Source organism: Eulemur rufifrons, chromosome 8 (genome assembly GCF_041146395.1).
Source record: "Eulemur rufifrons isolate Redbay chromosome 8, OSU_ERuf_1, whole genome shotgun sequence".
NCBI classification, from domain to species: domain Eukaryota; kingdom Metazoa; phylum Chordata; class Mammalia; order Primates; family Lemuridae; genus Eulemur; species Eulemur rufifrons.
The window spans coordinates 81,502,278-81,646,456 of record NC_090990.1 but is presented as its reverse complement, the minus strand read 5'-3'; the positions used below and the strand labels follow the sequence as shown (position 1 = coordinate 81,646,456).

The 144,179-nt window shown below is 39.5% G+C and overlaps 2 protein-coding genes across 3 annotated transcripts; both read left to right on the top strand.

Moving 5' to 3' along the window:
* The first annotated feature begins 24,147 nt into the window (after window positions 1-24,147).
* Window positions 24,148-63,609, top strand: SELP (selectin P). The gene is given in 17 exon segments (XM_069479193.1): window positions 24,148-24,228; window positions 35,438-35,528; window positions 37,267-37,653; window positions 41,039-41,146; window positions 41,627-41,812; window positions 42,348-42,530; window positions 43,126-43,311; window positions 44,846-45,031; window positions 46,910-47,095; window positions 50,421-50,606; window positions 55,864-56,049; window positions 56,876-57,085; window positions 58,109-58,294; window positions 59,137-59,256; window positions 61,844-61,874; window positions 62,932-62,987; window positions 63,596-63,609. Coding segments are annotated over 16 exon segments (2,568 nt in total). The 3' UTR covers window position 62,987; window positions 63,596-63,609.
* A 2,594-nt stretch (window positions 63,610-66,203) lies between these two features.
* On the top strand, window positions 66,204-133,291 carry F5 (coagulation factor V). Of its 2 annotated transcripts, XM_069480208.1 has the most exons (26): window positions 66,205-66,535; window positions 70,794-70,885; window positions 80,268-80,390; window positions 88,761-88,973; window positions 90,196-90,339; window positions 92,378-92,599; window positions 93,888-94,053; window positions 96,381-96,558; window positions 99,248-99,347; window positions 99,729-99,940; window positions 101,000-101,150; window positions 103,000-103,212; window positions 104,457-105,123; window positions 107,050-107,181; window positions 112,156-112,330; window positions 113,959-114,195; window positions 115,138-115,348; window positions 116,818-116,997; window positions 118,895-119,011; window positions 120,167-120,238; window positions 121,183-121,286; window positions 121,731-121,886; window positions 124,118-124,262; window positions 127,015-127,166; window positions 130,633-130,815; window positions 132,126-133,291. In XM_069480208.1, exons 1-26 carry the CDS (start codon window positions 66,378-66,380, stop codon window positions 132,270-132,272), a joined length of 4,650 nt encoding a protein of 1,549 aa, XP_069336309.1. In that variant the 5' UTR covers window positions 66,205-66,377; the 3' UTR covers window positions 132,273-133,291. The 2 variants fall into 2 exon arrangements, with proteins under 2 accessions (XP_069336308.1, XP_069336309.1); XM_069480207.1 differs by having other exon boundaries at window positions 66,204-66,535; window positions 104,457-107,181.
* The last annotated feature ends 10,888 nt before the right edge of the window (window positions 133,292-144,179 follow it).

The window sequence follows — 144,179 nt, the reverse complement described above, 5'->3', positions numbered from 1 at the left end:
GAGGATTTTGGGCTTCCACAATTACCAGTATTTTTAATCCATTTTATGTGGATTTTAGGGGGCAAAGAGTTACTACCTGACATCTAGGTTACATTCCTCATAGCATTTAATCCTTGGCCGTAGATGATATTAACCGATTTTAAACTTTAGGAAACTGAGGCTCAGAGGTATTGAGTAATTTGTCTAAGTCCGTATAGCTAGACAATGTCTGTACAGCTAGTATCTGTTTAATAGATGAAGAAAGGTAGTATAAAAAGAGCTGTGTGTCTAACACTGACATGAAAATGGAATAAAATATTACTCAGAATAGATTTGACTATAAACACTCTCCTGATGTGGGCAGTCCCAAATTATGCGGCCATTTCCCAATTCACAAGAAAATCAGCCCCGGAGAGCGATTCTGAGAGAGCAAGCTGTGCCTCTCAGCCCAGCGTCCTCAGAATGACCTCTGTATCTGGAGGGCAACAGGATGATCACAATGGTTGTTGAGTGATAAACGACATAGGCATGTTTAGCAAAAAGAGAGGTCTAAGACTTGGGACGATGGCTTTCAAAAAATCAAATAAACATTTGCCAAAAATGTATTATTGCAAGAAATGTTACCATGGGCTGTGGACACACAGGGGCAGAGTTCCTGCCCTCAGGGACCCAGCAGCTGGAGGGGAAGGGAGGTAAACACCTGTAACTGTGAGTTCAGGGAGTGGGCACTATGGCTGTGCCATGTGCGCCCCTCAGAGACGCTGCAGCTCAGAGGAGGGAGAGACCACGTGTCAAAGGGCAGCAGGATTCAGACACAAAATTAGCTCCTACAGAGATTCAGTTAGAAATGGGGGACAGTCAGGTAACTAAGACAAAAGCATTGAAGTCAGAGATGTCAGACAGGTCATATTGGCTTAGCAGAGAATCAGGATGAGAAAGACATGGAGTGGCTTCAAACTTCAGACTAAAACTTGTAAAATTTATGCTACGGTTTCTGGAAAACTTGAGCAAGCGAGGGACAGGATCACAATGATATTCTGGGAAGATTAAGAGGTCTGAGGGTTTAGGAGTGGAGAGAAAAGGAAGCAGGGGAGACTAGTCAGTAAATGTAATTATTCAGGCATGACGATGAAGGTGGGGCCAGGAAAGCTCCAGTGTGAAACATTGTGAACACTTTGGTCTCTGACCTGTTGGGGTTGGGGGTGGGGGTTGGGGAGGGTGTTGGCTGGCAGGGGGCATCACAAAGCACTCAAAGAGGAAAAACATAAAACAATAATTCTGGTTAAATATGGCTTATGCAAATGGCTGTTTTTCAAATATCTTGTAGGAAAGTCCCTCCTTTGTTATATTTCCTCTGCATAAGCTTATCTCTTTTATTCTTAATTTAGGACTGAGTCAAGGAAGTGGCCAAATTGGCTATGGATTCAAGAAGGCAAGTAGAGGAGGCTAGAAAAGGGAAAAGCCCCAGATCTAAGTGCTCTTAAGGAATCAATTCTGACCCCTTAAAAGAAAGCAATCTGAGTTTAGTTTCAGAAATACAGTCTTGATAGACCCTGATGCAGACTGGCCAATCCAGCGGTCTCAGCGTGTCAGGAAGCCTCTGAAAACCTCTGTCCATTGGACTCACCTCTGTGTAGTCGGTTTCATGTGGATTTAGAGTAAATGGGCAGAATGCATGTTTAATGACATGCATAATTGTGCTAATTACTTCTGGAGAATTATATGAACGTTCTAGCATCATATCAATCAGTATCTCTTTAGAAAGCGTATATGCACAGCAATGATTTCCAAACTTTCTATTATGAGGAATATTCATAAAAGTTAAAAAGTTGCAGGATAGGAGTTGTATTTTACTGCCCCCAAATCGAGAAAAATACAGATGTGCATATGGATTAAAACAGAAAAAGATTCCTTGTTCTGGGAAAACTTAAGCCCCAGAGAGAGACTAGAACCACTGCTCATTCCTACACTCTGCAATACCTGTAGAGAGCCCAACTTTACAGAAGTTAGGGTTTTTATCTTCAGAAGATTGTATATTCACCTGCAATTCACACGCAAAAATACCTGTAACTCACTCAGGGCCTCCTTCCCTTGTACTGTAACAGGAGGGGGCAGACTAGAGTGTATCTGAGATTCCTTCTAGCTCTAATTCTTGATGACTCTGTGACTTGAGTGTCCTTCCCTTTGAAGTTTAAGAGCAAATTTAGCAACATTGTGGCTTCACTGTGCTGTGTGACTTGGACAAATCGCTTAAACTTTTTATGCCAATTTCCTTATCAGTGAAATGGTGGCAATGGGAGTACATCGCTCATATGGTAGTTGTGTGGATTAAATGGGTTAATACATGTAAAGAATTTAGAACAGTAACTGGCAAATAGTAAGCACTCAATAAATGATAGCTCCTGGTATAAAAATAATAGTTATTAATTTCAGAAGACCTATGCTTGCATCTGGATCTGGCACTTAGCAGCAGTGTTATCTTAGGTGAGTGTTAGTTGGCTACTCGGTACCCTTATCGGACTCAGGCAAATGTGGCCCCTCCTCAGGAAGCCCTTTCAACAGTGTGAAGAGTTCATGGAATTAAGGAAACATGTGATCCGGAGCCTGGCCCTCCTCTGTGGAGCACACTAGCCAAACTGTCCCAAGCTTGCTTCCAGAGACTGCATGGCCCTCTCTTCCAGGTCTTCCTGAAGATGGGCTGTGTCCCAGGGTATGCACAAGGGTGTCCCGTTTGGGGGCCTAATTAGAGATTGGACTTACAGGCTGGAGTGTTCACAGGTGTATGTGACAGGTCTTTGGTGAAGAGAAGGTGGGTGAGCTACTGGCTTGGGGACCAGCTCACCCCGTGCTTCCACATTTCATTGTGGGACTCTTGAAGCATCAAAGATTTCTAAATTTGAATCTGGCCCTGCAGGTCATTATGAAGGTATATCTGTCAATATGGAAGATGGAACACATTTTACTTAGCACTTTTAAAGGTTGAGTTAAAAGGTTTAAATGTTTAGTTTTAAGATATATGGGCCTTCATTTGTATCTTTGCTTCATTCTTTGCAAGTAGTAGAGCCAGGCTTGTTTTTAATCCTCAAGTTTCTAATGTATAAAGTGGGATTAGTCATGGCTGCCTCATACAATCATAGCGAGGATTAAACATTAGAACATATATAATAGTATTTAGAATAATATAGTCAATAGATTTCTCTTTTTCTCTTGATTATACTTGATTCCATAAACACATATAGAACACTTTACTCAACCATTAGCCAATTCTACGACACATGGAACATGAACAAAAATAGCTCTTATAATAGACTACAAAATAAATGTCAATCAATTTCAATGAACCAGAATCATACAGATCAAAGTCTCTTCTATTTGTTCTAAGTTAATAAAAAGATGAATTGTTTAAAATCCCAGTATGCTTAAAAATTTAAAAGTTTTAAAATAACTCATAAGTGGAAAAAGTCACCAAGTTCTCACTACAAAAAATGATTATGTGAGGTAATGTGTATGTTAATTAGCTCAATTTAGCCATTCCACATTGTATATTTATTTTAAAACAGCATGTTGTACACAGTAAATATATACAATTTTTGTTTGTCAATTTAAAAATTAATTTTTAACAATCACAAAGAAAATTTTAAATTCTTATAATTGAATTAATAAAAATACTACATATCAACAATTGGGACACAGCAAAAGAATGTCAAGGAAAATTTACAGTTTTGATGTTTATATTAGAAAAGCAAAGAAGGCTAAAAATTAAACACCCAGCTTAAGAAGTTAGAGAAAAATTGATGAATAAACCATAAGAAAATAAAAAGGAGAAAAGAATAAACTTAAGAACGGAAGTTAACAAGTAGAAACAAGGAGCAAGAGAGGATCAAAGAGGATTAAAAAATAGACAAACCTCTGTAAGACTTATGGAGGAAAAAAGAAAAATGGTGTAAATATACAATATTTGTATTGCATAAAGGATATCTCTACAGATATAGCAGATATTTTTTTTTGGAGACAGAGTCTTGGGCTCTGTTGCCTAAGCTAGAGTGCAGTGGCATGATCATAGCTCACTGCAGCCTCAAACTCCTGGGCTCAAGTGATCCTCCTGCCTCAGCCTCCCATGTAGCTGGGACTACAGGTGCATGCCACCACACCTGCCTAGTTTTTTCTGCTTTTGGTAGAGATGGAGTCTTGCCCTTGCTCAGGCTGGTCTTGAACTCCTGACCTCAAGTGATCCTCCTGCCTCGGCCTCCCAGAGTGCTAGGATTACAGGCATGAGCCAATACCCCCAGCCTAGATAATTTTTTTTAATTAAGAAAACATTAAGAATGACTTAATGAAAATATATTTGGTAATAGTCAAAATAGTCAAAACAAATTTTCCTCAAAATATTTACTTGCCAAATTTATTCCTGAAAAAATAGAAAGCCTGAATGTTCTCCTATAACCATTAAATAATTTGAATCTGGAATTAAAATTCTTCTGACAAAGAAAACGTCATGCTCAGATAATTTTATAGGTGAGTACTACCAATTTTTAAAAACAAAATGACCCCAGATTTTTCCAAATATTGTATATTTAAATTTTCTACTGATAGAAAATGAAGGATTATTCCTCAAATATTCTATGAGTCCAAAATATCTTTGATTCAAAAATTAGGTAAATATTTGGCAAGAAAGAAAAATAGTCCAGTATCATTTATGAATATATGTGAACAAATTTTTAGTGTAATGCTGCATAGCAAGCCAAATATACTAACAAATAAAAAACTATAACACCATGCTTAGTTTAGGCTTATTTCCAGAATATAAGACTGGAATTTACAATAGAAAATCTCTAACTGTAAATCATCATATTTACAGATTGGAGGAGAAAAACCATATAATCATCTCAATATTGCAAAAAAAGAACTCATGATTTTTAAAAAGGAAAAGAAAAACTTTTAGCAAACCAGAAGAAGGAATTTCCCTAACTGAAACAGAATACCTACCAAACACCGCTGCAGACATCCCTGCTGGAGAATTTTTAGAAGCTGCACCTCTCTGATCAGGAGTAATTTGATGGTGCTGGCTGACCATGGTGGCCATGAAAATGTGCCACTCATTTCCTGTTTCGGGAGCAGAGTTGACCGCAAGCCCCTGCTGCTACCCTCTAGATCTACCACCACTTTCACACTGAGGCTGCATATCCCTCAGCTTGCTGCTAGCCAACGACTGAGCACAGCTGTGATACTAGTGCAGGCCCTTCATATTGGTGGGCACACTCCTTCCCTGAAAAAATAGCTCCAAAATGTAATCTGCCTGGCATTCCGTAAGTTCTTCTTTACATCTAGCTTAAATTCCTCTTGCTGCAACACCAGTGTATTTTCTCTCTTCGTGGGGAACTGATGTACACAGATGTGATTGGCTGAATCTTTCACAAAGGGAGAACCAATGTGCTAGTTACAGTTAACCCAAGATAATTTATTTCTGCCCATACTTGAGTGCTTTTAAAAATTTTAACAAAAGCTTGTGGTGGTCCTAAACTCTCACCACTGGGTAAAGGTCTGTTTCTCTTGGTTAGCTTTTACATTTTTCCTATGTGTGGTGCTATTCTAGGCTGTGCCTTTTCCTCAAGGCAGAAGAGAGTGGGGTGGAGCATTTGGCAAAATTCCCTGAGGTTACAGGCCACCAATTCCTCTTCCTGCTCTACTGAAAAGTAATGCCCCGCCAACCTTGCCATCCCCCAGGTTGGCCCCTTTGTGTGCTAAACCGTGACTGCTCAACACTTAAAGATGATGCCCACAGGAAAGTCCTGGGAAAACTTGTGAGCTGGGGTCCTGATTCATGCACCAGGCAGCAACAATAGCAAATGCAGACAGAACATTTGCGCAACAAAGCTTTTAGCTTGTAACGCTGACAAAGAACATACCAAGAAACTCACTTTTCCTCACAAGCAACTTGTTATTGCCAAATATCCTGTTCATCTGATGGGACATCATCTGTTAATCATCAAATAGAGGAGGCTCTATTTGTATTCCATAACTCCATCCTGATGTGAATACCACTAGCCGTACCTGTTGAACTGAATCTATTCAAGTATGCAGACAAGAGATGGGTATATAGGATGAAGTCAGCTGTTCTTACCTCTGAGCATCTGGTAAATGTTGAATGAATGGTTAATCAGCATACACAAACACTGACACTAGTTTGTCCACTGTATTTAGTGGATTTTAGGTAATAGTCAACTTGGCATTTAAAAGGCTTGAGCCTAAACCCGGGTCCTGAGTTTATAGCTATGTCTCATTTTCCATGGCTTTAAAATGAGAATATCACCTGCAGAAATTTTCTGCAGCTATTGTTAACTCTGAATTGTTCTTATGGACCCTAAATACATCCAACCCTGGGAGATACTAATAAAAGGATACTTTGTAATTTTATGAACTGGCAAAGTATACTGTGGGTACCTTCTGGGTTCATACATTACACTGCTCTAAGGGACACCATTTATGTTGTATTTCACATGAATGGTACCCTCTTTGGGTTACGCAAAGCAGTGGCTCTGGATATAATGTAATAATTGTACAAAAACAGCTACTATTTATTGATAAACGTAAATCTGTACATTGTGAACTACCTTGCAAGAATGAATCATTATCTCCATTTTATAGATGGGAAGTTTGAAGTTCAGAAAAGTTCAATAAATTACTCACTTCCACCACCAAGTCAATGGTTGAGGATGAGGCAATAAGGTTTTGAAACCTGTTTGACTCCAAAATTTGAGTTTTTCCCACTATGCTGTCAATATCAAATACATTTGCAATAAATGGATATTTCTTCATTCACTCAATAGATATTGATTAAATGCCACTAATAATGACAGTCAACTTCCTGCAGATCATATGAGGCAGAGAAAAAAACAGAAAAAAATAGTCTGCAGCTATTGAAGACATAGCATATACCAGGTTGGGGATGCAAAGTGGAACAAAACCAACATGGTCCCTGCATGCATGGAGCTTGGTGGAAAGAAACGTGAGGCAAATAAAACAACATCTAATACATTTGTGTTCACTATGTGGCAGGCACTATTCTAATTGTTTTATATACATTCATTTAATCTGCGTGCCAACCCTGTTAGAGAGATATTAATATTATTTTTATCTCTATTTTACAGATGAAGAAACAAGAGTAATTTTTGCAGGATTACACAGCTGGTCAATGACAGATCTGGGATTAAACTCTAAGGGTTCTAGCTCCAGAGATCATGCACTTAACAGCTAATGTTACTAACAATAATCATATACATCATTATTTCTGTGATAAATGCTATAAAATAAAGGCATTGTGTTAAAGCAGATATAACATTGTATTTATTTTTATTCAAAGCTTATTAATCTAGTTTTCATTAAAATCTATATATTCATTTATAGAGAAAGTAGTATAGCATGATATACATGTGTGTGTGTACTTATGTATTCAATTTTTAAGCACTATTATCTCTAGATGGTGGAATTTCAAATAATTTTAAAAATTTTGTTCTTTATGATTTTCATATCAAAATTTTAAAAACAATAATTAATTTTACCATTATAAAAATGAGCAAGCTGTTTTATCAATATTTTGGAAAAAATCTCATTCACTATAAAGACAAGGTTTTCATTAAAAAAATGGTCTTTTAGTGAGGCCAAGAAAAAGAAAAAGCTGAAGAGGGAAAAAAATCACAATGAATATTTCCATAAGACTTACCTCTGTGGTAAAACCACATAAAAATTGAGAACTACATCCACAAAATTTCTCAACTAACTGTTGAAAAAGTGTCACTTGGCTTCAGAAGCTCTTATACGATACTCAGATTTTTTAGTAAAAATTTAATAGTAAATCTCGAATATTTAAATATTTGCTTGGCTTAAGCTAACTTAAATACTAGGAAGGGCCTGCTCTCTTCATGGGGGCCCATGCTACGATGTGGAAAGAGCAAAGCCTTCTCACTGTTCAGAACTGGGTTTAAATCCTGACATTCCCACTTCCTAGTCAAAAGACTGTGGCCCATTTATTTAATCTCTCTGAGGATCAGTTTCTACATACATACATAAAGAGGAGGATATCTCAGCACTGCAGGGTTGTTATGAGATTAGAGATCATTGTGAGATAGATTATACATCATGTATGTAAGGCACCTGGCTCTTTGCTCAATAAATGTTTTTTAATAAAGTACATATTTTATTTTAATATGAATGCTAGGTTTATACCACAAGGCATTTCAAACCCTTTCTTTTTGAGTGAAATGTATTATAGTCAGTGGGTATTAAGATGATTCCCATTTTTACTTCTTTGGGGAGCCCTTCCCAGCCCTAGTGTGATCTTTTCGGGGCAGGCCCTGGGGTGAGGGGTGAAGAAACAGCAGGAGATGGGACAGTCTCCAGGAGCTCAGGGAGCAGATCTTGGGGGAAAAAAAAGAGATGCCTAGAACATCCATCCTATCACATCAATTTATTTATTTTCAGGCTATTTTCCCCTGACAAGTTTTAACTACTTCCTACTATATCTGGTGGGAAATAAGCACCAAATTTCTCCCACAGGGAAAATTTGTTGTTTCTGTTTATCAAATGTTTGGAAATTCAGAGTATCAGGCTTTAGAGGTAGATGGTATCTCTTACAAGACACACAAAAGAGGTACAATGCTTAGACTCTTTAAGAGCTGGAATCAAGCAATAAACCCATGTTGTAATATGTGGAGAATCTTATCCAATAAACCTACATTCTGAATTTTTTACTCTTCCCCCCCAAGTTTGCCCATGATTAAGATGATTGATGGCTACTTTTCTGGAAAGGTAAAACCAGATCAAGCCAGAATGCTGAGGCTAATGTAGCTAGTCTTTATTGTGATGTGAGAAATTATTGCCTGAACTTTTTTGAAGTATAATGTACACATAGAAAAGGATATATACATAGCAAAAATGACAGCTTGATGAATTTTCAGAAACCGAACACGTCCCTGTAACCAGCATCGAGATCAAGAAACAGATCATTACCACACCCTAGAGGCTACTGCTCTGGTCACCAATTGCTCCTTCCCAAAAGGGTGGCCCCTCTTCTGATTTCTAACAGCACCACGGATTGGTCCCACCTGTTTTTGAACTTTATATATACAGAATTGCCTTCTCTTTTTGGTCTGATTTCTTTCACTCAGCACTTTAGTTATAAGATTCACACATGGTGTATGAAGATCGTTCACCACCATTACTGCGTAGTAACCTAGTGCATGTGTGAAAATTTTGGATCAGATATTCATTTTCAAAACTCAAAGTTAAAAATAGGTATGTACTGATGTTAAGATTTTCTTTTTCCCATGTTCTAACCCCCTAAAATGGAGTTTCCTAAAAGAGTTAAGCAAGGAAACTTTTTGCTGTGGAAAGGAAGATGTTGGATTCCTGTTAATTCTGCTTTGTTTAGACTTTTTTCCACAATGGGAGGTGTTAACAGAGGAAGTGTGATGCTGCCTGGGAAAGGTCTCACTGTTTATCATCCGACTTTGGCAGGTCAGTGTAGCCAACTTCCTGCGTAATTCCCTAGGCACTTGAAGACGGGAAAAGAAGCTGCCGTCTGGCTCCTCCTGTCCTGGTACCCAAACCAAAGCTGGGGCCAGGCCCAAGTGTGAAGTAGTTTAAACTGGTCTGTAGTGCTACCCCACTCTCCTTTCTGTATCACCAGCTACTGTCCCCTAAAGCTTCCTAAGGGGCATGTGATTACAGCCCTCTTCTTCATCGGTAGGACACACCACCTAAAAGTGATTTTAACTCAGTAGTTTGTGACTGTTTCTCTATCACGTATCACCCCTGTTGGCATCTTAGGGTTGGTATAAATAAAGCGATTTTCCTAGAACATGTCATGACCCTTTGTATGTAACTGTGTCTTTCTACTAGAGGTACTTATAGATTAAGTATCTTCAAAGGAAAGGAATGTGAGTTGACCAACCAAGTAAGACATAGAGAATGCTAGTGAGAATGTGAATCTTCTATAGGCAACGGGAAGTAATTTCTAATTCCTTACCAAAGACTGGGGCCTGCTGGTATCATCACTATTCTTTTGGAAAGAAGACGCCACCGTGTGCATGGGAATGGGAGGGCTCAAAACCTGATGCTTCCCTCTGTGTCCTTCTTGACCTGGTGTTTCCATGGTCACACTGGGGAAACTCAGCTCACCTCACTCTTCAAAAACATTGGTCATCTCTTCTCTTTTCTTAGTTTCTCAGTATCTCCTTTGTAAGACGTTAGGTAGTTGTTTAATAAATTTGCCTTGTACAAAGCAGATGCTCAAAAATAGTGATAATATTGTAACGGCTACTTCCCTCAGGGGTGTTGACGTTGTAACATTGGACCTTGAGTGCCTCCATCCAAAGAATAAATATCACACTTACTGGTTAGAATAAAAATAATGATGGACATTATTTTATGTAGCCTTTGCTGTGTGCTAGGGACTATGTTAAACACTATAAATGAATTCTTGTTTAATCTTCCTATTATCCTTATTTTATGGATGAAGCATAGAGCTCTAATAATTTGGTCAAGATCATATAGCTGATAAGTGGCAGAATGATAATTTAGTTAGAGCCAAATCTGTCTGACTCAAAAGCCAAGCTTTTAATCATTACAATATAGAGATTCAGTTTTGTGTTGTGCATTTACTTTTCTGCAGTAATAATACTGCTTTTTGTTAGCCCAATATTTTCTTTGCTCTATCACATATTTCACTGAATCTGCTTTTTCTCATACATGTTCCTGATAACATATCCTTTTTACCTTACTGAGCATAGCAGATGGCCAGTTATGTAAAATATTTTCCTGATTCATGAAGTTTATCTAGGGCAAAAGGCTTTTCTCCACTCATGACTGTGTTCCTCTTTGTTATGAAGCATTTGTCTGCTTTACTATTAATATTTAGTCTCCATAATTTTGACTTGTTGATCCTCATTGTTGGTCACAAATCTGAAAAGACAGTTTTAAGTATTTGTCTTAAATGAGGGGTTCAAAGATTCCTAGGACAAGGCCAAAGTAGCAGGCCATGTGGGGTGGCAGCCCTGGACCCCCGTCAGATGGGCTGCCAGGGTTTCATTTACTACGACTTAGGGTAGAGGTCTCAGATCCCATTTCTGAGGCACAATTGTGCAGATATGTTTTCTCCACCACACATCTGGCTAATGCAGTTAGGCAAATTAGGGAAGAAAGCCAGACTGTGACAAAGTCTTACTTGGTTTGGGGGCAGGGGAGAGGTTTTGTATCATTATTGTTGTAGTTACTGAGAAAATTTTAAATTAGTAATGACATTGGAGACAAAGAGGTTGCTAACACTGCCACTTATCCCACAATATTCCCAGAAACCCTGCAGGCTGAATCTCCAACTATGGAATTTTTCAGAAACGGGGACAGCCCAGGGAAGAGAACTTTTGGAGTAGAAGCTTCCCTGAAATCACATCACAGCTGCTTCCAACTTTGCGTACACACACGGAGCCCAGTGGTGCCGGCATCTGTGAACACTTGCATGCTCTTCACTGTGGCTGTAGAGCTTCACTTTCGTGTCCAGGTCATTTATACTTTGTGAGTGTTTCAGAAGCATTTGTGGCTCCATTGAGCTATACATAGGAATGTACACTGGCTGAGCTTTTGGACAGATGAGCTCTTGGAAATCTACATGATGACATAGAAAGAATATGGGCTTTGAAGTCAGACTTACTGCCCTTGGATTTATAAATTGGCTCTAATATTTGTTAGTTCTTTGATCTTGGATATGGCAACTTACTTGTTTAGCTTCAATTTTATCATTTGTAAAGTGTCACTCATACAGCATGTAATCAATATATCACACTAATAATTTCTTATTTTAAGTCAGTTTCTCTCACTGGTCGAAGGTCCATGAGAATTGGGACTTTATGTCTTATTCATTGCTATATTCTTGTTACGCCTAGTACAGTGTCTGGCAGGGAATAAGTGTTCAATAAACATTTATTTAAGTTAATAAGTTCTATAATAAAAAAAAACTTCTGAGATTTTTATTGTAATTGCATTCAATCCACAGGTCAATTTTAGGACTATTTATATTTTAGGATTCATGAACATATCTTTATATTATATTTAGATTTTCTATGTTTTTAATAAAGTTTTGTGATTTTTGCTATAAAGTTAGACATCTTTTGTTAGATTTATCCTTAGATATCTGAAGTTTTTATAATACTGCAAAAGCCTATTTAGAAAAACATCACATTTTTAAATTCTTTGTGTTGATACTTAGAAATGCAACTTAAATTTATACATTGTTTTTTAATGAGCCACATTTTAAAATTTTCTTATTAGTTCCAGTAATTTATCTGTAGATTCACTGAGGTGTTCTACTCAGACAATGCTATAACTTGGAAATAAAGACCATTTTATTTCTTACTCTTCAATCCTTATATCTTATTTTTTCTTTTCTTCCTTACTGCATTGTCTAGGACTTCTAGTACAATACTGAATAGAGGTGGAAATAGTGAGATCCTGTCTTGTTACTGATCTTAAAGGGAATGGTTATGGTCTTTCATCATTAAATATAATGCCTGTTATAGGTATTCTTTATAGATACCATCTATGACATTATGGAAGTTCCCTGTCATAAATTTTTAAAAAATGAATGGATACTGAAATTTATTGAACATTCCATTGTGTATTGAAAAGATTACATTTTTAATCTTCTTTAATCTGTTATTATGGATAACTATATAACTGACTTTCTAATGTTAAATAAATTTTGCGTTCCTGAGATAAATTCAAATTGTTCATGGTGCATTGTGCAATCTCTTCGTTGTATACCTAGGTCAGATAGGGAAAATTAAGCTCAGAGAAGTTGAACCACTTGCCCAAGGCTACACAATGCAAGTATTTGTAAAAAGCAAATGATTGAAACCTTGAAGTTCTGAGTAATATAGCCTAGAAGAAATGAATTCAGCATAAAACGTGTTTAGGTCTTACCAGAAGACCACCACATTCAGAAAGAACCACTCTGTCCTTTGGATAAAGGCACTGTAAGCTGTCTTGCAGCAATGCTCTCTGGGGCGCCAAGGTTCCATTTAGGGTCATTTCAGGATCCTTATTATCTCTTAAGTAAGTCCTCAGGGAGGCTACTTGCCTAAGCTTTGGGTAAGGCAATTCTCTCTTACCAGGAGCCAGGATCATAGAATTGTTAAAAAATTGGACTTGATTTGATTATTGCCAGCTATGTGACTTTATACAGTTGCTGTTTTCCATTTCCTTATCATATTATAACCTATTGTTTAATACCATAGTTGGAGTATATATGTATTTCATTCAACGAACACTTGATAACCGACATGTTTAGATGTCAAATATTACTGCAGAGTACTTAGGAAAGTTTTTACTATTCAAGCTCACATGTTTACCAGAATTCCCCTCTTTGAATTTAGCAAGTTTCTAACAATGCAGTCTATAACACACAGGGTTATGAAAAAACCCCTAATTTTCTAAACTGTAAGCAATCCTGCAGAAGGAAGGCAGTTAGAAGATGGGTGACTACCAAAGCAGAGGCCATAAAACCCAGGGAGCCTTCAATGTTTGTGTCTTGGATACTATCTCATCACTTATTTATTTCTAATAGATTTTATATTTTAAAGAAGCTTTATGTTTGCAGAAAAATTGAGCAGAAAGCACAGAGATTTCCCATATACCTCCTGCCCCCAATCATGTAGAGTCTCCTCCATTATCAGTGTCCTCACCAGAGGGGTACATTTGTTACAACTGATGAGCCTAATATCAACACATCATCACCCAAAGTCCATAGTTTACATTAGTGTTTACTCTTGGTGATGTACACTGTATGTGTTTGGACAAATGTATAATGACACATATCTACAATGTTCGTATCATACAGGCTATTATCACTGCCCTAAAAATCCTCTGTTCTACACCTGTTCATTTCTCCATCCCTCTTCACCTCTGGCAACCAATAGTGTCTTTACTGTCTCCATAGCTTTGCCTTTCCCACAGTGTCACATGGTTGGAATTGTACAGTATCTAGTCTCTTCACATTGGCTTCTTTGGCTTAGTAATATGAATTTAAGTTTCTTCCAGGTAGTGTTGGTATTCCAACTCTATTCTCCTTCAGTGTTGTGCTAGCTCTTTTGGGTCTTTTGCCTCTCCATATATATCTCTTAGTCCACTTGAGCTGTTTTAAGAAAATACCTTAGACTGAGTGGCTTATAAAAAACAGAAATTTATTTCTCACAGTTCTGGTGGCTGGAAAGTTCAAGATCAGGGCATCAGCAGATTTGGTGTCTGCTTTCTGGTTCATAGATGGTGACTTCCAGTTGTGTCCTCACATGATGGAAGGGCAAGCCATTTAATACAAAAATAAAATCTGAACCTATTTTTGTTGAAATTTATTTGTGAATATATGAATTGAAAAATTCTAAATGCATACCAGTATGTTAGTGTTTGTTTTGGGTAGGTGATATAGTGCATGATTTTTATTTCCTCTTTATGCCTTTCCACATGGTATAAATCTTTTATAAGAGAATATATTACTTTTATATTTTTATTTTAGAAAAAGACTATTCAGGAAACTTGTTTTTATTAATTACATTGACAGATGAATTACAAAATTTAAAAGCTTTATTTTATTAACAAAAAGTAAAACAATAAACTCTAGTTATAGAAAAAGAACACTTATTAAGCTAAGTTTAAGTACAAACAAGTCACCCAAATTCAAATCTCCAATGACGCCTTTTCCTGCCTCATTATGTTCAAAGGAAAGTAAATCCCTAGGAGGCCATTATTCCTCTTGGTAAGACAATTGCCTCTTATCAGGAGCTGGGATCATAGAATTATTTGAGGATTAAAAAACTAGACTTAGTTTGATTACTTCCAGCTAAGTGACTTTATACAGCTGCTATTTTTCCGTTTCTTTTTTTTATTATTATAATCTATTGTTTAACATCACAATTGGAGTTTATATGTATTTCAGTAAATTACACATTTTAGTAACCAAGATATTTATAAGAAAAGGAAACAATTTTTAAGCAGATATATAGATTTTGAAACATCGTTCAGAATTAACTATCCACTTGTAGAACTCACTCAAGGACACTGTATCCAGTGGTAGATGTGATTAAAGTCACCTGTGTTCTATTCACGCCTGGAGAATATGCATTTTCTGTGTAAGAACCTCCTTGACTAGATTGCACAAGGAAACTCTTCTTAGTCCCAACTTCAGAGCAGAAATACTACTCAGGAAGCCATTTCCAAAACTATATCTTCAAATATATTTGAAAAAAAAATCTAGTATTTCTTCAGTTCTATTATATTTGTATTGAAGTGAAATGAAAAGTCGTGTGATGGATAACATCCATCCCTTATGTGTGATGGGACGAGAACATGGGTTTAGGGCTCTTGAATACAAGAACATTTTATGAGGTATGGTCTGATAGGGTTTGTGGAGAGAATGCCAGTCCCACGAGGGCTGCACGGAAGCAGTGGTTGTTACAGGCAGAGGACATATCATGGCGCTGATATGTATGACAGAAAGCTTATTGGAAGAGAGACTATCTCAGATCCAGTGAATCTAATACAACTTGAATTGACTATTATCGAGCATAACAGCCTGAGAAATAAAAATAACTAAGACATGGTCCCTGCAGTTAAGAAACGTGCAGTCTACTGAGGGACACTGGCATTCAGGCCCAATGTGGCAGAGGCAATGGTTTGGGTGCATAGGATATTTGTCACCCAGACAAAAGGCCATAGCCTTGGTGCCCTTACGGAGCCTGCAGCTGCCTACACTCACTTTTACCCATGTGCCTGTCTCTACTTTGGGCTCTGTAGAAAATGTAATTCTTAGGAACCTATAAAAGGGATAAATATTAAAGAATAAAGAAAAAATTCCATACTCACAAAATTCATAAGAAATTCATTAAGTTAAAAATAGTACTCTTTTATTAATACACATATATATTTAAAGTGGATGTGCAGTGCATGTGTGGGGGAGGAAGTGTAGAATGTGTTTCTCCCCTGCAATTCCTGTCTGTCTAAGTTGAAGTTGTTTGATCTCTGAAACCTAATAAATTTTGAGAAATAATAGAATTGGCTGTCTAGGAGAATTCACAGCTTTTTGGGAGGTAGTTGACCTTACCTAGACTTATGGGGTCGGGCAGAAAGCACAAGATGCTCCTTGTGTCCTTTATTCTCGGCATCGAGTCTCTCACTCTCTCCCTGAACTCTGGTGGCTCTCATCATCTCTATGGGCATGCACTGTCTCGTGGTTATTTATCCTTTCTTTGTGTCTGACCTATATCTCTAACTATACTGAAGATTCAGCAAACTGAGTTTCATATTTTTGTGAAGTTCCCAGACCTAGAACAATGCCCTACAAAAAGGAAACACTCAATACATTGTTGCAGATATTGCTGTTACATTGGTAGATGCTGGTCTGAGAGGTCTTATTGCATAAATTGTTTAATGCTATATTAAACAAAAAGCTTTTGTACAAGGCTTCCCATTCCTCTACACCCTCGCCAGCACTTATCTCTTGTCTTTTTAATAATAGCCATCTAACAGGTGTAAGGTGATATCTCATAGTGGTCATTTCCCTGATGATTAGTGATGTTGAACACATTTCTATACACCTGTTGGCCATTTTTATGTCTTCTTTGTAGAAATGTCTGTTCAGGTCCGTTGCCCAGTTTTTAATTAGGTTATTTGTTTTTCTACTATTGATTTGTGTGCATTCCTTACATATTTTGGATATTAACTCATTAGATATATGGTTTTCAAATATTTTCTCCTAATCTGTAGGATGCCTTTTCATTTTCTTGGTTGTTTTCCTTTGCTATACAGAAACTTTTTAGTTTGATATTACCTCATTTATTTAGTTTTGCTTTTGTAGCCTGAGCTGTTATTAATAGTACCATATCCAAAAAGTCATTGCCAAGACAAATGTCAAGGAGCTTTCCCTATATGTTTTACTCTAGAAGTTTTATGGTTTTAGGTTTATGTTTAAGTCTCCTACCCATTTTGAGTTGATTTTTTTTTTTTAATTTTACTGGAGAAACACTTTTCTGAACCATAGGACATGACTCTGAATGCCTAATTTGCATTTTTAATTCTATATTTTGTTATCTTGCCTCTAGAACATTGTAGAGGAAACAGACCTAGAGAACATGTGAGGCCATTATTAGCTTCGATAACAGTTTGGATCATCAAATGGGCTCTACTGGATAAAATTTTTGAATGGTACTACTTTTATTAAAAATTTTTCAATGAAAAACATTTATGCATGTTTCTATAAATTTGATGTTTAATTGTAATTTCAGAGATGTATCCCTAAAGAAATGAATGATTGCAGAGAGCTGGCATAATTGCCATTAGAGGTAACATTCGTTTGCATGCATCAAAAGAAGACCAATTATCCTATGTAAATATTATAAGCTCTTTAATCTTTTATTACCTTTGATCATGGGAAACAGCAGGGTAAGTTAACCAGGAAGGTTACAGGAAACTCTGAACCATGTAATCTACATTTTGATGGTTGAATGGGGACTCAGATATCAGCCAGTTCTACTTCCCATCCAACCTCAACTTTTTTCATCTGAATTGGGGCATTTTCATGTTTGCCTCACACTTTCAGATCAAAAACATATTCCCCAAAACTTCCCTTTGTGATCAAGGTGACTTTGAATCCAGGTAGACTCAATAATAGAACACCTTGCCCTGAGACATGATTTATGTGTCCTGGCACATATCAAAGAGTACCTTGATATAGATTAGCTCTTATTTCATCTTTAATTACCAGAGATTTCTAGCATAGAATATCCATCAGAAAACCAAGAGAAGAGGGTTAGAAGGGCTGCTTCCTTTTCCGAAAGCAGCTTTTAGTGAGTCTAAGGAAAAAACCCACATTTTATTATAGTGCCATTTCAGATGCACCTGAATTTTAATCCCATTTCCCCCTTATCAGCTGTGCCGTCTTGAGCAAAATATTTAACCCTCTATTATCAATTTCCTTTTTAATAAAATACATATCATAATAATCTCTGAGCAGATGGACCAATTGTGCAGATGGAACCTGCTTCATGAGGTTGTTGTGAGGATTAAATGAGATACATTTTGAAAATGCTTAGCCAGGGTCTGGACCAAGAATAAGTGCTTAATAATGGTAGCTCATAAATATAACAATATCTCTGTTTCACTTCCTCCATGACTTAAATAGTCTATTTATGGTATTTATTTATAAACAGATCACCCATTTAACTGTGCTTCTAGTGTTCTAGTGTTCTAGTGTAGGTGATAAGCCTTCTGTGGTTATCACAGCCTTCTGGTAATCAAAGGACCCAGACACAATATGCTTTTGGAAGGGTGAGAATTCTGTTAATGTGAAAAACCACTTCCTAATTCATCAGCACAGTTTAGAGCATTTTCTGCATGTGTGCATGTCCAACCACTGAGCTTGCACAAAAGAATTCAACTTATTTCAGTCAGCTCAAGGGTTATCTCCCCCAGCACCCTTTCCGACCACCTCTCCACCCCCACCATCAGACTGTCAGATGTCCTCTCGTGGGTCTTGCACAAGACTGCTTCCTCCACATGCCTTATAATTATCTATGTGTACGCCCATCTCTCCACTGGTGTTTGAGCTCCTTCAGGACAGGGACTGTGTCTTATTCATCCTTGTATGTCCAGAGTGTAGCTTAGTTAATAGCACAGAGGAGGCCCTCACAAAAATGTGTAGGATGAATAAATGAACCCCCAAGTAAAGCTCAGTGGGTGTAAATACGGAAATGTATAGCATTTTCTGAGCATGCTATTTCTATGTAAGGATATGTGGGAGGACAGTTTCATGAAGGTTCATGTTTACTGTTGGGGGCCTTCATTAAGCTAACTGATTTCCTTGCCTTTCCTTCCTTTTCTTTTCTTTTCTTTCTTTCTTTTTTTTTCTTTTTCTTTTCTTTTTTTTGTAGAACAGAAATAAATTTATTAGAATACAGAGAAAAACATAAAAAATGGGGGGTCAAATACAATTAGGGCCCAAAGAAAAATTTTTTAGTATTTCCAAATGTGATGCAATCATTATCGTATAATTATAAATACTTTCTTAAAAGCTCTTTATCACCTTTAATGTATTGGAATCAGGGCATCTTAAATCCACAATTTTAGCTGTGAAATTTTACCATTTATCCACTGTACTAATACCTTATAAAATTTTTCTATTCATATTTTAATATAATTGAAAGCAAAACTGGAGAGCAAAGATAGGGAAAAGAAACACTTGCGCTAACACCGCTGACCAGTTTACATAGAATTTCAGCCAGGAGAGTTAGAAGTTCAAAAAACTGTGTAAGGCATCTTCCTAAAACTATACGGAGAAAGCTGACATCTTTGCCCATGACAAGGGGGAGAGAACATTGGGGAAGGGGCAGACACTTCAGGCAAATAAGCTGGAAGGGCTCCATTTCTCTGGGAAGTTTTGATAAGGACATTCAAGCTGTGGGGAGTTGAATTTATCCTTCGTTCTTCATATTTACGTTGCATCTTCTCTATGCATCTATAACTCCACATCTATAGCTATACTTATATATTTGGGTTTTCTTTTTTAGTTGTAAATAGAGCAGAAATAAATCTTAAAATATCAAAAAAGTTTATGTTATATCATCAAATGAAAAAGCAGATTTTAAAACAATGTATAATGTGATTCCAGTGTCATTCATGACAGAATTATGAATGATTTTCCCCCTTCTTTGTGCTTTTTTGAATTTTCAATATTTTTTATAATAAACTAAGATTATATTAATAATAAGGGGGAAAAGCTATATAGTCTTTTTTTTTAAGTATAATTTGTCATTCTATAATCTATTATGTAGAAAGTTCCCTGGTCTTCTCTGAGGAGAGGGACCAGCTTTGCAGGTGGAACTTTCCTGAAGAGTTAACTGGCTCTGATTCAACAAACGGCACACGTGAAAACACAATCTCAATGTGGCCTGTGGGACCCGATGTGGCCAAGGCCCTCCTTACCTCTCTAGCTTCCTTTCCCACCCGCCAACCACTGTGGCTGTCTCTAGGCCTCCAGGCTGCTCCAAGCCTTGACTAGTCTAGAATGTTCTTCCCACCCAGACCTTAGCTCCAAAGTCACTACTCTCTCAGGGGAGTCTTTTCCAAGTCAAGTTCCCATCATACTCTCTCATTGCACCATATTCTTTTCTTCCTGCACTTATTTGTGTGATTTTTATTTAATATCTGATGTCTCCCGCCAGAACAAAACTGTGAGCTTCACGAGGGTTATGCTCGTTTTTCAATCCCTACTGCTGGCGAACTACCAGGAGCCTCAAAGGATCTTAAATATTTCTTGTGTATATGAATGCACCAGTGTAATAAGATAAATAAAATTCAGAGAGGAAGATGGGAAAGAGCATCTTCACTTTGTCTACCTGGAGTCATCAATCTAACCAATGAATCAAGTATTTGCTGAGTGTCCATTTGCTCTCTGCTAGATACTTTGGAAAATATATACAAATATATAACAGTACTAATTAAATTATACTGGAATTATATATTTTAATGACAACGTAATTAGAAACAACCTAAATTTGCTACATAGATCATATCCCTATGAGCAAATGCAATTCACCTTGAACAGCTTTTAAACAAATTCAAATAGTTTTTTCCTCCCATTCCTATTCCTATTCCTAGAAACCCCTTTTTTTTCTTTTTTCTTTATTTTTGGTGGATGTGTATGTATGTGTGTATGACTTTATGTGTAACTGACAAATAAAAATTATATATATTTATGGTGTACAACGTGATGTTTTGCTGTATCTCTACTTTGTGGAATAGCAAAATTAAGCTAATTATTAAAAACATATTAATTACATCACATACTTCCCATTTTTTTGTGATGAGAACACTTAAAATTTATTCTCTTAGCAATTTTCAAGTACAGATGCTCCTCAACATATGACGGGTTACATTCAGATAAGCCCATTGTAATATTTTCAATTTATGATGAGTTTATACAGATATAATCCCATCATAAGTCCAAGAGGATACTGATTGAATATCACTTTCACACCATCATAAAGTTGAATAATCATAAATTGAACCACTGGAAGTTGGGTGCCATCTGTATATGACACATTGTAATTATAATAACTATAGTCACCATGTAGTACAATATATCTAGTAGCTTTACAGTTTCAGGTCTTATGTGTAAATCTTTAAAGCATTTTCAGTTGATTTATGTATATGGTGTGAGGTGAGGATCCAATTTCATTCTTCTGCATGCAAATATCCATTTTCTCCAATACCATTTATTAAAGAGCCCCTCCTTTCACCATTGTGTGCTCTTGGCATCTTTGTCTAAAATAAGTTGAGTGTAAATGCATGAATTTATTTCTGAACTTTCTATTATATTCCGTTGGTATATGTGTCTGTTTTTATGCTAGTACTTCTGTTTTCCATTACTAGAGCTTTGTAATATATTTTGAAATCAGGTAATGTGATGCCTCTAGCTTTATTCTTTTTGGTTAAGATTGCTTTGGCTATTTGGGATCTTTTGTGGTTCCATGTAAATTTCAAAATAGTTTTTTCTATTTCTCTGAAAAATGCCATTGGAATTTTGATAGGAATTACATTCAATCTGTAGATCACTTTGGGCAGTATAGACATTTTAACAATACTAATTTTTCTAATCCATGATCATAGGATCTTTCCATTCATGTCTTCTTCATTTTTTTTTATTAATGTTTTATAGTTTTCAGTGTTTATATCTTTTACCTCCTTGGTTAAATGCATTCATAAGTATTTTATTTTTTTGTAACTATTGTAAATGAAATTGTTTTCTTGATTTCTTTTTTGGATAGTTTGTTGCTAGTGTATAGAAATGCTACTGATTTTTGTATGGTGATTTTCTATCCTGCAAGCATACTGAATTTATTATTTCTAACTGTTTTTTGGTGGAGTCTTTAGAGTTTTCTACATATAAAATCATGTCTGCAAGTCTCGGCAACTTAACTTCTTTGATTGTGATTTAGAGGCCTTATATTTCTTTTTCTTGCCTAATTCTCTGGCTAGGACTTTCAGTACTATGTTGTATAGAAGTGGCAAGAGTGGGTATTCTTATCTTGTTCTTGATCTTAGAGGAAAAGATTTTAACTTTTTACCATTGAGTATAATATTAACTGTGGGTTTGTATGTATTGCCTTTATTTTATTGAGGTATATTCCTTCTGTACCTAATTTGTTAAGAGTTATTGTCATGAACCTATGTTGAATTTTGCCAAATGCTTTTTCTGCATCCATTTAGATAGTTATATGGTTTTTGCCCTTTGTTCTGTTAATGTGGTGTATCACATTTACAGATTTGCATATGTTGAGCCATCCTTGCATCTCAGAGATAAATTCCACTTGATCATGTGAATGAACCCTTTAATGTGTTGTTGCTGCTTTGTAGTTATCATGACACTTACATAAAACATTTTATATTTATAACAGGCTATTTTAAGCTGAAAAACTTAACTTCAATCATAAAAAAACCCTCTAAAATTTTGCTCTCTCCAACACACATTTTATATTTTTGATGTCACAGTTTACAACTTTTTATATTATGTATCTCTTAACAACTTATTGTAGCTATAATTATTTTAATAGTTTTGACTTTTAACCTTCATACTAAAGATATAAGTGGTTTGCACATGAGTACAATGTTGGAATATTCTGAACTTGACTATGTTCTTACTTTTACCTGTGAATTTTATACTTCCATACATTTTCATGTTACTAATTAGGATCTTTTCTTTAAGCTTAAAGACCTCCCTTTAGCATTTCTTGTAAGGTGAGTCTAATGGTGATGAACTCCCTCAGCTTTTGTCTGGGAAAGTCATCTCTCCTTTATTTCTGAAGGACAACTTTGCCACATAAAATATTCTTTGTTAACAGCTTTTTTTGTTCTTTAAGCACCTTGAGTATATCATTCCACTCTCTCCTGGCATGTAAGGATTCTGCCAAGAAATCCTCTGATAGCCTTACTGAAATTCTCTTGTATGTATTAAAATATACTTCTTTTCCCTTGCTTCTTTCAGGATCCTCTTTTTATCTTTGATTTTTGACAGTTTGATTATATAGCTTAGTGGGGTCTTATTTTGATTGAACCTGATTGGAGACTTTTAAACTTCTTGTACCTGGATATTTATATCTTATCTCAAATTTGAGAAGTTCTCAGCTAGTGTTTCTTTAAATAAGCTTTCTATCCCCTTTTCTCTATCTTCTCCTTTTTAAACTGCTATAATGTGAATGTTAGCTTTCTTGAAGCTATCCCACAAATCCTGTAGGCTTTCACCATTCCTTTTCATTCTTTTTCTTCCCCTCTGACTATATTTTCAAATAACCTGTCTTCAGTTCACAGATTCTTTCTTCTGCTTGATCAAGTGTGCTGTTGATGCTCTCTATTGCAGTTTTCACTTCATCCATTCATTATATTCTTCAGCTCCAGATTTATTTATTTTTTTTATTATTTCAATCTGTTAAATTTCTTGCTTTGTTCATTTATTGTTTTTCTGATTTCATTGAATTGTTTCTCTGTGTTCTCTTCAAAGTTGCTGAGCTTCTATAAAAAAATTATTTTAAATTATCTGTCAGGCAGTTTACTCTACTTCTTTTGGGTCACCTACTGGGAAATTATTGTGTTCTTTTGGTGGTGATATGTTAACTTGCTTTTTCAGATTTCTTGTTGGCTCACATTGATGTTTGGGCACTTGGTAGATTAGCACCAATTCCAGGCTTTACGGTCTACTTTTGGTCAAAAAATACCTTCAAGTATAGGAGGGTTGAGGGCACTGGCTGGGCTGGATGTAGCAGTTCAGTGAGGGCACAGCTGTGTAGTTTTCATGCAGATCTGTCAGCTAAGGTTGATGCTGGTGAAGGCTGCAAGGGTCCTCAGAGGCCAACGCTGTGGGAATCTGCAGTGGCAATGAGGCTGTTGAGGTTTTCAGTGGTAAAGACTGCTGGGGTCCTCCAGATCTCATTTCTCCCACCTGGGAAGTTGTGACTGAGAGCATCCCTCTTGACACTGGGCCTAGCTTGTGGGCCTGCTCATGGTGGTGGTGGTATCAGTGTCTGATGGTCAGTGCCCACGGAGTGGCCACAGAGCCAAGGCTTGAAGAACAGGTATATGTGGAAGGACCACAGCGCTGGGTTTGAGGACAGCAATGACACCAGTGCCCAGGAAACAGGCACCCTGGCTGCCACACTGGTAATGCTGTGTAATGTGCAAGTGCTTTTAAAGTATCTGAGGAGCCAGGGACTGGAGCATAGGCACATGCAGGGCTACAGCTGTCTGGGTCCAGCGGGTGGTCTAGCTCTCCTTGGTGGCTGAGCTGGTAACTGAAACCTGAATAGGTACAGAGAGACCTTGATTCTGGCCCCTATGTGTGTGCAGTAGCTCACTATAAAAGTACCCCTGGTATTTGAGATGTGGGTATGTGTAGCGTAGTCTCAGAGCCAGGGTCTGGAGTACAGGAATACACAATACTACAGTAGCTCCAGGGTCCAGGACATGAGCTAACTCTCTGTGGTGGCTGAGCTGGTATCTGGAGCAGAGACCCTCACAGATACACCTTGGCTCAGGGTCCCTGGGTGAGAGCTAGCTCACCATGGCAGTGGCCCCAGTATCTGAGGCATAGGCAGGTGTAGTGCAGCCCCAGAGTCAGAATCTGGAGTGTGAGCACTCACAGAGCAGCCATAGCTCAGGGATCAGGGGCACATGTGGGGTTGTAAGAGGTGAAAACCATGGCCCCAGTCCTGGGGCAGTACAACAGCAAATGCTTCTTAGCAGGGCTGGGGGTGCAGCCATATCTCACTCTCCAAGATTCTGCTGCAGGAAAGGCTATTGGTTACTTCAGTGGCAAAAGATATCAGTGTCCTGTACAGAGCAGGCCACTGAGGGCCACAGTGGCTCACACTGCGTGGCTGATACTGTCAGTCTTGGCCTTTCTTCTTTGTTCCTAGCCATCTCCAGGCACCTCAGGTATGCTGATCTGACCTCATCAGTGAGTGATATTTTCTGTGCAGATATTCTCTGATTTTTTGCTTCACTGTGGTATTGCAGATTCTTAAATGAGCCCATGGGCCCTCCTAAGGATATTTTGGTTTGTGGATAGCTGTCTATGTTTGTGTTTTTGTGGGAGGATAAAGGCTTTATCTCCTACTCTACCACCTTGCTGATGTCATCACCCTAGGAATCTTTTTCTGCTTTCTTCATGCTGACTAATATTTAACATTATCAAACTTAAAAACACTTATTATCAATAAAAACCTATCAGTCTAGACAGTACTCTCCTGCATTCTCATCTGAGAGATTATTTATTTATTTATTTATTTATTTTTGAGACAGAGTCTCACTCTGTTGCCCAGGCTAGAGTGCCGTGGCGTCAGCCTAGCTCACAGCAACCTCAAACTCCTGGGCTCAAGCAATCCTCCTGCCTCAGCCTCCCGAGTAGCTGGGAGTACAGGCATGAGCCACCATGCCCGGCTGATTTTTTTCTGTATATATTTTTAGCTGTCCAGACCATTTCTTTCTATTTTTAGTAGAGATGGGGTCTCACTCTTGTTCAGGCTGGTCCTGAACTCCTGACCTCAAGCGATCCTCCTGCCTCAGCCTCCCAGAGTGCTAGGATTACAGGCTCATCTGAGAGATTTTTTCAAAAAAATGGGGCAATGTCTGGGGGATGGACACACTTGAAGCTCTGACTCGGGCGGGGCAAAGGCAATATATGTAACCTAAACATCTGTACCCCTGTAATATGCTAAAATAAAAAAAAAAAATTAAAAATGGGGCAATGCCAAAAAGAGGGGCTGGGCAGTAAAAATGAAACAGAAAGAAATGGAGGCAAGTCTTATAAAAATAATACCCAGCACTTATATTGCACTTACAGTGTGCTAGCTATTATTTCAAACATTTTAAATTCATTTAATTGTCCTAACTTTCTATGCATTTGGTGACTAATATCCTTATTTGCTCACAAAGCTGAAGAAATTGAGTCATAGGAGGTTAGTAATATAACTTTCCCCATCACATAGCTGGTAAGTGGTGGAGCCGTGCCATCTGGCTCTAGGGTGTGAACTCTGAACCCCTGCAGCCTGCTGCCTCCAAGTTCCCCACTCCGTTCTCTCCCTCAGCTTTCCATATTCCCCTGTGGTCACTCCTTCACCACCACCTCCTTCACTGGCCTTTCTACTTCTTCTGTGTAATGAATCCCTTCCTCTTGCTCCCAAATTCCAAAGTACAAATGCAGCCTCACACTCCTTAATTCATCTTTCAGACTTTCTTCCAGATCTTTCCATTTAATTCCATTTTTAATCTATGAGATGCCTATTTAAAAGCTGTAACAATCATGGGGTGAATGAAGAATAACACCCACTACCACACAACTAGAATTCCAAGAGGATAAATTGGAGTTATGGCTTTCTGACTTGATACTGAATACTTGATGCTTGATTTTGCTGTCTGAGACCAATCTGAAAAGTGTTGGTAATAGCTACCATTTGTTGAGTATGTGCCATCTGTGTGGCAGATATTATTTCAAGCACTCTTCACATATTAACTCGTTTAATCCTACAACAGCCCTGTGAAGTTCTATCATTCTGTTTCACAGTTGAGAAAACAGAGGTACAGGGAGTTTAAGCAATTTGCCCAAGGGCTGGCCAGAGGTGGAGCCAGCGTGGGTCTCAGGCAGTTTATTAACACAGCCCGAGTCTTAACCACTGTGCCAACAGCTTTTTAGTCCCACACACTCCCTGGGAAGAAGAAAACTAACCCTTTCATTTTATATCCTTTTTTTTTTTCTGACATAAGAAGCAGAGTGCCTTTTAAATGATCCATGTCTGTTTTATATCATTTCAGAACTGTTACCAAGAATCTTCCCCAAGTGCCAGAAAACCCTTAGTGGCTTCTTCCTTTTCTATCTAATTATCATTATTACTATTATTTGCTATCATTTTTGCTCCTTTCCCTCAGAAGTCTGCTGGAATAGTAAACATTCACAGACCTTTCACGATAATTGGAAAATTTACGCTAGGCCATTATGGACAAAGCATGTTTTCCAAATGTATGACCTTAATTGGGGGCTCATAACATAATCAAAGGAAATCTGACCCCTCGGGGCAGAAGTGCTGTTCCTGCATTGCTCAGTCTGGGATGTCCAGAGTGATTCACACTTGCCCCTATCTCCAGACCATCTCCCTGGAAGGGGCTGAGCCCTACTCCCTTGGCAACTGACGTTGCTTAGCTGCCAACCTTGCTCCTGCGTTATCACCATTCTAACTTCATGGGAAGGGCTGGGTGAATTTCTGGAACATGAATAGGAAGTTGTTTTTCTAAACAGCCTGACACTGAGGGGAGGCAGCAAGACTATAAGAAGTCTGGGTTGGGCAGAAGGCAGAAAACCAGCAGAGTCACAGAGGAAATGGTGAGTTCATTTTTCTTTTGCATGGGAAGTGGGTGAAGTGAGTTGAAGTCATTTGGGGCTGAATCGAGCAGGTAAAGGTTCAGAAAGTGAGGAATAGCAATAGACATGGAGTTTTATGGTGAATAGCACATTAGAGTTTGCAAGTACTTTTAAACCTGCTGCCCACTTTGACCCTCCAGCATCCTTGTTGGTTGAAGTTATTTCCATTTTGGAAACAAAGCTGTTGTAGCTTACAAAGGCCAGGTAGGTGTTTCACCTGGGCTGCACTGTTAGGCTAGATGATGCTGGGATCCGGGTCCTACCCTCTGGCTCCACAGCTGCTAGAACTTACAAGGACCCTCTGAGAGTAGATCTTGGTAAACTTGCCACCCTCTTTTCCAAGATTGCTTTTCTCTCTGGGAAATAGGAAAGGCTGAGCAATGCCCTGGGACAAGGCTACAGTGGAATGCTTTCTCAGCCCTTTCCCTCCTATTTCGTTCTGTGAGCCCTACAAGTCTTCTGGGACTGATCCGGAATATCTACATAGTTTCAATTTCTGCCCTATGTCTCAATCTGTTTCCTCTTCTGTAGAATGGATATAATAATACATTACTGTATAATGTCATTGTGAGGATTAAATAAGATTATACTGAAGAGTCTTTAGATCTGAGCCTGGCATATAGTAAGTGATTAGGAAATGTGAGCTATTATGGTTATAAGAGAGAGAAAATTCTTGGAGTATAGTGGGGTTTGGGACCCCTGGAAGATCCAAGGATAACTAGGCATTTTGAACTCAGTAATGTTAACCTAGATAAGATATACATGGTTAGGCTACTTCTAATTTTATCCCCAGCTTTCCTAGAATATTCCACCCTGTCCTGGGGTCCAAAATCCTGTATTGTGTGGTCAGGGAGGAGTAAGACAGGTCTCTACTTTTGGGCACTGTTTTGTGGGACTCCAAAAAAAGTAGTGCTTCTGCTTGATTTGTTTCACCTCTTTGCTTTGCTATGGCACACTTTTCAAATACTTACAATGAGGGTTTTCTGTATTGTTAGTCAAAGTTTTAGCAGGCTAAGGAGCAGGCCTGGGTTCTCTTCCGTTTATACCTTTTATCCATCTTAGGTCCATGGCTTCCAATCTTTAATATTCCTTGAATTACCTGTTTTTCAAAATGCAACTAAATGGTTCAGACTCCCCTGGGCTGGCCACTAGCTCTTAAACTGTGCACCCTTGGAGTTCTATAAGTGGAAACTTATTAATCAATCCTCAAAAATCAGAACGATTTACTACAGAACAGGTGGTACTGAGAAAAGACCCTGGACCTAACACTAGAGAGTAAGTACATGGTGGTTTCATAAAGGAAATTCATTACATTCTTTTCTAGGTATCTAACCTCTCTGATTGAAAACCAAAGAAAAATCTTATAAAGTCAAAATACAAAGCAAATCCTTTATATTTATAGGGATATAACTCAGCTTTGGTACAACAGACTTTTTAAAAATTTGTAAATATATACTTTATTTTTAATGCTAATATTTCACCCTAAATAATGGCAATTTAATTTAAATATATGCATTGATTCTAAATGTTGATGTCCTGGGCCCCTTCCTCTCTTTATTTGTAATTCACTGTTTGGCCTAAAGAAAACCTTTTTTTCTCACTGTGTTTTCTCTTCTACCTTTAAGCTGGGGCTACTGATACCTGTGCCATACCACCACTACTGCTATCCAGGAACTTAAGGGAACTAATATTGTATCAGCTGTTATGTCTTGTAACATCTGGCCTTTGTGACCAGCAAGCTGTATAGCTCTGTGTTCTCAATGACTCTACCCACTTTCATTCTTTGCATTCCTGTTGACCCCAGCCCCAGCCAGGCCCTCTTGAACTCCCACTAGGATGGTCACAGCACCTTCTCCTTTTGTAATTCAGGCTCCCTGCTTGTAATTCATCAAACAACATCACTGTTAGATATATCTTTGCATGATACTTCCCATGTTCAGAGCCCTGTAATTTGAGACCCACAAATATCTGGCCCTAGACCTCCCAATTTTCAATATCAATAAGAACATATTACTACCTCTCTTGGCATCTCATTGCACTTAGAATAAAATCTCATCCCCTTATTTTGGAGCCCAAAGCCTGGAATGATCTGTCACCAGCTTCAGCTCATATTCTTCTCCCCATTGCTCATTCTGCTCCAGCCACACTAATGTCTTCATGTTCCTTGGACACTGTGCACTTTGCTTCCACCTTAAGGCCTTTGAATTCACTTTTTATTCTGCCTTTAATGCTCTTCCTCCTGCTACTCACTGGTTGGCTTCCTCTGGTCATTCTGCTCTCAACTTAAACATCACCTCCTTGGAGAAGTCTACCCTGACATCTCTGTCCAACATAATGACCCTGACATATTGCGGGCACTTAATCAACAGTCATTGAAATAAATAACGGGGAAAAACACAGATAATAATAAGGGAGCACCTATCTTGGTGTGGGAGAGGAAGCAATTATGATAGAAAAGCTCCTCTGAGAAGGGCATATTTGGACTTATGGAGCTAAGCAGATACCGAAGAAGATGGCACTCTGGGCATAAGAACACAGGGAATATACAGTGCATTCTAGAAATTACAAGATGTTTTGTTCTAAATACATTGTAGAATTGTGGGGGGGTGGGTAGGGGCTTGACTGAGAGGTAATGACAGGAGACAAGAATAGACAAACAGGAAGAGGCCATGTCTTGAAGGGTCTTGCATGTGTCATCTTGAAGGGTTTGTATGTATTGCTCAGAGAGTGAGAACAGTTGAAGGATTTTAAGCAGTGAAGCAGTATGATCGTAGTTTTGTATTAGGAATATCATTCTTCATGCATTTTAGAGAAAGAATTGGAGATAGATGATCTGGAGGAAAAGAGATCCATTAGAAGATAGATGATTGCCCTGGTCTGGAAAGAAATGACTATGTCTAAGCCAGTGTGTGGCACTACAGTAGAAATCTGGGGAGTGGCCAGGTATCCCATCAGAAGGTAAAGTCAGCAGAATTTGATGACAGATTGATGTGAAGGGTCCAAACAAAGGAGAGACCCTTGATCTTCCCTCCCTGCTACCATTTGATGGAAGACTTCTGGTTCTCTGTGGGCAGTAGGTGAAGGGGCTGGGGTGAGTGAAACTGCCTGTTAGTAAGAACATACATTCCTTATATAAGCCCCCTTTGGTGCTAGAGCTTTTCAAAGTTACACTCAGTTCAGCGGTTAGATTGAAATTTGCTTTCTCCTCCCCCAGTGTCTGAGCAGAAGGACAAAGGATGGAGGGAGGGACATTGATTCAGCCTTTCTAGAAGTACAAAGCTCTGGTCTACAACGCAGACAGGAGAGCAGAATCTCCTTTCTGTGGCACAATTCTTGCCCACTTTGTAAGCCACCTGGAACACTGGCAAGCTGTGGGACAGGAGTCTACTGGCCTCTGGTACCTCTTTCTGTGAAATGTAAGGTCAAAGGAAAAAACACTTCCTGCTTCCACTTTCTTTGCTCTTTATTCAACCCACAATCACTTTTACTTCTTTGGAAAATAAAAATCAAAGATAACCACGATGCTTACTGAAGGTTTACACAAGCGCAGGATGTTAGTCTAATGACCCAGTCTCGGACTCCTTCCCAGTGACTTCCAGTCTGAACCAGGCTGCCAGAGAACATTAAAAATTAGCAGGGCATGTGGCTGCTTCTCCTAGAGAGGAATTTCCTCTTGTTTCAACACTTAACTTGATTAGTGACACAGGATGGAGTTCTTAACTTGTTAGCCTTCTAGATCCAGCACCATCCTGAAGACTACACTGTAGAGCAGGAGCAGATGTGAGAAGACCTGCCCTCCCTGTCCTCCCCCAGCAAGTTTCAGAGGAAAATTATTACTCAAGGAAGATGTTTAAGCATCATCCATCCCCCATACCTCCACGCCAAGCCCTTGTCAGTCACCAATGAGTCACCAATGAGTCAAGGTGCTGCCTTACAGTTAACACAGAGATTTGAACTTGGGATCCATTAAACAAATGGATAGATTTAATGAGTCCATGAACCATTTGAAATTGTCTAAAAAATTGCAAGTGTACATATTTTGAAGAAGTCTGATCATAGATTTTATCAGACTTTCAAGGTTGATGAGCCCTGCAAGAATAAGAATCACTGTGTTAACCCAATGTACATTCAGGTGAGCAAGCTTGGAAAAATAATTTAGACTCATTGAGTTTCAGTGATGGAGAGTGGTGGCTGCCCCATCTTGAGCATTTCTGGTCCAAAGGACTGCAGAATGGCAGAGACGTGCTGAGCTGATTTGGCAGTAATCTTTATGGTCTCCTACAGCTCTGAAATAATCTATAAAAAGGTGATTCCTGGTATTAATATTTGGTGATTAAAAGAAGCAGAAAACTATGGTCAGATTAAAGCAGGGGATGCACATGGACTTGCATTTTCCTTTCTTAGATGTTGTGCTTTGATCAAAAGCACCTACCAGTCCTCTAAAACCTTAAAATGTTTAAAACCAGCTTGCTGAGGAAATTTTGTTTAAACCAAATCTTATTTAAAGTTTAAACAAACAAGTCAAAATGGGAAACAGTGAGTAGAGTTGGGCACAGTGATGGGGGGTCAGGAGCCTCACCCACTCACCCTCCCCACCCTGTCCCCTGAGCTGGCCCCAAAGCCAGAGAAACCTCCAGAAATAATTTGTTCAGGGAGAAAACCACTTCCTAAGTACACAGGAAGAGTACCACTAGATTTCAACTCGCTGCCCTCCTCCAGTCTGCCTGAGTAGAAACCCAGCACAGGTTCAAAGGCAAACGCCAGGCTCCCCTCATGAAGGCTACATCATTGTGCCCTTCAGCAGCAATATTTTTCCTTCTGTACCTCTAAAAATATTCTAGCAAACTATGTAACCTCTTGCACCTTTCTAAGTGGAGAGCTAAAAATTTTCATCATAAATTTTAAAAGAAAAGATTGAATTTCCAATGTATTATAAGGATTGGCTTTAAAAAAAACCTGTTATACAATTTCTTTAAGTTTACCAATGGAATTAAATACTAGCATGATCTGATAATCCTCATCACTTAAAAAACTATCAGCAAGCTCTTAATAATAAGAAATTTTACATTATTCATTTTCTCTCCTTTAATATTTATTTCTATTCTATTTCCCCTACAGAATTTTGGCCTCATGTAATACATTTTAAGTTTAAAGTCTTTTCTTGATTACCCCATCATGGTTCTTTGTAAAAATAAAAATATAATAAATCATAATTTAAAAGATTTTAATTTTCTTTTCTTTTTTTTTTTTTTTTTTTTTTTTTTTTTTTTGAGACAGAGTCTCACTTTATTGCCCAGGCTAGAGCGAGTGCCGTGGCGTCAGCCTAGCTCACAGCAACCTCAAACGCCTGGGCTTAAGCAATCCTACTGCCTCAGCCTCCCAAGTAGCTGGGACTACAGGCATGCGCCACCATGCCCGGCTAATTTTTTTTTCTATATATATTTTAGTTGGCCAGATAATTTCTTTCTATTTTTAGTAGAGACGAGGTCTCACTCATTGCTCAGGCTGGTCTCGAACTCCTGACCTTGAGCGATCCACCCGCCTCGGCCTCCCAGAGTGCTAGGGTTACAGGCGTGAGCCACCGCGCCCGGCCGAGATTTTAATTTTCTGAAGCCATAAGTTTCTATGTGTTAAATTTTTTTCTTTTTGATTGAGTTAGCTTAACAATTGCTTTTAGTACACAAATAAACTATCATTAAATATACTGCAAGTTTTGATAAGTAACTTCAACTTTTATATTTAAAATGCTATTGAAGGTGCATCTTTAAATGAAAGGAGGGTCTCTTCCCCTATTCGTTCATATATCCATGAATGAACATTATTAATCAACCAAATTAGACAAGTTCAGCATCAGCCTTATTCCTATATTTCATTTTAAGGATTTAAACATGGAGAAACTTCATTCACATTAATAAGTAAGTGGAAATTGAAGTTATATTTTAGCAATGTTTCTCAATTCTTTGAACTCCTTCCAAGTTATATGTCCCAAATTTTATAGTGATTTATTACCAAAATTTAGTCAAAGCTAATAACTTAATTGAGTCCTCCCTAAAAATGATAAAAGGAGAGAAATGGAAATCACCGGACTTGAAAAAGAACTTGTTACACTATCATTTGAAGCATTCAAATTCTTAATACCTATACCAATATTTTGAATTGTCTATGGCATACCCATGTATTTTATGGCCAAGGCAAGACTCCATGATAAATAAGAGTTAGATTAGTAAAAGGTATGATTTTCTCTTGTCAAGTAGAAGGTTGTGTTTTTAGTCACCTTGGTTTTAGGAAAATACACATGTGAAAGTTGAGAATCTGAATATAGGTTTAATTAACACTCTCCTTGCCTGCTACCCTTTGGAAAGTCAGGCACATCCTGGTTTTAAGACTTCTGCTCCATCACTTGGGATGGTACTTTCTGAGTATTGAATATAAATGTGGTAGTAATAATAGCTGGTGACACAACGCAATGCAGAGAAAACAATGGGGGTTAAGTCGCAATTGAGGGATTATCATCCTACTTCCTGCACAAATAAACACACCATAAATCATAACATTATGATGCTTTTAGTGTTTAATCCTAGTTCCTGCAGAGGTCAGCTGATTTGTGTCATAGGTTATAAGAACACAAAATATGCCTACTTATCAAAGCCAATATTTAAAGAAACTCCTAGATGGAAAAGTGCCAGGCTTCTTATACTTAGATAACCCTGCTATCTGGGAAATTTGCACTAATTTGAGTTGTATCTTTACCAGGATCTGGTCAGGCTGTAGTCAGTAGTACATATGTACATGTACACACACACACACACACACACACACATATCACCCTGCACCATCCCATGCACCATTACTGGGGTGTGGTCTGTGGCAATTCAGAATTTCTATACAGAGCGAGTTTTAGGTAGCATTCTGGCTGAAAGAGTGGTAAAGCTGCAATTGCATAGCAAATGTACTGTTTTTATGTCGGTGGTAATGTTTGGGTGGCTTTGGAGGAACAGGTGCAGCAGCTAGGCTTGATCATGTTGCACACTCTATCATTCACGAGAGCAACACAGCATGGATTTGGAAGCCTGGAAATTTATAAAGGTAACAAAGTAGAATGGAAAGAATTCTTGTTTCAGAGTTAGGCTCTGCCACTGTCTTTTTGAATGTGTTATTTAGGTGCTCTAAACTTCAGTTTTTTCAAGTACAACATGAAGAAGTTGGACAAGATGGGTATTTCCAGAACTTACTTGTTTAAAAACATTTTTAAATGTTCATAGATTTGATTAAATCCCAACAGAAAGGAGCTCCTGAGAAATAATAGTTGCTGTAGATACAAGGGGAATAAGTTTATTATATATATAAAGAAACATTATATAGTATATATATTAACTATTAAATAGAATTACAGATATATGCTGAAATGGAAAAGCAAGAAGATAAAATATAGTTCAATATTACAAACTAGATGGTAACATATAGTACAGTTAGTTGATGCTCTGTGCATCAGAGTATAGGTTAGACATTATTTGGGTGAATCAAGGAGTTCTCAAGTGACTTTCTATTATTCTTGGGTGTGATATGCCAGTTCTTAAAAGAAGATTATTACATAATAATAATGACAGCCATATTCATGTGTTTAGTATTTTTCTTACATATATATTAAAAATATATCTCAAAAGAAAAATATTGGTGGCACAAAGTACCCAATAAATATTTGTTGAATGAATGAAGAAATGAACTCTGTCCTGGGCCTTGCTACAGCGTCCATCTAGAGTAGGACTCAGAAGCAGAGCAATGAGAAGAAGGAAGCAGAGGGCTTGATCCACCCTCCCCGTGGAAATAGGCAGAATTATAATTCAACATAATAATTATCAACTAGAATTATTTTGGCCATGTTGGTAGTATACGAATACTAAAAGGAAGTTGTGTTTTTTTGTTTGTTTGTTTGTTTTTTCCTTTTTCTTGTTACAGGCCAGTTGCTTCAAAGCCATCTGGAACCAGGGATTCCAGCAAGTAGTCTTTGGAGCTACCCAACTCCTTTTCTTCAGTGCCCTGATCTCTGGTAAACTCTATGCTACCCCTTCACTTAGCCCTGAGTAATTAGGGTAGAGCCCAGAGCCAAATGGGAGGAGTTAAGGACTGTAGCCGGTTTTGGGGAAGCATGGAAAAACTGTTCAAGCCCAGAGTTCTGGAAGAGAAATGTATCCAATACAATTGTATGGGTAGAAAAGGCTTCAGAAAGAACTTAAACGGATATATTCAGGACCAATGTATCTTTGGGTTTGGGCACAGGTGCATAATACTTTTAGGGACCCACAAAAAATGTTTGAATTTCTTTTATAATAATTTTCTTTGAAGTCAAAGAAAATATTTTAATATATAGTAATATATTCATCTTTATGCCAATGCAGTTGCAAAATATAATTTTAATGTATTATTATGGAGGAAGGAGCCTGCAAAGATAAAATTGCCTAGAGTCCGTGAAAGTTATAACGCAGCCCTGGCTATATCAGAATAAAGTCTTAAGGCAAAACAATGCCATAGAGGTGTCAGCGAGGGAGGTACAAACATGATCAACCCTCATGCAGGCTGCAGAGGAGAGGGCTGAATAGAAACAAGCCTTTATAAACAGGAAAGGGAGCCATTTCCAGGCTTGATTGCTTGCATTGTACACCTCTTCTTGTGGGAACTGGCCTCTTCTGCCCCGGGGGAGCTCCCAGAGGTTATGATAACAATACTTTGCCCCATAGCATCTTTATACTTTTGAAGGGCACATTCTTTATTTCATTTGATATCACAAACACTTCTAAAGTAGGGCTGTTTTGTGCCCTATTTTAGTAAGTGAGTAAGCAGACGAGGAGGAAGTAGAGTAATTGATCAAAGAGAAACAACCAAGAGAAATAGAATGAGTATAAAATTGCAGATCAGGAGATCTAATTTCTAACCCTGGCTCTGCCACAAACCTGCTGCATTTATTTATGTATTTATTGATTGTTTCTTTATTTACATATTTATGTGTTTATTTAAGTATTTAATGAATGCCCATTAGGTGCCAAACTCTATGGTTGATGCTAAGAATCCAGAGCTAAAGAGAGACCCCTCCTCAGGGATTTACGATCTAGCAGATGTGGCCCACACTGTAGAGACATGATGATACCCGGCAGTAAAGGCGGTGGAGGCCGGGACCAGGTGTGGCAGGAGCCTGGAGCAAGGAACTCTGAGCCTATCTGGGGAGGTCATGGAAAGCATAGGGAGTCAAGTTTACCAGGCAGAAGATGGGAGGGCAGCCAGGAGAGCGGGAAGAGAATGTGCAAAGATGTGTAAGTGGGACTTCTGTTTTGCTAAGAAGGCAGACTGGCGGGCAATGAGGCTGGCAGGGTCCAGATCATAAAGCATCTTACTTTCCATGTGAGGAGAACCTGCCATTAAGACATTTTGCATGTCATTTAATTTGGGCTTGAGCAAAGTACCCAATCTATCTCCTTCACTTATAAAAGAAGAAGAGGGAATTAGACAACCTCCATGGTCCCTTCCAACTGATATCTTATGATTCCAAATTTTTAACACCAAGGATCCTCAGAAAAGGACATTTTCCTATTCTGACTTCATGTATACTTTCAAGCGAAAGGTGGGAAGAACTCTTTTTCCCTTCAAACAACTACCTTCGACATAAAATAGTCATGTGTTGGGTATTCGTCTTCTGGTCAGAGGCTCATCTGACTCTGCAGAAGTATACTTAGGATTACAATCCCCTGGCAGGGGATGCTGACCTGGTACTCACTCTCCTTTCTTTCATCTAGAACTAACGAATCAGAAAGAAGTGGCAGCGTGGACCTATCATTACAGCACAAACGCATACTCATGGAATTTTTCCAGGTCATTCTGCCAGAAGTATTTCACGGATTTAGTGGCCATCCAGAATAAAAATGAAATTGCTTACCTCAATGACGTCATACCCTACTACAGCTCTTACTACTGGATTGGGATTCGAAAGATCAATAATAATTGGACCTGGGTGGGAACCAAAAAGACTCTCACCAAGGAGGCAGAGAACTGGGCTGACAATGAGCCCAACAACAAGAAAAACAACCAGGACTGTGTGGAGATCTACATCAAGAGTGCGTCGGCCCCCGGCAAGTGGAATGATGAGCCCTGCGGGAAAAGAAAGCGGGCCCTGTGCTACACAGGTAGTGCCTTCTCGACTCTGAAATTTGAGTGTTAAAAGAAAAAAAAAATGCCTTCCCTAGTCAATGTAAACTCTGGGTTAACATTGTGGAGTCACAAAGGCAGGGACATGAAGTCAAGGAGTAAACTTAATCAATCAGCTTTAGTGAGCACCTTGAAGAATGTAAGATCAGGATTAGAGAAAAACAACAGTTTCAAACTAGAGGAGAATTTGACATCATCTGGCCCACCCTTCTCACCTTGTTACTGATGAAATGGTTACTCCAGAAGTTTTAGTTTCTCCTAACTTTGCTTGTAGAGCAGGACAAACAAAGTTATGACTAGAAGCCAATCTCCTAAATTTTAGGTCTTGAGCTCTCCCCCACCCCCGCCTCTGCTATGCCCTGGCATAAGAGAGAGTATAAGCTGAGGGGGAATTCAGCCCTGGACCCTGGGAGACACAGCTGTAGCAAATAGTTTTGAATGCCCATGTGTTCCAGGCATTGTTATTAGTTCATTGAGTGCGTGTGTCATTTGTTCATTCAGTCTTAGTTACATTTAGTCCTCATGACAACCTCATCAATCAGGTCCTTCTATTTTTCTTATTTTGCTGGTGAGGGAAAGACTCAGAGCTTTTAAGTAATCTGCCCAAGGTTCTAAGCTAGTTGGTGGTGGAGCCAGTTCCAAATTCATGCTTACTCCAAAGTTGGTGGTTTTCATTCACATATGCCACCACATGCTTTACTCTACATTTTTGTGAGACAATTTGAGATCATAACTAAGGATGGCAAATGCTTTATAATTTCTCTTCAACAACAACATATCCAATGGAGGTGGACTTTGGTGGGAGGGTGGGGAGCCCAGAAAGGGAAGAAAGAACCAAAAGTGAGATCCTGGGGGTATATTTGATTCTCAGTTCTCCCAGTTCCAGAGTAAGCAGACATGCGCGAAAGCTTGGTCTTCCTGCAGTCATGAGCCCAGTGCCAGAGCTGACCCCACCTTTCTGATGTTGCTTCCTGTGTAGAGGAGCCCCTCCTGCACTTTGTAGCACACACAGTGCGGCGAGGGAGAGTCCGGACTGCCCTGAGCAAGAGGGTCCTGAGTACTCTAGAGCATCTCTGAAAAATCACCTTACACGTGCCACATTTTGCTATGTATGTTCTCAATTTTTTAGATTTTAAATATTTCTCTTTCAGAATCCTTCAGTAATACACATATGGAACAGAATACATGGCATATTCCTTCTACATTTTCCCTCTCCTCACCCAAACCTCCTAGCTGAGGAAAGCATATCCACGAATGCTTTGTCATGTAGTCAGATCTCATTTTATAAACAATGCATTTATGTATTAATTAATTAATGGCCATTTATTCATGCACCAGGGTGGGCATTACATTAGTTCATCGGACTGCTCTCCCGGTTGGCTCTTTACCTTTTCTGGCCACTGCCTCCCTAGAGCTGTCCTTTATCAGACTATCTTAACAGCCCCTAGCTGCTTCAATATGCCACTGATTTCCACCCCCCCACCCAAACTTCAACACCCATTTTTGCAAGACAGTCTTCACCAATAAAGCTTGCCAAAAAATGGCAATATTGAAAATTATTGTCATAAATGACGCTATTCCTCTAACCTGCAATAATGGCAGACATCACTTATTGGAACGATTTCACCTGAACACAGATGGGTTCCATCTCTACCAACACAATAGTCTAGACAGCCACTACTACTGAATGGCATTTTGTCATCCAAAATGTAAAGGATGTAGAACCATCAATTCTCTGTGGGAAATAGATGACAAACAGATTTGTATACTGCAGTAAGAAATGATTAAGTGATTTTTGGAATAATTCTCTACATGTTAGGATTTGTTAGACCTCAGAATCAGGCTGTCAAAAAAAGATTTACTGACTGAATCATCATTATTCTCCTCCTGGAGATCCATCCAAAAGGAATAGATAAGTTGCTCACCTGCCTGACAGCCCTGAAATGGGATAGAATACAGAACGTTCCCTGTTCTGTCTTTTTTTTTTTTTTTTTTTTTCTTAGAATTCTGAGATCCTCAGGAAGCTAAAATCAGGGCAAAATTTATATGCTTCAAGAACATAAGACAGGCAAGTGTTACTACTGAAGGACACTTGTGGGGTCAAGGTTAGGGGGCAAAGTGGATAGAATGGAAGATGTGGACCAATCCTATATCCACCAGCTGCTGTTGCCTCTGCATCTTCTCTTTACCCGGAACCCTTCCCTGTGCCCCAGCGCAGCTGCACCAAACTCACTGGCTGCCATGGTAACTTCTTCCTGTAGAGGTTTTCGTGGTTTATAGAATGATGACATCTCAGAGTTGAAAGGAAACACAGAGGTCTTCTAGCACTAGCAGAACCCTCTATGTGACATATGGATTTTCTCTTGTAATATACCCCAAAGTGGACAAACACGTGGCCAGGGCTTAGTGCAGAGGAAATGACCACCAGAAAGCAGTCCAGCCCAGACCTTGCCCCCAGCCATGACCTCATCAAAAAAAAAAAAAAAAAATCAGTGAAAACGTTCTCAGTGCTTTCATAGTATTAACTCCAGTAATGATCCTCCACCAAGTACATATACCCTCAAAGACTTCCTTGCAGGAAAGAAGCCCTGGTCCTTCTTTATTGTCACCCCAGTGGCATGGACTTAGTGTGGAGGTCCTGGCATTTGAGCCGTGGTCTGTAACCTCTAAGCCTGGCATGTTTACCTCGGGAAACTTAGGGCTTATCTTAGGGTTGTTTGTCCTTTACCAGACGTAGGTCTTAAACATCTCATTTGGCTCCTCTGCTCCTCTGCCAAATGTCCATATGGCAGTGGGCATAGATTTGAAGCACACAAAAGGTAGAAGGGTCTGGGCCCTGATGCTGGGTAAACTGGACTCAGAGAAGTAACTTGCCTAAGGCCAGGCAGTGAGCAGGCAGCAGAGCCAGGATTCAGATCTTATCTATGCAACTCCGGCCCCCGACGTCTGCTTCCTAACCTCCATGCTCTAACACGTGGCATGAGAGCTTCCATGGTAATTCAACTCAATGAGTACAACTCTTGGTTAGAAAACCACAACCCATTTTGTCCCACATAGAGGAGCTTCTCTGTCCACACATCTATCAGTGGCTCCATTTGTCCCTCTGTGTCCACACATAGCAATGCCCCTCTTAGGAAATGCTAAATGCAGCGTGAAATAAGAGCCATGCAGTGCTCCAGCAGACTCCTACAATGCCTCATGCAGGGAACAGCTTGTCTTTCCAGATGACACTGTGGTTCTCTGTGGTCTGGCTAGCTCAGTCCTACCTGAGAGGGCTTGAGTCTGTGGCTCAGAATAAGAATCCAGCTTTTCTTAATGTCTCCTGTGAATGTCCATGATTCTGACCTTGCTGTGTCTATGCAGCCTCCTGCCAGGACATGTCCTGCAGCAAGCAAGGGGAGTGCATTGAGACCATCGGGAACTACACCTGCTCCTGCTACCCTGGATTCTACGGGCCAGAGTGTGAATATGGTCAGGCTTCTATTTTGTGGATATTATTTTGGTCATTGGTCTTATGCTAGATGTGGTGCCAGGAAGTAGGTCACATTGGCGCCTCTCCAGTGAGTATGGGCTGGTCCTAGCCCCCCTCTATCATCTGTTATCTGCTCCACCCAAATTGTCCCGAGACACACACTCTGGGGTAAAAAAATTTTATTCTTGGAGAGACTATTAACTCATAAAATTTCAAAAAAGAAAAGGGAAATGCAAAGGAAGGAAAATAAAGAGAACTCTTTCAGACTATTTTACTTGTTTGAAATAAAAACCAGTGAAAGAATGATTATTTCCCAAGAGGCAGCCAATACAAAGGCACCAAGTAAAGATGGACAGCTTGGGTTGGAAGCTTAGAAAGTTAGAATTAAGAAGGTTACATTATAGTTCCAGCTTTCAGCAAATCTGACATGATCTCTAAGTCGACAATGAAAAATAAATCAATATTTTTGTCTCCCGCAGTTAGAGAGTGTGGAGAATTTGCCCTCCCTCCACACGTGCTTGTGAACTGCAGCCACCCGCTGGGAAGCTTCTCCTTCCACTCCCAGTGCAGTTTCCACTGCCCAGAGGGGCACCAGCTGAGGGGGCCCAGCAAGCTGGACTGTTTGGCTTCTGGAGTCTGGACAGACGAGCCCCCGCAGTGTGTCGGTGTGTAGACCTCACTCTTTCCATCCTAACAGCTAGAATTTGGCTGGGGTGGGGTAGGGGGAAGAGGGACTGAATGATCTATCGTCATTAAAAAACGTGAGAAATAATGAGGATCTATGTTAAATAGAAAATTCTGGTTGTCGCTGGTACCTGTCTACCAGACTAACTGTAATTTTGGTTTTCACGGTATTTTGTATCTGTAGAGTGACTTAGTAAGTTTAATTCTTGATTCTCAGTCAAAAGCCTTACAAAGGGACCCCATTCCCCTTAGTAATTACAAAGTGAACAGACTATAATGATGAGGACTTATGGGTTGAATATTATTAATATGATCACTTTGCCTTGCTTCTCTAAATGAAAAACAAGGATGTTTGGATTTTTTCCAAGAGTAACTGAAAGTACCATTTAACCAGCCGAGCGCATCACCCTGCCTGCTGCTTTAGGAAGGTATAGCTGCTGCAGGATCCGAAGACTTCCAGGGTGCTGGAAATCATTTGCCCAAGGACTCACACCATTGTCCTGTGGTTGTTTTTAGCTGCCCACTGCCCACCCCTGCAGATTCCTGGTTGAGGAAGCATGACCTGTCTTCACTCTGCAAAAGCATTTCAGCACTGGTCTAGCTGTAGCTTCAGTTGTGAAGAGGGATTTGTACTGGTTGGGCCAGAGGTGATGCAATGCACAGCCTCATGGGTGTGGACAGCCCAGCTCGTGTGCAAAAGTGAGTGTCAGGCAGTAGGGGTGTATAATGTCCACTGCACACCGTCCTTGCTGGGCATAGAGATGAAACTAGCCACTTACGGGCAAGCTGGCCTGAATTGCCAAAATTTAACTCTCCTTCCACCTGCCACCCAGCTAGATGGGGTACATCTGGGACGAGAAAAGTGTTTCAAACTCTAGAAAAACAAAAGGCTGAATTTGCTAGAAACAAAATTAAAACTCCTTCCTTTCCCAAAATTCACAATCCACAGACGGTTTCAGAATGGGCTCATTCATGAATCTCACATAAGGTGGGAACAGTGGCATCTGCACCCATAAGTAGACATTAGAAGACCTGCCAGGACAAGTTTATAGAGGTACAGTGAACATAGGACATTCAGAATAGAGCTTGGAGGAATCTGCATGTTTAAGAGATTCAGGTTGCTGCGAGGACGGGAACTCCAAGTCTAGAAAAACATAATTAGGGTCTCCTGCCCCTTGATCTTCCTAGCTCCACCTCCATTTCCAGAGGTTCTACCATTGCTCTCCAGCTGTGGGCAGGGTTTTTCTCCTTCCTAGTAACTTTCTCTTTCCTTATCTTTGGTTATTCTCTCTAGCTATGCAGTGTCAGCCCCTGGAAGCCCCCAGCAACGGAACTATGGACTGTGTTTATCCACTCTCTGCCTTTGCTTATGGCTCCAGCTGTAAATTTGAGTGCCAGCCTGGCTATCGACTGAGGGGGTTGGACACACTCCGCTGCACCGGCTCTGGCCACTGGACTGCACCCTTGCCAGCCTGTGAGGGTAGGGTTTTCTTTTGACAGCCCCCAGTCAGTCCAAGAAGGAGTCATGGCACAATAGAAAGACCAAGGGCTCTTGATGTCAGGGTGACCTCTGCTAGGCTGTGACACTAGAGCAAGTTGTTCAACCTCTTGAACCATAGTTTTCTATGGGAAACTATGGTTTTCAGGGAACCATAGTTTTCTTATCTGTGAAATGGAGCTAAGAATTGCAAGGTTCTTTGTGGGCATTAAGTATATTAAAAGTATACAGTTAAACAGCATGTTTAAAGTACCTAGCATAGAGCTGGGATCTTGCTCAACCTTAGTTTCTGCTTCTTTTTTTTTTTTCCCGTTATCCAAGCTGTGGGACAATGCCTGTACTTGAGAGGGAGTCAGAGCAGTGGCTAAAGAGAGAGATTCCCCCGTAGTCTTTGGTGGCAGCCTTTGACAAAGGAGCAAAGGAACACTGCATCAAAAAAGTGTGTAATGAAATCCTAGGCAATTATATAACACCACAAAACTGAATTCTGTGCAATTGTCTCACACTCTCAACTTGTAAGGCAGAGAGGGGTCATGAGAGACTAGGAAATTAAAGGCGAGTTAGTGAATTCCCAGACCAGACCTAGATTACAAGCCCAGCTCTCCTCTGTCTACCTATGAGACTTTAGGGAAGTCACTTAACATTTCTGAACCTCACTTTTCTCATCTGTAAAGTAAGAAAGAAGCACCAGAGGGTATTTTGTTCTTAAATGCCCTGATTCTGTAAAAACCAGAGGTCAAAGCCCAGAGTGAAAGGGTGGTCTGAATACTCTGCAAAACCCCAGGAATAGCCTGGAGATGAAATGGTTTATCAAGGAAGAGCATGAGGAAACCCATCTTTATCAGAACTGAGGTCACTCAGGGCTTAATTGTACTCAGGAACTCACCCCGGCTGCACTCACTTGGCAATTGAAGCCTAATCAGGATGACATCCTGTGCTCCAGAAACAAAGCCCTTTTCGGATTATTTTATAGGGCCAGGTGGTAGTGTCAACAATAAGCTATGCTAGTCCAGCTTTTGCCCTACAAGTTCAGCCTTTCCTTGTATCTACTCTTTCCAGATTCAATTTCACAGATAATGTCAGTAAGTATTTAATGACCACCGATGATGTGGGAAACACTGTGCTTGGCTTGGGAATACAACTCTGAATGACTGACCATAGCCTCGAGGAGACTGCGGTGTAGTGAGGAAGAATTACAGTTGTGTATGAACAACATAAGAACAGGGGCTGTGGGAGCACATTGGAGGTGCTCCTACCCCTGAGCTGGAACGGGAAGAGAGGGCTTCCCAAGGAAAGTGAAGTCTAAGCTGAGACCTGCAGAGCAGGTGAGAGCGAGCCAGGCAAAGAGGGGCATGGGAAGGTGTTCCAGGCAGTTTCCCTTTGGAAAATGAAAGATTTGGGGTTCTGAACATCCTGACAATGTGGGTAGGAAAAATGTAGCATCCCTGGGAGGTTTTTCTGAGAAAGAACTGGGTCCTTCCATGACTTGGTTTTAGAAGATCATTTTTCTGCTCAGCTGTTTCGTGTGAGCCACTGGAGAGGCCCACCCACGGAAGCATGGATTGCTCCCCGTCATCAAGAGCTTTCCAGCACAACACCAACTGCAGCTTCCATTGCGCTGAGGGTTTCACGCTGAGAGGGGCTGCTGTAGTTCAATGCACTGACGTGGGACAGTGGACAGCGCCAGCCCCCGTCTGTCAAGGTACGGTCGATGACAGTTGAAATGTTCTTCTTGGTGTCTCTGTTAATCAAAGACATCAGTGTCTGCACTGAGCCCTGTCATGTATTTATTCATCAGACATTCACAAAGAACCTACTGTGTGCTGGCCCCTGTGTGCCTGGCACTAGGGATGAATACATAACATGTGCATTACAGTGTAGTCAAGGTGAGCGTTGCATTGAGTGACACGTAGTGGGTGTGGTGGCATGAAGGGGGTGTGGCAGGGGGAAGGCATGACGCATGAGGAATAGCGTGGGACAGGAAGAATAGTGGACAAGGTGTTGAGTCTGGCCCTGTCATTTCCTGTCAGTAAGCTTGTGGACTCTCTGAGGCTCAATGTCTTCTGTAAGATGGGGGTACTATTATCTGCCTTGTCTACCTGCTCACTAGTAGTTGCAAAAGCAACTACAAAACTCCCATGAGCTTTATAGGGAAAATAATGATGATGATAATATTACCTTATAAATCATATGTCTTTGGTGTGATTTGACAAAATTATCCTCTTTTAATATTTCAGGTTTTCAATATTTTGCTCTTACAAAACTAAGGCACAGGGAATCATTAGGATTATATTTTTACAAGGGGTACCTCACACAGAAGTCACGTTCCAGAAGTGCAATTTTGACATTTTGTGTTTTTGTTTACTGAAAGCCCTGGGCAATTTATGTGATTCCCCTGGGTCCAAATACACCCTGATTTTAAAATGAGATAGTGGTTTGAAAGCAGAGTCTAGAAGAGACATTTGTGCACCTATGTTTGTAGCAGCATTATTCACAATAGTTAAAATGTGGAAGCAATGAACGTTTCCATCAATGAATGACTGGATAAGCAAAATGTGGCATACACTTACAATGGAATGTTATTCAGCCTTAAAAAGGAGGGAAATTCTGACATATGTTACAAATGTGGGTGAACCTCGAGAACATTGTGCTAAGTGAAATAAGCCAGTCACAAAAGAACAAACGGTATGATTCCACTTATATGAAAAACTTAGAGTAGTCAAAATCATGGAGACAGGAAGCAGAATGGTAGTTCCAGGGGTTTGGGGAGGGGAGAAAGGGGAATTATGTTTTAATGGGTACAGAGTTTCAGTTTGAGATAATGAAAAGGGTTTTGGAGATGGACAGAGGTGATGGTTGCACAACATGTACTTAACATTAATACCACTGAACTGCATACTTAATATTGGTTACATGGTAAATGTTATGCCATATATATTTACCATAATAAAAAAAATGAAATCAAAACAAAAAAAGCCATGGAGGAATAGACGGCCATGCACCACGGTGGTGAGAACTAGTGAAGGTAATCGGATGAATCGTGGATGTGTCGAAGAGCCCTTTGATATACTTAAAGGAAATCATAAGGGATCACTTGAGCCTTTCTTGTCTCTAGGCAAGTATTAATGACATTATACACTGAGACACCTCTCATATCTTTCCAAGGTGAACTATTTGTCATTTTTAATGACCTTTAATATTTATTTCATGGATCCATCATAATTTATTCTCAGCCCCAGATTAGTGGCATTTTTCAATATTTTGTTCTTACTGATAATGTCTTGATGAAAATCCCTGAATTGATTTTTAGATGCATCATGATTTCATAATTAGCATAGATTCTTGGGTCCAAAAGTATAATAGTTTAAAAATTATCGATACATATTGCTAAAATGCTCAATAATGGCTTAGCATTTTCCTAATAGAATCCTTCATGTGCCATTGTAATTAAATGACCCTTCTCATCTTCCAAGATAAGCAAGCCCAATTTAAGAATACCTGTTCTTAAAGGCCAATGGGTCGAAATCAATGAGTACTTGCATATTACTGTTTCTTTACTCCTTATTTCCTCACCACTTAGCTTTGCAGTGCCAGGATCTTCTGGCTCCAAACAAGACCCAGGTGAACTGCTCCCATCCCTTTGGTGCCTTTAGGTACCAGTCAGTCTGCAGCTTCACCTGTGATGAGGGCTTGCTCCTGGTGGGTGCAAGTGTGCTACGGTGCCTGGCTACTGGAAGCTGGAGTGCTGCTCCTCCTGAATGCCAAGGTAAGAAGAGTCCATTCTGTCCAGCATCTTGGAAATAATCATAGGCAGTATTTTAAAAGGCTGTATTTTAAAGGTCGTAATTGTGTAGGGTCCATCTTGAAATGGACTGGAAAATTAATAAATACTCTCACTCATTGTTTCATCCTGTAACCCGAGGACCCCAAATGTAAATGTCTTCAGGGGCTAGGCAAGTAACACAGTGTCAGGATGTTTGGCAATAGGGAATGGCCCTTGCTAACTCCTTATCGGGACCAGGACCTGAAGGCTCCTGTCACCAACCTGGGGAACTATTCTCACCTGGCTAAAAACAGTATCTAGAAAGAAGACCAGAAGGACAAAAATTGCTTCATGGTGGTTGTCCCAAGGCTGACATGGCACTTTACTCTGAGGAACCATGGGGCATAATGGTGGAATGCGGGAGGGGGACAGAATTTATAGTTATCTAGTTGCAAATGTACTCCAAGATCTGTGTAATAATGAAGAAACATACTTAGGATAAAGTGGAGAATGATGGAAAGAGGATAAAACCACTCTTTGAACTGGAGGTTACAGAAGAAAAAAATGTGCAGATTCAGTATAAGCATTTATATCTGCACGGTACCTGACATAAAAATCTAGTGTATTCTGTCAATGTTGCAACACCTGTATGAAATAGAACTGGTTCTAATCATACATATTTGTGAATTGAAGGATAGATGTATTTTTTTTTTATATTCGCATTCTTTTTGTCTCTCAGTGCATCCAACTCTTTAGTTACATTCATAGGAAATACTGCTTTTAAAAAGCAAGATTTATTAGCTGGGTGTGGTGGTGCATGCTGATAGTGCCAGCTACTTGGGAATCTGAGACAAGAGGATCACTTGAGCCCAGGAGTGTGAGGTTGCTGTGAGCTATGATGACACCACTGCACTGTAGCCCAGACAACAAAGTGAGACTCTGTCTCAAAAAATAAATAAATAAATAAATAAATATTCATTTATAAAACTACAGAAAAATAATCCTCTTAAATACTCTAACCCTAAAATAGATACTGTTAACATTCTGGTATGTATTCTTTCAATGTTTTCCCCATCCATTTTCCCCTCTGTGCAATTAGTATTTTATGATGTATATATACTTTTAATAACAAAGTTAAATGGGTAAAATACTAGACATTTCTACATTATTTGCCATGCCGTTCACTTTGTATAGACTTTCGACACCTAAGTGAAAGCAGGCAGATACATGTTTTTTATGAAGAGGAAACCACTTTCTATTTAGGTCGCACACAAGCATGCACACGCATGCACCCACCACCCCACTGTTAACCTAGGCCAACAGTAAGTGTATGAAAGAATGAACGAATGAACAAACCCAGCAGAACTGATGTGCATCCCCTGGCGTCTGAGTATGGCCAATGTTATCAGGTTTGGGTGCACCTTCAGAGCTGGGTCTGGGAAAACGGGGTGGTGCTGTAACTTTGCCCCCTCTGGGCTCATCCTGGCTACACTGAAGCCTGGATATGTTCAAAGTTCACTCAGCTTTCGGGAAGAACTCAGAGTGCATGATTACCGTTATCACAACAATCAGGGCTTGTCCAGGCAACTCTGGGCCGTGCAGGGCACAGATTACAGTTCATTGCTCCATACTGTCCTGCCTGTGGGCGTGTCACAGCAAGGAGGTTGCCACTCACCACGGCTTCCTGTGACCTTCCAGTTCCCTTCTGCTTTTAGTTGTTTACTGTGACTGAACTTTCTCCTCTTGTTGCTGGGTAGGTGTCAAGTGAAATATCAAAATGTGAGCTGGGCAGGAAGGTATCACGAGGCTTGCAATCCACTAGATGTTGTAACACTTCTGAGAGAGTGCTATCAGACAATTTCCCTTTTTAATGTCCCCGACTCCTCCACACCCACCCTGCTGTCAGAAGGCAAAGCTACAAAAGAGCTGGAAACGGGCTCCATGGCACCAAGGTCCTCACTCACAGCCCTTGCCCTGTTGGTCCTTACAGTTTGCAGGCTTCCCTCTCCCACCCCACATACACACTTAATGCAGAAAGAATTTTCAAGTGGCAGAAAACAACGAGGGCTTTGGACAAGTTGATCAGATTGGGGGGAATGTAGCTGGAGAGGGGAAGGAATGAAGGGAAGAGAAAGGTATAGAAAATGCTCTTAAAACCTCATGCCATTCAAGTCAGTGGCTGAAAAATGACTCCTGGACAGCCACACTGCCACTGTCTCTGGTCTAAAGCCATACATGGCTCAACCAGGTCAAACAGGGAAGAAGAAATACCCTAAACCATGTATTTACTTAGTCTTTACTTTTTAATGTCAACATGTTTAATCTGGGCTTTGTTGTTTGATTAATTGGCAGAGGAACATCTCGACAGCTATTAACATTTGCATACAGAGTGTTTTCGCTCTGGATCAGAGTAAAAATCCTGGGAGCTACGTATTGCTATCTCCCCATTTTAAAGGTGAAGATATTGAGGCTCAGAGAGGTTAAGTAACTTGCCAAAAGTCACACAGAATGATCTCCGACCCAGGCAAGTGCCCTAGCACCTCAAACTCTACATGTATAAACTGTAGCAAAGAACTATGAAGCCTAATTTAACTTATTTATTGGTAAGTGAACAAGTAGAGTCATTTGTGGCTGACTGCTGTAGGATGAAACTATGGGGAAGAAGTGGAAGCCACCATATGCAGACAGCTGATCACATTATATACCTACTGTATGTCCATGATTTTTAATTATGCCTTTAATTTTCACATTTATTTAACCTACAAGGCAAGGATTATACTTTTTCCCATTTTAAAGATGAAATAACCAAGGCTCAAGAAGGTTGCTGTCCTGAGATACATTGCTAGTAAGTAACAGAGCCTGAATTTCCACCCACATCCTTCCCACCACCTAGTCAGGGAAAGGGGGAGAAAGTATTTTACTCCATTTCCATTTTTCTGTTTGCAATCAGTGTTTGCATTGTTTTCTGGTAAGGTCATTAGGCTTGTTTCTGAAGAAGATATCAAGGGAGCAGTCACTTCCACTCCTCTCCAGGGGCAACTGAAATGAGTTGCATCACTCTCTTTCTGAACAGAACACCAGCTTCCTTTTAAAGTCACCTTGGAAGCTGTTTGTGAGAGATCATGTCAGGATATTAGTCAACTGTAAGCTGCTACTATTTTGCACCCCTATAACTTTTAACTGGTGATAAAGCACCATGCAGTTTGAACAATCATTTTTAGCCAAATGCTGCACTTGTGTATTAAGGAGGTCACACACACACCATTGGTTTCAGGTTGCTGTGTGCTAAAATTATTTCTTCTCTCCTCCTCTGCCATGCTCACGGTAGCCATTAGCTGCCCACCTTTGCTAAGTCCTCAGAATGGGACAGTGACTTGCGTCCAACCTCTTGGAGATTTCAGTTATAAATCCACGTGCCAATTCATCTGTGATGAGGGATTTTCATTATCTGGACCAGAAAGATTGGACTGTACTCCCTCTGGACACTGGACAGGCTCCCCGCCAACGTGTGAAGGTAGGCTCCTGGGTCTGTCCTTTCTTATGGCTTTTCAGATGACATTGCAGAGTGGAGCACCATCATCAGGGATTTATGTAAAAATGTACCTGAGCTAAAACAAACAACACACTCTCCACAAAGCATGGTAATCTATATCAAAAGTTTCTCTCTCTCGGAATAGTCTTTTAATGACTTTAATTAAACATTGCACAGTTTTATGAAGTGCTTTCATGTCATTATAGCATTTGATGTTTACCATGATTCTGAAACAATGAGGAAAGGCAATGTCACCTCCATTTTATAGATGGGAAAGAAACACAGCCTCAGAGAGGTTAAGTAGTTTGTCCAAGGTCACACCATCAGTAAGGGATGAAGCTCAGCTATGTCACTGGAACTTTTACTTTCTTATAAAGTCTTTTCCTGCTACACTCATCATTCATTCATTCCTTCCTACAGTCGCCTTCACAGAGTACTACTAAGTCTCAGACACTGAGCTTATTCATGGATGGATGTAATTTAATCCTAGCGTAGCTCATGTTTAGTTTCAAAAGTCACCATTGTTCCAGCTTATTGTTCAGTGTAGTAGTCAGCGATGATGAGACCAGCAATCATAGGTAATATTTTTTGCTTATGTTGTACCAACTATTTCCTATACGTTATCACATTCAATGCACAGACACAACCTTTAAGATGGTTGTTATTATTACTATTCCCATTTTAAAGGTGAAGAAACTGAGATTTTGAGAGGATAAGATGCTGGCAAAGGTCACAGCTAGGAAGGGTAGGGTCAGGATTCAAATGACTTGTCTGACCAGGGCTAGTATTTTTCCCACTGCATCACACTGCCACCCAGTGGCAGGGCTTCTAAATCCTGGGGCAATCACTCGTTAAATGGCAGTGCCTGGTGATCAGATGAGAAAATGTGTTGGGATAAATCTATTAGTGTTATCTGAAAAACAGCTGAAATATTATTTATTCCTTCTTGTGGAACGAGTACTAGATTAATATCTAGATACTTGTGCCATTAAGAAAGTCTTGTTCACATCCTTAGGCTTCAGTTTTCTCAATTCCAAAAGGAGAAGAGTGGACAAGATCACCTCTGAGGTTTCTTCCCCAGCCAAGAATTATGTAGGCTAAAAGATACAAAATGCTACCTGCTGCCATCAGAAAGATATGCTACAAGCCAACTGAGGAATCTAGAACATTTATGGGGATCAGCATTAGGGCTTATGCTTTATTGTTCATTAATTTATTTCTCATGCTCTTATTCATTTATTCCATGAACATTTATCAGCTCTATTTTCTCACGTTCTATTTTAAGGCTAAAGAATCAAAAATCCCTTAAACAAATCTCATCAAAGTTTAAAATCATATATGCAACCAACATGGTTGTTAAATCTGTAATCTCTGCAGCCCGTCTCCCCTCCATCCCTTCCAGCCCTCTCTTCTCCACAGGAGGCAGCACTTGCCTCCCACCTTGCAGGCCCAGCCCCCACCCGGTATCGGTGTCCAGAAACAACCCTGACCATGGACGGCAGCTTCAGCCCACTATGGCCCTTAGAGTTGTCAGCTTTGTCTGATCCTGATCTTGAGCTCTGGTTTTCATACCAGTGTTTCTATCTCATTCTCCAAATTTGGTCTCCAGATTTAGGTAAATTGTTCCTCTTCTTTTCGCATATGCCTGAGTCCATGAATTTTTAACCCTCAGCACAGCCCCTAGAACCTTGACTTTCGCATACTGTTTTGCAGAGTGCTAGGCTACATCAGAGGGGCTCAGGGGGCACCAAGTAAGCAGGGGCAGTGTGGCAGGTGGAGCTCGCAGGGTCTCTCTGCAGAGTGCAATGCAAGATTTCATTTTTGGGGGGTGGTTCCACAAATATTTCCATTTTAGTTAGAACACCAGTTCCCTGGGCCCTCTGGGACTTGGGCTCTACTTATAGAGTTGTCCCTCGGTATCCACAGGGGATTGGTTCCAGTACCCACACACGTGCCAAAATGTGCAGATGCGTTAAGTTCTTTATACAATGAAATTGTGCAGTATTTGCATGTGACCTATGCACACCCTCCTGTATACTTTAAATCGTCTCTGGACTACTTATGATGCCTAATATAAAGCATACACATCACTTCATTCACAAGAATTCAATGTAGCACTGGGTGCATGGCAAACTTCAGTTTTGCTTTTTGGAACTTTGTGGATTTTTGCCCCCCAAATATCTTCCATCCAGGGTTGGTTAAATTCATGAATGCAGAACCCAGATACAGAAGGCCAACTCTATTTTCCACTATTCTCCCTGCCTTTGCCCTTCAGGGCCCAAAGTCCTGTCCGTGAACCTACGCAGTCCCGGAGGCTCTTCACCAACTGTCATGACACCATCTGCATGCTGGATTGCTTGTATCCAGTTGCTGTGTCCTTCCTGGCCCTGCCTGTTAGGCCTCTTTTCTGATACAGACTATTGATCTACTAATCACTTAGCATTCTATCATTGACACTTTGAAGACCATGTCTGGCTGCTGGACCCAACTTCTATGTCCATCTTCACCTTGAGGTGGGAGAAGTAGTCCTGGTTCCAAGTTCCAACCCCAACTCCACGCTTTTGCCTTGTTCCTGCTTATCCACGTCCTAAAATACAGCAAACCCATGCCCTCTAAGCTCTGGCATGGCTGACATCTCTATTTTTTTCCTTCATTTGCTCACCATTTCTCTGACTACATGAGGGTTCTTAGTTTAATTTTAAAGTTTGTGTTTAGAATAGGCAACTCAGTTGCATTTATTATTTATACTATATCTTCTTTCTAGAAAGTTATTGAGCAAACTATATCCAACTCAAGTAAAATGAGATAATAAAAAGAAACATAGATGAATATACTAAATTTACTTAAAATAACGTAAATCAATATGTTCATGAATTCGCATGCAATCATGTATATACCTACTTAATAGAGTACAGAAAAACACCAATGAAGACCCCTCTGTGACAGAACTGCCCTGGAAGTTAGTGAAAATAGATCACTAAGCATGCAATAAAAGCAACCCTTATCTGTTTTCTATTCTTCTTGTCATTACTCAGTTATTTTGCCAAAGTTTAGAGTATGCTTAAAAATAACTACTTTTTAAAGTGACACACAGAGGTCATTCCTTGGTATGTATATCTCTTCCTCTACACCTGCACTAAGCCCCTCCGCTCCGACAGCTTCAGTCTAACTCCATACATTTACTCATCCCGTGCTTCCTGAGTGCCCACCACAGGCCAGATCTGGCTTGGGCTGCCATGTATCTCATCAAAGACTGGCCCTGAAACGGGAAAACCTGCTTCCTTACACAATTCAGAATCAAGCCCTTAAAGTTACTTAAAGGCCTTTCAACCTAGTCAATAGGTTAATTTTTACCTGAAAGGGTTCAGAAAATTTCATAAATACAAAAGGCTGGATCTGTAACCTTGGCCAAGCAGTATCTCCCAAGTGGATTTAATGCTGTAATAATTTTCATTTTATACTAGGGGTTACCTCAATGAATTTTTTGGAACTCCTCCTATTTCTTTTCAAATCAGTTAAAAACACATATTAGAATGCATCTAAATTAAATTGTACTCATTAATTTATTCATTTATTTAGCAAATATTTTTAGAACCCCTATGTGCCAGGCCGTATCCCCTGGGATCCCATGTTGAAAGACCAGACAAAGTTCCTGCTTTCATGCAGCCGACATTCTGAACATTCTTGGGCTTAAAGATGTAATCCTGAGAAATGCTGAAAAAGGTATTTAGTGAAACGTTTACAAATGATTTGACATCTAGGACTTACACAAATAGACATGTTTAGTAGATATTTGGTAAATGGAATTAATTTTCCTGACATGGAGTTATTAATTACTCAACAATTTGAGAATACTGAACTGAAATTCATTATGTCACTTTGGCTGTTTGAGTGGATTCATGCAATAAGAGTCCACAGTCCTTCAGTGAACAGCCTGCCACTGAAAATCACATGAGCCAGCATATGAAAGCCAAGTACTGTACATCACTGTTTCACAAGGCAGCACATAAGACCTTGAAAAGGTTTTTTAAAATCAAAATAACCAAACAAAATGAGCCTTATCTGACCAAGGTATTATAATACCTTCAGAATAGCCTTGGATTTAAATAAACAATAATCTCCCAGTTTGTTCATGACCCAATATTTGTCGATAATTAATAGCCTTATAATAGTAAGGCTATACTATATAATAGTATAACCCTAAATAATAGTCAGAGAACCTAATGGGGAGAAAGACATAAGGCTAAAAGAAACATGTAATTGCAATAATTTGTAAAAAACAAACAAACAAAAAACAAACAAACAAACAAAAAACCACCACACAATTTGGGGAAGAAATTGTGGTTAGTAAATTAAAAATTCACTTATTCATCTACTTGGCAAGTGACTATTGAGCACACCTCTTGAGATCCTGAAATGGGAATTAAGAGAGACACAAAGATTAAGGGTTGTTGAGTTTTAGAAGCTTTCTGTGCAGTAGAAGGAGGAAGATATGACATGTGACATGACAGCACATGAGGTCAAACAAAAAGCTGTTGCATTTAGAGGAGACAAGTTCAGCAACGATCAGCAGAGGCTTCAGAGAGGCCGTGTGTTGAGTTGGATCCTGGAGCATTAGTAGGATTTTATCCAGTGCAATGGAAAAAAATTCAGGGTAGTGTGAGCCAAGAACCAGGAGCAAGAACATGTGAGGTCCATTTAGGAAATTCCTGGGAACTAATCTAACTTGACTGGGAGGTTTTAAGCTTTCCTGTGCTAGGAACTATGGCATTTAAAAAAACAGCCTGGAGATTCAAATGGAGGTGATCGTTGCAGTTTTAGATGTGTTGAATATGAGGAGATGGCAGGATATCTGAGAGGAAGTAATGTCAGGCAGGAGGAAGTGAAACCCTGCACTGCACCCATTCAGATAAGATAGTGGGGCTGTGGGAGGCTCCCTGAAGCAGAAAATAGGTATAGGGAAAACAGGATGACATTGTGACTTCTTGAGTGTGGCTGCTTAAGTCCTTCACTTTTTTACCTTTGTGACTTCTACCTATATTCCTCTCTGCAAGCTCACCATCCCTCCACTGCCCTCTGCAGTAAAGAACCTGTCTTATATGTTGTGAAATGCTACTTTTTAGCAAAACACCTGGAATATGGTAGGTGCTAAATATTTGTAAATATATAAATGAATGAAATTTGAATAACACAGAACTTCAAATTTGGAGATTGTGACACTCTTGATTTGATATCTCAGCCATCAAGTGCCCAGAACTCTTTGCCCCAGAGCAGGGCAGCTTGGATTGTTCTGACACTCTCGGAAAATTCAACGTTGGCTCCACCTGCCACTTCTCTTGTAACAAGGGCTTTAAGCTGGAGGGGTACAACGACGTGGAATGCACAACTTCTGGAAGATGGTCAGCACCTCCACCAACCTGCAACGGTAATACTATATACGTGCTGGCACAGTTCTGCTTTTGGAAAAATTTTCCACAATAGTAACAAATACTTATATAGCTCTTGTATGTGACAGTTACATATTATGTTATTATTTGGGTCTAGCAAACACAGGCTATGGATTAACAAATTTCTAAAGAGTGACAGGACTTTTTTATGTTTATGAACAAAAGATATATTGATTCTTACACAGAAATTTTGTTTCATATTTTTGGCCTCTTAAAGAGCTTTGGTGAGCCAATTGACTGGTCTCCATCATTTTATTCCCAAGACAGAGTACAAGGGAGGAGTCACTGGTCCAACTTTTCAAACCAAGGAATTGAGATGCAGAAAAATAAATCATCATCTTCCTACGACATAGCAGTTAATGACAAAGCAGTGGCGTCATTCACATTTCACCTTTCATGTTGACCTTTGGCCAGAGAACAATACCACCTCCCAATAAAGCAGGGGTGGGCAGGCAATTAGCCCATATATGTTTGGCTTTCTACTGAATTTCTTATATTTCTGCACGAGCTCTTCTGCTGCTGCTGCTGCTGCTGCTGCTTTTTTTTTAGTATCAGTAACATTGACCCCCAGTTTCTTCTTCTGGCCAAGAGAATCATCTCTTCAAGGACATTTCAAATGATTTTCCTCATCTGTTTTTTATGCCTGAGATTAATAGTTTTTCTTAACTTCCTTAAATATTATAGATATCACAGAGCCTCCCTTGTTATAAATGGAGTGAAAGGCAGTTATTCCACATCAACCTTAACTCTGTTGTGCTCCTTTTAATTGGGAGCTCTCTAAATTGAAACATTTTCTCCCAACAGGTGGAGCATCGGTTCCTGCTCTGGAGGTTCAATGCCCAGCCCTCATCGCTCCTGGGCAGGGAACCATGTCCTGTAGCCATCATCTGGGAACCTTTGGTTTGAATACCACCTGTTATTTTGGATGCGAAGCTGGCTTCACGCTTCTGGGAGACAGCACTCTCAGATGCAGACCTTCAGGACAATGGACAGCAGTAACTCCAGCATGCAGAGGTAATGTGAAAAGGAGCAGGCAGTTCTGATGCTGGTTTCCTGCAGGTACTCAAGCTGGCCATTGTACCTGCCTGTTGAAATCCCTCCCACCCACAACAAACACTACAAGTGTCTGCTCCTCCATGAAATCCACACCAATCCCAACCAGAAGTAATGTGCAGCGGGCACATCACCTCTGTCCTTCCTCATGTCACAAGCTAATGCTCTGGTACTCAAAGACCTAAAGGAGGAAACATTTGCAGATGTCCAAAATGTGTTAGAACATAAGCATGCTAAGCATGAAACCAGCTATATGAATTTGTCAATACCAATTGTAATTCTAATAATTATGAGACAGTATAAAAATTCCATATTTTCATAATAATTGGAACCTAATGAAAAAGTTAAGCCACATTAAGCCCCCAAAGAGCTATCACTATATACATGAAGCATTGAGTCCTATGTCTCTTTCTTCTTTGTATCTCCCACAAAGCATATTTAATCAATTTAATTAATCGATTTCCTTAGCTTTAGTTTTTTATCCATAAATTTTAGGAACGACTTGAAGTTCCCTGAAAAATACTTTAAAGAGTATTTACTTTAATACTTTAAAGAGTATGATAGTCTCCACTTCTTTCAAACTTCTAGTGTCCAGATATACTGAACACTTATAAGTATTTTAGTAAACACATGCTGGCATGCCAGTTGATCACAAATGTAGTAATAATAGCATTTATAACACTAGTATTTTTGAGAAGCAAAATTTTGTAAAGAGTATTTTGGGAGGCAAGATTGTTCAATCCATTAGCAGGTGTTTAGTGGATGCTACTACGTGTCCATCCTAGTTCTTTGGCTATGATTCTTTGAGTGGGCATTTTAGTACGTGTGATATTGGAAGAGTTGGTGTGAACACTGGAAGTGGCTCATATCCTTCCTGACCTTTTAGATTCTGCTTCATCTACTGGCTATGCTAGTCAGGTTACAAATGAAACAATATTTTTTTTTAACCTTCCTTCTAAATGTTTGTTTCTCCTGCATTTGCAGCTGTCAAATGCTCAGAACTGCATGTTAATAAGCCAGTAATGATGAACTGCTCCAACCTCTGGGGTGATTTCAGCTATGGATCAACCTGCACCTTCCATTGCCCGGAGGGTCAGTCACTTAACGGCTCAGCGAGGACAGCATGTCGAGAGGATGGCCACTGGTCAACCACCACGCCAGCCTGCCAAGGTGCACTTTTCATATGGTTTAGAGTGTCACTTCGATAAGGAAAATAACAAAATCTGTGTTTCTTCTCTGTATTTCTCACAGTGGTCTTGCTTTCTCTCACTGGGTTTCCCCTGCACCTAATAAATGTTTCATAATGAATCAGGCAGAATCTTCTTGCCTTACACAGAGTGATGGGAATTAAATTCAGTGACTCTGTGTGGCTAATCACCACTCCTTTTCGGTGCTCAGATTTGTCAATTGAATCCTCTCACTTCCTCTAATCTCTATTTAACATATCTTGACGTTTCCAAGAGTTATAAACTAGGAGTTATTTTACACAGATTCCTAATTTATTATTTCAGAAAACCTTTGTTTACCACCTCCCTCTAAAAAACCCACAGATCTTCCTTAATTAAGCTCCATCTGTTTGTGAGGTGTATTTTATCCACCTCTTGTTTTTTTCTTTCCTTTCCCTATCAGCTTGTTATGACTACTTTTTGTGGCATAACTGAATTTTTGATTACCAGAAAACATTGCCCATGGCTTATTTTATGTGCCCAAACTTCTATGTGTAATCTTCTTGTGTCTACAATTTAATTCCTTTTACTGGGTCCTTACCCTGATTCCTTTGGAGATTGCAGTCAGTATTTAAGCCTTAGGAATAAAAGCAGGCCCTGCTTCCCATTCTGTTGCCATGGATTTGTGACGTCCAGACCTTTCATGCTGGCTTTTCAACATTGCCAGGACCTTTGATAATTCTACTTAATCTCACATCTCAGAGTTCTTGGTACTTTTCTGGGAGAGAAAGACTCTTCTTTTGCGTAACACATTTCTCATGTCTTACATGTGTGTTTGTTTTGCAGCAGGGCCACTGACTATCCAGGAAGCCCTGACTTACTTCGGTGGCGCGGTGGCTTCTGCAACAGGTCTGGTAATGGGTGGGACACTCCTGGCTCTGCTAAGAAAGCGTTTCAGACAAAAAGGTAAATAGGAAAGAGTGTGCTCCTTGCTTTCTTTTTTCATGTGATTTGGGGTGGGGCAGTGAAACCACAGCGTCAGTAGTTCATGTGGGAAAACATTTGTGTTTAAAGAAAACAAGGTCAAGATAAGTGATTTTGAGAACTGACTGCCCATCAGAATCACTTGGGAAACTTTACAAAAAAATATATATCCTCCTACAGGGAGAGTTGGGGGTGGCCTGGAAATCGGACTTTTTACAAAGCCCTCTCCTAAAATTCTGATGAGGCCAGTTTGCAGTTTGACATTTGGGGGCCTCTGGTCTAAGTACCCGAGGTTATCACTAAACTAATTGGAAAAATGTTCTGCTTCTTTCCCTTACTCATTCCTTCAAGCAACGGCCATTTGGGGATCAACTCTATTTGGCAGTGGGACCGTAATGGTGTCCCCGATATTAAGGAAGGTATAATACGGTAGGGGAGATAAGTTAAATCAATGCTAAGATGACGTGTCGTAAGTGTGTTAAGACACAAGTACAACCTGGATATTACTGGAACATAGAATGGGGTGCCTAAACCAGACTGAAAGGTCAGAAAGTCTTTTTCAAACTTAGCTTTTAAGAATGAGAGGGATTTAGCCCGGGAGAAAAAGTGGAAATAGAGTTCCAACAAAAAAAAATGGCATGTGGAAAGACATGAAAGGGTGAGACCGCTGGGCATATGGTGTGTTTAGCAGTTCTGTGCATCTGGTTCAAAAGCGGTTTGTGGAGGAGGCAGGAGATGAAGCTGGGGGCGTGAGGAGCTGCCACCGTATTGGTGACCAGGTGCGATAAGCTAAGAGATCGGCATTTTCTCCTGAAAACTTGAATTGATGCAGGATTTAAACAAGAAAGTGACCATGGATGAAGACTCTCTATAAGGGAAACTGTGTTCATTAGACTGTTCATCAGAAAAAGAACTTTGGCCTAGGAATAAAAGAAGGAACAGCCTGTCTCTTAATATTTAAAATATCTTTTTCAATCTGCTCCAGACACTTAGTCATAAGTTCATAAAGCTTTGCTCATAAGCTCAGGGTCTCTCCATTCGCTCCTCACAAAAAGCAACTGGGGACATCAGAGGGGCCATTCATGCTCAAATCCAGGTAACTGAAAATGGCTATGTTAAAATATTTGACAGGGTGCTCATTGAATTGAGGGGCAGAACCACCTGTTCCCTACTTTCTCTCTCCATGCATGAAGAGAGAGTGAATGAAGTTACCACTGCATTGAGGCCGTCTTCCCAAAGCTCCTTCACATACTCTCCTGTGAATGGGTAACTGAGACAATAGACTGCTTCAAGACAATATTCTGCTTAAAAAGACCACAGAGATATACAAAGAGCCACAACTTATCCCTCCAGGCAAAACGTGTGCTTGCTTAACCAAACCCAGAAGATAGAGGCAAGAGCTCCTAAAACCTAGACCCTAACCTCCATAATTGAGTAGGAATCACACTATTCCTGCTTTCCCCCTCAAGTTCTTTCTTTGGGTTTTTTGTTGTTTTTTTTTTTTTTTTTGAGACAGAGTCTTGCTCTTTTGCCCAGGCTAGAGTGCTGTGGCATCAGCCTAGCTCACAGCAACCTCAAACTCCTGGGCCCAGGTGATCCTCCTGCCTCAGCCTCCCAAGCAGCTGGGACTACAGGCATGCACCACCATGCCTGGCTAATTTTTTCTATATATATTTTTAGTTGTCCAGATAACATCTTTCTATTTTTAATAGAGACGGGGTCTCGCTCTTGCTCAGGCTGGTCTCAAACTCCTGAGCTCAAACGATCTGCCCGCCTCGGCCTCCCAGAGTGGTAGGATTAGAAGCATGAGCCACTGCGCCCGGCCCTTTCTTTGGTTTTCACATATTTCCAGGAAACCCTCTGAACAACGGAAAAGGACCAGCAGGCACCCGTCCTCCAATATCTTAAATAATAAATAAATTCATTTCTCCACAAGAGGGCATTTTTCCTGGGCTTATCCCAATTTGATTTCAGACTTCCCAGTATTCTATGGCCAAATAAGATGAAAATGCTACAGCCATGTCGGCAGATTCAACTATCAGAGTCTATTGTTTGGATTAAGACAGGCAGTGCCCGATCACATATATTACCCGAGAGGAAAAGCATCCACTGTTGTGTTGGTATGGAGTTGTTTGTGCCGTTAGCCTGCTGGCTGAGGCCTCAGGGAGTACGACACAGGACACAGCAACAGAGGGCCCCCAAGTACCAAAGGAATCCATTGCAAGATTCTGAACAACAACAAAACAATCCGATAGATAGACAGACAGACATATAAATACAGATACAAAATCTCCAAGAGGCTGAGGTGGGGACCAGAGATTTTTTTTAACTGAAATGAAGGAGGAAGAAAATAAGACAACTCTGGAGATAAATATTGTCAAATGTTTAATTTAGTCTAAAACAGGTCCTACCTTTCAGGGAGAGATTGTTCCCAATACACCTCTTATAATGAGCCTATCTGAAATTCAGTTTACCGACTTTTATCAATAATTTCTGTCATTAATGACCCTCTCCTTCATCTTGTTTTTTTCTTTGAAATTAATCATTTATATTTTCTCACTTTTTTCAGAAGATGGGAAATGCCCCTTGAACCCTCACAGGTAAGATGAAAATGTTTTATCAGTGAATAAATTTTGTTTGACTTTCTAATTCACTCCATGTCCGAATGATCATGCACAATGCCTGCCTCCTTTTTATAAGTCTTTTGCAATATCCTCTTTTCTATTCTGAAGTAAAATGTACACATAATACATAATGTTTTTAAAATCAACAAATACCCTAATTATAATATAAAGTAGAAATAAAAGGGAAAGTGATTTATAATAAAGACAAAATGCTAAAGCTTAGGTGCTACACTAGCAGATGCTATGAAGTCACAAGAAGCTCTCCCCTTCCAGTAGAATCACTGTGCAGGCGATAGCCACGCAGCAGGCTGACAGGACAATACTGTATTAGAGACTCAGAGAGCATCAGAAGTGTTGCCAACACCAACCTGATTTTTCAAAATGATGAACGACTCTGATAAAGAATTGTAAAACCTCTTATAAACTTCCCTCAATTCATATGGTAATTGCATTTTAAAAGATGCAAAAACCACTTTATACATAAAGGAGTTGACTTCCAGGCTCAGAGATTTTTAACCTATATGAATATATGAATATAGAGCAGATATTCCAAAGTATGTGGGGAGTGGGACAATTCTTTTGTGTCCTATGCCTATTTGGACATCCAGCACCTGGGATGCCTGCCCACTAGATGTCAGAACTCTTGATCATTACAAAAATCTTTTAAAAAATGCCTCTAGGGGGCAGACTGTCCCCTTTGAAAACTGCTAGCTTATCAAGTATCAAGGCTGAGAATTTTGGAACTATTTCTTCTCACCAAGAAGAAGCTACAGCCACTTAGAAGGCAGAGCAGGTATTCAGTACATGAAGCCACAACAATAACTTAGTGTGGGTATAAAATACAATGCAAATTACCCAGAGCTGTTAAGTGGGATCTCAAATATTTCTTTTGGTATTTATTTTTCTTTCCTTTTTAAAGCAGAATTCAAGTGGTGGGGTGGGAATCCACGGTTTCTGGAGATACTATGTGCGGGACTGTGTTGTTGAGGACTAACGCTATACGGCAGGTCATCCTTGTATTTCTATTCTTTAGCCACCTGGGAACATATGGAGTTTTTACAAACGCTGCATTTGACCCAAGTCCTTAGGGTAAGTTACCTATGATGATATTTTGAAGAAAATAGATCAGTAGAGGAAAAACGAAGAATACAGAGCATGACTTTTCTATATAGAATAATGTATTACATTTTAAGCATGTATTAAATTTTCAGGCTATGAAGGGAATTCTGTTAACAAAGGACAGGTATGACAATAAAGAAGGGACAATAGAATGAAGTGACAATAAACAGAGAGTTCATATAAGGATTCCCATTTCCTCCAATACAGAAGTGTTCTAACAAGGCATAGCTTGTCTCAGAATGTGTGACACTCCCATTATTGGCTGCCTGGTGGTATTGACACTATGGCCTTGCCTGAGAAGAAGTCAGGACTACTAGAAAAATTTTACAAACCTTTATGGAGTCAATCCTCTATGCTACCTGCTGGGGAAACACAAATAATCTGATACTATCCCTCTCCCAAAACGCTCAGTGAGTAGTTGAGTTTCCTATAGAAAGTAGCCTGGATGGCAGAATATCTGGAATCTAGAAAGAAAAGATTATATTGAACCTTAGCGAATAGATATGATGAGAAATTTCTTTCTCCGATTTTTTTTAAGGAAAAGATAATTATTGAAATTACTCTTGTCTCATTTTCAGAGACCTCACCTTCTGGTCACCTCATTCAACAACCTCCACAGAATCTTGTTTGTGAACATCGAGCTTCCTGCTAGACTTGACTTATCTGTAGTGCATTTGCTACAGTGTTCAATAAATACTTGTGAATAAAGGACATGGAATTTCCTTAGATTAGCTCTGGACCAGAGCAGAAGGATTGTCCCACAACCCCAAACTCTCCACCCACCACCCCTTCCTGCTCCACCTCTCCTCTTCCTCCAACGCAAGCCACAGGAGCCAGGAACAGATGTTTCCACAGTGGTCTGTGGGTTTTGAAGTGGCTGTCACTTGAAATGCCAGTTCCCAAAGAGACTGGAGCATCTGACTCACAAGAAGACCAGACCGTGGAGAAATAAAAATACCTCTTTATTTTTGTGTTGAAGGAAGGCTTTCTCTACTTTGTTGGAAGACAGGTGACATCTCTAACTTGAGGGAATTCCTGTAGAATCTTCTGGGGTTTCCAGTGGTTGCTGTTTTTGAGGCTTCCAGAGAGGCCTCTGAATGGCACCAGAGGCTTCAGAAGACCAAGAATCAAGACAGGAGGCCACATGTCACCGTAGACCTTCCTGTCACCCGTCACTCCCCCTCAATGGACACAAAGACCAATATTCAAATGTATAATTAAAAGTATTCTCCCCAAATGCCATGTTCCTCTATTTGATATTTTATTTAATAAGGTCTGTATCCATCACGTTGTTTAGCATCAACGTAATACACAATTCCAGTTGTTCCAATTACAGCTGGACCCTTCAATCAGTCTGCAAATATATATTGCACAACCCCCACCCCAAGGGAAAACTCAGAGAAGCAAAAAAAGTCTTCATCACTTTCATATTCTACAGAGAAGAACAGATATGTTTTACATGCTTTTTAAATCTCATGTTTAAAAAATAGGTCATTGAAAGTTACACAGTGCTTACCAGAAACTGGTGCCAAAAATTAGAGAGCACCAAAATATAGTTATCTTGTCCCTGTGAAATGTAATGCAATGAATATGCCATATAGACTAGACACACAAACATGCAAATAAAAACGGTAAGGCAGTCTAACTAAAGGTTACAATAATTTTGCAAGAATTTTGGTAGTAGCCTTGGGATTTAGGAACACTGCTTTTCAAAAATTTCTCTGATCCACTGCCAATAGCATCTCTGATGCTTATGCTATGTCACTCACTAGGCTAGGTATTATAGGACAGCAGTTCCCAACCTTGTCTCCTGAATCAGAATCTGAATTTTGTGAAAGCTCTCCAGGGAATTCTGACCGCCTACCAACTGTGGGAAACACTGATACTGTAAATACAGAAGTATAAGGCATTGTTCCTGCTCTGGAATAGCTTATGTTCTAGTTAGGGAGATAATAAACACCCACACAGAATAATAAACAGTAATCAACATGAATATATATATAATTTGAATAGCGTTAAGAGTTCATAAAATAGAAATGTCCATTTGAGCCCAGAATCACGGAGATAGGTAAAACTCTGGAATGTAAAAGAATGGCCAACCAAAGAGGAAGAGAATGAGCATTGTAAATTGGTAGAATCATATCAGCAAAGGAGCAAAGACAGAATATTGGAGGTAGGGTGTGGGGAGAGGCTGTTGATGAGCCTGGTAGTGTTAATGGAGACCTCATGTGAGGTGCCAGATTACAATCTATGAAATGTATCGAATGCATAGAGCACCAGACAGAAGCTAGGAGGCATGCAGACCCAGGGAACCCGGGACAAGTCACAATGATGGTTTAGACAATATAATTCTCAGATCCTCTATCAACAGCAGAATAAGGTTTAAGACAGTATAAAACCGGCCAGATCCTCCAAGAAATGTAAGGAGCCCTGAAGGCAGGAAAATATAATCATAGTGATATTCATGTGCTGGGTGCTTTCTAAGTGCTGGGAATTATACAGATACAGTATCCTATTATCCTCACAACAATCCTATCAGGAAACACTATTACCATACCTATTTTGCAGATTTCAAAACTGACTCCAGAGGTAGAGTAACTGGACAAGACAACAGCTAGTAAGTGGAATTGAAATCCTATGACTGCTTTTCTCAGTAAGCTCTTTTAAGCCCACTGCTATGCTGCTGTGTAGCTGGCGACAGGCTCTTACCAAGACAGGCTGCCTTGGTAAAAGGCAGGAAAGCACCTCGGAGCAATGGGCCTGTTCGTGTGCTAGTCCCTTGCTTCTTCACCACCTGCAAATAGTGTTTCTGTGCGCAGTAGCAGGGTTCAATTCCCTCCTCCTCAGACCGGGAGAGCCATCTGGCTAAGGGCATTAGGTTCCCTTGCACGGGGAGTCGCAGAGAGTTTGGCAAGCGTGCACTTTGACCCAGGCGGGCTTTACGGTGGGCAGTTAGGGGCTACTGTTCCAGGGGCTGCTGCTCCAGGGGTGTTAGCCTGTGGAAATGGAAGAATACAGGTTTGTCTGGTGGTTCACCTGGGCATTGTCCCACCTGTTAGAGCCTCTGATCTCTGCCCTTTCTTCACCTGTAGTGAAACAGTCACTCACTAATCTAGTTACTCGCCCTAATATCTCACCGGGAACAGTGACCTCACCAAGCCCCTACCCGGAAAGCAGGGAGGGAGGGAGAGCGGCGGCAGCTGCCGCTGCGGAGTCTGGAGGAGCTGCAGGGGAGGACGCTGCCACCCACAGCCCCCGGGAGCTCACTGCAGCCGGGTCCCACAGCGCAGACAGGCAGCGGCTGGGCGAGCCCTGCCCACGTCCTGGGGCCGTGGTAGCCACAGGAGCAGGAAAAGAACCATGTTCCCAGGCTGCCCACCCCTCTGGGTCCTGGTGGTCCTGGGCACGAGCTGGACAGGCTGGGGGAGCCCAGGGGCCGACGCAGCGCAGCTAAGGCAGTTCTACGTGGCCGCTGAGCACATCAGTTGGAGCTACCACCCTGAGCCCACAAACCTAAGGTAACTCAGGTGTGGTGTCCGGGTGGGCTTCCCTAAAGAGGATAAGCTATTTCCCTTAGAGAACATTCCCTTTGCATTTCTGTGCATTTTTTCTTTTCATTTCAGTTAATCAAATACAACTAATAGGAGAGTACAATGAATGATATAAACTTGGTGGATGCTAATTTTGCCTCCAATAATATAGTTTATCATCCTGAGGGTATAGAAAACATTCAGTTTGATTGGTTAGGCACTTTCTTTTCAAGAGTTTGTTTTCAATACAGTTTTGTTAGTACGTTTGATTGTTGGTTTAATATATTGATTGATTCAAAAGTACCAGGCACTTAACTCCTTGTTAGCCCTTCCTGAGAACTCCTCATCCAGATTTTTAGTAGTCTAGTATTTTTATGGACCTTCTAGTTACATATTATTTATTCATTGTCCACCTAGTTTTATCTTCTACAGTCAGAGACGTACACCTTGTGTTTTATTAGAAGCAGATAACTGAATAACTATTGCCATATAATCTGTTGCTTTCTTACAAATGACTTTCAAAATATCATCAGTCCATGGAAGTATAACACTTTTGTACTTTCACCTTTTTTTCTGCTTCATCTTTGACTTATTTATGCTATTGAATGTGACTCTTCATTTTTTCTCACTCTTCATCACTTCCTGGGATATATATGGTTTACGCTGGCTATTGTGGTAAGTTCTATTAAAAGGCATATGTAACTAAGATAAACTCTAAGTCATACAAAACTCTATTTTTGAGTTGCAAACTGTTTTTTTCTAATTGAAAGTTTAAAAATAATACATGCCAGAAATTAACCAAATCATAGAGTCTATTTTTCCAGTTAATTATATTTTTAAATTTTCAGTGGTAAACCTCCTTGTGTGACTCATTTTTTTTTCACTTAACATCACAGTTTAAGTGATTGTGAAAGACATGTTCCTCTTTTATAATTACAAAAACAAGTGATCTGCCAAGAAGTAGTGTAATATTTTGAGACCTTTCAGTGAATGGCATTAACCTTTCTAAAAATTTCATTATAACTGGGTTATTTTGGAGGACATTACGTACCATGTTGATTTTATAATAATATGAAATACCTCCTTTTAAAAAATAATTATTTTAAATATTGTATTTCAAGGTTACTCCCACATTCTTAGGGAACTGTCATAAACTAAAACCTCAAAGAAAATATCAGTCTTTCCAACATTAATCTTGCCTATTCATGGATAGAACGTGAACGTGGTTGCTGAGTTTCCTGTAGCATGCTGTCTTTATGCTTGGGAGTTTGTTCTCTCTTCTGTGGTTGACACTGACAATGACATGCAGAATGCTGGAGGCAGAACCACAAAGGGCAAAGGTCTGATTCACATAGTGAGTCCACAGGGAGCCATGACTGGTCAACATGTCACCCCGTTCTGTGGCTGAGTTTCCAAGATTCTAGGAAGAATCACTCCTCTAATATTAATTATTGAGTCAAAACCATAGCAAGATATCCCAGGGAAGCTTTCAATATTGTTGAAAAGAGTCACTCCTCTAATATTAATTATTGAGTCAAAACCATAGCAAGATAGCCCAGGGACGCTTTCAACATTGTTGAACTTCAAATCATGTCATTTCTCCATAGTACTGTCAGATGAAAAATCTAATCTGTGTATCTGGCTGCTTAAACTTAAGAACATGTTCTAACTTATTCTGCCCCTAGAGCTCAATGATACTCACTAGGGGGATATCAACATAGACAACTCCATACTTTCCCAAAGTGTATTTTAGCTCAAAGCAGATATCTGTCCACTTATTTCATTTAATTTTAGCAGGACAATGCCTTTTAAAAGTAAAATATATCTGTTATTCTTGCTCCAGGTCTAGGGTAAACGCTTTCAAAAATTTCCTTAAGGAAACTTGTTCAATCATTCACATGTATGTATTAACATATTTAAAATATAAATATGTATATACATATTCCCTCTGGGGTTCTAGCTGTATATGATTTTGTTTTTATGAAAAAAATCTTTAAATAGTCATATAAATGGAAAATTTATCATGCATATTGTTTGAATTCATATCATCTTTAATTTTCTATTCAGATAGATTATTTTCCAATGGGAATTGTTTAGGTCAAATAGACATACCTCAGTATGCATACACAATATATACAGTAAAACATATTGGGAAACATACCTCTATTGAAATTACTCCACATGAAAGACTGGTTTTTCTTAGTAAAGATTTTATTTAACATCTATATTTCTTTCTTTAAAGATCTGGAGTAGGAAAGGAAAATTACTTTTGAATTGTACTAAAAAAGAGTAGATTAAAATGGACTTTCACATTAGGGACACTATCATGTAGAATCCTAGGATTCTTGGGTTCTAAGAAGTCATTTCATTATTTCCAACTTCTATGTTTTAACCTCCTACTTTCCCCCATACCCTTGTCACCAATATCCTTCCCAAGTAGTTGTCTAATTTCTACTTGAATGCTTCCAGTGACCGAGAGTCCCCTGCCTTCAATATCTAGCCATTCTAAAAGTACTAACTCATGCCTCCTTTAATTTTGCCCACAAATATTAACACAGTTCTTGTATCCCACATATTAACTTATGAGCATTACTAGAATTATAGGGTTTTTGCTCACTGGGAAAACCTGGAGGCTAAAGACCAACTTCCATTACATTTTGAAAGAAATATTACTAGCTAACATGTATTGAGTATTCATAATGTGCCAGGTCTACACTATTCACTGTTGCAAGGATGTGGAAGCAACCCAAGTGCCCATCAATTCATGAGTGGATTATTAAAATTTGGTATATGTATATAATGGAATATTACTCAATTATAAGAAATGACGGTGATCTAGCACCTCTTATATTTTCCTGGATAGAACTTGAGCTTATCCTATGAAGTGAGGTATCACAAGAATGGAAGAATAGGCTCCACATATACTCACCATCAAATTGGCACTAACTGAGCAACACTATGGTGCTCACACAGTAGTACTATTCTCCAGAGATTAGGGGGTGGGGGAGAGGGTAAACTCACAACTAATGGATGTGGTGAGCATTGTAGGGGGAAAAAGGCACACCCCAAATCATGGTTTGGGTGTGGCAAAGTCATAACATGTAACCAAAATGTTTGTACCCCTATAATATCCTGAAATAAATAAATAAATATATATAATGTGCCAGCTCTAAACCTCTTGCATGTATTAACTTATTTAATACTCACAACAATTCAGTGAGGGAGATTTTACTATGATTTCTATCTTACAGTTGTAGAAACTGAGCCACAAATGGACTAAGTAAGCTTTTCAAAGTTATGCAGTTAATAACAGATACAGGATTCAAACCCAGATTCTGAATCCACAGCCTGTGGCCCCAGCCGCTGTGCTACACAGAAGTCATGGCAAGTGCGGGTGATCTACCACTCTGATACGCCCTGGTTATGACTGGGCCACACACTCTGCATTAGGAAGCGGAACAGCCAGTGTGGTCAACTAATTTAGGTATTTGTAAGATATTTTTCCCCAGTTCTCTTCCCTTTCACCCTCATCTTTGAATCAAGGATAGGAATGATGTGCCCATCCATAGAGGCACAGAAGAAAGAGAACAGAAAAGTATCCCACCGCTCTCCCTGCTGCCCGCTCTCTGGATTCCCTTACCATGAAGGCAGTGGTTTTTTTACCTTTTTGAATCTTGGTTCCCCCATTTATCAACTATATCTCCTTGGACAAGTTAATCTTTCCCAGTCAGTGTTTTCATTTGTTTGTTTCTAATATGAATCCCAAGGCTTTTACCCCATTAGCCACTCTCGCCCCTCAGCTAGAAATAAGGTCCACCATATAGATAATTGTTTACAATGTTGCCCCATAAATTAAAACTATATTTGATTGATCAGTTAAAAAACAGCTCACACGTTTATTCGTAAAGGTTTTTGTCATATTTTTACTCAATTAAAATCTAAACCAAAAGTTTGGGTTCACACTATAATCTTGGGTTCTTTTTAGGAAATTGATTCTGAGAAGAAGTAATGGGGTAGCCCAACTTATGAAAGAGTGGTTAGCAAATAGAATATTCCTGAAAAGACCAATAATTATTTTGTTAGCTTTACTTATTGATCATATTTATAAAACACTGGGTTTTTGACATACAATAAAAATACTGGTATTCTACTGGAAGTTCGAAGATATGAGAGACCTACTTTTTTGTAATGTGAGAAGTAGATGTCAAATATACCTTTCAAATTAGTTTTTTGATTTTATTTCCAGTTTGAATCCTTTTGCAACTTCCTTTAAGAAAATTGTCTACAGAGAGTATGAAGCATATTTTAAGAAAGAAAAACCACGATCTAGCATTTCAGGTAGGCCTGAAATATATTTTTTAATAAGATAAATTTCCATGGATAGTTCGACATTCGTATGTATCTAAAATATGTACTTAGTGACATTTTATGTATGGTGTTGTTTTTAACAAATATTGGCTACATACTATGTGGGGGCCAGTGCAAAATGAAAACTCAGGGCCTCTTGTTCATATTATTGAGAATTTCAAAACAATGACTGCAACATGTTAAACCAAGCAGGGGCCCCTTCTGAGCATGGGGCCCTGTGAAATGGCACAGGTCACATGCCCATGAGGCAGTCTCTGTTTTTAACCTTGATCAAAATAGCAAAACAAAAACTCTTAAATGTTTGAATTTTTATTCATTCATCTAACAACTTAATTGAGTACCTGCTTTGGGCTGGGCATTGAACTAGGTTCTGGGGATGTAACAGCGGACATGACAGACTTGTATCCTGCCCTTATGGAGCCTGTGGGCTAATTTAATGAGCACAGGTGTGCCTTAACTGAATGATGTGTTTGCTTCCATCTGGCTCCCTAGGTTCATTCAAAGGAACTACTAGGTATGGCTGATTCTTCTGCAACTGCCTTTCCTATCTAGTCTCCTGTTTATTCAGTGTCATGTATAAAATGGCTATGACTTTTAAAGAAAATCTCTTCTTTTTTCCTCACTCTTCTGTTATTGAAGAGATGAGTTGACTGGGATCTAGGATCTTAATTATGATGCTGTATTTCACAGGGATGGTAGAGGCCATCACAGGAGAACTTCCTCCAGTTGGGTCCCTGTGTCAGTAATTCACCCATCCTTCCACCAACCAGGTGAAGACCTGCCATCTTCCCCAGACGCGTCCTTCCACCTCTCTTATTCATCCCAGTCTGTCCTGCCGTTTCTGATCTCCCTTTGCCTTCTATCTTTCCTCAACTGGGGTCTTCCCTTCGGTCAAAAATCAACAACAAAACAAAAATACGTTCAGGTTAACTCCTATCCAGAAAAAGAAAAAAAATTTCCCCTTGACCTTGCCTGCCTTTTTCTTTTCCTCCTTTCCTTCTCTGCCAGCTTTCTGTATGAGGATTCTATATCATTCTCTACATTTCTTCTCCTACATTCCTTCCCTAATCTGCTTCAATATGAGTGAGTCCACTGGAATCACCCTCACAAAAGGGCAAACGTGACCTCTGAGATGCCGGAGCCCATAGTTTCTTTTACCACTTGACATCACTAGGACATTTAATGCTCTCCCTTCTTGACTCTCTCTCTCTCTCTTCCTGGTTTTCCTAGTGCCACTTCCCCTGTTTTTCTTAGACTTCTCTTATTCCTTCTCAGTCTTCCCACCAGGTCTTCTCCCCCAGGGTTCCAACCCCTGCCCATAACCATGGCCTTCCCTACTACCCACCCAGAGGTCACTTCCTCTCTGAAGCTATAATAAATAACTCCCCTCTCCCACCAGCAGAATTAACTCTTCCCTCATCTGTACACTCCCAGCACCTTGAACTAATCTCTACCTTCTAGAGATATTGTAAGAATCAATTGAGTTAGTAAAAAGTAATTATTATATCATAATGCTAATACATAATAAGCACTCAATAAAAGTTAGCTATATTATTGTTATTATTGCTGTTGTTATCAATTATACCTCTATTAGATCATATATGTCATAGTACTGTGGATATCTATATATCTATATTTCTTTACTCATTTATACATTCTTTGTATATGCTCATTTATATATTCATTTAATTTTAAATAAATATGCATTTAAATATTCTTTTATTCTATTTTTTAATAATTATGTATTGAGAACCTACCTCATTCCAGGATCTGGGGATATAAAGGTGAATAAGGATGAACCCTGACTTCTAGGAGCCAACCAGCTATTAGGGATGACCTACAGGAAGACAAGCAATTACAGTGCAGTTTTAAGGAAGAACTATCATGAGGGTTCTATAATTGGACACAAGAGATCTATGTCCAGGCTGGTGGTCAGGAAAGTCTTTCTAAGTTGATAGCTGAAAAAAGACTAGGATCTTGGAAAGCCAAGTAGGGAGGTGGAGGGTGGGGAGGGAGATGCATTTTAGGCCAAGGAAGCAGTTTGTGTAAAGGTTTAGGGGTGAGAGAGTGTGGTTTATCTGGTGAACCATGACTGGATCAGCACAGCTGGAGTACAAACCTTGGGCAAGGAATTAACAAGAGATGCAGCTAGATGGGGATACAGGCCAGATCAGGGAGCCGTGTTGAGGCTTTATCTTGAGGAAGATAGGGAGTCACTGATGGGATTTAAGCAGGAGAAAGACAGACCCAGATTTGTGCTTTAGGAAGATCATTCTGTTCAAATGTGGAGAGTAGATCGGAAAAAGACAAGTCCAAAGCCAGAGAAGCTGGTTATGGAGCTGTTGTGTCAATCCGGGTAAGAAAGCAGCAGGGAAGCTGAGATGGAAAAAATTAGATGGAGTCCAAAAATACTTAGGAGCTAAAGTCAATTAAACTTGGTGACTAACTGGATGCAGATAATGAGGAAGAGAAAGAATTAGGATTGATGTCAAGGTTTCTGGTTTGAACAGGAGAGTGGATATGGTGCCATTCAGTGAGTAAGAAAATAGAGGAAAAGGAGAAAGTTTGTGACAGAAGGTGATGAGTTCAGATTTAGAGTTTAAAGTGTCTGTGAAAGATCTGCCTCAAGGTGTCAAATGAGCAGTAAGTATAGAAGTTCGGGCCTCAGGAGAGAGATCTTAGCTGGATATAAATATTTGGGAGACATCAGAACAAAGATGGTAAATGAAGATTCAGGAGGGTGTAAGCTCAGCCAAGGAGGGTGTGATGAGAAGAGAAGGCTGCAGACAGAGCTTGAAGGAGCAGCAAGGTCCAAGGGATCGGCCGAGAAAGAAAAGTCCACCAAGGAGTTTGAGAAAGTCTGTCCAGAGAAGCCAGGGGAAAGCTAGAGAATGTGGCACCCTGGAAGCAAAGGGTCAAATGCTACCAACAGCTAGTAATAGAAGGACCAACAGATGGTCTTTTGTTATGGAATAGTAGGGCAAGATCAGAGGTCAGGGTGTTAAGGAGCAAGCGGAAGGTGAGGAAATTGAAGCAGAAAGAACTTACAGCTAACTCTTTCCTGAACCTTGGCTTTAAAAGGGAGGAGAGACAGGGTAGCTCTGAAGGGGAATGAAGGATTTAAGAATACTTTGGCATTTTATTAAAAAAGAGAGACTTGGCCGGGCGCGGTGGCTCACGCCTGTAATCCTAGCACTCTGGGAGGCCGAGGCGGGTGGATCGCTCAAGGTCCGGAGTTCGAGACCAGCCTGAGCGAGACCCCGTCTCTACTAAAAATAGAAAGACATTATATGGACAACTAAAAATCTATATAGAAAAAATTAGCCGGGCATGGTGGCGCATGCCTGTAGTCCCAGCTACTCGGGAGGCTGAGGCAGTAGGATCGCTTAAGCCGAGGAGTCTGAGGTTGCTGTGAGCTAAGCTGACGCCACGGCACTCACTCTAGCCTGGGCAACAAAGTGAGACTCTGTCTCAACAACAAAAAAAAATAAATAAAAAAAAATAAAAAATAAAAAAGGGAGACTTAAAATATTTAAGAGAAGAATCCAATAAAAAAGGAGAAGATGAAGACATCTGAAAGAGGATAATTGATGGAACCAGACTCAGAAGCAGCAGGAAGTGCTGGGATTCAAAGCTTTCAGATTCAAAGTTTATCACAGTGGGCAGGGATTTGAAAGCTCTCCTGTCCACTATTGCAGTTTGTTCATTTTCATAGCTCCAGCTCCAAGCTTAGCATGTACAATGGATACTTAAGAACTTTAATTAAACTGTAGGTGGGTAAAGGGAAAATGAGCAGAGAAACATATTCACTAGCCCTGGGAAAAGAAGAATTGGGCAGGAATTTAGAGCTGTACCTTTTGTGGCTTTTGCCAAGTTAACGAAATTTTAATGCCATTGCTGTATAAGATATTGTGCTGAGTGCCATAAGAGATAGAAAGGACCAATGTCATACCGGAGACATTCAAGCACTAGGGAAGCATTGATAGTTTTTGAAGAGGAGAGTGCTGTAATCAAAGTCCTTGCAGATGATTAAGTTGTGCAGTGACTTCCTGATTTAATCTTATTAATTAGAAGTAGAACTTGATAGTTGGTGAGAAGAGCCTCTGATTTATGTTCCAGTCCTTTTCACCTTAAACATTACCTTTCTGTCAACCCCTATGTATCTCAGGGTGTATTTGTTTTATGTGAACCAAGGCATTTTAACATCCATTTTAATATAGCCCCTTCTTGAACTCCCAACGTTGCTTACTTATGACCCCTTGGTATCTGACTCATCTTTGCATCCCTGTGGTAGGGGATACAAGGAGGCAAGACTGGTGTGAAGGACAAGCCTTAGATTTTGATTGAGAAGATCTGGATTTGAACACTACCAATAGCTATGTGACTTCTCCCATTTCCCGGCCTAGTCCAGTGTCATTTGTACTTTTCCCCTGGTTCCTACGCCACCCATCTGGTGGGTATGAGTCTAGCTGAGGCCTGAATAAGTGATGGGCCTCAGTGCCACAGCATGAGCTATTGTTATAAGTTATTGTAATTGTGGTGGGGACTAGGCTGAGGCTGCAGGGCTGGGGGTCTGAAGAGGACTGTCCAACAAGGTTTGTGGACATGTGGACAGGTTGGGAGGCTGGGCACATATTCAGGAATCCTGTCTTGGGCTTTAAAATGGCTAGTTTTGAGTCTCTGCATCTTTTCAAGGAACACTCAAAATGTTTGTCTCCAAAGGAATTTTAAAATAGCTGCAAAAATGCACTGCCTTATGTTATGTAACGCGTTATTCACCTAAGAGCTGGATAAGCTGACCTCCTGCAGTTCTTTCTGATTCCACAACTGTACGCAATTGGGTACATGCTGCTCTGCTTTCCGCAGGCCCTGAGGTAGAGCATTCCTTTCTCCAATCCAGCTTTGGGCACTGAGGAGAGGGTGGGAGCGGTCTCAGGCCATCAGGCTGTTGGAGGAGCTAACAAGAACAACTCAAAAAACAGTTAGCTATGTGTTGCCAACATGTGTGAAGGTATTTGCTTTGCATTTATGAAAACATCTTTTTGTTTTGCCTTAATTCTGAAGAAGCAGGATGGGAGGCTGAATAAATACTCCAAACTGTCCATTGATGTAAGAGGTCTTATTAGGTTAAATAACCTAGGAGACTTATTCTTGGCATCTGGCATTTGCAGCCATGTGATACCAACAAACAAATCAACCAAGCAAGGGAACCATGGCAACCAAATGCAGCACACAATATGACAGGTTAGTCAGCATGCTGTTGGGCTCATTGGTGGCCTGGGCAGGTGAGAGTAGTCAGGGGGACTTCTAAGACTGAGGGCAGCAGCCAGAAGAGACAGGGTCAGCCAGTGGAGTCAAAAATGTCAGGAGCCAAAAAAGGTGTAGACCTCTGGACTATTCTAGAAAGGTGGGGGTTCTGAACCTGCCCTGTGGAAGGTATAGAGAAAGCTTTGGCTTAGGAGTTCAGAACTCTGAATTCTGATCCCACCAGTGCTACCGGATCACTGATGACCTTGGGCAAGCTGCCCTTGTCATCCCTCCCCACTTCCCAGGCTTTGTTAACCATCACTAAAATGAGGCTTGAACGGTGTGATCTCCACAGTCCTGTGCAGAGCTCACATGAAAACAAACAAAAAGCTTCAGGCACAAGATCAGTATAAACTCCGGGACTGGGAGTTCAGGGAAAGAATTAGGACAACTGACAACTGTGGGTGGAAAAATAGGAGCAGGGAAAGATAGGACCTCTGCCCCAGAGATCATAGTTTACCGTTGCTGCTATAACCAATTACCACAAATGCAGTGGCTTAAAACAACACAAATTTATTCTCCTATGGTTACACTTCTGGAGGTCATAAGTCCAAAATGGGTTTCGCTGGGTCAAAAATCAAGGTGTTGGCCAGAGCTGTGCTCCTTTTGGAGGTTCTAGGGGAGAATCGTTTCCTCGCCTTTTCTAATTACTAGAAGCATTCATGGGCTCATGGCCCCTTCCTTCATGTTCAAAGCCAGCAGAGTGGCACTTCCAGTCTCTTCCTGACTCAGATTCTCTTGCTTCCCTCGTATAAGGACCCTTATGATTACGTTGGGCCCATTGGCTAACCCAGGAAAATCTCCTCAGCTCAGATCCTTAATCTAATCATACAGGCAGAGTCCCTTTTGCCATGTAAGTAGCATATTCATAGGTCCCAGGAATTAGGACATTGGCATCTCTGGGGGTTGGGGGCATTATTCTGCCCATTACACCCACCAAAGCCACCCCCCCCCCATGTCTTCCATCTCAGACAACAGTGCCCTCATCTCCCCAAAGCAGAACCTCATCGGCCAACCATGGCAACTGATCTCCCTCATCCTCCACCCCATATCCAGTCCATCCTCAAGTCCTGACAATTTAACCTCCTAAACACATTTCTAATGTGTTCTTTCCTCATCAGCTTCACCACCGTAACCTTAATCTTAGGCACCAACATCTTTCTCCTGGAGCCTGTCTGTTCTCTCAACCTCCACTCTAGTTTCCCCTCAGATCATCCTCCACAATGCAGTCAGAGACTTCAAAAATAAAATACAGTCCATGTTGCACCCCTGAAGAAAACTCTTTAATGGCCTCCAGATGCTCTTAAATTAAAGGCAAAACTCTAAGAGGTTTACAAAGCCCTGCATGTGAACCTCTGCTGATGCCTTCAGCTTCACCTTCTGCCTCCCCCTCTTACCTACTACGCTCTACCTTCTCCATGACATCTGCTAGTTCTCTGAAAAGACCAAGTTTTCTGCCCCCTCAGGGCACTTGCACATGCCAATCCCGGGTCCTAGAATGCCCTTGCCCATTCCTCTGCCCCTCTGCCTTTGAACCTCAGTTAAAACACCAATTCCTCAGGAAAGCATTTCCCAACTCTGACTGCCTCGCTGCCTCCAAGACTAGACTAGATTCTTCTGTCAAATACTCTTCAGAGTACTCTATGCTTTTCTTTCATAATACTTGCCACAGTTTATAATTAAATATTTATGTGACCATCTGTTAAAAACCTGTCTTTCCTACTGTAAAACATATAAAGTTATAAAATTTTTCTAATTTTATAAACTCCATGAAGGTATAGAATGTATATATTTTACTTTTTTATACACCATATCAATTCTGATGCCTAGGAAATGTGGGCATTCAATATTTGTTGAATGATGAATGAATACAAGGTGGAAGTACAGTACAAAGAGGTGGTTTAAATCTCAGTGTCTAGAGTCAGACAGATTTAAGTTTAAATCATGGCCCTGCCTCTTATTGTTATAGTTGTGTGATATTAGGCAAGATATTTAGACTCTCTGGGGCTCAGTTTCCTCATCTATGAAATGAGGATCTTAGAACCTTCCTTAAAGATTTGTTGTGATGATTAATATAAGGATTTGCAGTGTTTGAATGCATTAAGGGTTGAAATAAATGAAAGCTCTATTATAATATCTTCACCACTGCAAATAAATGCTGTTGAACTCTGACTACTCTAACTTCCTTCTTGTGCTTCTATGACTCTTAATCGGCAGAAGCCAATCCCACAAGAGTTTACCAATGGCTTGGAAGTGAGACCAGTTGATCCCTGTCACCTGTCTGAAATGGGGCTTTATTCTCAAGCTTCAAAGGACACCAGCATCACCAGGGAGCATATGTTAGAGTCCAGATTTCCAAGCTTCATCTGCAGAGACTCAGATTCATTGACTCTGAGGTGGTACTAGGGAATCTGCATTTTAGTAAGACCCCAGATGATTCTGATACAGAGACTACAAGGACTACACTTTGGAAAGTTCTAGTACAGTCATCCCTTGGTATCCACAGGGGGTTGGTTCCAGGACCACCGACAGATACCAAAATGCAAGGATATTCAACTCCCTTATATAAAATGGCACAGTATTTGCATATAACCTATGCACATCCTCCCATATACTTTAAATCATCTCTAGATTACTTATAATACCTAACCCAATGTAAATGGTGTATAAATAGCTATTATACTATATTTTTATTTGTATTTTTTATTGTTGTATTGTTATTTTGTTGTTGTTACTGTTTTCAAATATTTTTAATCTGAAGTTCGTTGAATCCATGGATGCAGAACCATGGATACAGAGGTCCGATTATACGTACGATTACTCAAACTGATTCAGATATCAACCCTTTCCCTAATTCCCCAAACAGAATACATCCTTCATCCTCTCGGCCCTGCAGTATTTTGCCCGTATCTCAGCAGTAGCTGCTATCATACATCTATCTGCAGACCAGCTTGTGAACTCCTTCCAGATAGGGACTGTGTCTTATTCATCCTTGTAGCCCCAGAACCTAGCAGAGCACTTGAAATGTAGTAAGTGGAATCTCAGTCTTGATTTCTGCACCCCCAACCTGCTGTCCCTACTGTGTTCCCCACCATAGTAACTGATAACATCATTTACCCAGTTGTTTAGATCCAAAACCTTGGCGTCATCTGACTTTTCTCTCTGAAAAGCCACATCCAATCCATCAGCGAGTCCTGTTGGCTTTACCTACAAAAATGACAAGAATCCAGACACTCTCACCACCTTCCTGCTACATGTGCTGGCCCCGTACACCACTGTCTCTTTCCCATCTACCTGATCTCACTGCTTCTGCTCTTGTCACTACACAGACCATTCTCAACACAGCAGCTAAGATGAACTCTTCTCTTTTATTACAGGATGAACTTTTAATACATGTCAGACTACACCTCTGCTGCCCAAAGCTCCAGTGATTTCCCATTTCATTTAGAAGAAAATCTAAGCTCTCACAGTGGCCCACAGGGCCTTGCAGGCTCTGCACCCTCACCACCCACCTCATCTCCTCTCTCTTCTCATGCTGTTTTTCTTACTGTTCCTTAGATAAATCAAGCCCACTCCTGCCTTGAGGGCTTTTAACTCACCTCAGGAGCAGAGCACTGTGTGCTTTCCTCCCTCACTTCATTTAGGTCTCTGAGCTTCCCACCTCAGGGAGATCTAAAGTGGCCACTCCTTTACATCACCCTCTATCACTGAAAACTTGTCCTTCTCTTCTTAACCAAAGAAAGCCCTCTCTAAGGAAAGAGACTGGGTCAGAGCAGGCTGGACATAGTCAGAACTATTTCTCCTATTCTCTTGACTTCTTTTGGGTCCAGGCCAAATGTTTCTACCATCCTGTTTTTATCTGACTACATATAATGTAGAGTTAATAACTGGTAAAACCTTCCAGATTGAAGATAAACAGGTCAATGTCTGGGCCAGAAGTAATAACAGCAATCACTTTTGATGTTGTCTGTATGTTTTACTTACTTAGCAGCTGTGCCTTTGGTGATTCTGAATACAGACATAGTTTAAATCCTTGTTTTCACAGGACTTCTTGGGCCCACTTTATATGCTGAAGTTGGAGACATCATGAAAATTCACTTTAAGAATAAGGCAGACAAGCCCTTAAGCATCCATCCTCAAGGAATTAAGTACAGTAAATTCTCAGAAGGTAAGAGGAACTTAATATCCCTCTAACAAGGGAATGCACAACTCTTTAATACCAGTGCCAAACATTTAAAACTATATTGTTAACCATGTGTTATTAGAGAAAACTTCTTTATTGCAACTGCTAATTATAAAAATTGTTGCTGCTATAAGTTTTAAGAGAAGGAATCAAAAAGGTTCTGGAATCCTGTAGATTTCCATTTTTTACTGGGTTCTTGCTCCTTAATAGTTGGGTGGCAAGTTACCTAATCTCCCTCAATTCCAATACGTTCATCTTAAAATGAGAATAATAGTACACACATTGCAAGATGGTTTAAGGCAAGGTTCAGTAAACTTATCTGTAAAGAGCCAGATAGTAAATATTTTTGGCTTTGCAGGCCGTAGAATATCTGTTGCAGCTACTCAACTCTGCCTTCTAGTGCAAAAGCAGCCATAGACACTATGTAAGTGAATAAGCATGGCTGTGTCCCAATAAAACTTTATTTACAAAAACAGGCAGCTGGCTGGATTTGGCCCATGAGCCATTGTCATAGTGACATAGGACTAGCCTGACATAAGCTAACCTGGCACATAGATGACACTCATTAAGTGGTGTTTGTGGGGGTGATCCCAGAAGTAATGTTGGAATTTTGGACATACTGATTAAGGTCATAAGCTTTGAGGGCAGACTTAGGTTCAAATTTTAGCTTTATCATTTCTGGTTCTATGACCTTAGCATCTCGGAGCCTCAGTTTTCTTAGCTATAAAATGGAAATGGTTATGCCCACCCATGAGATTGCTGGAGGATTAAATGATATTATTTAGGTAGTGTATTAAACATGGTTCCTGATAAGCCCTCAATAAATAGTGATGATAATAATGATGACAATGATGGCAATGATCATAAAGATGATGGTGATGAAAGTTACTGCATCAACCACTGGATAGTAAGTACCTGTTGTTAATATTGTTTTAATTATTCCCATTATGCTGATGATCAGTTCATAATAACCCTGGTAGAGTTCCGTCAGGCACTGGTATAAAAAATGTATCCATACTCTCATAGTTGTTGGTATAATAACATTTTTAAATAACTTCAAACTTCTCATGGTTCACAAATATCCTTCCTTCTCCCACATGTTCCAGCCATCATCCCTTTGCAGAGAGAATTGAGTAGGAGGGTGGTTTACAGTAGAGGTTTTGGAACTAGACTGACAGGTGCAAATCCTGGCTTGGATACTTACTACCTATGTGACTTGTGGGAAGTTATTTAACTTCTCTGTGCCTGATCTTTGTCATCTGAAAAATGGGGATAATAATCATATCTATCTCACCCAAGTTTGTTGTCATGAAATCTTAGAATAATACCTAGAATATCATAAGCACTCAATAAATATTATCTGTGATAGTAAAGATGATTCTTCAATCAAAATGTGTTCAAGTAATTTAATATTTATCTGAAAACTTGTTAGTTAGAAAGTGATTTTTACATTTGTTATTCCCATGTAAATTGTTGTCAAACTCATTCTGCCTAAGGTATGAGTGTCTGATAATAGGTTGGCGAATTACCTTCCCTGAGAGTATTTGCATTAGCACTTTATCTTTGGCTTGAGGAAAAACAATGAAGCATTAATTGTGAAATTTCAGACACCTTCAAAAGCGAATTTGGTAAGACTCTGGGCAAGACAGTGTGCACAGGAGTTTCTCCTATGTTCCTAAAATCATACAGTGACGTAATGAACAACCACCTAACCTGCTTAATGAGGCTTCCAGATGATTGCACAGTAGTTTAGCAATATAGAACAGGAGAGGAGAAATCCCCAAATGTCAAAATGTCACAAGCAGGTTTCATTTTAAATAAGCGAAAAAGAGTTGTGGACTTTGTACCCAAGCTGAGCTGTTTGCACAGTGAATGAACTTTGCAACATTATCCCTTTTCCTTTACTGTTTATTTGTCCCTATATCCCCCTATGGCCAGCAATCATTTATGAGCAATTGCTGAAAATCCTCCCACTCCTTCCACTGGAGATCTGATTATTGGTATACAATATTGCCTCTGGTCCCATGAATCTAAGAAAGGTAATATATATTGGAAGGAAAAGTAAATTTTTTCTCAGAAATGAGATGCAAATCTAGTAAGTAGATAGTGTCCTTCGTGGAAAAAGACAAGTCTTCTGTTCATTTTACCGTGCTCTCTGCGTTAAAATAAAACATCCTCTTCTTCATGTCTGACACTCACCCTCCCAGATAGCCTCCCTCTACGGTTTGAGCTACTTTTTCAGGAGTGGGAATAAACTAACTCCATGCTGAACTAGCTACATGAAAATCCAGATTTCTCTATCTCAAAGGTAGATATTTAAGATGGTAGGGGATTGAGATAATATGCTTGAGAAACCACAACGATACATATGACAAGACTGGGTAGTCTTTTTTGACAGGATGGGCAAATCATGATTTGTAAAAACAATTATAAGGGCATTTCCTTTAATAATGTAATTAATAAGAATATGTCTTTAAAGCAGGAAATAAAATATCTGCAACCGTACCTAATCATTTTATAACATTTTATTACTAAAAGAGTTTCAATTTGAGGTTAAATTTTCAGAAACTGTAACTAGCATGTATTGAACTGTTTAATTGTAACACCACCTCTTTGCATAAATTTTGTTGTTCAATAAGATTTTCAAAGCTGTTTTGGTCAATTGCCTTTAAAAAGCTTATTTCGTAGTAAATTTAATATTCTTTTATTTGATTTACATTCTCATATTTTAAATGTATTCTACCACAAAATTAGCTCTGTCATATTTAGCCATCTGCTGGTAAGCCAACTCTCTGAATAAAACATGTTTGCCACCAGAGATTGTTCCTTGCATCTAAGTGTTGCCAAATTCTCCACCTGAAAACTTAGTCTTCTAGATTTTTCCAAAACATTCTATGCTTGACATAACGTAGGTGATTATATTTTTCAGTTTTCATCTGAATACTTTGGCCTTCTATAGACACTTCCTTGAACATATGATAAACATCTGAAACAAACTGTAATAGCTACTATAATAATTCTCATAAATCACAAATATGTGAGCTCCCCTTCCAAAGAGACTTGCAAGACCTGTGCAATGGAATCAAGCTCTTTACAAAACATTAATTGCCCATTGCCTAAATTGTAGCTTCTAAAAGAATGTTCTGAATCTTCGAATGCACTGAAGCATTCACTAAGTTTATTAAATGGAGAGGAAAAGAGTTTTTCACAAAAATAAGTAACAAAGGAAGATTTACTGAATGAGCATCCTAATGGATAACCAAAAAGTCCCTTTATGTAACTTTGCTTTCCCAAAGCTTGTACATACCATTTTATATTTAAAAAAAATACTTAGAGCCTTTTGGCAAATAATTATACCTCATGACAAGAGTAAACAAATTACAAAGCTGACTATCGACTGAGCAGGAAACGAACAGAACAGAGTAAATATAAAATGAAGGGCTATTCTTGTGTACAGAATTTATTCTAGCAAGAAGCTGAACAAGGACTTTTTGTGCTCTAGCACAATAGTCGTCCCTGTCCATTTCCCCCTCTTTTCAGCTTAGATTTTTAACTTTTTATTTTGATTACAAAGTCAAAATCAGATTCACCAAAAATGTATTTCATAAATGTTGCCCCTAAATAGCTGTTTATAGTTCATATATTATGTAGGTTGCAAAGTCAAAGATGCAACATGCCAGTTTTATTCTAGACTAAAGGTAAAATAATTTGAAGTGAGAAGAATAAAAGCATTGTTAAAATTATCCCCCAACTATCTCATTAGTAGTCCTCACTTAGTATAATTACAGAATAAACTCCATGTGCAAATCTATATTATTCACTGTTTGTTTTTTGTTTTTTTACCACGTTCCCTATCATCCAAAACACTATTTGTTTTAAGATGCCCATAATTCACCTTTTAGTAGTAAGCTTAATTAAAATCATTCATTTCATTATTTGAAATTTATCTTACATTTAATTGACAGGTGTATGTGAAATTCTGAGTAATTTACCTTTTTAAACTACATGGACATTAATTTGTGTGACTAGAGCAACCTTTCACTGTCCACATGTATATCAAAACCTCATGTTGTACATATACAATCATTTTTTTAAAAAAAACTAGGTGTTAAAATTAACCTAGGTGTGAAACACTGACCATTTACAAATAATTTTGATATCATTAGAAAATCAGTCACACTGCTATATCTAGCACAAGAGTTGTGGCATCTCAGGTAATTCTTAGATATTTATTTTGTTTGGTCCTCATTGCAGATGAACACTGTGTTCTGTGGCCTCTGCACTGAGCGACCCTAGCAGAAGTCTAGAAATAAAACCCATCACAACAAGGACACCAGCATGTGCCCTAGCGTTGATTAGGCTGAGCCGCTCAGGAGCTCAGGCTGTGTCTTCTTAAATTTGCAGCCTGGCACTTAGCACAGAGCCTGGAACACAGTGGATGATGATGTTGTTCATCACTGCTGAACTGAGGGACTGAGGACTGATCAGAAAGCAGGGACTATGCCTTATTTTCCCCTTGCTCTAAAATTTCTTGATTTTGCTGGTAATTATGAGCAGTTACCTTGTCTTAGCAGTTTTTATAACCTTTAGAATAGATACATCACTGCAGTGGACTGGATGTTGGTGTCCTCACAAATTCATATGTTGAAATCCTAACCCCCAATGTGATGGTATTAGGAGGGGGGGACTTTGAGAGGTATTTGAGTCAGGAGGGTAGAGCCCTCAGGATGGGATTAGCACCCTTATAAAGGGACCCCAGAGAGCTCTCTTGCCTTTTTCTGCCACGTGAGGATACAAGAAGACGGCAATCTGCAACCTAGAAGAGGAACCTCACCAAAACCCAGCCATGCTGGCACCCTGGTTTCAGACTTGCAGCCTCCAGAACCAGGAGAGCTCAATGCCTGTTGTTTACAAGTCACCCACTCTAGGGTGCTTTGTTATAGTGGCCCAAACCAAGACAGTCACCAATTTCAATCTTTCTCACATGTGTTACAAGAACTCCAGATCACTTAAGATATATCTTAACCAAAGTAAAACATAAAGGAAAGAGGCTGTATTAATTGTGAAATGGCTGGGAAAGGAAACACTTAACCAAAATGCTAAAGCACATTCCCACAGACCACGGCGGCATTTGTTAGGAGCCAGGCATTTTACATATATTTTCCAGTCCTCATAATCCATCAAAAGGATAATGATATCTCTACAAAAAGGATTATATTATCTTAAATTATGAATGATAAAACAGAAGCTAAAAGGGATGTTAAGGAACTTTCCGGAGATCTGAATGATAAGAAAGAGCCAGCCATGCAAAGACTTTAAGGGAAAGTGTTTCTGGCAGAGGGAACAGCAAAAGCAGTGGTGGAAATGGGCTTGGTTGTTCAAAGAACAGAAAGAGCCAATGTGGCCGAAGTGAAATGAACGAACAGGTGTGACATGTCAAAGAGGCCTTGGTAAAGGAGTCTGGGGCTCCAGTGAGAAGTTTGGACTTAAAAAAGGCATTTGGGAGTCCATAATAGTCAGCTAAGAGTTCTTGGATTCTTGGTGGTTTGTTCAAAGCTAATACTTGGCTAGAACAGAAACATGTGAGGATAAAAGAAGATGTCCATCTGCAAAGCAGGAACAGGGCCCTCACCAGACACTGGATCTGCTGGCACCTTGATCTTGGACTTCCCAGCCTCCAGACTGTGAGAAATAAATATTCGCTTTTCAAACCAAAAAAAAAGAAAGGAAGAAACTTTCCCAAGTTCACACAGTTAGCAAGTGATACAACCAAGACATTACAACTCTGCTCCCACAGTTCATGTACTTTCTCCCATGGTTTAGCAGGAAAAATACCATTAATCATGTCATCTCATAAATATTTAATTATAAACTGTGATGAGTGCTGTAAAAAGAAAAACAAAAAACATGTATCACAATCAGAGATCAAGGAAGGTATAAGCTGACATTTATTCTGACATCTGAAAGATGATCGAGCATTCATCCAGAAACAGAAAGGGAGGAAGAACTTCAAGTGTTATCTCTTACCCTGCAAAGAACATCACAGTTTGTCCTTTCAAGAGCTTGTGAAGGCAGCGGAAAGAATATCATTTTCTACTATACAAACCCCCTATGTTTTAGTAGTTGGATCAATGGAAGCTTCATGTCTAGAAACATGATTTTTTAACTTCACAAGGCCATGTAGCATGAAACGTTGAATAAGGACTGGCGTACTTGATTCAGGATCATGCAACTCAACAACTAGCCATGCTAGTTCCAGCTCATACACGAGATTGACCTGAGAGGGCAGCTCTCCTTATCAGTCCTGTTTGTGCTTTGCTACCAAAGCTCTTTTGTAACTTTTCAGAGATAATGCTCCCTGTTTATCAGTGGAGTCTCTTCCTCATAAACTTTTTTTCCTCCTTCTTTAGATTAGAATAATGTTGTAACTCATTATTTGTGAGTTATTTAAGCTTTTATCATTTCTCAGCCTCTGATAATTTTAACAATTAAATCCTCTTTATCATCAAAGTGAAAGTTCAGCCTATAGGGCATGTCGTTTATCAGTGTCAAGCCATTTTGGAGGAGGGAAAAAAAGACACAACAGAGTCCAATGTTAAGCTTTACCCTAATGCAATGGTCACAAGCTCAGATGCCTAAAGTAGCCAGGCAAGTGATTCAATGAAAAAGTGGGTCCAGTAAGGGACTGGTGATCAGAAAGAAGAAGAGAGCAGCCAAGACCCAGGTCCAACCAAATTCTATGCAGGAGTTTGGTCCTATTGTTATCAGATCTCCAGGGTTTTTCTTTTTTGTGTTTTTGTTTGTTAAAGAGAAAACAATAATCCAGATTCTTAGATAATATCTCCAGATTTTTAATGTTGGCATTTAATTTGTTTTAATACCATGCAATCCTAACAAAACACACTTAAGAGCTATGACTTGGTGACCTTGGCTTTAGCCCACATGACCTTGAATCTTAGGAGTGCAACAAATATTCATTAAGCATCTTCTCCACTCTCATGTTCCATGCTTCTCCAGCTACTGTGGAAGGCACCAGAGCTACTAGACAAAGACAATCTAGCACTTTCCCTTGAGGAGCTCACACTCTGGTAACCAAAATATGCAGGATGTAAATATTATAATCTATTAGGAGAAAATGAAATTCATGATATAATCTCATAAACAATTACAAATTGTGTGGAGTGCTATAAAAGAAAAAATATGTAGCAGAATTAGAGATAATGGAAAGAGTAAGCTGACATTTAAGTTGACATCTGAAAGATGAGCACACATTTATCAAAAGGTAAAAAAAGGAGGAAGAGTGCTCTAGGCAAGGGGAATATATCCACAAAGACTGTGAGGTAGGACAGAACTTGGTATGTCTGGGGAACTGACAGGGGGCCCGAGTGACTGATACATAGTAAACAAGGGAAAGAATCACACATGATAAGACTGGAGAGAGAAGTAGGGGTAAATCATACATGGACTTGGGGTCCATGTTAAGGATTTTGTGAGATAAGTAAATCTAGATATACCTACTCCACTTTTGCATCTGATGGCTTCCATGTTCAGAACCTCATGCAGTACAATAATGCACATCACTGCAGTACCTGAATGCCCCATTGATGAATGTATGTGCCTTTTTCCCCACTCCTACCTGGAGAGCCCAAACATATGCTGATGCCATGCAAACTCATGCATAGTGTTTTGAGTGGAATAGATTTTCCAAAGAGGTGGTGGGGGAAGGTACAGTTAAACAAGGGAAGCTGATTTTGCTGCAATATAAAAATAGTTCATATGGAAATTTAGCATCTCAGACTTTGGCTTCTGAACATGAGGGACCAGATTTATCCTTTTTCTTAACAACTGCCAGGCAAACAAAATATATAAAACAAAAGTTTTCAGACATGGAATGACAGGCAAAAGAGTGACGTATGAGAGAAGAGTAACAAACCAGGTGGGCCCTATGAGTATCCAACTTCAGTGCTTCAAGAGAGTTTCCAAGGAATAGCATAAGGATGGTCAGCTCAGTCTCTGTGAGTTGAGAAAACAGAGTTTGGACTTTAGAGAAGCCAAAGTGGCTGGAATTCTTAACTTGTAAGGCAGAGTCCTAAAGAGGACCCTGGAAAATTAATTTGCTAAACAGTAATTTACAAGTAACATTTCTTATTCTTCCCATCATCATGGTATCAACAACTTTATAACTACATGGGCATAGACGTAGATATATATGAATCTTTCCAAATAATAAAGGTTCACTATGGAAAGGTATGTACATCTCTAGAGAGCTTACCTTAGTTTCCCCCAGATTTAAGGGTGGTGAAAAAGTAGTCCTTAGAAACTGCCCAGTTGTCTTCATGGCTTTTACTTCTCCAGGTGCTTCCTACCCTGACCACACATCCCCTGTGGAGAAGATGGATGATGCAATAGCTCCAGGCCAAGAATATACCTATGAGTGGATTATTAGTGAGGACAGTGGGCCTACCCACGACGACCCTCCCTGCCTCACACATATCTATTATTCCCATGAGAATCTGGTACAAGACTTCAACTCTGGGCTGATTGGACCTCTGCTGATCTGTAAAAAAGGTAAAAACAACAACAATAACAAATATGGTTGGAGTTCTATAATGAAACGAGGCTTGTGAGCATCTTGACAACTTCTTGTACCTCAAGCAGAGGAAGAGGGTGCAGAAACCAGATCATTGTTTGACAAGAGAAAAAACACCTGATATTTGAGGGCTTGGATCCCCCTTTGTTCCTTTTAATTCTTCCTTAATCTCAATCCTGAAGCTTCTCCCAAATAAATTCCTGTTTGAGAATATGTTCTGACGCCAGGCTTGTATGATCTGTAACATTTACCTCAAGGACAAAGTCTTTTTGAAAGTGCACTGTCCTATATTCTGCTGGGATAGCTCTTGGAAAGAACTTTTGCTAACATACCTGACATATCTGAGGTTTGGGCTGGTAATTTGGTCTATAAATACATGAAACTCCAGCTTCCTTTCTCATAAACAAACTGAACACTTTGGGTGGTGGGTTTCACGCCTGCTCAACTGGCTTTATAAGGAATTGTATTGGCTGGGCTTTTTACGGGGAAGCTTGGATTTTACCCCAAGAGAATTCAGGTCATCTTTCGTTAAAACAAGCAAACAACCACAATGAACTGTACCATGGAAATAATGTGATGGACTCACCACCACACAGACCATATCCACATACCTTCCTGATGTATTTATCCATTATACAAATACAGTTTTTTCATTGCCCGGTATATAAAAGATACTGTGATGGCACCAAAAAAAACTTAAAACTTATAAAAGGCTCTTTTTTCATTTTACTATCAACATAATTTTTTCCTCATATGAGAATGGATTAATCCTGGTACTTCCAACCAGTCCTCTAGTGCTCCATTTCACATACAAACAAGATGACAGCATTAAACTTGAGGTGTAATGCTTTTACCAACTCAGCTAAGGTACCTACATGTTGGCCTATTGAGACTGGAGGAAACAGATCCTTTTACAGAGGCTTGACAGTCATCAAATGGTTTCTTTCTGCACCAGATAAAATTTACCTGTAAAGTTCTGTTCTCCAAGGCTACAAGGTGCCAAAGAAAACAATACGGCACCAGAATTTTAATAACCCTCCAACCATGTCACTCGATAAAGATGCTGTTTTTAAAAATAAGAACTACTTCAAATTGATATCATTGTGATTGGTTGCTTGTCCTAAACTCTCTGTTATCTAGGAAAGCTGATGAGAGTATTCTACCTGGGATGCTATTAAAAACATGTATTTTCCTTCACAGGCACCCTAAGTGAGGATGGGACTCAGAAGATGTTTGAAAAGCAACTTGTGCTACTGTTTGCTGTGTTTGATGAAAGCAAGAGCTGGAGCCAGTCATCATCACTAATGTACACTGTCAATGGCTATGTGAACGGGACGATGCCAGGTAACACATGGGCCAAGCACCATCAACAGCAATAGAATCATTAGTACCTTTGGTCCTGTTGTTTTCTGCAAAGCACTAGGGAAGTTGACCAGACACACTGTTTTGCAACTCCTTATCAGAAAGGTAATGTAATCCAGTGCAGTAGTTCTCAAGATTTTGTCATCTTTTTTTTTTAAAAAAAGTAGAAAATACAACAGACAAATTAGAAGCTATGCAAGAGAAGGAATGTACAGCCTTCTTAGGTGTAGTGCTCTGAGTGGGTTTCACCTTGGCCTGCACCTCCAAAAAGACCTCCAGGATATCAGCTCAGTCTCTCTCTATTAGCCCTGTGGTCCCTACTATATGGTGACCATGCCTCCTTCTACTGAAGTTCAAGGTCAATGACTAGCAGGAAGGGTTGGCAGGAAGAATGCACTGAAGACACTTGCAGTGAAGATGAACAGGAGATCAGGAGTAATCCCCAAATATACACAAAAATACTGCTAGCATTTCAAAAAGTGATGAATGAGTAATATTCAATGGCATGGAGGATGTTTTCTCTTTCTATTTGCATGCAGACTCTTGTGAGAAAGTAAAGTCATAGCAACTGTTAAAATGAAAAACAACTGACTTCCACCTAGACCACATCACTTCTATTTAATACTCGTCTCTGGTAGAACTGACTTATAACTAATGCTCCGGGTTATATGGCACCAGCCTGAGGGAAAAAAATGGAAAGATGAAAATATCACTTTATTAATACACAAACCATATTTGTTCTCTAATATCTGACAGGCACAAATGGCTTCACTTACTCAAAAACAAATATCATTAAGAGTATGTATTCCTTTTAAATTGTATTCTATTTCATTTGACTCCATCTTCTACTTGGATTATTAAAAACATACTCATATGACTCTGGGTGTTGATTCTGAGTTCTAATACCAGGAGTTTGCAAATCTGGGGCTTAGTTAACTGCCCTCTACCTTGGGAGATCTGAGTTCAAACCCCACTCACTTCTCTAGTGTAGCCCTTGGAAATTAGTTGTCTCAATATGCTTACTTACAAAAATGGACTAACCATCTATCCTAACATCTATTTCCTGGCAGAATGAACAATCTGTGTAAATATATTGAAGCCAAAAAAGAAGTAAAGGCATATACACAAAAATAAAAATTAATAATTTGATCAGAGCAGAGAGTTTATGAACTCATAGTTGAAAAAGAATAATTGGGGGTAAGAGGGACAGGGTAGGGAAACATCATCCATAGAAACTGACAATAGTTAATGCTTGTAAAACCATCTGCCTTACGGAGCAGTATAAACTGAATAAATATGATAAATGCTAATGCAGATATGTTCATTGCTGAATTCAATATGAGCATTTCTTTGGGGCTGGATAAATGCTTCCACCAAAGCCTCCTACCTTCTAGCTTCTGTTCTCAGCAGTGATACCAGGAATCCTGCCTTATTACAATAGCTTCCTAAAAAAGACAAGCCCTGGCCAGGGTAAAGAGCTGATTATCTGCCCCATTATATAGTATCTAGGGATTATGGATCTGAAATTTAAAACCTAAGCCCAGAAGCCAGGGTTGGAGTCTCCCATAGAACAAATGAGCATTTTCTCAGTTGTTATGGGAGCAAAGGAGCAAAACCAAACTTTTGTACTCAGTTGTCATTACTTCATCCATGAAAAGCTCCCAGTGGCCCATCATAATGAGGACTTGTCCACTGCACTTTAAGGAGAGTGTGTAACACACATGGTACTTCATTGACTCGTCATTAAAACAATCAAAAAGTAAGTAAAGGAGCAACAGAAAATCCTCACATCATCTTCACATCTTCTGTCCCAGAGGCAGAACTTTGATCTCTACCCAACCTTGACAATGAGGCCCTTGAGCTCAGCCCTATTGGAGGTTCTGGTGACTACCTCCCATTAAGACCAGATTGGTGTGACCCAATGCAGCAGGTTCTAAATACATATTTGGTGAGTAAATTTTTGATCACAGAGTACTGGACTGAATACCTGTTTTGGCCTCTGTCTCTCCCTTTCTCTCAGATATAACGGTTTGTGCCCATGATCATGTCAGCTGGCATCTGATTGGAATGAGCTCTGGGCCGGAAATGTTCTCCATTCATTTCAATGGCCAGGTCCTGGAGCAGAACCATCATAAGGTCTCAGCCATCACCCTCGTCAGTGCTACCTCCACCACTGCAAATATGACTGTGAGCACAGAGGGAAAGTGGATTATATCTTCTCTCACCCCAAAACATTTGCAAGGCAAGAAACTCTTCTGACGGTCTTGCTTCGGGATGTAGGCTCCTTTCTTCCCAAGCACTATCTCCCTCCTTCTCCTTTGCCCTTTTAAGCCACCTACACCCTAGACATACCTGCCCAAGTTCCTAGCAACAGAGTTTAGATACTCTGCTCTTAGACTTACAATCCATTGGTTGGGGAGGGAGGAAGTGAAGGAATTGACAAAGATTGTTTAAAATGAAGTAAAAGCTGAAGTGGTCTCAACTTCCTCAAAAAGCAAAAACAGGAAGGAAACAAATGCATACACAGAGGTATGCTTTCTTGGGGATATGTCATACATATCCAAAGAAAAAGACCTAGATGCTAGAGCAAGACAAACATCTGCAAATATACGGAAGCACCAAGTTACAGAAAGCATAAAAGTTTTAACAAGAAAAGGTTAGCCTTTACAGTGGAATAAGCACAAAGCTCGGCACAGAGAGGGACTTAATGAATGTGTGTTGAATGGATAGTACATAATATCCAAACAGCTGAGGGGTGGGCTTTAAAGAACGTCAGTGAACTCAGGTGGGAAAAAAAAAATCAGCCCAAGGTGTTATGTGCTATCATGTAAACAAAATAACTAATTGCTTTACTACACATTTTTGCCTTAAAACTGTTGGGAGGAGGATTCATGTAAACAAAGACTAAAATCTAAGTTAATGATTTCACTATAGAAAACCATTTTGTTACCAAAAGAATGTATAAGCAACACATATGAGGAAGAGATACTTCATGAGATCATTTCATGGTTTTTCACAATGAGCCATCAAAATGATACTTGAAGTAATGAAATTGTTACAATATCCCTGGAAGATACAGGTCTTAATTATAATAAAGCAACAATAAAACTAACATTTATTGAAGATAAGTGATTTATGTATTGTTATTTAATTCTAAACAACAATTTCATTAAGAAAGTATTAGTGTTATCTTCATTTTACAGATAAAGGAACAGATGACAGGAAAAATGAGAATTCAGCAAGACCTAAGTCACAGAATTTTAACGGGCTGGAAATGCTAAGCAATCGTTCTGTTCCAGAAGAAACAAAGGGGATCTTTCCAAACTTTTTCCCTAACACTTCCTGCCTTTCCCTTGCTTTTTATTCTTCACCCCTTCTACACTCCACTGAAAGTGTTCCAAATCAACAAGTTACCTGAGCATTACTTTCTCTGTTATTATGTAAACCTTCCAAAATTGATTTAAAAGGTATGCATTTTGATCAATCTTAACTTCTCTCAAATTCTTTTGTTGTCTTTATATCCAACTCAGCTGGGATGCAGGCTTATATCAACATTAAAAACTGCCCAAAGAAAACCAGAATGCCTAAGAAAATGACTCTTGAGCAAAGGCGGCACATTAAGAGGTGGGAATACTTCATTGCTGCAGAAGAAGTCATCTGGGACTACGCGCCTATAGTACCAGCAAATATGGACAAGTGAGTCGTCGGGGTTTGTGGCACTGTGCAAAGGTTCAAGACATGTCCCATAGGATCCTAGATGTGCCATGATGAAATGTCATCAGTGGACAGCTCTCAAAGGGACACATGTATTGGTTTCCATTCAAGTTTTTTTTTTGTTTTTTTTAATTTCAGGATATTATGAGGATACCAACGTTTTGGTTACATTTTATGTCTTTGCCTCACCCAAGTGAGGTTTAGAGGCTTGCCCTTCCCCTCTACAATGCACACCGTGACCATTAGTTGTGAGTTTGCCCCCCAAACCCCCTAATCCCTGGAGAACATTACTACCGTGTGAGCACCATAGTGTTGATCAGTTAGTGCCAATTTGACGGTGAGTACATGTGGAGGCTATTCCTCTGATCTTGTGATACCTCACTGCGGATAATGGGCTCAAGCTCAATCCAGGAAAATATAAGAGGTGCCAGATCACTGTCATTTCTTATTATTGAGTAATATTCCATTGTATACATATGCCAAGTTTTAATAACCCACTCATGAATTGACAGGCACTGGGTTGTTTCCACATCCTGGCAATAGTGAATTGTGCTGCCATAAACATTCGGGTGCCAAAGTCATCTTGAATAACCCCAAACTCACCAAGGGAATTCAGCATAATAATAATGGTAACAACAACAGCAGCTACCACCTGTTGAGTGCTTGCCACTGCCAAGCACTGTATTAAACCCTTTCTAAGAGCTTAACTTCAACTCTACAAATTAGATGCTGCTCTTTTTTTTATAGACAAGGAAATAGGTTAGAAAAATTAAGAAATTTGGAGATTCAAATAGCTCTTAAACACTTGAAAAGTTCTTCACGTTCACTCATAATAAGAGAAATGCAAATTAAACTTCACTGGAATACTATTTTTTATCTATCAGACTCACAAGTCCAGATGACATCATCTGTTGACAAGGCTGTGAGAAATAAGCACCGTCATACATTGCTGGTGGCAGAGTAAATTGGTGAAGGTATTCTGGAAGATAATTTGGCAATATGTGCAAAAGTTATAAATACATGTACCCTTTGGCCCAGAAATCTCACTCTGGGAATCTGTCTACTTGCTCACAGGTGAAATGATTTGTGTGCAAGATATTTACTGCTGCACTGTTAATAGTAGAAAAAAATTGGAAACAACCCAAAATGTCCACCAATAGAAAGCTAATTTAATAAATTATTGCACATTCATACAATGGAATGTAATACATCTGCAAAAAACGATGTGAATACTCTATGTATTAATATAAAAGGTTCTCTAAGATATATTATTAAACTAAAAAGTCAAGTTGTAATAAAGTGTATAAATAGCTGCATTTTGTTAAGGGAATGGGAGATGAAATATTTATATTTGCTTGTTTGAAAGACATATTTGCACATATTTGAATAAAGATATTCTAGAATTATACACATGACATTAATGTAAGTGACTTCCTAGAAAATTCAGGGCGAGTTAGGGAGTTCAAGTTGAGGGGATATCAGATGTGCGTGAGAGTTTTCACTGGAATAAAAATCATGTGAATGTATTTCCTATCCTAAAAATTAAACTAAGAAAAAGAGAAAAAAGAAAAGACTTGGCCAAGATTATATAATTAGTAACAGAGCTGAGATGGGAATCCAAGACTTTTTGGCAACAGTCAGTGTTTTTCACTATGTAAAATAAATTCATAAAATAGTTACTCTAATGTGAAGCTTCTGCTTTTGCAAACTAGGGCAATAAAGTGGGTAGGAGAAAAGTGGTTCATGTTGCTGTCCCCAAATTATTTATTCCAGTGCTTCAGCAGATGGGTGAAGGGGCTGCTTTTCAGTCAGCACCCAGGATTGGATGGATGGTGGAAGGATAGCCCAACAGCACAGAATCGTGACTAATAAAGATAGTGAAAGCTTCCTGGGGTGGAAAAGTGCTTTCAGAGATTGGGAAATGCTTACAAAGCCAATAAGGTACCATGGCTTAAGTGATAGGAAAGGCTTTAGAAAAATTCTTAGCGTATCCTATCCTTTCACCCAATGTACACTTTTCCCCAGATATATTTAAGGTCTGCTATAGCAATGAAAGTGACAGGAAGATCTAAGTAGCTACTTCTAACTACTTACCTGTGACTTTATCAGTGATGCAGGAGACAACTCAGAGGTCTCCAGTTTCCCAACTAGACAGAAAACATCAGGATGTTGCAAACTACATAAAGAATGTTTAGAGAACTAGCATTTTAGCTAATCTAAGAACAGAACTTCTAAGCCTAAGGGTTTCTTCATCCTACTGGGGTTTCAGAAAGTAGTTTGATGTTTTTTAAATTTCATTTTACTTTAAGAAAATACAGGTCTCTGCACTTGGATAATTTCTCAAACCAAATTGGAAAACATTATAAGAAAGTTGTTTACAAACAGTATGAAGATGAATCCTTCACCAAACGTGAAGAGAATCCCAATATCAAAGAAGATGGGATTTTGGGTCCTATTATCAGAGCCCAGGTCAGAGACACACTCAAAGTAAGTAACAGAAATATAGAACCACGGAAGAATTAAATAGCTAAAGATTATAGAGTACCTCGTTATTCGTTCATTTTTTAAAATAAAAAGATGTTCGTGTAATTTAAAATTCAAATGTAGCTTTTAGTTTATATTTAGTATTTGCTTTTATTTATAGCCTACTCAATATTACTCAGTATCTGAGACAGTTTATCAAATTATAAAAGAATAAAACAAAAAGTTGATGTATTAATAATTAGGGTAAAGGATAATATGGGAACACAGAAAATAAAGCCATAGATAAATGTAATAAAATACAGACCATATGATCCTACGAGGCTGTCTGCAAATTTTTTCCTAAGCTTTATAGCAGCCAAAGTAAAAAAGGAAATATGTCAGGGTGAGATTTACAGCATCCATCAAGGAAGCACAGTTTTCCCAGATACTGAGACCTAAGAGGAATTTCTTCCATGGATCCTTCAAAAGAGGGTGCTGTGTGTGCAGTGGCTGGCATCCTTGACAAATTCCTGTAACTCGTATAACAGATAAAAAGTTGCATAGTTTTTTAAAATAGTGTTTCTCATTGTAGCTGAGACCATATCAGTAAACACAATGGAGCAAAAATGATTCTTTAATGTGGTCTAACTATGCAGCTCTCTAATGATCGGTTTCTGGTGAAGGTAAGCTTAGATACGTATCAAGAGCATGGAGTTTTCCTCAGACAATTCTCCTGAAATATTACGGTAGATAATAGCTGGACAGCAGAGAATGGAAGGTTACCGCCTTTGAATGCAGATAGTCTACAGATTAAGGAGGATTCAAATTCTTTGACAATCAACCAAGTAGAAGATAAGGTTAAGGTTCTCTTTTGAAGATTAAAGAGCCTAACTAGGACTTCTGTGTGAATAATGCACCTGACCAGGCCTATTCTATTCATTGAAAAATAACAAAAGGATAAAAGCAGCCTTTCTCTGTGGCTCTTTCCCTTCACCCACTTTTAGGCACTCTTAGCAAATATAAACATACCTTATTGGGAATTTAGGATCTGGCTACTTATGAGTGCCCCTCAGCAACATGGCTGTAAAGTCACTGTCCTGGGAGAGCTGGTGGGCAGGAGAAGGGGATCGCAGTCTAGAGATGAGAAGGAGCAGATTCAAAGTGAGATGTGGTCCAAGCTAAAGGAGGGTGGATGGGGCCTGGGGACCACCTTGGGAGGTGATACTGTGAAGAAAATGTCATTTCTCCTACGTGTTTTCTAAGGTCAGATTTCTCTTTCCATTCTCCATCTTAATGTGTGAGTGAAACTCTCTGTCAAATGTTCCCTTCAGGTGATGTGGGGATGTCGCTGCTCAAATAAACAGAACTGATTTTCCCATTGTGTGTATGTGCACTCACACACACACCCTACACTCACACACACCACACACACACTCACACACACCCTACACTCACACACACCTCACACACACACCACACACACACACACACACACACCACACTCATACACACCACACCCACACCACACTCACACACCACACACACCCACACCACACTCACACACACCCACACCACACACATGCCACACACACACACACACCACACACACACCACACACCACACTCTCACACACCCCCCACACACACCACACTCATATACACCACACACGTGCACCACACACACACACACACGCACCACACACACACACCACACTCATATACACCACACACACACCACACACACACACACACACCACACTCACACAGACCACACACACACCACACACACACACACACCACACACACTCACACACACAGTCACACACACACCGCACTCATACACACCACACACACACCACACTCACACACACCCCCACACACACCACACTCATATACACCACACACGTGCACCACACACACTCACACTCACACGCACACACCACACACACACACCACACTCATATATACCACACACACACCACACACACACTCACACACACACCACACTCATACAGACCACACACACACCACACACACACACACCACAAACACACCACACACACACCATACACACATCCACACCACACACACCACACACACTTGTACACTCACGCACACACGCCACACACACCATGCACACTCACACTCACATACACCACACACACACACCACACACACCCCACACACACTCATACACACCACACACACACCATGCACACACACCACACACACCACACTCACACCACACACACACCCCACACACCCACACCACACACACCACACACACTCACACGTACTTGCACACTCATGCACAAACACCACACACACCACACACACACTCATACACCACACACGCACCCCTACACACACACACACCACAGTCACACACACACACCACACTCACTCACACCATACACACACCACACACACACCACGCTCACTCACACACACACCACACACACTCACACACATTCACACATACCCCACACACACACACACCACACACTCACACACTCACACACACACTCACATTCACACACACGCCACACACACTCATGCACACACTCACACACACCACACACACACCACACACACTCACAGACACTCACACACACAGACACACCATCCGAAAGGTTAACATGCAAAGCTAGCATCCTATTTTAGTTCTAATGATCAACCTTAAATCCTAAAATAAATTTGCTGTAACTTTGCAGATCACATTCAAAAATATGGCCAGCCGTCCCTATAGCATTTACCCTCATGGAGTGACCTTCTCTCCTTATGAAGATGAAGTCAACTCTTCCTCCACCTCAGGTTTGAATCTCTCACTTCTACTGAATCAAACGAGTGAACTCTAAGAGGCTGTCATATTTTTCTACTGTCCTCCTTGCTCAGTGGTATAATTAGAGTAGTCGGGTACTATACATGTAAAAAGTACCCTAAAAAACCCTTTTCACTTAAGGGATCTTGTCTGTTAGTAGTTACAAAACATGGTATCTTTTATTAGTGTCATAGCGGCCTCTAGTGGAGAAATATCTAATGGCTACCTGCTATCTTGGATTCAAGAAGAGTTTAATATAAAAAGAATTATTACTTTTGAAATATGCATTGGTTCTGAGAGCTCAATTATTTGTTTATTTATTATTATGAAATAATTTTCCATATGAAAACAATTTTGAATATATTTTCTTTCAGGCAGTAACACCATGATCAGAGCAGTAAAACCAGGGGAAACCTATACTTATAAATGGAACATCCTAGAGTTTGATGAACCCACAGAAAATGATGCCCAATGCTTAACAAGACCATACTACAGTGACGTGGACATCATGAAGGACATTGCCTCTGGGCTAATAGGACTACTTCTAATTTGTAAGAGCAGATCCCTGGACAAGCGAGGCATACAGGTATTTTGTCCTTGAAGTAACCTTTCAGAAATTCTGAGAATTTCTTCTGGCTGGAACATATTAGATCGGTCTGCTTGCTAAATAATGAGGCTTTTGTTTCTAGAGAACAATAACTATTAAGTGTCCCTCTTTAGCACAAGTGTGGCAAGTCTACAGTATGATAATGTATTTTGTTTTAGTTTCAAATTCCAGGCCGTTGGCATTGGCTGTGTGATGAGCAATTCACTTAGCCTCTGATAATTTCTTCCTTTCATCGAATGGGTAAAACCCCCCCGAAAATTTTGAAATGTTGTTTTGGGGCTCAGTGAGATACCACCTGGTAAAAGTGTAAATCTCTGTACCAATCTTTGCTCTTTTTAGAGACCTGAAATAGGGACAAATAGGAGAGAGTCTCTGAAAGCAAGTACATTTGGAGACATAGCTTCTAGTGAAGTTGGGCCCAGATAATGGTCCATCTCTGCTGAGATTAAATTATACAGAAGAATGTGAACAAAGATTTTCTGAGTTTATCTCCATTAAAAATAATAGTCTCATATCATTAACTCAAAATTACCAAACAATTATGCAAAGCTATAATAAAAGAGGTCTTATCCCAAAGCATACAAAATAAATATATGGCTAGAAAAATCAGAAATGAACACTTGGAAAATCCTGATTTATTGAGCTAGGAAAGGAAACAGGGAGGCATGGGGCTTTCCTATTGCCATTATCTGTTTTAACCTTTGCAACTATTTGGAGCATGTTTAGTCCATCATTCATGTTGAAAGGTGCACAATTACAGAGATAAACTGACTTTCAGTTACTATGGTGAAACGAGACTTTTTCTATTGGGATATTTAATAGTCTCTAAATTTTCTGATCTGCTCTGTTTGCTCTTACATAGTAGCTTGAGCTCTGACAAGTGCTTTGTACACAATGGGCACTCATATATCATACATGCCTGAACTGCGTGGCTTCGGTGACCCCAAGCACCCCGTGCCCCTTTGGTTTCTGAGAATTCGGTGTTGCAGGGAATCCGCTAGAACATGAATCACTGAACACAGCACTTTCACCCTCCAGAGGGCAGCAGACATTGAACAGCAGGCTGTGTTTGCTGTGTTTGATGAGAACAAAAGCTGGTACATTGAAGACAATATCAACAAGTTTTGTGAAAATCCTGATGAGGTGAAACGTGACGACCCCAAGTTTTATGAATCAAACATCATGAGCAGTAAGTTTGAGCACTGTTTTGTCCATAAAGTTTTCACTCCTGTGGTTGAACTATGGCTGTGCCTAGGGACAGAGATATGGGTTAGAACACACTCAGTAAAGAGCACCTCTTATCCTCACTTCCAGTCCAAAGACTTAGTGATGAAATCCCTGGGTAACATCATAGCAACCTTTTCATGCAAGAGATCAAGGGCTTGTTATCCTTAGAAGCATGGTTGGTCTCCTGCCCTGTGTGTGTGTGTGTGTGTGTGTGTGTGCGCGCGCGCGCGTGCACATGCACAGGGTAAATGTTCTATATGGTCAGAGCAGAAATAAGGTAAGTAATCCAAAGATGGATTGTCAAATCAAAGCAGAGAAAAATGAGTATGAGGACCCAAGAATCTCTTGGAAAAGCAATGCATGAAGAATTTTGAAGTGAGCAGTAAGAAGTTCAGAACAGAAGGAGTTCTCTGAGCCAGGGTTCAGACATTCTCTGCTGTTCTAAAGATCAGTGCCCAAAACCACTGCCATGGGAGTCTGACAGCAATTTCACCGAACTAACTGGAAGCAAACTTCTCCACAATAGCTGAGCTGTTTCTCAGAGTTGAGCATCATCTTGATCACCTTCTCTGATAGGTGATCATACTTAGGAGGACAATTTCTCCAAGGTATGTTCATACAGCTTCAGAAGACTGACAACTGAACACTATCAGAACTGACAGGTGCCATTACAAATAATTCCAAACAGAGGTTATCCTCAGCTTTCTTTGCATAATTTTATTTTGGCAGTGAATTTATCATAGTTCTGGAGCAATGCTGTCCCATAGAAATTACACATGAGCTACATATGTAACTTTAAATTTTCTGGTGGCCACATTAGAAGTGAAAGAGAAATGGGTAAAATTAATTTTAATAGTGTGTTTTACTTAATATATCCTAAACATTATCATTTTGAGATGTAATCAATATTAAAAAATTAATGAGTTTTACTTTATTACTAAGTCTTTGAAATCCAATGTATATTTTACACTTACAGCATATCTCAATCCAGACCACCCTCATTTCAAGTACTCGGTAGCCTCTTGGAGCCAATGGCTACCATATTGGACAGTGTAACTATAGATCATTTAGGAAAACATCTAGAATGAGGTACAAACTAACAACACATTATTTCAGTGATTTAACAAATATTTGTTAATAATCCACTTAAATATTTATTAAGTCCCAGGCACTGTACTAGTTACTAGGACTATAGGTAACCCAGGTAGACATGAGCCCTGCCCTCATAGAAATTATACCTTTGCTTTTATTACCATGCTTAGTAAATAAGTAAGTAAATATATTGCCTAAAGCAGTATCTCTTTTATAGATAATGAAAATATATGAACTGGAAACTTGAATGAAGACTGTAGATTATATGGATGATAAGAAGGGACAATGAAAATTACACAATGTACTAAATAGGCTTTATTTTTAGGGACATTACTTCTTGCCCAATGACCAATGTGTCAAGAAGATGAATTTCTTATATTATGTTTTACCTCCAGGTGGAATTATTAGAATATTGTTACAGGCAGAATGTGGAGCACAAAATATTTAATATATATTTGACAAATGAATGAATAAATCAATGCAAATGGAAGGCTTTATCTTTTTCCCAATATTTCTCACTTGACTAACTTAGGAGAATACAATCTCATTTGAGAATTCTGTGTTTGACCTTTAGTGACGTTAGACCTGGTAAAGCTGATTATCTTGGATAATCACTGCTTTGACACTACCAAATCAACACTAGGGCATTTATGGTAGGTATAGACACGTGCCCTTCTGTTGGCATAGGCCTGGCATTTTAGCATATTTTACTCTTTCAGCTATCAATGGCTATGTGCCTGAGAGCATACCCACTCTAGGATTCTGCTTTGATGACACTGTCCAGTGGCACTTCTGCAGTGTGGGGACCCAGGATGACATTTTGACCATTCACTTCACTGGGCACTCATTCATCTATGAAAAGAGGCATGAGGACACCTTGACCCTCTTCCCTATGCGTGGAGAATCTGTGACTGTCACAATGGATAATGTTGGTGAGTAAGAGTCTGGACACTTAGAGAGGAAGCTGGCTTTGAACCTCTGGTCTATACGGTCTGCTCCAGCTCTCCAGACTACCCCGGCTCCTCTGTTTATTTCCCTGATCCCCTGAAAGCTTTCCTTTCAATGCTTTTCATGATTTATAATTGGGAAATTAATGACTTAAATGGGTCCAGTCATTTAATGTGGGTCCCATTTATCTTTTTCTAGGCAAAATAGGAAGACATACAACAGTGGAAAGATAAGGCATAACTTTGAGGAAGAAACATAAATATTTCAGCCACAAAGGAACATTTCTTTTATTGAAATGCCCTTTTCAGTTTTTTCAGGCCACCCCACCCTAGGGGTAGCAATCATCAGATGCAGTGCCTTAGAGATTGCCTCAGAGACAGATTTGGAGCTTGTCAGACTTAAGTTCAAATCCTGCTTCACCACTTAATCACTGTGTAACCTTGCACAAGTTACTTGGCCTCACTGAACCTCAAGTTTTTTAGTATTTGAAATCTAAAAAAACAGTATGGTAACACATTACAGAGTTGATCTGAGCATTAAAATTGTATGATAATATGTGCCAAGTACCTAGCACTCATTAGACACTTAACAAGTGGTAACTATTGGAGACTTCCCAAGAACTCTTCAGTGTGCCAGCAATTCATACCATTTCAAAGAGATTCAAAATTGCTCTATGACCACCTGAATTCCTTATTCCTTAGAAATATCTAAATGTCTCTTACTTGTTGGGGTAGACCTCATCATTATCCCCCCAACTCCAGTTCTCAAACAAGATGTGCCATTTAACAAGATGTTTATGATATTCAAAGTCCGTTTTATTCTTGCTTCACCACTTTCTTAATATATTCTAAAATAGTGACTCTTAAACTATCTGTGCTGAAAGACTTTTTTTCCTCCCTAATCTCCACTAACCATACTTTTGGTCTATATTCTGTTAAATGAGGTAAATGCACTTACCATGTGCTTAGAAGTCACAGCAATGTCAAATTGCTTTTTTAAAAAAATTTCCTCAATACTTTATTCTTGGTTTCTCTCCTTATGTCATTGTGAACCAGTAATCAATAGTTTAGACTAGCAGTGGTCCACAGACCACACTTGAGTATTCTTGACTACAGTTCATTGTAAATTACATCTGGCATTGTACAGATTTTACTCTTTCACAGCAGATTCCCATGTTTTTATATCTTTTCCCAGACTTTCAGCTTACTCTTCTGTCTCTCTTCTTTAGGAACATGGATGTTAACAACTATGAATTCTAGTCCAAGAAGCAAAAACCTTAGGCTGAGATTCAGGGATGTTAAATGTATCCTAGATGATGATGAAGACTCATATGAGATTTACGAACCTCCATCCTCTACAGCCCTGGCTACACGGAAAATTCACGAGTTTTCAGAAAGTAATGATGATAAGAGTGATGAGGAATACGATTACCAGTATACACTGGCTTCAGAATTAGGAATTAGATCACTCAGAAACTCATCATTGAATCAGGAAGAAGACAAGTTCAATCTCACTGCCCTAGCTCTGGAGAACAGCTCTGAATTCATTTCCCCGAGTACAGATACAACTGTGGGTTCAAATTCTTCTTCCCCAAATAATGTTAGCAGTCTCATTGTTAGTGACCTTGCAGGACCTCAGAAAACCCTCCCTCACCCTGGAGCTGCCACAGCTGGTCACCCTCTGGGACACTTTGATGGCTTAGACAAGAACTCAGTTCCCAACTCTTCCATGGCAGAACATTCCAGTCCATATTCTGAAGACCCCAGTGAGGATCCTCTACAGTCAGATGTCACAAGGATAAGCCTACTTCCACGTGGGGCAGGAGGATTCAGACGTCAACAACAGGCTAAACATAAGGGACCCAAGGCAGAAAGAGACCAAGCAGCAAAGCACAGGTTCTCTCAGATGAAATTACTAGCACGTAAAATTGGGAGACATTTCAGCCAAGACAATGGTTCTCCTTCTGGGATGGGGCCCTGGGAGGACCTTCCTAGTGATCTGTTACTCTTAAAAGAAAAGAATCCATCTAAGATTTTGAATGGGAAATGGCATTTGGTTTCTGAGAAAGGTAATTATGAAATAATCCAAGATACTGAGGAAGACATGGCTGTTAATCAGCCTCTGACCAGCCCCCAGAATGTCTCAAATATTTGGGGTTCAGAAATCACCCCCCTTATAAACAAGCCTGGGAATCAGAGTGGAGACCCAAAGTTCTCTAGAGTTAGACATAAATATCTACATGTAAGACAGGATGGAAAAAATAGTGGATTGAAGAAAAGCCCACTTTTCATTAAGACACGAAAAAAGAAAAAGGGAGAGAAGCTTGGATACCATGTTCCTCTATCTCCCAGGAGCTTTCACCCTCTAAGAGGTGAGGCCTCTGCCACATTTTCAGAGCAAACGTTGAATCATTCATTCTTGCTCCATAAGTCCAATGAAACATCCCTTCCTGCAGACCTCAATCAGACATTGCCCTCTGTGAATCTTGACCTGATGGCCTCACTTCCTGACGACAATCAGAATCCCCTAAATGACACTAGTCAGACAAGCTCACCTCCAGATCTTTATCAGACAGTGCTCCCAGAGGAACACTATCAAACTTTCCCTACTCAAGACCCTGATCAAATGCACTCTACTACAGACTCCAGTCACAGATCTTCTCCTCCAGAGCTCAGCTGGATGCTCGACTATGAGCTAAGTCACCAGTCCTTTCCTGCTGACATTGGTCAAATGTCCCCATACTTGGAACATGAAGTCTGGCAGACAGCCATTTCTGCAGACGTCAGCCAATCATCCCTCTCCCCAGATCTGGCTACCATCTCTCCAGACCTCAGCCAATCATCCCTCTCCCCAGACCTGGGTACCTTTTCTCCAGATCTCAGCCAATCATCCCTCTCCCCAGATCTGGCTACCATCTCTCCAGAACTCAGCCAATCATCCCTCTCCCCAGACCTGGGTACCTTCTCTCCAGACCTCAGCCAATCATCCCTCTCCCCAGACCTGGGTACCTTCTCTCCAGACCTCAGCCAATCATCCCTCTCCCTAGACCTGCCTACCATCTCTCCAGAACTCAGCCAATCATCCCTCTCCCCAGACCTGGCTACCATCTCTCCAGACCTCAGCCAATCATCCCTCTCCGCAGACCTAGGTACCATTTCTCCAGATCTCAGGCAATCATCCCTCTCCCCAGCCCTTGGCCAGATGACACTCTCTGCAGAACTCACTCAGACAAGCCTTTCGCTAGACGTCAGTCAGATGCCCCTTTCTCCAGACCTCAGCCACACAACGCTTTCCCTAGATCTCAATCAGATGCCCCTTTCCCCAGATCTCAGTCAGACAACCCCCTCCCCAGACCTCGGTCAAATGTCCCTTTCCCCAAACCTCATCCAGGTGACACTTTCTCCAGACCCCAGTGAAACAAATGTTTCCCCAGACTTTGGTCAGATACCCCTTTCTTCAGCCCTCGGCCGGGTGGCTCTCTCTCCAGACATCAGTCTGACAACCCTTCCTCCAGATCTCAGGCAGACATCGCCTCCTCCAGACCTTGATCACACATTCTACCCTTCTGAGTCTAGTCAGTCATTACCTCTTCCAGAATTTAATGAGACTTTTTCTTATTCAGACTTTGGTCAGATGCCATCTCCTACACTCAATGACACTTTTATATCAAAGGAATTTAATCCACTGGTTGTAGTAGGCCTCAGTAGAGATGATGGAGATTACATTGAGATTATTCCAAGGCAGGAGGACCAGGGCAGTGATGAAGACTATGTTGAAATTGATTATGTGGCCTATAGTGACCCCTACCAAACTGATATTAGGACAGACATCAACTCCTCCAGAAATCCTGACAACATCGCGGCATGGTACCTCCGCAGCAACAATGGAAACAGAAGAAATTATTATATTGCTGCAGAAGAAATATCCTGGGATTATTCAAAATTTGCACAAAGGTTTGGCTAGTTTTCTCCTTTTATAGTCTCAGTTTTCTACTATTGCTGAAAAAAGTAGCTGCAACAATCTAGGGAGATAATTCTGGGCAAATTATGCTAAGTATAGTTTGATTCTCCTATTGAAACTTAACCTATACTATTTCCTTTGTTAATTCCAAGATTAGCTTCTCTACTTTAGGTGATACCTGGACAATATAACTACAGTCACTGTAAGAAGTCTATGCTATTCTGTAGTTAAATAAGCCTTTTCCTATGTCCACTTCTCTTACTACACATGTTCCTACCCCTTCTTCTTGCTTCAGTGCAGAACTCAATCTATCCATAGCTATATACTAATCAACATGATTTAATTGAAGTTGGCATCAAATCCAAGTTTGTGACATGGAAGTCTCCTTTTGTATTTGTTTGTTTACATTAGAGATTCTAAGGGGTCCATATACTTTTTTTTAGATCATTTTCAATTCAGTTTTGCTTAGGAGTAGAAAGTCATGTTGCAGAGGGGTAAAAACCTACCTCATGGGTACAATGAACACTATTTGGGTGTTGGGCACATATATAGCCCTGACTAAAGCATTATAAAATCTATCCCCGTAACAAAAACATTTGTACCCCCTAAACATTTTGAAATTTTTTAAGACAGTCTTGTTGGGCTGGGCTGTTTATTCTGGGATGAAGATACAGAGAGAGAAGGAAAGGAGCAAGGCTTAGTCAACTACAGATTCTCAGGGATCTAGCATGGTGACTATGCATCAACTGCCTAGACATGGCCCACCACTTTCACAAAAGCTGTTACACTAATCAATTAAAAACCAAAGTAATATTAGAGTAGGCAAACACAATTTATGGTGTGAATTATACAAATTAGTTCATTAATCTGATGCCTGATATTTCCACATTAGAACTCTGTTTCCATGACTTCCAATTTTAAGGTAACACCCATTACTATGTGAGAATAACTAGTTACCTGACTATTTCTAAGCAAGGCCCGGAGGGGATGGGATTTAGGGCCTGTCCAGAGTGGAAAGGGGTAGAACCACTTCTTTCAAAGTCTCGTGTCCCATCCCAGGCCTACAACTCACTTTTATGGCAGTCAAAGTTGCTTTGCCCTTCCCCATGTGCTCTGTGAGATTGTATGCTGTGCTCAGAGTCTGGAAAGATGGGGTTAGTAGGGGAGAAAGACTGGAAGAAAGGCAGAAAGAGATTCTCTGTTGATGTCTCATAGTATATAACAAATATTATGGGTTAGCTGGGTGAGCGTTTGGCTTGTTTCCATAGGCTTGGGAAATTTGAGAGTCAGTGGGAGAATTTGACATGCTTTGGCCCCAGACTGAGCTGATGAGCTACGTGGGGAAAGATGTGCCTTATTTATTTATACTCTTAATTTTTTTTTATTTTGAGATAATTATAGATTCACATATAGTTGAGAGAAATGATACAGAGAGATTCTTGTTTCCTTTACCTAGCTTCTGCCAGTGGTAACATCTTGCAAATCTGTAATAGTGTATCACAACCAGTACATTGATATTGATACTGTCAAGATAAGAAACATTTTCATCACCAGGAAGATCACTCTTGTTGCCTTTTTATAGTCACGTGTACTTCCCCACCATCATAACACTTCCTTATCCCTTGGCAACCACTAATGTGACCTCCATTTCTGTAATTTTGTCATTTTAAGAATATTACATAAATGGAATTGTGCAACATGCAACCTTTGAGGATTGGCATTTTTTTTCACTTGGCATAATTCTCTGGAGATTCATCCAGGTTATTTCATGTATCAATAGTCCATTCACTTTATTGTTTAGTATTCCATAGTATGGTTGTACCATAGTTTTTTATTGTTGTTTTGTATATTTTTATGGTATAAATGATGTTTTAATATATATAGTGAAATGACTAAATCAAGTTAATTAACATGAATTACCCCACATACTTATTTTTTTAGTGAGAAAACTTAAAATCTACTCTCTTAGCAATTTTCCAGAATACAATACATTGTTATTAACTATAATCACCATATTATCCAATAGATCTCCTGAATCTATCCTTTCTAACTGAAATTTTGTATCTTTTGACCAACATCTTCCCAATTTCCCTCCCCTGCACCCCCTGTTGACCACTATTCTACTTTCTGTTTCAATGAGTTCAATGTTTTTAGATTTCATACGTAAGTGAGATCATGTGATACCTGTCTTTCTGTGCCTGGCTTATCTCATTTAATACAAAGTCCTCCCGGTTTTTCCATGTGATTTCTTCTTTTTCAAGGCTGAATAATATTTCACTGTGTATATGTACCACATTTTTTTTATCCATTCATTTGTTGATAGATACTTATGTTGATTCAATATCTTTGCTATCATGAATTAGTGCTGCAATAAACATGAGAATGCAGATTTCTCTTCAACATACTGATTTCATTTCTTTTGGATATATACCCAAGAGTGAGATTGCTGGCTTGTATGGTAGTTCCATTTTAATGTTTTAAGAAACTCCCATACTGTTTTCCATAATGGCTGTACTAATTTACATTCCCAACAACAGTGTGCAAGGTTTCCCTTTTCTTTACATCCTTCCATTGCTTATCTCTTGTCTTTTTTGTAATAGCCATTCTAATGGGTGTGAGTTGATCTCTCATTGTGATTTTAATTTGCATTTCTCTGATTATTAGTAATGTTGAGTGTTTTCTCATATACCTTTTGGCCTTTTGTATGTCTTCTTTTGAGAAATGTGTATTCTGATCCTTTGTCCTTTTTTTAATCGAGTTATTTGGTTTTTTGCTATTGAGTTCAGTTCTTTATATTTTTGATATAAAGTCCTTATAAAATATACGGTTTAATAATATTTTCTCCTATTCTATAAGTCTCTTCTTTACTCTATTAATTGTTTCCTTTGCTGTGGATAAACTTTTTAGTTTGACACACCCCATTTGTATGCTTTTACTTTTGTTACCTGTGCTTTTGGGGCCATATCCAAAAATATCTTTGTCCAGTTCAGTGTTAGTAAGCTTGGGAATAATGTATTTAGCAAAAGCAAATTTGAGGAGAGTAGCTACTTTCAGGGTACAAAACACTCATCCATCCAGGGTCCTTCACAGGTGTGACCTTCTAATTCATCTGACCATCAGTCATCACCTGATATCCTCAAGCTCTGGCACTGTCCTATTGCATGGCTTGGTTTGCCTTTGATGTTAAAATTTGCTATGTTAATATATGATTATATGTTTTCATTCTTTATGTGTTTGCAAAAATTGAGTAAGTGTTTACTATGTGCCAGAAAATATGCCAAGCACTGAAGAAAGTATTGTGAACAAACTAGGCACAATAGCTGACCTCATAGGACTTATAATCTAGTGAAAGAGTCAGATATTAATAATCTCACAAATAAATTATATATAATTTACTATATATACTATAGGAATATTATAAGAATTTACTATATATACTACTACTACAGAAATATAAGGAATGATATAGAGAAACTTGACCTAGTCTAAAGGATCATAGGAAGACATATGTAAGAAATGATATTTGAGCTGGGAGTTAAAAGATATTTACTGGCTTGAAGTTTTTTTCTCTTATATATTCATTCATTTGGCCATCACATATTTATTAAAGGCTTTCTCTAGATACTATTAGGTCATTAAATATGAAATGTCTGATTTTGAATCACAAATTTAGTTTTTATATCTCAAACAAGAAGCAGTACAATTAATCAAAGTATGCACCTAAACTATCGGCACAGTTTTGCCATCTTAATGGTAGCTTGTTTATGCCAGCAGCAAAGAAGCCTGCACAGCGAGTGGCAATGAATTCGCCAAAGGCATTTTCCACAGCTTATTGAGAATTGAATATTTTTGCTTGCAAGAAGTGGTCCAAAGCCTGGAAGAAGTGGTAGTCAGTTGGTGCAAGGTCTGGTGAATATGGTGGATGCCAGAGTTTCCAAGTCCACCTTCTGTAATTTGAGCACTGTTGGTTTTTGCAGCATGGGGTCTTGCAAGAGGATTGGCCTGTTCTCTATTGACCAATCTCGGCTGCTTAATCACAAGCATCCTCATCATTTCATCCAATTGGTTGCAGTAGACATCTGCTGTGACCGATTAACAAGGTTTTGTGAAGCTGTAGTGAATAATACCAGCACTGGACCACCAATCAGACACCAGTAGCTTTTTTTGATGACTATTTGGATTTGGACTGTGTTTCAGTGCTTCATCTTTATCCAACTATTGTGCCGAATGCTTGCGATTGTCAAAAAGAATCCATTTTTCATCACATGTAACAATACAGTGCAGAAATGGTTCACCTTTGTGTCATGACAGCAAAGAAAAGCAAGCTTCTCTCCTCATTTAATTTGTGCAGAAATCATCTATCCAGCTTCTTTACCTTGATGATTTGTTTCAAATGGTCCAATATTGTTGGAATAGGAATGCCAAACCTTCCTGCTAATTCATATGTAGGTTGAGATGGATTTGCTTCCACTTTCAGCTCATCGTTATCCACTTTGGTCTCAGGTTGCCCACATGGCTCATTTTCAAGATTAAAATCACCAGAATGGAACTTCTCAAACTGTCAATGTACTGTGCATTCATTAGCCACAGCCTTCCCAAACACTTCGTTGACATTTGGGGCTGTCTGGGTTGCATTGGTTCAACAACAGAACTCATATTAGAAAATAACATGAATTTTTGACTTATCCATGGTTCCACAAAAATTGCTGTAAAAAAATCTGAAAGATAATCACACACTAAAACATGCATTTGAAAGACTGAGGATGTAACTTCACAATAAAAATAAAACAAGAGTCAAAGTGAAATGTCAGATGTATCAACTGTCAAACTTAGTACTTAAGAAAATCAGACGTTTCGTACTTAATAACCTAGTAACCTATATATTTAGAAACAGAGACAGTTTTCTAAATTCTTTGAACAGTCTTTAATTTCTTCTTTTAAACAAATGCTATTGGTTATCATTTCAGTGAAATGGATAATGAAGACCCTGATGATATTCCAGAGGGCACCGTATACAAGAAAGTAGTTTTTCGAAAGTACCTTGACAGCACTTTTACCAAACGTGATCCTCGGGGAGAGTATGAGGAGCATCTTGGCATTCTTGGTCCTGTTATTAGAGCCGAAGTGGATGATGTTATCCAAGTAAGTCATCTTTTGGGAACACTGTTAAGATGATCAGAGGAATTTTCACAAGCACCAGAAGGTTGTAAAGATGAAGGTGGCAAGAGAACTATGGGTGATTTATTCCTTTTCCAGGATTAACAAATAATTACATTTCTTTTCAAAGGCTCCTTCCCAAGCAATTTGGAAATTTTCAAAACAAAGAAAAGCGGTCTCATAATTTTTTTTAAGTGCTGAAAACTGTATAATCTTGGGAAAAATCACAGTTATTTTTATCTAAAGCTAACATTACTATGTAAAGTTAACACAGAAAATTAATATATTCAGGAGCACTTCAATTGAGTTTCATAGTAGTGGTGGTGGTGGCAGTAGCAGTGGGGGTAGTAATGGCAATTTAGAAATATCTCCTGGTGTTTTCTTAAAAGAAAGTAAAGTTGAAGAAAATTAGTAAGGGAAGTAAAAATGTGTCCATGCTCTCCAAAAGTGAGCAGGTTTCCTAAGTGTTTTCCCAGTCCTGGTCATTTCTTTCAAAATCCTGTGTCCAGTTTCAGATCTACAGCTGCTTTTTATAACAAAGTTTATTTCCTCATTTTTTCTAACCTCTCACTTACAAAGAAAAGGAAAGAACTGGAATCCAAAGTAAATTATTCTAGATCCAAACACATAATCTATTTTACCTATTTTAGGCATTCACCAAATTTTCAGTGAACATTTGCTCTTTTTAAAAAGACAAATAGGTGCATAGGGATATGAGAATCTTGATTATTCTAAATGTTCCATGAAGATATCGGAGGCAATAATCTTCTCTGTTAAGATTAGGGAGCCTTTAATCACTAGAAGTTATATTAATAGAAGAGAAGATGAGGAGGAGCTTCATGGGTCTGACTCTCCTCGGGCACAAAGATTCCCCATGCGGCATTGAAGGTCCTCCGCCATCTGGCCCCAAACTGGTCCTTTTCCGGCTTCATTTCTCACCAGGTTCCACCCACCCCTGTGCGTTCCACAGTCCAGCCATACCCAGATCCTTGCTGTCCCCCAAACTCTTCCTTTACTCCCCTCCTTACGGGCATGTTTCTGCCCTTTCGGGAGGCTGAAATGTCTTTCTCCTCTTTCTCTGCTGCTGAGCTCCTCCGGTTCATTCCATAAGGACCAATTCTGTTTCCTCGAAGAACTGTCCTTAATTGTTCCAACCTCTCCTAAACATTCCATGAAATTGCTCCTCCAGGGCATTCTCATCTCAATGCATTCTTACTTTGTGTGTAGCACCTATTGTCTCCGGATCTGTAGCTGGATTTACATGTGTATGTCTCTCTTCACCAGTAGCTTGAAAGCTTTTTGAGCAAGAACCAAGCCTCTGTCATCCTCACATCCTCACATCTCCAGCACCTATCACTGTCATTTCATGTGCATCCTGGAACCTAAGAACAAACATGCTGTGGTGTTTCTGGGGTAAACTACTTGGGCCTGAGCTCACAGGATGGTTGTGAAAATTAAATGAAATAACATACATAAGTTATTTTGCAATTGTCAGCACTCAATATATCTTAGCTCTGATTTCACAACCATCCACTTTGGCCTATAATGGTGACATTTTGGGGGTTAGATTTTTGTTAAGCTTGAATGTATTTGTGGATCATTCCTTTTCCTAGGTTCGTTTTAAAAATTTAGCTTCCAGACCATATTCTCTTCATGCTCATGGACTTTCCTATGAGAAATCATCGGAGGGAAAGACTTATGAAGACGACTCTCCTGAATGGTTTAAGGAAGATAATGCTGTCCCGCCAAACAGCAGTTACACATATGTGTGGCACGCCACTGATCGATCGGGGCCAGGAAGCCCTGGCTCCGCCTGCCGGGCTTGGGCCTACTACTCAGCTGTGAACCCGGTAGGGACTTCCATCGACAGTGTTTGTCATTCCCCTGACTTTATAACCTGAGTCCACCAAATGGAAGGATTGGGGTTATTTCCTGTTAAATATCTGTCTTGCTTTTCATGAGGAATGTGTGAGGGTTGTGGACAACAGTCTGCAGTTACTGTAACCAGGGACTCTCCATGCAGCTCTTCAGATGACAGAGAGAGAGAGAGAGAGACATTTATTCCGTGGAGAAGAGGGAGGATCCCTTAAATGGTTGGCCCCAAGTTAGAGTGCCTGCATTTACAGAGGAAGACATTTATGTGCAATTTTCTTTCTTTATGAAAGAATTGCAAAGTCAAGACTCCTTTGTCTATCATGCCACAATATATATATACTTCAATATGTTGTGAATATATACAGCAAAATACATACAATTGTAGATGTCAATTTTTTAAAAAAACTCCTTCATTTAAGGCATAGTAGAAAGATCACAGACTTAGATCTAAAGTTCTACCCTGTCACTTATTGCATGACCCTAGAAAAATCACTTGACCTCTCTCAGCCTTGGTTTCCAAAGTTATAAATGAGATAATAGTGCATAGCATGTAGTAAGCACTTGGTAAATATTTGTTCAATGAATGAGTTTATATTTATCATATAAAATAGTTATCAGGACTAAATGAGATACTATAGGCAAAGCATTTAATATAGTAGATGCTCAATAAATAGTATCCGTTATATTATCAAAATTACCATCATCATTATGGGGATAAAAGATCAGTCAGAGGAAGGAAATATGAATGCAACAGAATTAGATGATAAATATCCAGTCTTATTAAGCTATTCCTTTATAAAATTCAAATTCAGAGCTTATAAGGAAGTTTCCTTTTCTGTATAATCAGTGATTGTCAGAGAGCAAAGAAAATCCTGAGAAAGGGAGAATACATGCAATTTATTCTTCCTGCCTTCCAGGAAAAAGATATCCACTCGGGCTTGATAGGGCCCCTTCTGATCTGCCAAAAAGGAACACTTCATAAGGAGAGCAACATGCCGGTGGACATGAGAGAATTTGTCTTACTTTTTATGGTCTTTGATGAAAAGAAGAGCTGGTATTATGAAAAGAAGTCCAAAAGGTCTTGGAGACTCGCATCTTCAGAAGTAAAAAACTCCCATGAGTTTCATGGTATTTTCCTCTGACTTTGATCTAATCTCTGAACTAAATCACACTGGGTCATGGTGATTCCTGCCCTTAGATCTTCACAAGATTAGACATGAGATGCTTCTGAGGAACCAGGGGCTACAAGTTTTGTAAAACCAGCTCCCTAACATCTCAGAGGGCTGACATAACATGGCAGGTGACACTGCAGGTGAAGGAGAGTAGAGAGAGTCTGAAAGGTGGCCCACAGTGGCTACTGCAAAACAAACCAGCAAACAAAAGAAGCCAGTGTGCCTCAGGCGGTAACAGATATTGAAAAGGAAGTAACATTATTCTGCAGTTTTAAAACTTAATAAACCTATTTCTTGATCACTAAAGTAGTGTTTATGTAGAGGAAATGATCACCCATGTGTCTTTTCTAAAATAAGCATGATTCTAACAGTTCTAGCTCTTAGTAGCTACCAGGTGGCTCCAAAGCACATGAGAACAAAATGAGAGAGGAAACTAGGTAGCCAGGCAGTGGGAGGATAGCAGCAAGAGAGCATTTGGGTGGTCACACTGGGAAAGTATGCCTACTCAGAAATCCATCCCAGATGGGGCCTGTAAATTGGAAACTGAAACAGTAATCAAGATGAGGGGTACAAGCTGGTGTTATCAGTATATAGATAGGTGTTCCCATACCTGATATAATTTTAAGGGTGCCCAAATGATCTCAACTCTTTCCCTTCCAAAAATTCACTTGTCTGGTTCCTGAAATTCCACAGCAGGATTTAACTTAAGAAGGAATTTAAAAAACTTCTCTCATTTTAGCTCCAGTTAAATGCTTGGTAGCACTGAGCTTTATCATTAAAGTTCTGTGTTAATTTCTTCAATGATCAAGTGTATCAGGTACCTTTTTTAAAAGCCCACATATTTCACTAAGGCGAGAGTGGTAAAACCTGGGAATCCTAGACATCTAAGCTGGGAAGGGGACAGAGGAGCTATCATATCAATAAGAGAATAAACATGACTCACTATGGTTGGTGGGTACACCAAAGATAAATTCCAACTTCCTAATTTTGCCTGGAACGATCTCTGAATGTAGGAGGCCTTAGGGTGACCTGTTGGACATCTCTTTACTTACTCTAACCCCTGGAGTTTGCTCTGTCTGCCTATATTAGTTCTTATTTTTTTGTAGCAAAGGAAAATTCGGACCATTAATGGGAACAATAAATGGGGTAAAGCACAGAGTCTGGGGAAAAGAGTGATAAATGACTTAGAAAGTGAGCTCACCTGCACCTCTGCTGTAGGCTGGTGGGAGTGACATGAGAAGGGCTGGTGATTCTGCTTCAGCCTCTCATGGATATGACATCTAGTAGGGCCCTTTCTATGCCTGGGTGGGCCCCGGAATGTGGAGAAATGAGGAAGACTGGCAGTGAGTGGGTTGCACCATGTTTCCTTAACAGCCAACCTGGTGTACACAGGTTTTGAATTGGTTGTATCTCTCTATCTTCCAGCCATTAATGGGATGATCTACAACTTGCCTGGCCTGAGAATGTTCGAGCAAGAGTGGGTGAGGTTCCACCTGCTGAATGTGGGCGGCTCCCAAGACATTCACGTGGTTCACTTCCATGGGCAGACCTTGATGGAAAATGGCCACCAACAGCACCAGTTAGGGGTCTGGCCCCTTCTGCCTGGTAAGTAGTGGGTGATGGAAAGAGGTCACTGCTAAGAAAGACCAGGAGAAGGCAATCTGAGCATCTGTAACTCTCCCTCATTCCCTCCTCTTGCATCTTCCTCCTACGGGATCAGAACACAAGCTTCTGGCACAAAGCCTAGGCAAAGCTATATGCCAAAACTGCATACAGAGTACAAAAACATCACCTAACGTGTGCGCTGTTTGCAGTACCACACAGGATAAATGTGTGGCCCAACTTGGTTCTATAGAGATGCTATGCCGTATGCAGGTTCTCCCAAGCCACTATTTGTCACAAAGATCAGATCTCAACAGGTGACGCAATGAATCTCACAGGTCTCAGGCAGCTAAAGCTGTCTCTGTCAGGAGCGAGATTAGAAACTTATTAGGGTTTTCAAATTCTTGAATTCTACTCCTGGCTCTATCACTCTAATAATATCTTGAGCAAGTGACCGCAGGAATCATAATCTTAAACTGACTCATAAGGCTGTTAGAGGGGGAAAGAAAAATTTTTTTTAAATGATACAAAAAGCTTTGTATAAAAGCTAAATAACAACAAAGATATTTAGAGATTTTCATATGCAAAATGATAAGTATAGATTTAAACCAACTACGATCATCAGAAAAGATGTTTATGTGGCAATGAGTTGTTTGTAGATGTCCCTGTTTGTGTAATAGGTGTGTGAGTGCCAGATGCCAGATTCTCAAGCTTCAGTGGGCATCATAAAAACCTAGGAAGCAGGTGAAAATGCAGATGCAAAAGCAGAGATTTTGTTCTCAGAGACTTTAATGTAGATCTTGGACAGAATTCCCAGGAGTCTGCATTTTTTAACAAGCAGCCTCCCTTCCACAAATGCTGCTTGATCATCTAGTGAAGTTCACCCCTTGACAGTACTTTGGGTGAGGAAGTCATCCTGTGAGCCTGCCTTGGGTGGGCACAGAAGTCCAAACAGGCCTGGTTTGGTTAAAGGAAGGGAAGAAGAGGGTTCTTGTTGATTTTCACATGCCAGTGACTCACTAATACATCTAGAAAGACCCACACTATTCAGATCAAAGAGAGAGAGGGCAACCTTACTCCTTATCTTTTTACCAAGTATTAGCAGATCAGCTGTCCTTCTCATGAGCCTGCAAAATAAACTGAGAAGCTGGGGCTAGCTGTTCCATCTAAATATCCAAACCTAAATATTTGCATTGGAGAGAGGAAAACTGGAGATCTTTTTTCAGGGTGATGACCATCATCTATTAATTTTCACCCACAATCTTGGAAATGGTCACAAATTATAGTTAACAGAATTTAAATGTTAACTGGCTGAGTGTAATATTAAATACCAGAATGGACAATCAGAGGTTTTAGAAATCTCATTCTTTCAGTGATTTTCTGAAACAATCTATGTAAATCTTTATCCAAATCTGTAAGAACTTTACAGAAAAGTCAAAAACATAGAGGAAGAGTGTTTTATCTTGATTTTCTCATATTAAAAAAACAGAAAAAAGCAAAATGAAGAGAGAGAAAAGAAACATGTACAAGAGGTTAGAGACCCAATGATGAATCATTCAAGATCCCTCTGATACTTAGGACTGTGAAGCTGTACTATGTATGAGTTAACTTGTGACATATTTAGATAAGTGAAAGTTTCTTTCTAGTGAGGTGTGGTAGTGATTTTTTTTTAAATCCTAGGGCGATTGATTTTTAGTAATCTCTGTGTATATTGCTGCTGTTGTTTTGTTTTTATCTGTTATACCTGTAGTCTTACCTAAAGAGATATGGATAACTAACTCTTAAATTCTATTATAAAGCCTCTTGTGAAACAGGGATTTTAAGATTCTTGGAGAGCTATCAGCCACCATGTTAATTTGTTACGCTCTGGGTGTGTAATGTCCTTAACTCTCTATTTCAGGTGCATTTAAAACTCTTGAAATGAAGCCATCAAAACCTGGCTGGTGGCTCCTAAACACAGAGGTTGGAGAAAACCAGAGAGCAGGGATGCAAACACCATTTCTTGTCATAGACAAAGGTATCACTCAATAGTCATGTGATTTTTTTTTTTTTTAAGCAGGAGAGTGCCTATTACTAGAATATTACCAATTTTTAGATTGCAAATATTCAACTGTGAAAACTCTGATGTGACAAAGGCATAATCTGTAGCCATAGTTGCTTTTATCCTGGCCCCCGGTCTGATTGTACTGAAAACACATCATGCAGATCAAAGGCATTCCTCTTAATTGGGAAACCAATGCAGAGCATTCTTCATGATTTACAATCCCTGAGAAAGCGCATGTAAGAAATTTTACAGGTTCCTAGGGTAGAAGAGGGAAAGGTAACAGGAATTCAGCAATGACTGAGATAGTCACTAAACTTGTTATTTCAGTATTTAAGTATTTAAGAAACAGTGTTTCCATCCATTACTCATTTGTTTTTAAAGAGATGGGGTCTCACTCTGCTGCCCAGCCTGAAGTGCAGTGGTCCAATCATAGGTCACTGTAACCTCAAACTCCTGAGCTCAAGAGATCCTCCTGCCTTGGCCTCCTAAGTAGCTGGGACTACAGGCATGAGCCACCATGCTTGGCTAACTTTTTTATTTTTTGTAGAGACAGGGGCTCACTATGTTCCCAGGCTGGTCTTGAACTCCTGGCCTCAAGCAACCCTCACACCTCAGCCTCCCAAAGTGCTGAGATTACAGGTGTGAGCCACCATGCCCAGCCCATCTATCCATTCTTTAAGTCTTTACTGAGCACCTATTGAGTACCAAGCACTGTGCCCAATATCCAGGTAGCACAGAGGCTGGTATCCCTTCCTTGATCAAGATATAAATAACTTTGTAACTTCCAGGTAAACTTTTGAGAACACAGTCTCATGAGGGGTAGTACTTACTTAACATTGTGAAATAGCTTATTTTAAGATAAAAGCAGATGGAAATCACTGTAAAAAACCAATTGTAACTCAGGATTTCAGTTGCTTTCCTCTAGGATGTCATTATTTCTGTTAAAGCACTAGTCTTGCTAGGGCATTTACCATTTTATGATAAGACATGTTTAAGTCAGTGTCATACAAGGTAGGGAAAAATATCTAATTACTGACCCATCACAGATATAATCTCTAGCCTTGGAGCTTTTACTTTATAAGCAAAAATTTTATAAGCAAAAATTATTCATCTTTCTGTTTTTCATAGAATGTAAGATGCCAATGGGACTAAGCACTGGTATCATATCTGATACACAGATCAAGGCTTCTGGGTACCTGGGTAAGTTATAGCGCCATATCCTGTGAATGGCATCCTCTACAATTGTGCAGTATACAACCTGTGAAACTATACATGACAACCCTGCCTATGGGCCAGTTCTTCTCTACAGGCATTTCTCTACCACATATAGTGAAGCAATTCCATTTAGGGTGATCATTTGGTAGAGGAAGGAACACTATGGCAGGAGCTAAAAGCCTGTTAGCATACTCTTATCACCACCACCCACTCTTGGTATGTAATGTTCCCAGGGTCTCTTCTAGGGAAAGCCAGGAGCTAAAGTTTATTGGTATCTCTACATAGGCAGTAGGGATTTGGCAAGAAGTAGATAGCTTACTCTTATGACCATGTGCCCATTTCTAAAACTCTTCACATTCATCTTTTGTGGGTTTTATTGCACATATAACATTCCAGCCAGATTTGCAGGGTCTTAACAGCCAGGCAAATATAGTCCCCATTAATATGGCCCTTTGCCTGTGCCAACCATTCATTTATTCAAGAAACTTGGTTGATCACCCAGTATGTGTAAGGAACTCCCCCTAAGTTTCCTCAGTCTGCCTCAAAGCCTTTCCCAAGATCAGGAGGTCATAATAAGAGGATCATGAGCCATGGGAGTCTCCCATGGCTCATGATCCTCTTCCATGTCTTCCTATGAGGCAGGCATATTCGCAGCAGACACATCAACATGACTGAGAAAAGACAAACACTCCTCAAATGCAAGAAAGTGGGTGGGTAGTGGCTGACAGCTGACCAGACACAGATCTGAAGCCAAGAGCTCATCAAGGACTGGCTCAGCAGCTGAGGCCCATGTCAACTGCCTCATCTCCTAACTGCAACACAGGTCCTCCAGGGATCTGGTCTTCCCCTTGATCAAACTCATTTGAGAAATTGCTAATTGTTTGGGTTTTTTAAAATTCAGCATAATTTTTTTCTTCCTTTATATTTAGGTTATTGGGAGCCTAGATTAGCAAGATTAAACAACATTGGATCATATAATGCTTGGAGTGTAGAAAAACCTGCAACAGAATCTGGCTCTAACCCTTGGATCCAGGTATGTCTTAATAGCCTGATAATATTTACTGCTATTATAATAAAAATGACAGTGATTTAGTAATTTCTTCTTATTGTTCTTGTAATATTGTTAAGGGAAATAGCAATTGCTAGGTGCTAGGCACTATTCTACGTACTTTACATCCTCAAAATCATCCCTCTGAGATTGGTTCTAGTAATATATCCTTTTATAGATGAAAAAAACTGAGGCAGAGAGATGCTAATCGCCTTCCCAAAGTAACATGCAGCTAGTTAGTGCTGGCACTGGGATTCAAGTCCAGGTACTCTGTATTCAAATATGTATTGCATTTAGTCACTTATCAGTTTGCTAAGACCTTAGGTGCTGGTTCTTTAGTTCTAAAGAAAATTAATTGTATAATTCATTAGGACAGTATGTGACTCATTGACAAGAACTGTTGTGTTTACTGGCTTTATTATATTGCAGGTGGACATGCAAAAGGAAGTTGTAATCACAGGGATCCAGACCCAAGGTGCCAAACACTACCTGAAGTCCCTGTATACCGCAGAGTTCAGTGTGGCCTACAGTTCTGACCACACCAACTGGCAGATCTTCAAAGGGAACAGCACAAGGAACGTGATGGTTTGTGTGCATGTTTCTTTCTGAATCTCAAGACTCAGCCTGGGGTTAATTATGACTATATCTAATAGCCGTCTTTAAAAAAAAATAAAAACTTCTCTGGGTATTAGAAATGCGAATAGCTTTCTAAGGGTCTTATGGAGAAAAGTGGTAATATGATGGGTCTATGCATCACAAATTAAAGAGATAAGCAGGATTACTGAAAATTCAAAACCCTACAACATTTGAAAAAAATCACTTTGTCATCAAACAGAATACTCAGACTTCTCAGATTGGCACATGGTGTACAGCAGAGTAGAGTATCTGGTCTTATGCCTCAAGGAGCTCGTGCCAAAAACTGGTTACCAAGAGCTTTGATTTCACTAGTACATTCTATTTTGTTCTTTATTTCAGTGTACCTGAAGGAAATAGTAGTGTTAATGCCAATAATGCCCTGAGGCAGTGTGATTCTCAGACTTTTTGGGGGGCCATGCCTGAGGGATGACATTCCCCTGCTGGATCTTCCTTTGGCTCAGCCAGGAGGCCTAACTCTCCCCATCTTCCCTAAACTCCCTCCCCTCAAAGAAAGCTATCTAAGTGCAAGGGATCTATCTGCCATTGAATCTGTTTCAATTTTTATTTTATGCAAATCATTTACTATTTTCCACATTATAATTTAGTTATTTCTAATAAATTTATAATATATCTTAGAACAAATCATGAAAAATCTTAAATCATGGTTCTTACTAATCAGTACTTGGAATGAGAACACAGATTACAATTGAGTCCATAGTTTAAAGTTTTTTGCATTTATATTCATGAGAGATACTGGTACGTAGTTTTATTCTTTTGGACTGTCTTTTTCTGGTTTTGATACTAAAGTAATACTGGCTTCATAAAATAAATTGGTAAACATGCTCTTCTATTCTACATTCTGGAAGAGAATGTCTAGAATTGGTATTAATTCTTCTAACATTTGGTAGAAATTGCCAGTGAAGCCATCTGGACCTGGAGATTTCTTGGGGGAAATTTTTCAATTAAAAATTCAGTTTTTTTCAGTGGTTACAGGGCTATCCAAATTATCTATTGCATATTGGGTGAGTTGGTATATTTTGTATATTTCAATAAATCAGTCCATTTCCTCTAAGTTGTTAAGTTTGTGTGTGGAGTTGTTTGTAGCATTCCCTTATTGTCCTTTTGATGTGTACAGGGATGTTGCCTGTTTCATCTCTGATAATGTAATTTGCACCCCCTCTTTTTTTGTCAGTCTTGCTGGAGATTTGTCCATTTTTTTTATCTTCTCACAGATCCAGCTCTTTCATTGATTTTTTGTTCTCTATTGTTTTTTCTGTTTTCAGTCTTACTGGTGTCTGTCCTTATATTCTGTGTTAGCTGGCTTTTCTGCCACTCCTCTGGCAGGGAAAGAGACAGGGCACAGCCTGGTTACTGCCAGGTGACAGTCAAAGTCCAGATTCCTAGTCCCTTGACACCTTAGAGGCAATTGCTCCTCTTTGCTAATGGGTGGGGGATGGGAGTTCCCCATGTGGTCTCCACTGGTACTGCAGGAGAAGGAGCTTCATTAAGGGCTGGAGGGGATGAGAGTCCTGGTCCCTGTGTGGCATTTGCTGACACAACCCCAATGAGGGTGTCGGGGTGCCACTTTAGTCTCATGAACATAGAAGTCTAGGCTCCCCACTCAGCCTCTGCTGCTGTGGGTGGAGGAGGGCCAACAGGCTTGGGTGGTGTTTGGCTGAAGTAGGGAAGTTATTGTCTCAAAAGTTTTCTGTCTTGCTAAGTCTGCCCTTACCTGGTCCTTTGGCTACAGAAAGCAGGCTTTTGTTGGGGCTTTTTTTGTCTGTACTCATTGGTCTTTCCAGGTTGCTGCCTTCTTCATCTCTAAGTCTGGGATAGATGAGGCAAAGCAAAAAACAAGAAACACCCCGGGAACCCACCACTGTCTTGTTCCTTCTAAGAACCCTAGTCAGTCTGCCTTCTTCTCTCCTTTCAGAGTCTTCATATGTTTCTCTTAGGTATACTGTCTAGGGTTTTTAGATGTACTTAGCAGGAGAAATAGGGCAAACTACATCTACACCATCTTCTTAAAATTATCCCCAGTTATATTTTCAGACTAAATTGATTTGGTTCAAGCCCCATGAAAACTTAATATCACAATATTAAACTCTAGATTAAAATTTTACTATAAAATCACTTTATTGAGAATTGTTACATAACTAAGCTTTCTTCTTTTCTTCTAGTATTTTGATGGGAATTCAGATGCATCTTCAATAAAAGAGAATCAGTTTGACCCACCTATTGTGGCTAGATATATTAGGATCTCTCCAACTAGATCCTATAACAGACCTACCCTTCGATTGGAACTACAAGGTTGTGAGGTGAATGGTAAGGAAGAAAGATGTGTTATTTTCTCACTGCCACTCAGAATTAAGATTTGGGAGGTGTGGGAGAATGAGTAGAATTTTTAGTTCTTTTCAATGACTTAGGCTCCTAGAAAAACCTTTGTAAAACACAGGTTCCATTCAAGTAAACTCTCAGTTGCTGGGAGTTAGCTATTCTCCCAGCAAAATGGGTCCCAGGCAGGATCATCACAAGAGATTTGGAAATAATAGAGACAGGGAAATAATAGAGACAGAGACAAAGTGTAATTTAAAGTAATGGGTGAGTCAGGGGTCCTCCAGCATTCCTGTGAGCTATGAGGCCCTGAGTGAAATCCCACGTCAGTATTTATTATTACAGCAAGCAGTTGTCCTTGGTTAAAGAATATGTGTACAGTTCATTTGTTAAGGTTTCAAGGCTCCCCAAAGGTTTCAAGGGACCCTTACCTAATTCTGTCTACAAGAATAGACGGTCACGAAATTTTTCTAAGATAAACACGTTAAGCCCAAAATTAAGAATAGACCTAGCTGAGCATACAAATTAAAGATAAAAATGTATAAAGCAGGAACACTGAGTCTGTATACTAATCTAATCTATTTCTCTAAATACAGAGACATGTGGTCAGAAGTGAAGCAGGAATGGCCTTGAAGTTTAAGATAGTTCCAGCTGCACGTTGTCTGCTGGGCAGACATTTCAATCAGCTTCTTAGCCTTGGGCCCAAACCGCGCTCTGCCTTGTAATAAGCTTTAGGTGATAGCTTGCAGCTTCAGAGAAATGTTGCTTTGCAGATGTCCTCTGAGAATGCCTCCCTTTGTTGCTAAACAGCTTCTAGTCTGTGAACTAACATGCCCACAGATTCCTTCAAGGCAAAGCCCTGCCAAACTCCTGAAACCTCTCACGTCTCTTAGCCCTATTTCCCAACACTCCATGTGATCTAGACTGAGACTGGCTCTACCAGCCAGAGGACAGGCACCACCTTTCTGAGCAGTGCCTGGATGATATGGACACACCGCCATAACTCTCCAAGGAAAGGCTCTAATTTGGAATTACCTTCATCAGCCCATTTTCAGTAAGAACTGCCTGAGATTCAACCTAGGCTTGACTCTTCCGAAATCTTCCAGGTCACTCAGACTTGGTGTAATGAAAGTATCTAGCAACATTACTGGCATATATTTGGTGTTCAGTGAGTGTTTTTGAAATCTGAGTCTGCTTCCCAACTTCCTAAATCAAGACTGTACTCTATATTCTCTTTAGTACCCTATGTAGGTACTCAAGTCTTTTCTATGTAAGCTGCAATTTTTCAGGGGCTGTAATGTGACCCTTGGTATACATAAATCCAGGTAGTCATAAATGGTCATAATAAAATTCTGCCATATATAATAAGGATATTTAAGAGTTTTATCAACTATTCTTCTTGGACTCCTAAAGCAATGCTTTTCAATATATTTCACTTCAAAGCACACATAGAAAATAGCATTCTTGGGTTAAAAAGGTGAGGTGATGGGGCTCACCTCAAGCCAGGTGTGGCTTGGCTGATCGAGGCCCCATCTGGCTTCTCAACATTTCTTCGCAGGGGGATCAATAAATAGGCACATCTGTTGGGGAGCTAGAGCACCTCGCCTCAGGGTAGAGAGAAGCAGCCATGACTCACAGTGGAGAAAGTAGCTGATATGAAAAGCATACATACCCTTCATACCCAGACATTCATGAGAGCATATGGATATGGGCATTTTGCCAATGCCCAGCTAGCAGTAGTATATAACATCTCCCATATAAAACACAAATCTTATACAGGCAGGAGCATGCCTTGAAAACAGTTGTATAAGTCATTGTGGGGTTTTTTTGTTTGTTTGTTTTCCTATGTTATATGGTATAAATGATAGATGTGTTCAAATCATAGGCAAGCTACCCTAAAATGTGACATTCAACTCTTAATTTATTGAAAACATCTATTTTCTATACCGGAAACATTATTTTCTTCTTATTTCACTTTCTTGATACTTTTATAATTAGCATTAGCAATAGGTGTTCTTTTTAGGGCCTTTTTTTGTGGAAAAAGTAAGGTATCACTTCAAGAAAATTTATCCATGCTTTACTAGCAAGGACAAAGTGTCACAGAGGTGATGGGCAATCAGCTAGGCTTCCTCACTAGCTATGTTTCTTACAGTCACAGGTCAGTCTTGCTGCCTATAAGGCTCAACTTACACCCTGGCAAAATTCCAAAGGGTATATAACATGAATTACCTTCCAAAGGTTGAAAAGGAAAATATTAAATGGTGACTACCAAGGGTCCATTATATCTTCTTTCTAGCTTTTTTTAAGAAGAAGAAGAAACAGAGTATATTATATATATACATATATATGTATGTATATGGCTAGTTTAAGATTATTGTCTACCTCAAAGCATAGACAGAAGGTTCCATGACTCTCTGAAGGAGGGAAGTGAGTTTAAATGTTTACAATGTGGTATTTGATGTCAGACTCTGGGCTCAAATTCAGTTTCTGATTCTTCTGGCTTTGTTACTTTAGGCAAGTTATTGTTTCTTGTTATATTTTGTTTTCTCATTTGTAAGATGGAGATATGAGCATTAAATACTACATATAAAATCTGAAAAGTGTTTAGCACTTGGATTCAATAAATGTTCATTGTTGTGATCGTTATTTTTGTTGTATTATTTCTTGTCTTCTCTGCAGTGCACAATGCTATGCAGTGAATATTGATGGTGCCTAATTAATTATATCACTTTTCTCTTGACAGGATGCTCCACACCACTGGGTATGGAAAGTGGAAAGATAGAAAACAAGCAAATCACAGCTTCCTCCTTTAAAAAATCTTGGTGGGGAGATTACTGGGAACCCTCCCGTGCCCGTCTTAATGCCCAGGGACGTGTGAATGCCTGGCAAGCCAAGGTGAAATATACTCTATGCATGGAATTCTCTCAGCTCTCCAGAAGGAAACAAAGGCCCTCACTACAGGGAACATGATGGGGGTGTGGGGCAGTGTCTAGGGAGCAGGAATATCATCTCGTGTTTCTGCAGATTAAAATCCTAGGTCTAAGAATCTAGCATATCTGTTGACTTGATAACTTTAGCTCTAACTTTGGCTCACAAGAGTTATCATCTCTGTGATTCTTGGTCTAGCCTTGATTTAAACCAGGAGTGGTGAAATTTTTCTGCAAAGAGCCAGATAGTAAATATTTTAGGCTTTGTGGGCCATACATTCCCTGTCATAACTACTCAACTCTACCATTGTCCAGAAAAGCAGCTATAAACAATATGTAAATGGACGAACATGCTTGTGTTCCAATAAAACTTTATTTGCAAAAAACAGGCAGTGGTCCAGATTTGGGACATGGGCCATCGTTTGCCAACTCCTGATTTAGCCACTTTATATTAGTGATAAACAAATGATTTAGATTTGCAACATCATCTCTTATTTTTCTTCACAATTTAGCAATATTTCATTTTCTTTCTTTCTTTTTTTTTTCTTTTTCTTTTTTTTTTTTTTTTTGAGACAGAGTCTCACTCTGCTGCCTGGGCTAGAGTGCCATGGTGTCAGCCTAGCTCACGGCAACCTCAAACTCCTGGGCTCAAGCAATCCTTCTGCCTCAGCCTCCTGGGTAGCTGGGACTACAGGCATGCACCACCACACCTGGATAATTTTTTCTATTTTTAGTTGTTTGGCTAATTTCTTTCTATTTTTAGTAGAGATGGGATCTCGCTCTTGCTCAGGCTGGTCTGAAACCCCTGAGCTCAAGCAATCCTCCCACCTCGGCCTCCCAAGTGCTAGGATTATAGATGTGAGCCACCGCGCCCGGCCAATATTTCATTTTCTTAAGAGTGCTAAACCTTTTTATTTCCATTTCTAAAGAGCTTTGTGACATTCCTTGAGACAATTGGAGGCAAAGTGAGATGATACGGGGTTATAAATCAGTGATCTAAGTTAAACACTTTCCAAAGTGTTGTATTGCCCCTTATATTAGCCCATTAAGTATTTCAGATGACTTAATATTAGGGTAACTATTAACAGTTGACTCATTTTTGTTTCATTCTTCAACTAACCTGAGAAATCAGAATGGCATGGGTGACTTTATGATCCCATCAGCCAACTAAATCTGAATTCCATACTGCCTCCTTCCCTTAAGACACCTACACTAGGCTGGGAGTGGTGGCTCACGCCTGTAATCCTAGCACTCTGGGAGGACGAGGCAGGAGGATCGCTGTAGGTCAGGAGTTCGAGACCAGCCTGAGCAAGAGCGAGACCCCATCTCTACTAAAAATAGAAAGAAATTATCGGGACAACTAAAACTATATATAGAAAAAAATAGCCAGGCATGGTGGTGCATGCCTGTAGTCCCAGCTACTTGGGAGGCTGAGGCAGAAGGATTGCTTGAGCCCGGGAGTTTGAGGTTGCTGTGAGCTAGGCTAATGCCACGACACTCTAGCCTGGGCAATAGAGTGAGACTCTGTCTCAAAAAAAAAAAAAGAAAAAGAAAAAGACACCTACACTCTGATTCCCTGACTTTCTATAGAATTGCAGGACCTATCTTTAAAGTAGGCCACCAGAAAGTAAAAAAGAATTGTGGTGCTAATGGGGTAAAAAGGAAAGCTTGGACCCCACACAGATAGTTTGAGTCTGTGCCTCAAAACTCATTCTGGCCCATAACAGAATCACAGAATGTTCGAGTACCAACTAGCAATCCATCTGGTCCAGACATTTCCTTTTAAGTCTAAATACTCAGGAGATTAAGTAATTTTAACTTAGTCTGGTAGCAGAATCAGAACTGGAATCTATTCTCCCAGTAAACAGGCCAATGGCTCCTTCCTCCATTTGAAGCAGCCCAAACACCTCATTTGTAATTTTGCAGAGGGGAAAACTGACACCTAGTTAAAATAATAAAAATAATAATGTTATATTACAGTATGTTTATACACTTTATAAAATCCAATGTTTTTCAGATGCTCTTTAGACCCGTTCATGGTTTAACCTTGTCACCACACCCTTTATTTTACAATCTTTAAAAATATTTACTCTCCACATAATTTGCTCTTACTCTTTGCAATGTAATAAAGGCCCCAAAAATGAAATGCCAATTTTAATGCTTAATGCTGTCATTTTAAATTTGATATTCTGAGTTAGAAATATTTGTTTTGTTTAGCCTTCCATTTGCATGAAATATCTTTATAGGGTCTCTTCAGAGAGGCTGAAAATTGATGCCAGACACATACAGGCACATATACTTATGTCCAGCTCTTTACAACTAAAGCATCCCTACCTCTTTTATGCCTACAAAAATCCTTTAGCTACCTACAAGGGCTGTCCGGAAAGTATCCAGCCATATAACTGTCCTTGTTGTATTAGCAATGGCTGGATACTTTCCAGACAGCCCTTGTATACCCTGTATCACTGGTGCAACCTTGGTTTGAAGACACACTGAGACACCATCCAGATGTCGTTAGAGGATATTACAGACTTAAATTTTCTACTACAACCATTTTAATTAATTTGGTTTAAAAATATATATGTTATGTGAATATGTACATATGTGTTTGCATTTATACACATACACTCATGCACGTATGAGTGATACTGAAAAACTACTCATTTCATATAGAAGTGAATGAAACTATGGGACATGATAAATCTCCCAAAGGTGAGAATTTGTCTCAGATTACTCCAAAACTCAGGTAGTCTTTCTGGTCTTCTTTCTCCAAGTACATATTACCAAACATGTGATTAGGCATTTTGTTAGGCCAGAGACAGGACAATTTCTGTGTATCAAGCCACTACTATGGCTTTAACAGGTCTCTCAAATATCTCACTTATTTGAAATATCAGAAAAGAAGAAATTGGACTATTTCTGATATTTGACATTAGCAAGGAATAGAAAAGAGAAGTTAAGCTTTTCTAAAATAAATTAAATAGAGAGACAATGCTATCCAAATCTTTCCCAGATAACCCTGCAGTAATATCATCATAGTATTTAAACAAACTTGCTTAAGAGAATATTTATAGATAATTTAGTACTTCAATAATTTTTCAAATAAATTTATTCATTCATTCAACAAGTATTTATTGAACACCAACTATGGGCCTTGCATTATGGTGAATACCAGGGAGTGAAACTAAGTAAATCTCTCCCTCATGCAGTAAGGGATACAAACAACAAATAACTGTGTGCGGCATATGAAATACTGCCACGGAAATGCTGTGGCAAAAAACAAGAAATTGAAAGTTTCTAGGAGACAGCGAATCCTAAGGAATGAGACAAACAAAATCCTTCTGAGCTCTGTGCATTTCTGAGTACCTTGGTCTGAAAAAAAAAGAAAAGTTTTTAACATCCTTCTTATCCATGTGTTTTTGTCATTTTCATAGGCAAACAACAACAAACAGTGGTTACAAATTGATCTACTCAAAATCAAGAAGATAACTGCGATGACAACGCAGGGCTGCAAGTCTCTGTCCTCTGAAATGTATGTGAAGAGCTACACCATCCACTACAGTGACCAGGGAGTGGAATGGAAACCTTACAGGCAGAAATCCGCCATGGTGGACAAGGTAGAGTGGCACCTTGGCAAAGAGAGAGCAATTTGAAAACTGTGCTATGATGAAAATAACAATACCTTTCATTTGACAAATATGTACTGACCTGTACCACCTCTTTAAGTCTTCTAAATCCTAGTTCTTCAGGTGCCTGGTCTTGGGACAAGGACCATGCACATCACCTTTCTGCTTTGACAAAGCCTCCCATGAAATAGTTAGGACAAAACACTAGGGGATGTTGCAAAGCTTATTTAGCTCTAACTGAGAAAGATAGTGAAGGCATCCAGAAGGGGTTATGTGAAATAACACCATGTTGGCATTGCCTTACATATACTTGTTATTTGTGAACTGATAAAATCCAAGCCATAAATCTTTTTGTGTCATATTGCTATTAAACAGAAAACAATTAGTATCTTTACTGATGAGGAGACTAGATTTTCTGCAAAATGTACTCCTTCCTTACATTCCTAAATAATTCTACTTCCTAGTGGTGTGGTTAAAAATACTACCAGAGGCAAAGCTAAGGCGATGTGCCTAGTATTCCAGGAATGAGAATTGTGCTAGAGCCAGTAGGAGAGACTCACAGAAGGAAACTGATATTTACTGAATTCTCATCAAATGCTTAGCACTTATCTCAGTTAATACATTTGAACCCGACTCTCACCTTTTTAAACTCCTGGGTTGTCTGTTTTGGTTTGTGTTATTTCTCACTATCCCAGGTTGTCTTCATAGCAGGCTGAGGGTCATTGTCGTAAATAAATAGTGATTTTGCTTCTGTGGTGTGTAAATCCTGGGGAGCTTGCTGAGGATGGAGGAAAAAGAAACCCATAAAACAGTTAAGAATATAACGTATATGCCTAAGTAAATAAATAAAAATGCGTGGCCACATTTTAAATGTCAGTAATAGTTAACCATTTCTTGGTGGCCACTACCTTGTCATATGTTTACATACACCTTTAAAATTTCTGTGAAGTAAAATTTTGTCCTCATTTTGCCTGAGGAGCTGGAGAATCAGGGAATATAAGTAATTTCTTCAAAGTCACATAGCTACAAAGGCGATAAGGGAAGTGATGGCTTGGCAGCTGCTCCACAGCGTCATGGCGGATTTCTTTATTGTTCTCTAACTTGGTTCAGAGCCCTGGTGGGATGAAATCCCTCCAAGGGTCTATCTGGCATGTGATTTCATAACTGACGACCATCACTGGGATAGTGTTGTATGTGTTCTTTGATGCCTTCTGTTTGAGCTGAAAGGATAAAAAATTATCTAAGATTTTCATGCCCACTTATACTGTCATTAAATATTTTTCTCATTATTTTGCTTCCAGATTTTTGAAGGAAATAGTAACACCAAAGGACACGTGAAGAACATTTTCAACCCCCCAATCATTTCTAGGTTTATCCGCATCATTCCTAAAACATGGAATCAAAGTATTGCACTTCGCCTGGAACTCTTTGGCTGTGATATTTACTAGAATTGAATATTCATAAGCACAGGAAAGAATCTTTAAGACATCAAACCATTTAGATCTGGCAGTGTATTTTGTGGTTATTTTAAATGTTAACAATTTTCTACTCTTTCTCTTTTTTTTCTATTAGAGAATAAAATTTTATAAGAAACTTCTATAACTCCTTGCTACCATTAAGTAAAATGGTGGCTATATTTCTCCATTAATTTGAATATAGATGGGAAAATATCAAGAACCAACAAGAAAATGACTTATCTTTCACAATGATTAAAAATGCCATACCATGCTTCATTATAGCTCTTTTAAATCCTATACACATTAATAAAATAGATACTTTTGAAAACCATTTATAGACCTGGATAACTTTTATTCCTACATTTTGCTTTAAAAGAATTATGATTTAAGAGCAAAGGAAACAAAGACAATACTTTTAAGTGCTTTTTCTTGACAGTGGAGAGAAAAACAATCTTACCATATGAAATAAGTGCCTAAAATGCCCTGTCTTTCCTTGATGACGATGATTCTTCTGACTCTCCATGCGTAAAGAAACAGGCAAGCACATTTTCAGCAGTGCCATTGAAGTTGTGAATCTATCCTGGTCCCCCTTGGGACGGGATTGAACAAATTTATGTTCAAGGTTAGCATTAGATGTGGAACAGAACCAAAATAACCAAGGGAGAACTGAACATGTAACGTTGGCTTCATTCTAGCTGGCACTACATAGCATGTAGTTCACCTAAGGGAAAGCTAATACATGTAAAACAGAACATTGGAACTTTTGGTCCAAATGTAGAGCTATTCCTGCTAGAAGAGCCCCCCAGCCAAACAGGGAAGCAGTGGAAGTTTGCTTTCAGTGCCCTTCTCTCTGAGGCCTCAACCTCCTCCTGTCTCTTCCCCCGGCAGCGTCCCCTTTCGTCACTCTCTTCCCCTGGAACTTGGCATCCAGTGGTCCTACAGACATTGTGGAACTGGCATCCTTGAAGTCACATGCGGTAGACAGTCACTGTTGAGGTTATCTATATTTGTGAAATAAACCACCCCAACACTGAATGTTTAAAACCACAAAAATTGTTATGTGTGGTGAAGCGTATGTTACTTAACTTGATTTAATCATACCACAATAAGTACATATATCAAAACATGTATACCATAAATATATATAATTTTTATTTTTCAACTAAAACATAAATTTTAAAAATAACTTTAAGACATATCAATAAATTTATCATCTTTTATGGTTCTATGGGTTAATTTGGCTAAGCTGAGTGGTTTTTATTGCTGGCTTCATTTAGGGTCTCTCATGAGGTTACAGTCAGACAATGGCCACATCCAGAGTCATCTGGAGGCATAACTGAATGCTAAGACAGCTGGTCCTCTTTCACTATATGGCTTTTCTACACAGTCTATCCATTGATGTCTCCAACAGGGTGACTTTGTATATGGTTTTTCAGCCTCCCAAAAGCAAGTGTTCAAGAGGTGGGAAGAAGCAGCTGCCAGTACTTTTAAAGGCTAGGCCCACAACTGGTACAGGTTTACTTCTGCTACATTCTGTTGGTTAATACAAGGTACAGGCCAGCCTAGATTCAATGTAGAAGGGAACTACATAGGGCATGCATAACAGGAGGCATAGTTCATTGGGAACATCTTTAAAAATTAACTGCCAGAGTTACTATTGCACCTATAGGTAGGGTGAGCCCTGTGAATATATATGAGAATTTCAAATATTTACAAAACATTGGCTTTCTAATATTTGTATTCCCATTATTTCTTCCTTTTCATGGCTCATGTCATTGTTCCACCAACATTTCTGAGATTTTCATTCTGTTAAAAACACAAAGAAAACATTCCTTTGTTCTCTCCAAGGCCAGCCTCATAGATGTGCAATCTGTTCATTCCCATGCTTAGTTTAATGCTCTGCTGTCACCATCTTGAAATCCTTAATAATTTTCAACAAGGAATCCAAGATTTTGTAATGAGCCCCCAAAATTATGCAGCTAGTCCTGGGTCTTTCTATTGAAGAATTGGACAGAATCTCTCTTGATCTAGAATCTAACTCAGATATAATAGAGGCAAGAAAACCATGTGGAGTAATAGGGGGATACATGGGAGTGGAGCATAAGACCCAACTTCATTATCCTATGTATGAGAAAAATAAGGCCCTCAAGATTAAACAACTTACCCAAGGCTGAGGCTTGTTAGTGTCAGAAATAAAACCAGAAACCAGATGAGCATACTCCCAGCCTCTCTTTCAGTCTGGTTTCTCTTCCATAAAATAGAAATTATAATGCTTGTAATTCATCCTACCCCAGACAGGTAGACATGAATATTAATTGATGCCTATTAATTGATCTGGAAAATACTTGTTTGGGGATCAATGAGATGATTGGGCTAAATCTGATGCTATGTTGAAATATAATAACTTCTCTTATTTTGAAATAAAAAGCATTTCTACTTTTTTTCCCTCTCTTTGAAGTCATTTAGATAAAATCACAACTTGGCTTCACAGTATATACTCCAGTGACATAACATAGTCCAGTGTTTGTTTTATCATGACTGGTTGCCATGGAAAGAAGTTAAATGACTCATAGTGCAATTATGTTGCACTATGCACAAACATTATCAGTCATCCTAGTTCAAAGTTGGAAAAGCGTAGCTGAGAACATGTCACTAATATGAAAGGGTGAGAAGAAATATGAAATTATCTTTCAATGATCTTTTTGAAGTTGTTAAAAGAAATAACAAACTTCATTCCAGTTTTTAGAATAGCTTTGGATAATAGCCATATTTTGGGTTCAGGACCACTATGGCAAACTCAGGCAAAAACCACTGGTCAAATATCTTGGGTCATCCCATGAGCCATGAATGTTTCACTATTTAGGTCTCTGATAGACCAAAAAGGAGCAATTCACAGGGCAGTGGATTTTGTTTCTATAATTGGCACATGCCCTAATGCAGTGGACCTAACACATACTTAAACATATCTGAAAATTCCATGTTACCATTTTTCTTGTTTTTTTTTTTTTCCTAATAGAGAGGTATCTTACAGAAAATTCTGAATGCCTGATTCTCCCAAGTTCTTATGTTCTCATAGCCTAGAGATAGGGAACGCCATGGGATATAGATAAAATGACTGTGTGTGGAGTGACATTTACATGGTAACTGTCCAGATAACAAAAAGGTTTTCATATCCAGATATTTACTGTATTGGAAGAGACTATAGAGCTTTAAGATTTTGATATCTCTGGTTTATATAAACTGTCCCCATCAAAACACATGCATGTATTTTGCATTTGGTAGATGTAAAGAAAACTTAATATTAACCTCCCTAGATGTACCATCATTTTAATTTGTTTTTTAAAAAGTATTAAGCTCATTCTAGCTACACAAAAAAGCACTATGATAGGTATTGTAGGGGGAGTATATAAAGGAAATCAAAGACATTTCTCTGGCCCTTCAAATATATCATCTAGTTGAATAGAGAAGACAAACATAATAAGCAAACAGAGACTATGAGCCTAGTAAGTGTAACAGATTACCCAGAGTAGAAAAAAGACAGGAATAGCCCATGTGGGATGGAGTGAGACTGTGAAAGCTTTTGGGGCAGAAGATTTGACCAAGATGATATGAAGAGGATGGTGGACGTTTATGAAGGAAATCTGTGCAGAATCCCAAAGGAGAGGATTGAGATAAGGGTCAATGAAAACCAGGGAAGTGTAAGAGCTTTATGCTCAGACTCCTGTATGTTTTCCCTGATGTACCTACTTCTCCCTTCTCTCTCTGTACGGTCTGATAATGACTTACCCACACCCCTCCCTCCATTTCCTCCAGCCTGTCCACAGATCCAGTGTATTTGCCAAGTCAAAAGAAATAACGGCAGCAGCTACCCTGGATGGACCCAACAATCTGAGGCAGGGGTAAGGGACACACAGATACAAAACATGTCTCTAACCTGCAAACTGTGAATGATAGATGGTGGTGACCAGCTTATAAGCGGGTTGCCTTTGGAAATGTTATGGAAGATGCTCACATGGGACAGGGTTCTGACTTGCTTGGGGTGATAGGAAAATGGCACTGGAGCATGGAGAAGATGGGTAAGAGTATGTTGTATGCGGGAAATTGACTAATAGAGAGATTAGACAATTACAGGGGATGTTTGGAGAATGGCAAGATTTCAAAGTGCTTATGTGATGGTTTTGTTTTGTTTTACCACTGGTCCACATTTAAACAACCTCCAGTTCATCTGCACTTTCATGTTTTACACTTAGGGGCAGCTTCTCAATGTCTCAGGAATGATGTACCAATAATTTCATACCCTCACCTGCTTTTTATCGTCATGAAATTTGGTAATGGCTTTACCATTTTATTTATTTCAACTACCTTGTATCGAAGTTCCTCCTTGCTGACTAAGAGGCTTTCTGAAAGTCTGAAATGTGGCAACCTTGTTTACAGACGTGACAGACAAAAATGTAAATAAAACATGTATTTTGTGAGTAGTCTGAGGGAAACAGTAACAAAGGCTATATTTCTAGGTAAAATGCTTAGAATAGTACTTGTCACCTAGTAAGAACTATATAGGTATCGATTATTAATATTATAATACTATAAATATAATCATGAACATAAAATAATATAAATATGACTATAACAGTATTAATTTCTTCTTTGTCTCTAACACTTTTTAATGCTAGTCATTATTTTTAAAAATTGTGATCAAATGTACATAACATAAAATTTATCATTTTAACCATTTTCAAATGTACAGGTCAGTGGCATTAAGTACATTCTCATTGTGCAACCATCACCACCATCCACTCTCCTTTGAATTATTGCCCTGTTTTCTCCAGGTTGCTTTTCCCACTAGGTGGCGTGTCTGGTTCAACTGTACTTAGCCAGAGTTCTGAGGACTCTCACGCAGAGGTCAAGCCTTAATTATCCAGGCTAAACAAAGAATTGAACAGGTTGCATGGACCTTTTTCAGTGGATTTAACTGACCTAATTACGTTTTTCTCAGAGGCAGGGACTATTAACATTAGTTTACATCCTGAGCCCATAGGCCTAGGATGGGATTCAGAAATTATTGTAGATTATCCACAAATTGAGAAAATTTAAACAAAATTAAGTAAAAATGTTCTCTGCAAGAATAACCAATTGGTTTCAAAAGAAGGAGGTTAAACAGGGAGAGGTAAATAAATTGTTCCAGAAACTAAATTATTATAGAAAGAACAGTCAGCGTGATAGATCACAGTATGCATTATAAAGACTACTTTTCTGCAATGTACCAAATAGGTCACTAACAATTATTGGCTGGTGATGATAGTGTGGTTTGATGTTTACCAGATATTATAAAGAATCCTCTCTGCCCTCCTGGAAGCTAATATTCTAAATTCAAAGGTCTCACATTTCTTCAGGTGGCAAAGTGATTGGAAAGCACAAAATAAAACCCAAATGACTAAATACAACATAATTTTATGTATGTATGAATGAATATATTTATTTCTCATCTTGTCCTCCCAAGATTTAAGGTTCTTTAAAATAAAATATAACAAACTACCCGATAGCATATGTTAGTTAGAAGCAGGAGAGAAAACTAGAGATAGAAACCTAAACAGCAAGTAGAAAAAGGCTAACATGAAAATGCGTGCCATAAAGCTCTTGACCTTGCTATGGGTGAACTTGGGTTTAGCAAAAGTTTAATAGCCAATGCAAAAAGAAAAACCTTATAGGTTATACAATAGTGTCCCCCAAAAATGTTCAAAAGAAGCACATTTTTATTGAGACTGAAATTAAAAATAAATTTCTCCTGAAGGTCTATAGAAAGAGGCCACCATGTAAAGTACAGAATATCTCTAACAAGAACAGATTTTATGAGGTTATTTCCTATGCAGCCCTGAAGAGTGGCTGAAGCTTCCCCACCAAAGCACAGTTAAGTAAAACCCAGTCTTCAAAGGCCAGTGCTGTGTGGTCCAAGTGCATGGCTCTTTGCTGCTCTGGCTTAAGCCAAAGGTAGATTTTGCCTTTGAGAATTGTAGTCTCAAAATTAGTTTTCCTTCAGGCAATGGCTCATATAATAAATATTGTTTCTCTAATTCATGATTTTGATAGACATTCTGTGGCAATGAGCTCAAGATTGTACACTCTGCAAGGTGTAACAACTGCACATTTGCACAGTTATGTTCTTACACCAGATTCTATTACAAGCAAACAGTAGTGGAAGCCAAATGTTTCAGAGTGATTAATGGGTAAAAGATGTACATGGAGAAAATTTGTAACAATCTAATTTCTTTCCTGCTAATTTGGAAAAGAAAACCATTCTTATGGTGAAGATATCAACATTCAAACATTATATGTATAGACATTATCTGATTCTTATTTATACTTCATTGAGTACAGATTAACCATTTCTAATAATCGTACATCTTAAAAATAAATACAACATGTTTAGAGTCTTTCAAGTCAGTAAAACAAATATTTATTATTAATCATTAATAGAAAAGGACGTTTTAGTTACTGTGAAGAATACCGCCTGGCAGAGCCCCCAAAGAACAAATTTATTTACAAATTTCTAGTTATTAAAGCCTGGTTTGAGTAATTACATATTATTTTCTCCTTAATAACTAGCTTTTTAATATTGTGTGGTTTGTTGTCATATTAATATTTAGCATAATGGACTCCAAACAGTTTCTCCCAGATTCAAAATCATCTGGACTATAACCTAGATTTTGAAACATAAATATGTTGTTTTCAGCTTTAAAGGTCATAACAGGATATTTGCTTTAAAAGGTACCATTTATCAAGATTAAATCTGTTCACAAATAAAAGTAGGTTTATATTTAACTACCTTCCCCCACCATCCTCCCCAACATGCCCATTCCTCCTAACAGTTTTCTCACTATACATTTTCAATAAGCACAGACACAACTTTTTCCCCTTTTTATATTAAGAAAACTTCTTTTGAAGTAATCATTTTCATTACCTATTTTACCAAAACATATCTTGTAATCTGTGCTTAACCCCCTTTAAAGAACTGACCTACTTAAATCTAATGTCATGATTTTAAAAACAACCTTTCTAATGATGTTCTGCAGTTCCTTACAATCTAAATTTATATGAATGTGGAGGGATATTAAATTAGATTACAGGCTTTCCTAGAATATTTACTCAGAGTACAAGCTTCTTTCTTTCTTTCTTTCTTTCTTTCTTTCTTTCATTCTTTCTTTTTTTGAGACAGAGTCTCACTCTGTTGCCCAGGCTAGAGTGCCGTGGCGTCAGCCTAGCTTACAGCAACCTCAAACTCTGAGCTCAAGTGATCCTCCTGCCTCAGCCTCCTGAGTAGCTGGGACTACAGGCACACACCACAAGCTGGACTATGGCTCTTATTTAGGCTGGTCTTGAAATCCTGAGCTCAAGTGATCCTCCCGCCTCAGCCTTCCAGAGTGCTAGGATTACAGGCGTGACCCACTGTACCCAGCCCAGTTGATTTCTTAAATCCTTATCCTATTCCTTTATTTTTTTATCTCTGACCTTTTTCTCTACAGTATCACTACCATACTGAATCTATCTCTGACCTTTGATCTGTGTCAGTCTTTAGACTATTAAGGATTTACCAGTAAACAATATCTTTTAAGTTTTTCCTCTCTTCCTTCTTTTTTCATTTTCTCTTTCTTTTTCCAGAGAAAAAGACTTTTTAATCATATTGCTTTATCCTTTTTATCTAGGCCTGCACTCAATTAAAATTTCACTTTATAGTCATGAACAAATCTTTCTTCAGTAATTCATTTATTGATTGCCTATTAAGTGCTAGGCACCATTCCATGTACTGAAGAGAACAAAACAGAAAAAATGCCTACTCTAATGATGTTTACCCACAAGTTGAAGGAGAGAGACAATAAACAGTAAGAAAAACGTATAGGATGTCAGATAAGAAGTCCTAAGGCAAAAATAAATCAGAAGAGGGAAGTCTATATTGAATAGGACGGTCAGGGAAGGCCCTAGTAAGAAGGTGATGTGTGAACAAAGACCAGAGGAGGTAAGGACGTAAACAACACAGACTCATGGGAGAAAACTTAGCAGGCAGAAAGAGTAGTGAGTGAAAGTATCCTGCTATAAAATCATTCAGGCAGTGATCCAGGAAGAGCAAGGAGAACCATGAGGACTGAAAGCCTACCAAGCAAGGAGAAGATGAGAGCAAAGAATAAAGTGGGTGGGCAGAGGTGGGAAAAGATGGGAGGTGGGGGTATATTTAGGTCTAGAAAGCCCCTTGGGTTTTTTCAGAACGAGATGGGAAGTTACTGGAGAGTACTGAACTTACGCTTTAAAAGAATCTTTCTGGCTGCTATACTGAGACTAGACTATAGGGAAACAAAGCTGTTTGCAGGAAGACCAATTCACATGTGACTGCAGGTATCTATATCAATGGTGGTAGCAATAGAAGCAGTAAGAATAGTAGGATCTGGACATATTTTGAACTCAAAGCCAACAGAATTTACTAATGAATTGGACAGTGTACAATATAACAGCTGTCCCCTGAAGACCATGGGTAAAAACCCTCCCCACTGAATCATTGGCAATGCTTTTTAAAAGCCCAACATTGTCAAAATGATCCTTTCTTGTCTTTTCTATCAATTGTTAACAGATGAACTTTGCATTCTACTCTACTTGAACAGCCAATTTTTGTGAGAATAACCTGAACCTTGTCATCTCTCAGAACAGGCCCCCCTGTGTAATGTTAAACCCAAACCCATGCATCTCAGCTCTCTTGAACTTCTACCCCACCCATCTCACCGAGGCATCCAGTTCTCCCAACCCCTCCATTATATCATGCCTCTGTGCACCTCGTGGCTTCCACTCCTCCTTTAAGCCAGCACACACCCACTGACTATGAGTTCATCAATACTACTCATAAACCCTGGGGAAAACTCTTGCCTCTGACCTTCTGCCCCTCATCCCCACCTGTTGAGAAATCTACAACCTTGGATCAGTCCGGCCCCTGCCCACATCCAGGCTGTAACATACAGGCAGCCTTAGTTAGCTGAGCAATCACTATACACAGCTCTTGTCAGTCACTCCCCACATATGCCATTTAAACTTCCATATTTTATGGTAGAACCTGACTCATCCTTGTTTATCTTCTTCTCAGCTTGTACCTTGCCTCTGACCACATAGGAAAAATAGATCACATTAGAGACTGCTTTCTGCATTATCCCCTACCCCTACCTAGTGCCTATTATCTCCAGCTACTTTATCTCCTTGCATGAGGTGGCGGGGGTAGAATCTCGCTGTCTTAGTCAAGTACAAACCTTGCCAATCAGTTTCAGATCCCAGCAGCTTCCATACCTTAGAGACATGTTTCAAAACCCCCTGCATCTCACAGCAGTAGTTATATGATTATACATATTTGTCTAAACTCATTGAACTATACACTTAAAATGGGTGATTTTTATTGGGTGAAAGTCATACCTCAATAAAGTTGTTTAAAAGTTTTTTTAAACCCTGAGTCTCTTCTGTCCCTTTTTCCTCTACTCATGAATATAATCCAGCCTCTGAAAATATAATCTGCATTTACTGCCTGCACAAGCAATTAAAGATCTCCTACTTTGTGCTAGAATTTCTCCTAACTACTTAGAAGCTGACCCACTATTGTACTTAGATGATAATAGGTCTCATTTTTTAAAGATTAATTTTGTACCAGGCACTGTGCAGCATTTAACATCTTATAAATAATCTTACTTAATCCTCCCAACTACCCTAGGAAGTAGGTATTATCTCTAGTTATGTATGTATGTGAAAACTGAGCCTTAGAAGGGAATGGTACCTTGTCCAAAGTTGCTAAAAGTTGTAGTAGTGGCTGGGTCCTAAACCCAGGTTTGCCTGATGCATCTCACCATTAAGCTCTTCATATACTAAGCCAGGTGATGAGATTTTAGATAGGGTGGGAGGGGAGAGGTAAGATATAAGAATAACCAGCTGCTCGGAAGTCTCGTGTATTTCTCTATCTTGTGTGAAGTCCCTATCCTAACTGCTAGGGGCACATCAAGGTGTCCCTTGCCAGAATAAGGAACTGAGTCCCAGAGTTCTTGGTGGACCAGGAGATGCAAGATCCTGGATCCATTTATCTTCTCTTATATTTCAAAGTAAGAAGAGCTTCTGCCCTGGACGCTGGCACAGAGCTAGAAAAGATGAGGTTAGAAATGCACAATGGTATGGGTTATAGGCAAAAGCGTGAGTAAAGACCTCTCTTTAAAGGATATTCATACTGTAATACAGAGATGGATCTTCTTCACCTTGCGGTTCATGACAGACCCTAAAGTTGATTTCATCTAAAGATTTGTACATCACCACAGAAGAAGTGGGCAAACTATGAGCACGGAATTCTTCATCTATAGGTAAATGTGATGCTATAATACCTGTACCACGAGCTGCAAAAAAGTATTAATGAAGGTTGAAAGTAAAACTCACAAAGACTGGGAAACATGTCCACCAAACACTTATTGGAAAATTCTTATACTTAAAACACCAGAGGAGACACAGAGAAACATAAAGACCACACTCAGTTCCTGATCACAAAAATCCCTAGTTAGTGGGAGAGGAAGTCATGTACAAAATGGCCAGAAATCATTTCCCAAGCAGAACCTAACAAGCACATGGCTTGAGTAATTATATCCCGTAATACCTGAATGCCTCACCAAGAACTGAAAACGTCTTGTCACTGTTAGTAAGGATTCCAGCCAAGAACCCTCACTCTCAGAATCAGAACTGAGACAGAGATGAAAGCTGAACAGCATGATGGTAGTTTGCAGTTATGAGAACCTGGAGAGGAGTCCTGAATTAGGACTGTATTCAGATTAGAACCTGGGAAGAGTATTTCCTTACTCTCTCTCTTTGTGGGAGGATTTTACATAAAATGTTTTGAACCTTTAATTATTCATTGAAGAATATTTTAAAACACCTTACCAAACCACACAAAGTATACATAACTAAATGAGAGGAGAGAAAACAAGTGTGTGATTGTGTGTTCAAATGTGTTCATACATCGTTAAGAGGGCGGGAGGAGAGTGACATATCAGAAACATTTTAATAGATAAGGCCTGTCTCTGTGGCTTCCAGAATTTCAAGGCACTTGAAATATGTTCCTTGGGCCAATTCTGTTGCCACAAATGAATATTTGATGAGAGAAATCAACACACCCTTATTTCATTTCATTCAGGATTTCTTAAGTTATGACTCATTCACATGTGATTGTGAATGCTGATTTTGGACGTTACCATAGAGGTCACATGCTTTTATAAAACAGGACTTAACACATTTCCCCCAAAAGTTCTGATATATTCTTTAAGAAAGATAAAGTATAGCAGAAAATAAATTACTTCACCACCTGGCTTGGCTACGTAGTCCAGTCAGTTCTAGTCTCATGAAAAAGCCATTGTGTCTGATACGGAAACATGAACAGGGTGCTTTGGCTGAGTCACAGACTGGCTTCCAGCGCTCATCTCACAGGTGACTGTCTGCTCCCAGCATGCCTCTGGCAATCTCCAGAACCTCCCTGGGAACTCCCAAAGGTCACACCCCGAACCCTGGGCCACATTCATTCTAGTTCTAGGGGAAAACAAAACAGAACAAAACACAGCAGAGCTAAGACAATCACCACAATGCTGGCAAGTTTGCAGTCTCCTTACTAAGCCCTTCTCAGTCACACACATCTCTCAAACCCAATTCCAGAAGTATCCAAACCCTTCCTGGAATCTTCCATCTCGGTCGGAGCCTGGCTGCTGCAAGTTTGAGGAAAGTAGCTGTGTCTATAGGAACAGGAGTACAAGTGACATTTGAGGCCTGGGGTCAGGCACTGCCAGGTGTCAAGACTTTGCCATCGTACCCTCACTATTCAAGGTCATTGGTGTTGAGAGAGAACACATTCCT

What these genes read in the sequence shown, in the direction of transcription:
- F5 (XM_069480207.1), top strand. Translation starts at nt 66,378, where the DNA reads ATGTTCCCAGGCTGCCCACCCCTCTGGGTCCTGGTGGTCCTGGGCACG. An exon ending in GCTCTAACCCTTGGATCCAG is followed by an intron (nt 121,287 to 121,730) that starts GTATGTCTTAAT and finishes ATTATATTGCAG; the next exon opens with GTGGACATGCAAAAGGAAGT. An exon ending in AATCCGCCATGGTGGACAAG is followed by an intron (nt 130,816 to 132,125) that starts GTAGAGTGGCAC and finishes TTTTGCTTCCAG; the next exon opens with ATTTTTGAAGGAAATAGTAA.